General features: G+C 36.9%; 5 protein-coding genes across 6 annotated transcripts; 3 read left to right on the top strand and 2 right to left on the bottom strand.

The window, feature by feature from the left end:
- Positions 1–9482: 9482 nt before the first annotated feature.
- On the bottom strand, positions 9483–58062 carry LOC121870639 (TBC1 domain family member 15-like). Its single transcript, XM_042372501.1, has 14 exons — positions 57974–58062; positions 54229–54315; positions 49503–49614; positions 46746–46822; positions 46316–46440; positions 45765–45991; positions 34673–34771; positions 32989–33140; positions 29979–30177; positions 29555–29772; positions 28376–28563; positions 26842–26968; positions 24966–25130; positions 9483–9775 (listed from the first exon to the last, which is right to left on the bottom strand). The coding sequence occupies exons 1-14, from the start codon at positions 57986–57988 to the stop codon at positions 9539–9541; spliced, it is 2028 nt and encodes a 675-aa protein (XP_042228435.1). The 5' UTR covers positions 57989–58062; the 3' UTR covers positions 9483–9538.
- Positions 58063–58941: 879 nt separating this feature from the next.
- Positions 58942–63506, top strand: LOC121870557. Its single transcript, XM_042372388.1, has 6 exons — positions 58942–59238; positions 59478–59729; positions 60653–60781; positions 61973–62092; positions 62496–62693; positions 63218–63506. The coding sequence occupies exons 1-6, from the start codon at positions 59143–59145 to the stop codon at positions 63446–63448; spliced, it is 1026 nt and encodes a 341-aa protein (XP_042228322.1). The 5' UTR covers positions 58942–59142; the 3' UTR covers positions 63449–63506.
- Positions 63507–66348: 2842 nt separating this feature from the next.
- On the top strand, positions 66349–91245 carry LOC121870638 (BTB/POZ domain-containing adapter for CUL3-mediated RhoA degradation protein 2-like). 2 transcript variants are annotated; one of them, XM_042372499.1, is made up of 7 exons: positions 66349–66459; positions 70900–71035; positions 72987–73131; positions 74468–74568; positions 78785–78996; positions 79533–79731; positions 89525–91245. In XM_042372499.1, the coding sequence occupies exons 2-7, from the start codon at positions 71015–71017 to the stop codon at positions 89735–89737; spliced, it is 891 nt and encodes a 296-aa protein (XP_042228433.1). In that variant the 5' UTR covers positions 66349–66459; positions 70900–71014; the 3' UTR covers positions 89738–91245. The 2 variants fall into 2 exon arrangements, with proteins under 2 accessions (XP_042228433.1, XP_042228434.1); XM_042372500.1 differs by lacking the exon at positions 66349–66459 and adding an exon at positions 71939–72046.
- A 1247-nt stretch (positions 91246–92492) lies between these two features.
- On the bottom strand, positions 92493–99954 carry LOC121870636 (pre-mRNA-splicing factor SLU7-like). Its single transcript, XM_042372496.1, has 2 exons — positions 99794–99954; positions 92493–95282 (listed from the first exon to the last, which is right to left on the bottom strand). The coding sequence occupies exon 2, from the start codon at positions 95268–95270 to the stop codon at positions 93528–93530; it is 1743 nt and encodes a 580-aa protein (XP_042228430.1). The 5' UTR covers positions 95271–95282; positions 99794–99954; the 3' UTR covers positions 92493–93527.
- Positions 99955–100176: 222 nt separating this feature from the next.
- Positions 100177–117002, top strand: LOC121870637 (39S ribosomal protein L39, mitochondrial-like). The gene is made up of 9 exons (XM_042372497.1): positions 100177–100368; positions 102792–102986; positions 104411–104526; positions 105716–105839; positions 108382–108443; positions 108606–108765; positions 110969–111141; positions 111613–111660; positions 116805–117002. The coding sequence occupies exons 1-9, from the start codon at positions 100305–100307 to the stop codon at positions 116874–116876; spliced, it is 1014 nt and encodes a 337-aa protein (XP_042228431.1). The 5' UTR covers positions 100177–100304; the 3' UTR covers positions 116877–117002.
- Positions 117003–119198: the final 2196 nt, after the last annotated feature.

The following is a 119198-nucleotide window of genomic DNA, read 5'->3' as shown; positions in this document are numbered from 1 at the left end:
GTTCCGAGGCAGAGGGCAGATTACTGGCCCTCAGGTGAATCACCATTACTAGGTGAATCATCATCACTGTCACTTACAGTTGTCAGGGCTTCCCTGACAAATCCCTCAAAGTCAACTTCACTGTCACTATCACTGGCTTGGGCTGGCTGTGGTGGGTTGCGGGTGAAGAAATCTGTTATGCTTTGCTGACGGCTGGCGTTGATGTTGTCGTGATACACCTTGATGTACGGCTCCATAGCCTGCACCAGCCGGTTATGGAAGACTTCATAGCGGTCATCGTCATTGTCGCGGGAAAGGAAGGACTTCATCTTCTCTGCACACTCCATGGCACCCTTAATATCACTATGACTTAAATTGTGTTCTTCGGAGACTGCCGCACCTTCTTCCTCCTCTTCACTGACGTGTTCTTCTTCCAACATCTCGTCGGCAGTCTTTTCAGGATTTCTGATCACCTCCAGGATGTCGTCGTTGGTGGTCTCGGAGAAGCCTGGAACTGTAACAGTCTGCGCAGCTTCTCTGGCAAGGTCCACTGCTACTGCAACATTCTGAACATCACCAGTCACAGATTGACTCCTCCTCTCACCTGGTATTCCATGCAACACATGTCTCCATGCGTGACGAATTGTAGCAATAGACAGCTGATCCCATGACTCCACCAAGATGTCCACAGCTTTCTTGATGTTAAATACTCTCCAGAATTGTTTGAAGAGTATTTTTTGCTGTTCTAACTGTTGTTCCTCATCTTCGTCGCTCTTGCTATCGGTGGTGGTGTCACTCAGGTCACGCAACTCTTCCCTGGTGTTGGTGTAGTCGTTCAGGAGCTGGAATTTTTTTGTTGAGAATGCAGCTTTCACATTGCAAATCAACTCCTGGTCCATGGGCTGGATTAAAGACGTAGGAAGGAAGACCACTTTTACGTTGGGGTGACGATCTAACAGTAGGGGCGAGTGTCCTGGTGCGTTGTCCAGCAGCAACAAAATATTAAATGGGACATTCTGTTGCTCACAGAATTTCTTTACATCGGGAACAAAACAGTCATCAAACCAGGAGAGGGACAGTGTAGAGAACATCCATGCCTTACGTGCTGTCAGCCAGTGGACATTTAGCTTGGTCATGTCCATGCTCTTGTAGGCGTGCGGCTTGCGGGCTGTGTGGATCACCGATAACTTGAGCTTACAGGTACCGGAGGCATTGGTGGTAAACAGGACGGTGATGCGTTCCTTCTGCATTTTCCGGCCCCGAATCCTGCTGGCATTCTTCACAACGAAGGACTTGGAAGGTAGTTTTTTCCAGAAGAGACCAGATTCGTCCATGTTAAACACCTGGTCGTCACTGTACTGTCCTTCCTCCATAATCTCACGTAAAAACGGAGGAAATTCCCGAGCCGCAGCACGATCAGCACTCGCTTCTTCACCACCAATGTTTATATTGGTGATCTTGTTCCGGATCTTAAACCTCTGTAACCACCCAGAGGAACAGTAAAGCGTTTGGGCTCTGAAGTTCCCATCTTTCGTGCCACTGCCATGTACAGTTCACGTGCGTAGTCCTTCACAGAGCGCGTGTCGACCGCCATGTTCCGTCGCGCCTGACGCACCAAGTACCTCACAAGTAATTTTTCTGTCTTGAGAAGCACCTGGTTGTCAAAATACTTGATCATAGAAGCACCTGTAGACTTTGTGATCTTCATGTGCTCCTTTATCTTGGCTGAATCCTTCTTTATAGTCCGGATCGTAGATTCGTTCACGCCATGCTGGTGCGCCAAATCAACCTGCCTTGTTCCTTTCTCCAACTCTTTGATGATGCTATACTTCACCTCGTAGCTTAAGGAACGTCGTGTCTACTTTGGTTTAGTGCCGCTGGGTCCAGGTAAGGAAAGGTTTTTCTCTGGGGGTGGTGGTCCGGCGGAAGCCATTTTACGGAACAATGGATGCGCGTTTACACGGAGTGGCCTGGAGGGATGAAACTGCCGCGGCTAGGTCAAGCGTCGTCTCTCCTCCCTCCCCCGGGTGGACACGTCATAATACTTTAAGCCAATTACAGCTAGCAGCAGAGGGGGGTAGGGATGCATGGCCAATCACAGGTCTGATACGTCATATGACGTCAGTGATAACGCAACAAAGACACACACTGCGCAACCTTACCGTGCCGCTTGCCCAAGCGGAGGGAGGAGGAGGGAGAGGCAGGCAGGCGGGCGGGTGGGTGGCGCGTGGGGCAAATCTAAAAATAGCGTAGCGCCGGACACTCTCCGCGTAATGGCGTTCACGACCGCGGAATGTGAGCACGTGAGGTTCTGGCAAGGCACCGCGTTAACGGTGAACCGCGGAATGCGGGACCGCGTAATGTGAGGGTTGACTGTGTATATATATATATATATATATATATATATATATATATATATATATATATATATATATATATATATATATATATATATATATACTGACTTGATCTTTCAATAAAATAGATTGCTTTCTATATTATTTTATTTTAGTGCACAAACAATTTCCCAACAGGTTGGGATCCTTGGCTTGGTATCTTCTCTCATCAGTTTTAGTAAGCTTCTGTCAACTCAGAGATTTTAATGTCATTATGGAAGATTCATAAATTTAATGTTAGACAAAGAGGTGCTCACAGAACTACCATGTAAAAAGAAGTTGAAAGAGATTTTCTAACATCAGTTTTATTACAGTAGTACACATATAATCTGAACATATTATAGTGTATCAACAAATAGTCAACCTTTATTTCAATGAATGCAGTAAAACTTATAATTGTAATATATTTACTTTTGAATCAAATTCAAATGGTGATTCACACTTCAGGAGGCTGATCTTTTTGCGTGTTTTCAGTCTAAAGGTGTATAAACTAGAAATACTGAATTGCTGGTGTCGTTTACAGGGTTATATTTTTATATTTAATATTAATGCTTGGCACAAAATAACTTCCCCTTGAGAGGTTGAAGCTACCATCCTGTGCCTCTTAAGATGACAAAGCCATTGTGCAGACCAGTAAAAAAAAAAAAAAATATATATATATATATATATATATATATATATATATATATATATATATATATATATATATATATATATATATATATATATAAAATAGAATACATATACTTTATCGTATTATTCAACCAAGTAAAAGTACTGTAGAAGCAGAAATGATAAGTACAGTATTACACTGTAAAACCCCAAAAAATAATTACAGGTTGACAACCCTTTTTGTTTACAAATCTGTCAATCACTTGCTTGACAATAATTATTTCCAGTTCCGGAATAATCAGAGATACAACTTAAGGCACCCAGAGCTACTAAGACCACCTCCTGTGCGCTCCTCTCAGTCCCAGACCTCCATAAAATATCATGGTGTGAAGGTGTGGAACAACTTAACCCCACCCATCCCAGCAAAGACTGTGCTCCCTTCCTTTAAATCATCTCTTAAAAAATATCTATTGTCTAAGTATTAATATTTCTTGTAATAATTACTATATATACAGTACCTGTTTTTATTGTACCATCAAAACCATTTTATCGGAAATTATCATGTAAATAGATAAGTAATTATCATTGCAATACGTAAATATATTTGCCAACTAGACATAATCCTGTCAGCTCTGTCCTCTTGTTCAACCTTAATACAGTACTGTACAACCCATGTTGTACTGCTTCCCCATTATACTTGTGTTTTTCAATTCCACTGTAATTTATATACTGTATATATTTATAATATAAATAAAAAAATAATAATAAATAAATTAAATAAATATTGAAGTGATAACTGTGGTAACATTAAGAGAAGTTCATATTACCACCATCCTATTGTACTATTCCAGATGATACTAAATGTTGCATAATACTTCCTTGAGATAAATGTATAGTATATATCAGGTGCCTAAAAGAGAGGTCAGGTTCTCAACTGGCTCAGCCATGTTAATATTGTTATTATTATCCACTCTGTATCAGTGTTTTTCTGGCTAAATAAACTGTTTCAATTAAATTAAATTAAATTCACATTCTGTGTACAAACAGGTTTTCATCTATATGTTTTCTATATGGTATGCAATAAAAAAAAGCACTATTACAGTACAGTATAGTATAAATTAAATTGAAATATCACCTTGTATGTTAATGTCGTTGATCAGGGCTACTTTGTAATAGATCCTGAACAATGATATTATATACCTGTATAGGTACTGTATATATGAAAAAATATGTGAATGCCTCTTCCAATATACCCTCACAATCTAGATACTACCGGGTATTTGTCTTTATACAAAGCTGCTACATACTAACTGGTACTCATTCTCATAATATAGTTTCCACATGAGAAATGGGGGAATGATCCTGAAATCCTCTGACCCCAGGGCCCCAATTTGAGTGACAGATTTAATAAAATAATAAAATAACATAGATTATTTTTCACCTTTATCCCAAATTCTATATGAATACCCATTACTGTACTATAGAAGTACCCTAAAAAGTGACATACAGTATCTTAAGATATTGAAACATGTATACAGTACTGTACTCTGATCTACTGTATTGTACTTGTAAGTTTGACATCAGCTACTAGATAATGTCACCAGGATCACCACTTCACTTCCAGCTTACCTCAACACCCTGAAAGGAGGAAGGGCAGATGCAGAATTGCTTGATCCAAATTCATTTATAAAATGGATCTCATGAAATCCCACAACTGTGTACTGTCAATACCTATGACATAGTGGTATGAACCACCCACCCCAAATCATGCATGATGTGTGCAAAAAGACCCAATAGTGCTTTACCAAGCACATCCTGTATAAAAAAGCAGCAAAAGCATATCATTTTAAAGGCAACATTAGACATTTTTCAATGACACGAGTTGATGAATGGTCGTGAGAAAGAGACCTTTGCACACACCTCTCAGTTGTATCTTATTATTTATTTCATCTATATTTATATACTGTATACAGTACAGTAACACATCTCCCCTTAATTCATTGTTTCTTATGGGAAAATTTCTTTCACATATTGCAATCACACACAAAGAAGGGATTTTCAGAAATGGAACACCTACCCGGTATAGTAAATGAGGAATGCTGTACCTGAACCTCCATTTTCTTTTCAGTGGTAAGGCTTCCACCTGCTTCAAACCAATGAGTGGAGTAGAGAATTCCTGATTGATATTCTTTCAGCAAGTTATGCCTTTTGTCAATCATATTCAATATTGAAAAAAAAATACAACAACAGAACTGACATGCACCACCTATCAAGTTCACCTGTAATTAAGTGTATGTGACAAGAATTACTGAATATCATATCATCATAATACTACACACATACATACTAAAACATGTAAGCTTAGTAAAATTTTAAGTTTATAAATAGTTGCTCACTTACTGAATGGGTGAATTTTTAAAGCACACATGCAAGTTTATGACCCCAAGGGAAAACCAGCCTATTGGCAGTAATTGCATTACTTATAGTTCAACATTATGACTACTTATGATATACATATACAGCTGCTCCCCGACTTATGACGGGGTTAGGGACTGACATCCAGGTCGTAAGTCGAATGGTTGTGTTGGAAATGTTTAAATAACACATAGAAAATCTAAATTGGGGGTCTCTTTTTCTTCTCAGCACCACAAAACACTCACTTTTAAGCTTGCCAGCCATTTTAAAGTGAATTACAGATGAAAATTTTGTCTGTGTACTGAATTTGGGACTCAAAAATACGTAATTTGACCAAATTTTGGTACGACTGAAGCAGGTCGTAAGTGCAGGTGGACATAAGTCGAATAGGTCGTAAGTCGGGGAGGATATATATATATATATATATATATATGCAAGTAAATCACTGAAGGTGTGCATGATCTAGGTATATGCTGATAACCACAAGAAAAGAAGAAAACACGAAAGCGCTTGGGAACTTTGTGTATATCTGCACCTTTACACTATTATACAAAACAGTATAACATACCGGACCAAGAATTCTGAACAACACTTATTTACTAGGATGATTCTGTTAATTTCTCTGTATTAACTATACATGTTATACAGAATACATCATACCTGTCTTGGTTACATAATGCATCATACAATCAGAAGTACAGTACCAACCTTACCAAATTAATATGGCCTCAGTCAGTGATCTTTGTGAAGAACGTCAGACCCAGGGGGTGCAGAACTTTTTTTTGCGGACTGTACCTCAGATTTAGAAATGTAAGATATGAGTTTATTTTGCTGCAAATACAAATACAGTACCGATCAAATGCCATCTAACTTTGGCTCACTGACAGACCCTCTGATGGATTCACAAATGCTATTAGCTTTCCAAAGATAATAAAAGTTTGTCAGTGGCAGAGATGATTAAACAAAACTATTCCTTTTTGTGGTCAGCTGGGAACTAAAAAGTTTTCAGTGAGCCAATTTGGATTTGCTCAAATTCATGGAGGGTAGAGCCAGTGTTATGATATGATAGTTGCTGATTAGTTAGACACTGGCTCAAAGCGGACTTCCAACCTTTTCCCCTTCATCCCTAAAATGAATGGAAGGCAACCTCCACCTAAGCTCCCCCTTCTCCTTCAAGGCAGACTGTGCAGTAGTAGGGGGTGGGGAATGAAAGGAGATAAGTTGGATAATGCTGGCAAACCCTAGTGGCCCATCCAAAGGGCTCATGGGTCCCCTAGTAAAGTGCCTCCTATTACAAGAACTGCTTGAGAAAGGGAGTTTTAAGCCCCAAAAGATCAGATTTAAGTGCATGTCAAAAAAATCTTATTTTGACTCGATGGGAACAATGTGCCTCTAAGATCCATCCTGAGGTGGTACATTACCTGGGAAAAGCCACTATGGTAAGAAGTAGATCAGAATTATGTAAAATAGGACCAATTCCAATGGCTACATCCTATTGTTCCCACTCAACAATCTAAGCCTGGAAAGCTGGCTTTCAAATTTCTTGTGAGATACCATTATGTTCAAATACTGCATATAAAGGAGCATATAATAAACTTTAAAACAACATACAGTACTCTATAACTTTCAAATTTAATGACTCCTGGGGCAAAATGCACAAAGTGGACTTCTAACATAGAACTTTCCTGATATTCCACAGCATTTAATTCCCTCTTAGCATACCATAATATCCTCTAATTTGCTTAGGGTCACATTCTGCATCTGGTATACTATACTGTATACTGTGTGACAGATAAGGTGATTTACACACTGGAAAATAAATGGTCACAGTGCCAGGCAGTATTGGTCCCATAATCAACTGACTAACTAATTGGGAACTTTGTTTGTTGAGACACAGTAAACATACTTGCAACAAAATATAAACCTATCTGAGTGTCTAAAATCTGAAGAAAATGGTTGTCCATCAAGTCAGAGTAGGTGCTGAGCAGAGCTATTTTAGGTGCTGATGTAACTAGACCTGAAGTAGTGATCCTAATGATATACCTGTACTATATTGGAGATGATGTAAACACGAGTGTGTCCATGTTTATACCTTCCAGATAAATTCTTCAGCCTTCTCCCTTTTTAGGGTTAAGGATACCTTCATGCTAATAGGTATCCTTAAGGAATATGGATTGATGTTCAATTTGAATCTATTTCTTAAATTCCAATGTTTGGATCCCAATTACACAAGTTGGGGCTCAGTGCTGTAAGGATTCTACCCCTAAATTTGCTGGCCATACAAAAGTGCTCAGTCTCAATGTACCATTTAGTTATAAAATTTAATTTTAGGAATTTCTGCATACCTTGTACAAAACGAAGACAATAATCATTAGCAATGGTGATTAAAATCTCAAAATATATTATAATAAAAATATATATTTCGTTCATTCCCTACTACAATGACTACAATTATACCTGGTTAATATATAAACAAGATTCAGTCCTCCTTTCACACTTATCTTTTATTGGCAATACAATGTATAATATAAAATAAATTTACAATATAATGCAATGGATATACAGTACAGCACTGTACTGTACCTCAACTGTTGTGTATTTTTCTCTGGACATATACAGTACAGTACATGTGTTCTGATACAGGTACACAGTATTATACTATGGGAGTGAACTGGGTACCGGTATAAAACATGTAATATTTGTTTCTCACATCTTTTGTACACTGTACTATATTTACATAAAAAAAAAACACATAGTCTTGTACGTATCCTATTATGTCCTTTATTTATGTGTTGTATGTTATACCGTATATACGTAGTAACTTTATAAGCAGCCTTCAAGCAACCAAGCACAATTGTGGAGCACCGTAACTGGGCAACTTTCTACTGTATTAACAAAACACAAGCCAGCCCTGTTCTTAGTACAGGTACTACTGTAATTTAATCCCATGTTGACCACACTCATCATTAACCATATTGTCATTAACTTCATAAGTTACAGTAATTGTATTCATGAGTAGCAATAAACTGATTTAGCAAACTCTTTCTTTTCAGTCTCATCATTCAATTATCCACATATTTAATACCTAAGGTATGAAACCTGACCTGTCTTAACCCCTTCACTAGGGGGACACCACTTTGATTTTATTTGTCTAGAGCCAGATGACTTTATTCAGCTGAGAGACAACACCATACATAGGATAGCTTTCCTCCATGGAACAGTTAAACCATACCATCTTAACTACAAACCCTCTTTTCTGGCTTTCTATATTTATCTAAAAAAGTTAAAAAATGAATGCAAATAATCATAGATAAAAAAAATAATATTTTTTCCTATCGAAATACATTACAGTAATACTTCATCAATTCACAATTATGAAATCAAATAAATTTTAACTTCAAATGTATGGTTAAATTTCTCATGGCACTCACTATACCTGTCTTGGTAGTTCTTCTCCCAGAAAGAAATCAAATTCATTGCATTGCTTGAAAGATTTTCTTTCTTGTAAAAATATATTGAACAATTAAATGCAACAAAAACATTTAATTCTTTATATTAAATACCTAGTGTAGAGAGTTTGAATTAAAATAAACATTCATTCAGTCATTCAACATACCTAATGATAAACACTATTTTTTCAATCAATGCTTTGAGCTTTTGTCTTATAAAAGAATGTACTATGAACAAGACATTGTAAAGGAGAAGGAGCACTCATATACAGTTAGTTATACAGTACAGTACTCCCTTATACTGTATACAGTACAGTACTTGTTTACAAATATGTACTGTAATCTTATTGAATGACCACCATCATTTATTGGCACGAATGAAATTCTTATCCATCCTCTTAAGTTAATAATATAAAAATTACCATATGATTGCTTTCATATACTATATATATATATATATATATATATATATATATATATATATATATATATATATATATATATATATATATATATATATATATATATATATATATATATATATATATATATATATATATATATATATATATATATATATATATATATATATATATATATATATATATATATATATATATATATATATATATATATATATATATATACTAATTATTCTGTTGCTAGTTACCATGATTGTAGGATATGCTATACAAATTGGTGACTGAGAGCTGTTTCAAAGCACTTTTCCTCATCTTCTTCATGTTGTCTAGCCATAACCTCAGAGGCACCTTCGACCAGGTTATCATCACCACTCAAGTGCCTCACAGCTGATCCAATCATACTACTTACCACTCCGACCAAGCCGACACCGTTAATCACAACAGCTTCTCCATCATCACTGCCATTTGTGCCATTATTTGCTTTGTCATCATTGCCATCATTCTGTAGTCAGGAAAACAACCATTATATTATTGCAGGAACTTAGCAAGCTTAATTATAATCCAATACCTGAACATAGTAAAATATACATGTACAGTGAAAGAATGAAGTACAGTACAGTATCTTCCCGGGGTTTTGACGAATACATCACAGAAAGGTTGGGCCATTCAACATATGCATGTGTGGAGCCCATAAACAGTTTGGGGTCGCCAGTAACACCATCACTGTGTTAAGTAGTCAGGTTTCATTATACTTTGACCAAGTGTGGGAAAATACAGTACAGTACTTCATTCTCTCACTACAGTACAGGGTATACATAAATAATAACCTCACATACTAATTCTGAGAAATCACAAAAGGAGATTCTGTTCCTCACCCAAATCCCATTATTTAATTTACTTCTTTTGATTACACCCTGCACTGTTACCTCTGCCCACCCCCCCCTCCATACCTTGTTGCCCCTGAAATTGTAACCTTTTCTGCACTTCTGAAACTACAGATATTAACTTTTTTAGTCCTATCATCCTATGGACATATAATAACTTGTACAATTGGGATCAGAATCCTGTGGATGTATGAGATAGGTCTGGATTTTTTTGCACACCATTTCAGATCTCCCAGAGTGGCCATTAGATATATAATGATGCCTTATGTCACCAGCAGTTATAATTTGCCCTCAGAAATTTCACAGAGGTTCAATTACCCTACAAACACCATGGTGGACGGACAATTGAGGTGTGTACTACCAGTGTGAACAAAGTGCCACTATGATCAAATTCGAGATATATTCACAAAAGGTTAGGGAAACCACCCCTGGAAGTGTCAATATCGTTGATTTTGCTCTTAAATAAAACTATCCACGCGTCACTATGTGCTGGACTGGAGGCAGAACACAGAGAGGAAAGTGGCAGAGATCTCTATTTTTTTCTTCCTCTGGCGTTTTGTTCACTCTGGTCGTATGCGTCTTAATTATCAGAATGCACATCTGGCAGCATCTGGTAAATGCAAACTTCAAATATAAATACAGATACATGACATTATGGGAAAAAATAAAAGCAAATTTGATGGAAAGCAGTGATACAGTATAGAGAAATGTGATGATGATGAAGTTAAGCTTGAGTATAATTAAACAACCTCTCAGCTCAGAGATCTTGGGAAGACATAGTGGCCGAATTATTGTACCACTGAGTTAACATAAAGGGATTGCAGCTGCTTATCAAGGCTTTTCTCTTTTTTTATATTAATGAATTTTACAATTTTATTTTATATATTTGTAAGATTAATTGACAGTATTTATCATTTTGATTTTTCAAAATAATTTTAGGTTAGGGGGCAAAAATATATCAAACTAAGGAGTGAAAAGGTTAAAAACAGTGTTCTTTGTAAAACATCAGTGACGTAACCTATCAGTCTGCCCTTAGGTCATACTGTATAATGAAACTGAAAAGGAATTCTTGTTGACTTGCAAATTGGGAGAAAACCTCAAAGCTGCTATTGATAATGATTATCTGAATGGATCTATAGATCCCTAAAGACCTGAAGGTAATCTAACTGGTTAATCCTTCTATTTCCTTGTACAATTTAACAGTTGATAGAAAAACTAAAGATGACAGAACCCAATACAGTATAATGATCTCCTAACTGCCAAATCAGCTAATTGGACATACTACCTGCAACTAAACCATGGACCACTCTCCACCACAAGGTTGGCCTCTTAAAGCGATCCAAAAAGGGGCCAAAGACAGCCTTCTGTAAAATGCACCACAAACACCTGCCTTTAATTCCTACTACCTGTACCTATATACAGATATTCTTCTATTTAAGAACTTTTGATATCTGAAATTTCACATTATCAAAATTGACAAATTTTAGACTTTTTCAAAATACTGTACTGTACCTAAACAACTTTCATGTTCACTAAATCCCCCACAGGTACAAAGTATACAGCCACACTGGATATTATGTAAGGTACACATACTGTACAATAATAATACTGTACAGTAAACCCTCGAAGATCCAGATCAGGGAAATCCGGATTTTGGAAGATCCGGACAAAAAATATAGGGGTTCTGGGCAAAGAAGCCTTATAGAAGCTACCGTAAGAAACATTTCCAAACCAGAGCAAAGAATACTTTAGGCCCGTGGGTGCTGCTTGACCCGTCAGTTGCTTGGACACAAGTGCCCGAGGAGGTGGGAAACATAAACAGAGTTGACAATTGTTGTTTGTGGGAATATTATTTCATTCACTACAATGTTTCTTATTTTGTTATCATAGGTAAATGCATGGTTTATATACTACAGTAATTTGTTTATCACTACATTGGTACTGTATTTTTGGTGTTTCTTATATAATTTACTATTCGTCGGAAAATTCGGACAATCGGCTTTTCCGGACAGGTGGTCCCCCCTTTAGTCCGGAACTTCGAGGGTTCACTGTACCTGTATTGTACAGTATTCCCCTCCAGCACATTTTACTATAAATATTAACATTATTTTGCAAATTACTATTTTCAGTGCGGACTCACCAGATAGTCTTTAATTATTCTAGGAAGTTGCAACCTTGCCTTGCCATCTGTTTCCACTCAGTGGATTGGTAGTAAGAAGGGCATTCAGCCATAAAACTTTGCTCCAATATGCCTGATGGCAACTGAGACACCAGAGCTGTGTTCTTTCCCTGTTACATTTTCTGGGCTGGCATGCTGCATATTTACAGTGGGTGCCAGGAGAGCATTTCACAGGCTGGCTATTCCACTTGACAGTACAGAAGCCCAACTCAGAGAGGTTACTCCGTCATTAAATATTTAATACTGCGGCCAACTAGTTGTGGTGGGACACCCTGAGGCCACTAGGTGTGCCAGTATCTGCATTTGCAATGCTGGGGGATATCATGTTTGGGTTGTTAATAAACTTTATCAATTACAACTAAACAACCAAAGAACTCGTGTAAGCTTGTCATACAAAATCACCCATACAGTGTACAAATGATTGTTGTAGGAAACTGTGTGTGATCAAAGTGAAGAAACCTGACGAGGTTGGGTTCAGAACTGGGAGTCCGAATATTGGTACAATGTGAGGAAGAGAGGATGAAATTGTGGCAACACTGAGCCATGTACATGAAACCAGATGGAAAGGTGGTTTAGCAAGGCTGATCACTGACAAGAATTACAGGTACAAAATCCATTGGAAGGACAATGAATATGGGACAGGTGGTGTAGGGGTCTTGATTTCTGAAATGTGGATGGAGAAAGTACCAAAGGTGAAAAGGATGAATGTGAGAATTAGTGTTCTGAAGTTACAGGTAGGCAAGAATATGATGACTGTTATACCCTACATGTACGGAAGAGAGGAACAAGTTAGTTGATGCATGGTAACAAATCTATCCTCCAAGAATTGCTCAAAAATATTAAAATAAAAGACTGATGCAGAAAACATTGAGCTGGCTGAGAGACCTCTGATCATCAGGCAGCATGACTCAGAACTGAGATGCTTAAACCTAAAGCCTATTACATGGTGCACACAGGGTCACAGGACAATGCAAAATGGCGTAGCAGTAAAGAGACAGAGATGTCAACTTTGACAACTGGGTCTTCCTCATTACCTCATAATTATAGGGACTGCAGTTAAACTGAGAGCCTAACTAGTTTTACTGGAATTCTGTAGTGCAGCCAAGTTGTTTAGATGAATAACTCCTGGAAGCTCTTAGGGTCACCTCTCAAGCTTGATGATGTAGTACTGTACTGTACTGTACTGGTACTTAAATTATCTGATCTACTGTCAGTTATAGACATTTGCTTTTTTAATGTACCAGGAGTAAAGGAACCAGCAGCCAGTAGAAGGAGAGTAGGCACATCCCTAGCAAAGCATTTTCAGAGTATCTGAAGGCCTGAACTTAAATTTTTACTTAGATTTTGCTTCTATTAATTAGGCATATTAGGATTTTCATTGACTCAGACCATAAAACAGGAAAAGGCCAAATACATGGTCAAATTTGCTGTGTTAAGTTCTAATGAGACTTATGAATTAAACTGACTCCAATCATAACAGAGGCCAACAAAATGGTCATATGTAGAGTCCATAGAGCTATTTACAGTACAGCATAACATGTCTTAAATTTGGTCTCGGCAAAATCAGGGCAGGTGGAAAATTGGTTTTAAAAGCAAAATTGCATCAATGATGTGTAATGTCACCACTGTCATTAAATACACTGTGAGCCCCTTAAATAAACTATGGCCACCTCTGTGAGTCCCTACATAACTACAGCATACCTATACTGTATATACTGTATAGCACTGTAGAGTACAGTAATATACAGTACACCTGTACTGTACTGTATGCAGGCAACCCCACATTATGGAAGAGATGTGTTCTTCAAAAAATTTCAATAACTTGAAATTCTGTAACAAGAAACCAATTTTCCCATTACAGTACAGTACCTGTACTTGTATATGATAGGAATTGACTTGCCATGGAAAATTTTTTTGGCCAGACAAAATAAAAAAGTTACAAATGAAATTGACCTTTTTTAACATATTTAATGTAAACTTGAATACTGTACTTAATGATACTATTTGATAATAAAAAAAAAAAATACTGGAATTAAACTCACCAGAAATGCATGGCAGCAAATGCCTTGCTGCAGTTAACTGATTTATGATAAAATTTCATCTACTGTGATGCTCCAAAAGGCCAGGTTATACTCGACCATTACTTCTAAAAATAATGGTTTCCTTCTCAGGACAGTGGAGAGTAGGTAAAAGGTTAAAGGTTACTGTGGGTCCCCTTGTGGTAGCACACTGTCACATAAATCAATGTCTGGGTGGTCTAAAAAAAGCTTTTACAATATACAAACTAAAGAGGTAAGTATACATACATTAATCCTACTGTACTATCAACAAAAATAAAGGAGAAAAATATTAGTGATGGCAGTACAAAGTGGGCTACAAAAATACCTGGGCTACAGGAGTCACACTGCAACCATTAAGGACCTGTTCGCAGTAGGTGGGACAACTGGACAAATGGGATGCCATTCACTTGTGTGATGGAGCTACATTTACTATACAAGGACACAAATTATTGAGTGCATTATCTCCCTAGCTTCAACAAGTGTCTCAGTACACAGAAAACAAGCAAACCACCTGATCCTTTCATAATGAAGTGCTCTTCACACCAAGGTGTAGGAAACTTATTGCTTTTAAAAACATTACTTAATTAAATTTTTATTCAATCCTAAAGTTCCTTTGATAAATATTTACATGCTAGCCAGGTGTCTGACTCATCACATGGTGTGCACATCACTTTTGAATTGCAATATATAGACTCCTACACAAGCAGCATAGATCGACCGAGCAAAAAGGGCAGACAAAGAACTCATTCCCTTTTTATTAGAATACAGGTGTGTACACTTGCAAAGCTATTGTTTCTCTTATTGTGCCATGTAAAGCTGAATATAAACACTGGGTAGTCATATGTGGAGGCAATTAGAATCAATTGTTTTCAGTTTTGAACAATTTGTTGGGCTGAATTTTGGCCCTTGTTCTGTCTAGCATCTACTTTAGATCTTAATCTTGCATCTGATTTTGCTCTCCTTATAAGCTTAAAAAATCTTGGATTAAAAATCTGTTGAATAATGCCTCTTCATGTGAGCGTTCATGCAGTCCAATCTATAGTTTGCCACATCTTTAATTCTTTCAAATTTTCATCTGGTTTGAGTGATTAATGTTCTTACGTACACCAGTGAACATTAGAATTTATTACCAGTTTGACACTCTTTATATACAGGTACTATACTGCACTGTACTAAAAATTCTATTAGCCTCTGAAGTAGCTAATCCATTTACAAAATTTAATATTAACTGCTTTGCGAGTGTAATTTGTTGTTGTCCTAGGAACAGGCCTTAGTTTAACCATTACTCAAAAACTGTACAACATAAAATTACTGTCCAGCTATAACAATACTTGATCAGATGATTCCATTCTTGTGACAAATACTGTAATGCAATTCCTACGATTCATTATGACTATAGAAAGTTTCATTTCCAGTATGACCTCCCTCTAGGTTCTGCTTGATCTCTTAGCTACTTTTAATACTGTTTATCATAAAAATAATGCTTCATAATCACCAAACTTTTTAAGTTTGAGAGAGTGCTGTCTCTACTTCAGTCTTGTCTATTAGATTGTTCCCAGCCTCAGATAGTTAGAGGACTGGTATCTGAACCTGCCTCTTTGCAGCCTGGAGAACCACATGATCATATACACTATTAGCCTTGTCTCTTTACTGGAGACACATAATGTTTGGTATCATTTTTACATAGAAGACACACATGTACAAAATGTACAGAATGACATCTCCTTTGATAAAATAAACTGAATGAAAAGGAGAAAACTAAGAGTTCATCTATTTGATGGATAACACAAGTTGTTTAGTCCATATAATGAACAATTTAGCAAGAGCATTAAGCAGTAACATAGAAGCATAGCAAGAGAGAGAAATTTTTTTACTTCTTAAAGGGAATACTGTAATGATTTAATTTAATGTAACAATTCGACTGATATCAATGGAATGTTAATACGGTATAGAGATAAATGTCGAATGAGAAAATTTAAATGTGCCCATGAGATATGAATTTCTCCATCAGAGAACTAGTTGGAATATAAATGTAACTTTCACACAGAAAATTTAAGCACGATTTAATTGGTGCATTAAATCTCTCTCTCTCTCTACACACACACATGCACACCCATTCCCCAATTATGTAACTTTATATTTTCAGCCTTCCGGCTGCCATGCTCTTTCAATAAACCGTTATTTTATTATTATTATTAGACACGCACATACGCACGCACACAAAATACAGATAAATTAGAGACAAAGAAGAACTTTGCATGACAAACAAAATAAAGAATCTTCAAGGAAATATAGAGTTCATGTTAGCACATTATTTAATGAATTAATTTTCTTATAAAAAGACATAAAACACCATGCAGCATTTATTTCCTTGAAAAATTTATATAGCAATGAGAGGTTGTGTGGTGCAAGAGTAGTGGTCCGACATGAAACAGTGCACTTAGTCAGAAATCTAATCATTATTTTTCCTAGAATATTTTGTGTAACATAGATGGACAAATTATGGTAATTAATTTGAAGTGCTATTACTGTACAGTGGTCCCTCGGTTAACGAACGGTCCAATTAACGAAATTTCGGTTAACGAATTAGCTCCCATAAGGATTTTCAGTTCGATTAACGAACAAAACTTCGATTAATGAAAGCCTTATGAGAAACACGTTTTGTTGTGCGCTTCAGCCGATCGGCTAGTCCGCCAATACAGTAATCGGTTCTATGTTTACATTCGTTTCCAGTGGAGTAAATATCAAGAAGGTTGTGCTCTTTAATATCTGCATTTTTTATATAAAAATTATTAGTCATTCTAAAATTTAGTTAACATATTGATAATATATGCAGTACAGGGAACTAGTTTTTGTGCGCCCATCAGCCGCTTGACTCACCCACCAAAGCTTCTGTTTAACTTTGCTTACAGTGGAGGAAATATCGAGTTTGTTGATCTCCTGAATATTTTTACGTTAAAATTATTGGTCATTCTGAAATTTAGTTAACATATTGATAATATATAGCGCAGTGCAGTATTGGTTTAAATAAAATAATCTTTAATTATAGCTAGTGAACTTAAAATTCTATTGGTGAAATTACTGCATCAACCATGGGTAAGAAAGATGATTCCCTCAGTGTTCCTCTCCAAAAAAGAGAGAGGATTTTCATGTTAGAGAATCTGTCAGTCCAGAGGTTCCTGACATTATGATGGAAGGCGACTCGCCTTCCAAGCATTAAAATGTTTCTCTTCTCCCTTCTCCTCCACCCCCCACTTCTAATTCCCATCATCATCAACCAGCAACATTCTACATACACACCTCAAAGTAAGTGTACTGTACTGCATTTTGTTTATACTTTGTATGTACTTTTATGTGAGTTGGAACCAATTACCCAATATCCCATTGAAATAATACTCGGTTAACTAAATTTTTGGTTAACTAACGACTCTGTGGAACAAACTGTGTTCGTTAACCGAGGGACCACTGTATATCTACCGTATGTATAGAGGGATAAAATAGGTTCTACAAATCATATGAAAAAAACAATATTCATATATTCAAAATATAATTAAAAATCTAATGTATAAATTCATAAATAATAATTAATATCATATTTGTAATCATCTAGGTAAAGCTGTATACTGTACTGTTCATCTTAATAATTGTCCTGTCTACAAAAGAGGACAAATATAAGCAAAGACAAATATAAAACTAATACCTCCGAAGATATACTGTGCAGTATCAATATACATTCCTCAACTTACACTTATATTTCAATCAATTATTTTTTATTACTATTCCTTAACCTGTGACCTTTGGTAATGGAGTCATCAAAAAATTTCTGAGCCTGAGTGAAAACCATTTCCCATAATCTTCCAGTACAGTACTGTACCTATGAAATATGGTCGTCACGAAGTTTACAAAATGTTGATGAAAAAAATTCTCACCTGACAAAAAAATTTCCTATCCAATATAGACACCACAAAATTGCTCATGAGGGTCCTATATATACAGCAGTTGAATAAAAGCTAAAACACTGTACAAATAAATGAATAAATTATTTGCTCTTGCAACATTTCCATTACAATCTTCTAGCTCAGCCTCAACAATTTTATCAGTGCTCTAATTTACATAAATATATTTCAACTACTGTACAGAACTTAATCACATACAGTATCATGCAAATCTAATTGGGTGATAAATAAACACAAATCTACGATACATACCGGTAATATAAATACAAATTGGTGCTTTCGTGCAAGTATTTGTTCAGTGTACTACTCTGCATTTAGCTACGTCAGTGGTAAAAATAGTGACTACAGTATATCAATTCTCAAATACAAGTACTGTAGGTATGTATTTCCCTATTTATACAATTATATCTATACACAATATTTGTGAACTTATATAAGTGATTATGTATCACCTTCTCTCAATATACATACAGTATACAGTTGTATAAAAAGGTATCTAAACATATATACAATTGCATTTCCAAATCCTTGCCTCTCACCCTTGACATAAATTTTAAATGACAACCTAAGTATTAATACAGAACAGTACTGTACACCACCAAATATACTTATAGAATATCAAGATTCAACAGCCAAAATTTACTCACTTCTAAAATATAATTTTGTTAAAAATGCTATATTGTATTCCTGACACATTAGTTAACTTGAGTGCAGCTTAAGGTTCAATGATTCTGAACAGAGACTGAATCTAATAGTGTACTATACTGTACACTTATATTAATTATTAAATGGATGGATGGACGGCTAAATAGGAGGGAAGGAAAGACTCACAGGAATATAGATAAAGGAACTGGTGGGTGATAAAGAACATGGACAGAGTTATGTAAGGTAGTCATCATTATATGAAAGGGATGTAATCTGCAGAAGTATTGCATAATACTAAAAATGTTATTGTATGCTAGTGAAAATTACAGTATTTTCATTCAGACACACATTGTTATAAATGGAAGATGCATTCCTTGGAGCTGATTTTCAGACATCTTACACTACCAAAATAAATATAAAAGACACAAAAACTATAAAAAAATCAATATAGAATATCACTAAATATATAAATGAATACCTCCCATAAATTCATTAAAATAGAACAAACAAACAAATTCAGATTTTGTGGGGGATGAATTTGACTCATTCAAGGTACTGTTCATCTCACACCAGAAACTTTTCATAGGACCCTTCACAGAGTTAGACACTAGTGTAGAACCCAGCTGTACCTCCTCTCTGTGCGAAAAGGGAGGGTTGGACACAGGAGTAGCTTCCATGCTTATCTCCTCTTTAAACTATGCACAACCAAGATCACTGATTGACTGACAGAGGACACTCTCAGATGCCTGTGTTTGCACCTCAGCATCTTCCAATGGAGAAAAAATAATCACAACTTCTGGGATTATATTTGTACGTATATGATAACAAAGCACAAGATCAATTTTACCAGACCTACAACAGAAGTCACTTGATACGAAGGACAGGTCCCCCTAACTTGACACGTTAGGATGGAAAACGAATGGTATTTGTATAGGATTTTACGTGTGCCTTTTCCTCAATCTGTGGGGTGCACTTGCCTCCTGTTTTAAGGGTTACTGGTTTGATTATGGGGCACTCCCAGTCCACTTTACAACAGAGTGGTTGTGAAGGGTCTCCACCCCCCATTGTGATATCCCTCCTGTACCAATCACTGAGGGAACAGTAATTCTCACCATAAACACTTTAGACAATCTATACAAAATCCCTCTAATGCCAACTTTCCATGATCCTTTATGAGCATTTCTCCAGTGTTATATTAAATCATAATATGGAATGTGTTATGGATGGCACGATTAAAGTTACAGGAATACATAAAGAACAACAATACTGTACTGTGCTTAATATTTTCCATCTGCCCCTGACTGTTAACCACTGTCAGGTATGGGAGGTAGACTTAGTCCAATCAGTGCTGCAGCATTTTCTATCAACTGGTAAGCCTGTGACTTTAAGATTATCTTACAGTAATATCCCCTTTCCCCATCCTGTCACAGTTTACGCACTTCACAGTGAGGCCAGAAAACAAAAATCTATGTCATAGAAGGTAATAACTGAGAGCAGTGATCATGGTAAATTCTTTGATTACATTTGTGTTCTTGTTTCCCTGATTGTACAGTATTTAGATTGATTTCCATCAATTTAGAAGAAAAAAAAATCAAGTCAAATCCTTACACTATCTTGGGTCAGAAATCATTCACTTGTTACCACAGAAAGGTTTAAAGTCTAATGTGATTTTTATCAATATTCATAGACTTGCTTATAGAGTACATAAATCTTGTATCACAACCCTGATTAAAAAATGGATTATAAACACTATAACTCTTCTCAAATCGTATCACCACTGAGCCCTAAACTTATCATTTACAAATATGTACAATACATTCTTCATAAAACTTATCATCATGACTTGAACAAAGAACTTTTAACAAACTCTTTAAACTTCAATGCAGATAAAGGCATACCCTTATAGCTCCACAATCAGGAGTAATTTGTGATTAATGCCAAAAGCAATTCACTTTACAATGATGAATGAGTTAAACATGGGGTTTATATTGTTATATTCACCGAGTTACTTCAATAATGTTATGTATTCTAAAGGCAATAACTCAATTATTTTTCCAACAATCACTGTACTGGATACAAAAAAAGAGATCTTTTTACTTTTTTCTCTAACATCATATACAGGTACAGTTAACATGTGCCAGGGGTAGAATATTTCGAGCAGTTGCTGAATGAAACATGAGAGGAATGAAACTACATACTGTATCCTGTTTGGGACATAGTGTAATGAAAAGCATTTAAGTGAAAGAGGATAAAATAAAGGTAAAGAAAAAGTGAGACAAGCTTAAGAAATGGAAAGGCACCAGGAATACTGTACATGAAATCACTATGGAAGTGATCAGGGAAAAAGATGGAAATTTTTCAAATAGAAAATTGTGTAAAGTTATGCTGGACAATGGGAATAGTACCAAATGAATGGCAGAAGAGCATGTATAGTTCCTCTTTACAAAGGGGAGTGAGAAGGATGAATGAAAAAATATAGGGAAATACAATAAGTGTGTTAAATAAACCAGAAGAATTATAAAGTAGCAATAATTTTGAAATGTAGTACTATGCAGTAATTGCATTTTGTCACACAATGAAGGAATTACCCTGAACTCCCTTTTTATGAATGAATGAGCACTGAGAAACTCTGTATATTCATTAAATCTAGATATCATAACCCCAGGCCCAAGGACTCTTAACTTCTGACTGGGACCTAAAAACTGAGTAAATAGGATAATCAGATAATCCTTCACCTTCATATCAATGTTGAAAAGGATATTCACTTAGTGAAGGCGTGAGATTTTTGCTATGGGCATAAAATAAGAGATTTCAATTCTTTCTTTCACTGACATCAATTACGAAGCTCTCAAACCTGATCAACCACACCACAACCAATTCACCTCACCATCCAAAAGGGAGAAGGGAGGGATAATAAGTTGTTCTGTCCTGACCTGCTTATACAATGGGATCAAGGATTTCAGGATCAATCCTTCTTTTATGACCTATGACAAGATCTGGTTAGTGTGGTAACCAAATCCAGCAAGAAAAATGAGAATCCAGTGACTGACACAAGTTTTATGCTTGAATGCATTAATGGAAAGAAATGAAGGATTAAACTTTGAACTCCCCTGAAACAAAGAACCAACATCTGCCCTAAAAGGTAATTAGATATGTCTTTGTTGAAAAACAACTCAGAGTTAACCTGAACTTTCCTGCTGACATGTCTACCCTAAAGTCTCACGTCCCTTTAGTGCAACTACTGTACGTAAAAGAAGGTACTGTATGTTACAACCCCACATTATAACCACAGCCGCTTCAGGAACTAACATCATCGTTCTTCACCCATTAATAAGCTAAAATATTCTTAAAACATCCGTAAACACAATTGAAAGGACTGATAAATGGGATACCTGTACCAGATCTCATTTTCTTCCTCTGACCAAGATATGAAATCAGAAGTCGAATGAGATTTGAACTGAGGTGAACCAGACAAGTAAAACAAACTCTACTGAGACAGAAAAGTCACAAAATGGTAACTTTTGTGAACTGTCTCAGCTTCAAAACCACAAGAAGCAAATAGGAAAGAGGAAGGAAGAGAAATACCTGATATCTGATATACCTGATGGGGAATTCCAAAGAGAAATTCAAATGTCTGTTTATGGGTTTGCAATAGTGTATACTGTACAAAGATAAAGTTAATAATGAATATGAACTAAATGGGAGATGAAAAAAGCACAGAAGGGTGACATGTAATAAATGTTAGTTTAAATGAAAACAGAATGGAGAAAGCGAAGATTTTTAAATCTCTAGTTGATGGATGATGGCAAATGATGGAAAAATCTGAGTATGCTCCTGGTTCTGGCCACCCTGCAATGCAGCAAGACAGCTTGCAAGAGTATAAAACAATAGAAAATATATCAGGTATCAATTTACAGAAAAAAGTTAAAAGTTTGTTATCTACCTATCAGTCACACTAATGACTCTTTACAAATGAGAGACTGAACCTCAAGTCTATTTGCTAACCCAGCCAGGATTATGCCATCATGTATACTGTATTCAGCAAATCTATGGGGACCGTCAACTCAAGTTGCATGACCCAAAATCCTATGATTGAGGAAAAAAACCCTAAAAAGGGTACAATTGGTCTGAGAGTTACTTCCACAAGGAATAGGTTGAGTCTGTAGCAAAAGTATAAGTACTTGAGCCTATTTTGTTTGGGCTTGGTCAAAAACAACAAAGCAGGATCATGACTTCATTCCAACTACCTAAGCCAGCTATAACAGGAAAACATGAGAAATTAAATAGCTCCAAGTGTTCAAGCAGCACACAGCACTGCATCCCACACAGCCACACTGATCATGTCAGTAGTACATTCTATAGAGGTTAATAAAGGATGTAGACTACACCCAACCCCTTTTATTTTTAATAAATCTACGGAATATACCTTTCATGAAAGTAAAAAAGGGACATGTAATATACCTGAGGAACAATGCCAAGTTGTGATATCTTAAAAGTCTTAATGGAAACTTTACCCTTGCAGCCTACACCTAAGAATCATGTAGAAAAGTAATGATTGTCAAAGAAGGTGATCCAAAGCCCTGATGTTTTGTGAATAACCTTCACAAGGCAAACTGAATGATGTGATAAGAGATAAGTTTCTTGGCCTAAGACCAGGTGTTTATATTTTTTTAAATTCAAAGTTGGTCAGTTTTCAGATTCCATAGACTGGGCCCCCTATGTTCTATTAACAAACACAAGGAGACACAAAATAACCTTTACAAGGTTATATCATACAAACCCTGAAATTGGGATACCCTGTGACTCCCCTCCCTGACATTCTAAACAAGTGAGCCTGAATCCACAATCTGAACTCCACTCATTTCCTTTCGGAAGCCCAAGCCAGATATCCCTATTCTGGATACAACTATTTATCAACAGGTAGAGCTACTCAATGTGAGTAAAGGCACATTGCTTAGTTATGAAGACCCATACATCAACACCCTAGCTAACCCCAAAACTTGGTCATAACAAGTGTAAACACACTTGCAGTATGAATCACAATTTTCCACAATACCTATTACTGAGTCTTAGAACTGTGTGACTGATAATCAAAGATGATAAAAGTGCAATATGCAATTATGGGATAACATTTAGCTTCCACTATGAGTAATGAGTTGGAATATTGAAGCTGTGGTGGTTGACCCACTTCTGTTGTTTTGTAGCCAACCAAAAACAAAGTAGGACCGAGAAACATACTATAACTGTTTACGGGATGGCATAGACCTTTAACCTTCTCCCCCTATGAGGAATTGTCAAACCAAGTGTTTCCTTTTGGAGAAGCTGGGATGATTGGAAGGTTCACCCTATATTTAAAGCTATCAGGTTTTTTTTATCTTTAATAGCAAGTTTCAGGTTCTGGAACCTGACACCTCATAGTTTGAAATGATTTGCCCAACACTGATACTTGGTTAGAAAATAACTTACATAACCCAATTACTAAAAAAAAAAAATAATGAGTGGAAAGTAAGAGGTGAGGTATCATTATTAAGTCACTGTTTCAGTGTAATGTTTATCTAAGTTGTATTCTTCATTCTTTGATAATTAGTTTCTTTACTATCAATATTTATTTATCACAGGCAGTTGCAACAACACTCCCCAGACTAAATATACTTTGTAAGGATATTTTCAATGGACATAGTTAACCTTCCTGATTCAAAACTTTTAATTGTCTTTTATATCATGTTTGGGAACAGGATATATATTATCCAAAGCATCATCTAGTCAATTAGTAAAAGTTTCCTTGCACATTTTTTTTCTCTTAACTAACAACTCAAGATATAGCCACATCTGAGCATATACAAATTAAAAAATACTGTACTGAACATGACTTGTGACATACCACACATCTTATGAAACATTCTTGAGCAATTAAGTACTAGATGATAGGGTGAAGGATATACTGTAGGGTATAATGTGATCACTTCACCTTACGAGTTTTTGGGTGAGAAGTCGAGGGCTCCTGAACAGGAAGGCCTAAAACCGTCCGCACACTATCGGGCACATTAGGTGATGATGCAATCTGGAGATATATTGCCTCTGCTTTTTTCAAGGTAGCATCCAAGTCAATGCGTAATGATATATCATTGATATGCTGAAAAAAAAAAGAAGTTATTCAATCTTTTAAAATTAACAAATACTGAATATATGTATACATACACACACACACACACAAACACAAACACACACACACCCGACCATCGTTTTATGTGTACTTGCTCTATGCGAATTCAAAATTATGCGAGGACCCTACTTCTATCTACATTTCACTTAATGTGAAACATATTTGCTATTATGCATTATTTGCAAGATATGGAAAGGGGAAAACTGGGGATGAGGTGGACTGTGAGATGGCATGTTGCCATTTTTCTAATGTTATAGTTTTATACAGCGGTCCCTCGGTTAACGAACGCCTCGGTTAATGAAATTTTGGTTAACGAATTACCTTCCATAAGAATATTCAATTCGGTTAATGAAAAAATTTCGGTTAACGAATTCCTTACGAATTCCTCTCAGCATGTTTTCGCTTGCTCACCAGCTGGAATATTAGTCCGCCAATACAGTAATCGGTTCTAGGGCTTAAATTCATTCCCATTTGAGTAAATATCAAGAAGGTTGTACTATTCAACAATTTTCCAAGTTTTATATTAAAATTTTTAGTCATTTTAACAATTATTTAACATAATTGAAGTACAGGAAAAGAGTTTTTAGTGCGCCAAACTGCCACTCAACTCACCAAACAGGCGTCAGTTTGTATCTCTGGTCAGTAGAGGTAACATCTTGCTTGAGACTCTCTTGAACATAAACTAATTTTACGTTTTTACAATTATTGATCATTCTGAAATTTATTTTACCTATTGACAATATATAATGCAGTGCAGTGTTGATTTAAAGAAAATAATCTTGAATTACACCTACCGGTAGTGAACTTAAAATTTTATGGGTGAAATGACGGCAAGAAGCATGGGGTGATTTCTCTTCCACCCCCACTTCCTTCTCTTCTCCCTTCTCCTCCCCCACTTCTAATTCCCATCATCATCATCATCAACCAGACGCCTTCTACATACACACCTCAAAGTAAGTGTACCTTATTGCATTTATTTTTACTTTGTATGTAATTTTCGGTGAGCTGGAACCAATTACCCAAAATCCCATTGAAACAATAGTTTCGGTTAACGAAATTTTCAGTTAACGAACGACCTTCTGGAACGAATTGTGTTCGTTAACAGAGGGACCACGGTAATATACTATTTTCTTTACTTCTAAGACACATGAGAGTATTGTATTGATTTTTCCACAACTTTCATAACAATACTCCACTGTTTTACTGTGTCTTTGTTATGAAAAGATGCCAGAAATTGTTGTGGAACACATCCCTATTTTCAAAGGACTGCAATCCCCCAAAAAAAAAACACATGCACACAAAAAATAAATATATATTCCTCTACGACTTAATATTCTCTCACTTCAATATTAATTATATCATATCAAAACACTTTCTAACAAACAATAACTCACTCTCAGTAGTTGACCAGATTAAGTAAGTGATAGAGAAATAGAACTTTGGGAGGTTGAGACTCCTAGATGCCTGTATCAGCACCACAGCATCTTATAGTTCCAAAGAAAATATGATATTTTTTGTAACTTCAAGGTTTTCTTCTGAAAATTAATACACTACAATGAATTAAAAAAATTGGGGTCTTCAAAAATCCTTAAATTGAGTGTCTGCAAATTGGGGTCTATCTAAGCATAACTATCAGATTAAAACACTAATAAATGAATATACAGTATACAAAAATACAAACTTTTAAGATTTCAGTGAATCCAAATTTGTTCTCCATGATTGTGTTTTTCTCTGTGTCAAGAAGAGCGACAGCCACCAGAAGATGAAAGTTTGGGCACGGATGACTAGTCCACAACACCTCCCATAGCCTGGTTAAAGAGGATCAGTATTAAAATTATTAAATCTAATTCTAGATATCAAATATGATTTGTAGAAAATTGCATGTGTTGACCATGACTGCATCTTTAAATAGACAATGAGAAAATTAGGGGTTGAAGAGTGTCTTGCTTGAGTGGTTATGAGGTGAAAGGTGAGGTTCATGAAGGGTGTTCTGAGCCCCCTTCAAGTTATCGTGGTGTTATAGGCACTATTGTAAAATTTTAGGACTGATTCTCCTTGGGAGTTTTTGTATGACTATGACTTAGTGTAAACAGCAGACAGTATTGAAGAGGTAGCAAAGAAACTAAGAAACGGAAAGAGAGAATAGAGTCACGGGGTATAAAAGTGAATATGGCAAAGACCTGTGGTGGAAAGTGGAAAATAACCATGTGCTGTTTGTAAGAATGGTTTTGGCAGTAATTCAATAATGTACACTGAGTGTGGAAGGTGGGTTCACAAGGTGTGCAGTGGCATAAATGGCAGACTGTAAGATGCTTCCAACTTTAAGTGTGATGGAAAAGCTTAACATTGGGGCATATCTTTGTATTTTGTTGATGATTTCTGCCACTTGGGTAACTTGATCAGTGATAGAAGTAGTGTTGAAGCTAGCTCAGTTGCAAGAGATGGATGTGGCTGAAAGAAACTTAGGAAGCTGCTGCCTTTATTGACAACCTTTTCTTGCTGTACTGTTGTGTGGTAGCTAAATATGGGCAGTGAATGAGAATGACATACTCAGGCTTGTTTGAGTTAAAGTGATATTGGTGAGATGGATGTATAATGTAATACTGAGATATAAGAAACCCTGTTCAGAACTAAGAGGGAGTATTGGAGAAATTTTGTGAAGTAGACTGAGATGGTTCTCACATGTGGAGAGAACAGAGGAGACCAACTGGGTCAAGAGATGCATACATTTGAATGTGGAAAAGAGGAGAGCTAGGGGTAGGCCAACAATAATATGGGAAAAGGTTGTGATAAATGAACTTTTAGATAAAAACTTAATAAAACAGGCTGCAAGAGATGTGCAGTTTAGAAAGTTGCCATCAGGTAATCATAGCCAAGCCATGCAACAGTGATGATGATGTGTGACTATGGAGAGGAGACACCAACTATTCTGTCCAGCTGCTAAACAATTAATGACTTGGTGAAAACATTAGGGGCATCAGGGAATCATTAATGCACCACCACTTATTCAGGTGTCACAGTTTGTGATGGGAATAAACTTTAAACATATATTTACCTTATAACTGAACAAAACAGCATGAAAGAAAATTCAAAACTAGCCAGAAGATAAACACTAAGGCACATGATGGTCATGTAAAAAGTGAATGCCTGGATCATCTGTAAGAGAAATAGGTAATAGAGTATTTGTTAAATACAATATAAAACTGAAAGCTCACCTTAATGTATTTGTATAATTAAGCTCCCTCTTAAAACGGACAAGAAGCCAACGGAAACAGAAATAGAAGTTGGCAGAGTCTCGCACTTCCAGATAAGACATGAGTTCTGGGTCAACCAAATGTACAATCTGGTGCACATCCTTTAGTTGTTGTTTCATTCCATACTGATCTATGTCAAAATTCCTGTACTGGTGATTAAAAAAAATAATTAGCATAAAACATTACTGCCATCAACTGAATTTTTTCATAGTACAGTGCTGTAGCTTCACTGTTGATGGTGTCTTCACATTCCTGTTCTGATGATGACATTTGGAAAAAGGAATTGGACTGTATTCAGAACTTTGCAGAGAATAAAATATTGTCATGGAGTCACCTGAAATATTTTATACATAAGGGACATTTTTTTACAGTATACTGACTGTACAATTTATAAGTGATTGATAGATAATCTGCTGAACTAGAGCAATATTGTTTTACACATAAGTTATACCAAACTGCGAAAGATTTATAGACAATTTAAGAACATTTTGATCTTACTCAGTATTAAAAAAAATTAAAACAAGCTTTAATGTGAAAATTAATACTGTACATTTAATTTAAATCAACGCAAGGACATTTATAAGAACGAGATAAAAAATTATTATTTAATTTCAACAAATATACCCAGGATTGTACACTTCAAATAAGGTGTAATACGACAATTTAATACACTCAGCAAAGTATTCTTATTATTTTCTTAAAATTTAAATTATAAATTTATTAATATTAAAAAAATAAAAATGTGAATGGAATTGAATTTAAGATGGGGAATTGTAGTCACATAATTCACAAGTGAAATGTCCAAAAACTGTGGCAAGTGGCTATGCATGGCTCCATGCAGCCTGCGATAATTTGAGTAAGGGTATCTGATCATGACATAAAATATGTGCCTTATTTAGTTTGCTGCAAATATTCATGACCATGACATAGTGGGGGTTTATAGTACATTGGTTACTGATATAGCTCCCTCACTTCATCAAAAGACCTTAAATATCAGTATTGAAATTGCTGTGTACATGAAAAAATCCAGATAAATGATTTAAGGTCTATGGCACTTTTAGAACAAACTACGTAAACACGGCTGCTCAGCACCAGGGGTCTACCATACATTCATACATTCATCTGTATCAAAATGCTTACCACAATATCCATGTATCCCACGAAGCACCAAAATGCTGTTGCTTCATTTTGTGTGACATAGAGGATGGGGGCAAGAAGGTCACTCATACCCTGTACATAGCCCAAGTCAAAGTTGTACATCACATATGTCATAAGAACATCATGAAGTAGAGTGACATTGGGGTTATGCTCGCCTTCAAAGAAAGGATGATTTCGATCTGTGCGATTCACATCTTTCTCTGAGGAATGAATTTTACATACAGTATACAACATTGTAAACAGAGCTGAGCAACATTTGACTTTCAAGTTTTAAAGTAGTATTTCAGTATTTTTACTTTATCACCAACAAAGTTTAAAAGTGACTTGTGATAAAAGACTCAAATCACAGATCACAAAGGTATCTACATATCTACTGTACTTCTTAAGTTGTTTATCAATCACTAACCTATGAGACTTCGGCGTTCTTTAAAGCCACTGAAACGACTTTCTTGGTCCTCTGTGATGGTCTTCCACTGCTGCTTCATGGTAAAGTAAAGGTTCTCTCTCTCTCTACGCTTCTCTTCCCGCTGGATGTATGTGGCATTCCAGGAGTAATGGCCCAATAAAAAACACCACAGTTCACGACGAAGGTTTGGATGGATGCCCTACAAATTTACAAACTATAAGTTTATCTATTTACAAAACAATACCTCCATTTTTAAGTAATTTTCAGGGCTCAACTTAAATACACATAAATTCACTAAATGCAGATTACTTTCAAGCTACAGTACTTTTGATGAATACATATTGAAATTTCAAGCACTCAAACAGAATGAGAGCAGGAAAAGAACACCAACTTAATTTCTTTGAAAAGATATGAATACTGTATGTGAATAAATGCACAGATATTAACTTCTGAAGGAAAATTTCATCTATATGCAAATTTACTGAGCAGCAAATAATTCCAGGTGAAAATATGTATGTTTACATCTTTCCTCTTACATTCCAGTCTTCTATCCACCAAAGATAGTCTAAAAAATCTTTGCCTTGTCTTGTCATTTTTTTTGTTTCAATAAAAAATTCTCTATCAATATTTTCTGAAGAAACATATCTATTAGTCTCTCCACATATCCATTCATTCCTAATATCATATTCATTTTTCACCCAAATTTCCATACACTTCTTTGTCACTCCATCTTGCTTTCCAGTCTCACATCACTATCATTCTAGCTCTTTTTACTGAAGCTTTCTATGCTGTGGGCAATGGAGTCTCTACATCTTAGCATCTGTTAGCATGCAAAAATCTGCTTTTGTGAATTATAAAAATATGAACAGTAAACACAAAAAAGCTAAATTCTGCCCTGCTCAGTTACTTAATATATTTACACCATATCACTGAATAGTAAACTAAAAATGTCATACAGTATATTAAAGGGCACATTGTTTTATACCTGTATATACATATCATTATTCAGACAGTAACAGCTTTTCATAAATAATAAAAATACACTTACTCTCCCCTGTGTGTGCTTGCATACGGGTATGTCTCATTCTTTATGGCATGACAGGATGTTATGTCCTATTCAGATTTTTTCAATTTTCCTCCATTTCCATAGAAGACATCTATATATCAGTTATGAGTTGTACATAAATATAATAATCAAAAGTTTGGCAAGGAGAATGAATACTGTGGACATTGATTTTCTAAGAGCTGGATTGCTCTGGAATGAGGATGGTGGATAGATTGAGGAAGTGAAGAAAGAAGCAGTGAGAGGAGTACAGTCAGCATCAACTTAATGTACAGTCAGGGTCAAAAGTCATGTACATTTAGCAATATCTGGCATCTACTTCTGAGTTATATATACAGCATATGATTGGGATATACTAATAACACTACTTATGCTTGAATCACAAAATGGGATAAAACTCTCCTTAATACCTAAGATCTTTGGGTACTTACATGCCAAATACTGTCAAGTTTTCAAGACTTTTAACCCCTACTGTACATCAGCAGATATGTGTATTTCATAAATGTACTACTGTACATGTCCGATCTGACGTAGGTACGTCCACAGATATAGATACTAGTCGACCCTCGTTAATTCGGACTAATAGGGGGGAAGGGTGTCTGTTTTAGCCGATTGTCCAAATTAACCGATTTAGGGGTTAATATTGCATAATATTTCAAAGAAAATGCAGTGAGTTTGTCCTTAGCCATGCATATGTCCGAAACTGTTTGCTTTTTAACACCATACTGGTCACAAACTCTAGCCACCGAAGCACCAGCCTCTAACTTCCTTATAAGGTCCAGTTTCTGGTTCACAGAAATGGTCACATACTTCCTCTTCAGCGTATTACTCCCTCTTGAAGACATGATGTAAAATACAAGGCTGAAAGATGCCTAATCACTGAAATATCAACGAAAATTGCAGGGTAACACAACACTGATACTCGAATATGGCGCTAAGTCAACAATGACTGGCGGTCTGGCGCACCATCTATCGGACAATCCCAGAACCAGAAATTTGATACAGACAGTCCCTCGCTTAGTTCAGATTTTGTCCGAATTATCCGAAATCCGGATTAAAGGGGTCCGAATTAACGAGGGTCGACTGTATTGTACCTGTGCTGAATCTGACCACTGTCACAGACTTGCTGATAATCATTGCTTGCTGCATGTAATTTGTTTAAATAGTATCGCTTGGGATGTGTTTACAGTGCATTTTGTACTGCAACCACAGCTGGTGGTATTAACCTTGATTGGCAGCAAAGGATTCCCCACCCCCCAACATGCACAAAACAGAATGCACAGAACATCAAACCCCCACAGATGATGGCCACCATCCCTATAGCTAACTTTCACCAATGATGGCTGCCATTTAAGGGTTAAGGATTTCGTTAATCAAAGTTTTGTTTGTTAACCGAATTGAAGATGCTTATGGGAGGTAATTCGTTATCCGAAATTTTGTTAATCGAATCGTTCGTTAACCAAGGGACCACTGTATAACACGGGAAATGCCAAGATATATAAATTATCTGGGAAAATCTCAGCATATCTGGCCACCTGCATCACCTACCATGCCTCTGTCACTGACCATGCCTCTGTGTCGCCTACTACGATGCTTCATTCTTCACTTGCAGTGCTGGTAAGTGTTACACATATATGGGTCGATAATTTTTTATTGTTCTATTTTTGTAGGAATTTGGAATAACTCGGCAAGGCCAGAGCCCCATATGTGCCGAGTTATCAAGGGTTTACTGTATACATTTTGTTATGGTGTAAGTGGTGACAGACAGATTTTGTAATTGACTAAGAGATAGATACATACAGAGATAGAGAGAAAATATGATTCACTTCATCTTAATGGATACTAAACACCAGGAAACAGTGACTTATAGATAGTACTGTAAATATAGAAAGGCCTCATAGAAATTTTGAATCAATTTTGAAAATAAGCAATACAAATATAATTTACCCCTTTAAAAATCCGCTGCTTAAGTGGTTCAACATCTAAAACACGACCATCATCATCTACAAACTGCTGGAAGTCATCATGTGTAAGGGGGGCTAGTCTGTCAACATCTGGCCGCTCAGCGAGTGTCCCCTTCTTGGTTAACAACTCAAATCCTGCAGAAGATATTATGATAATGAAAAAGAAAGAGCATATATTTATAATAATTTCAATGATGAGATATGCTACAGGTATCAACCAAAAAAAAGTTGAATTCATTTTTATAAAAGGTTTAAAATGCACTAATACAATACAGACACACAAAAAAATGCCATATACAGTCTGCGCGGAATATTAAATCGCGATAGGGCCGACGAACTAAGTTCTCCCAAAAATAAGATCATATGTTGTGAAGGCTGTCCTGGGATGCGAGATGTCAAAATGCTTGGTTTGCTGGCAAGTGGTGACATTTGGCAACTGAGAACACGTCACGGCTTGTAGTCAGTGCGCCTCTGGCAACTGTGAGGGGAAGATTTATTGTGCGGGTTCCCGCGCCATGTGGCCATGTTTTGTCTGGTTTAAGGTGCATTAACCCGACATAGAGATGTCCAGGAGGGTTACTACAAGAGACGATATTGCAGCAGTGATTGCATTGTACAAAGCGAACCATGTACTGAGAGAAATTTCGGCTCAGACTGGTGTGGCATTACGAGTTGCTCAAAATCTTGTCAAACGTTTCCGTGACCTTGGAGAGGACGAGTTGCCAGCTCCATTACCTAAGTCTGGTAGGCCTAAATTATTGTCACCACGGACACTTAAGGTTATTTCTCGACAAGTTCGGTCCAATCCCTCATTCAAAGCACGTGAAGTGAAAGAGAGAAACCCCCGTCTTTTGAGTCACGTCTCGTTACGTTGTGTTCAACAAGCCCTGCACGATGACCTGGGATTTAAGAGCTTTCGTGCCTGCCGTAAACCTCTGTTGACAAAGAGACAAGGAAAATAGAGTGAAATTTTGCAAGAAATATGAAGTGTGGGATTTAGAGTCATGGAAAAGTGTATTGTGGTCCGACGAGGTAACGTTTTCTGTGACTGGGAGTAGTGGAGGGAGGGTGTACCTCCCACAGTACACTGTAAAGACTGTTAAGCACCCTGCCTCGCTTATGGTTTGGGCTTCCTCTACGTATTATGGTGTTGGTGAACTAGTAATCCTCCCTAAGAACCAGATGATGAATCAGTACAACGATCTTGAACTGCTCAGTGATTTCTTACCTGAATCATTTAATAAAGCCATTTCTGCAGGACGGTGCCCCATGCCACACTGCTAAAAGTGTCAAACAGTGGCTCAAAGACTGTGAGGTACCTTTCTTTAATGACTGGCCTGGCAGTAGCCCAGAACCTTAACCCAACAGAAAATTTGTGGTCCATCGTTAAGCGTCGTCTGCGCAACGCTGACACATCATCAATCCCGAAGCTAGAGGCAGCCATCAAGGATACCTGGGCTAACTTGCCACCTGACCTCTTGCAAAACCTTGCTGACAGTGTTCCTCGAAGGCTAAAAGACTGTCTGAAGTGCAGAGGAAACACTACAAAGTATTAATTGAAGTGGTAAGTGTTACTTGACTTTATTTATATAACAATCGTAAATATCAATATTTTTTCAGCACACGATCTCACATTCCGCGCAGACTGTAGAAAGTACTGTATATACCTGGTTCAAGATCTTCCATATTCTTAAGACTATGGAAGAGTTCAGCAACATCCTCCTCACCATCAATCTCACGGACGTACCCTTCTTCACCACTGTACACTAGCATCAGATATGGAATTTGTGATTACAATCATATGAGGTATTTCCTTGCAATTTTACTCTTTGTAGATATCAAATTTTCTTAAAAGTGAACCAGGGTTTCTAAATTAATAAACATGCACAGCTATCATACTATTTAAGTGATTTCTGAACATTTCTATTAATTTAAAATCTGATATCATGACCAAATCCTTGGGAATAATGATGCATGTGCAACTCACTTATTTATTGTTCAAATTATGCAATTAATTTGCTGAAAAAAACCCAGTCTCAACAAAATCTTCAAATTTGTTGACCAATTTGGAAACTTTGAATACTGTAATGTACTGTAATTCAACAGAAGACTAGCCCAGAAGTTGTCAAATTCAAGGAGTTCAAATTACATAAAACTTAGCAGTGTCAGGATTGTCACATTTTTTTTCTGAATTACAGTACAAAATGGGTCACTACCGGTAAATATGGTAGAGAAAGTATGCAGTGGCTGAATGCATACCTTAACTTAAGGTACAGTACAGTGTATATCAAAAACATAAACTCAAAATAGGAATATGGAGAGAGAGGAAATTATATGAAGGTGGGAAGTATGCAAATATTTGTGAGGATATAAAAGGTGACGATGGGTCAATTTGGACTTAAAAGAATGCAAGATGGACAAATTCAAATAGAATTAGTGGAGAAGAATCACTAAATATATTCATGTGGTGAAAAGAATGAAAAAGGTATGCATTTTCTCATAAATCAGATTTCATGTTGTACAGGAATATTGGGAATAAGACACACGTTTGTTTATCATGTTTAATGTTAAAACCATGGTCTTCATATTAATTTACAGTATACTGTAGTCTGGGTTTACACGGATATTTTATACGCGTTTGGTCATTTACGCGGCACCTGTTCAGACGCACCAATTATTAGTTACGCGGTACATTCCTTAATTTACGCAGCAAGCGGCGGGCAACCTGCTGGTCGCTGACGTCACCGCTGACGTCAGACTCGTGCCGATGACGCCTCGGACTATGATTGGGCCACGTATCCTTACCGCCCACGCACCCCCTCGGCCGCAAGCTGTGATTGGTCTATTTAACTTTGCTTGCCCTGCCACCAGGGGGGATGAGTCGATGACCTTGACTGCGTCAGTCCCACTGTTCCAATCTCCGCGTATATAGTAATCCCTCATGCCCAGGAACCTGTTTTGTTTTTTGTGTATATCTACACAATGGCTTCTGCTGGACCCCCACCACCCCCGAGAAACCTTGAACTACCTGGCCCAAGCCGCCCCAAGCCCAAGAAGGTGAGACGCGCCTTAAGCTATGAGATTAAGTACAAGATTGTTCAGGAGTTAGAAAAAGGCACGAGGCAGGTGGATCTGGCCAGACAATATGGAGTGAATGAATCGACGATCCGCACAGTCAAGAAGGATGCCGGCAAGATCAAAGAACACATGAGCATTACAAAGTCTGTAGGTGCCTCGATAGTGAAATATTGCCACAATAAGGTGCTGCTGAAAACTGAGGGTTTATTAGTCAGCTACATGATTCGTCAGTCAAGAAGGAACATGGCGGTCGACACTCGGGCATTGCAGGACTACGCAAGAGAACTCTACCAATCAGTGGCAAGAAAAATGGGAGTTGCAGAGTCCAAGCCCTTCACTGCTTCCGCTGGGTGACTGCAAGGTTTCAAACGACATAACAAGATCACAAATATTGAGATAGTCGGTGAAAGAGCAAGTGCCGACCGGGCTGCCGCCATGAATTTTCCCCAATTTTTACGGAAAATTATGGAGGAAAGACAGTACACTGACGACCAAGTGTTCAATATGGATGAATCAGGGTTGTTCTGGAAAAATTGCCATCCAAAGCCTTTGTAGTCAAGTCTGCGAGCAAGTGTCGGAGCCGAAAAATGCAGAAGGAGCGCATCACCGTACTGTTCACCACCAATGCCTTCGGCACTTGTAAGCTGAAGTTGTCGGTGATCCACAAAGCCTGCAAGCCGCATGCATACAAGAATATGGACACGAGCAAGTTAAATGTCCACTGGCTAACCTTAGGGAAGGCGTGGATGTTCACTGGTCTGTCCCTCTCCTGGTTTGACAACTGTTTCGTTCCTGATGTGAAGAAATTCTGCGAGCAAAATGATGTCCCATTCAACATTTTGTTGCTCCTTGATAACGCACCAGGACACTCGCCCCTATTGCTGGATCGTCACCCTAACGTAAAAGTAGTCTTCCTTCCCCCTAACACCACATCGTTAATCCAGCCCATGGATCAGGAGTTGAATTGCAACGTGAAGGCTGCTTTCTCCGCAAAGAAGTTTCGGCCCCTTAACGAATTCACCAACACCAAGGATGAATTGCATAACTTAGAGAGTGGCAGCGAGAGCGAGGACGAGGATCACGAACAAGATTTGGCGGATCATAAAGTGCGAGTCAAGCAGTTCTGGAAACTGTTCAACGTGAAGAAAGCTGTTTATTTCTTGGTGGAGGCATGGGGGCATCTATCTGTGGCAACGATTCGTCACGCGTGGCGTCATGTGTTGGAGGGTATCCCAGGTGGGAGGCAGAGGCAAGCAGTGGCTGGAGAGGCTCAGTCTGTTGCTGTGGCATTGGAGAATGCAAGAGAGGCTGCACAAAGTGTTAGAGCTGCAGGCTTCTCCGAGACCACCAACGAGGACATCCTGGAGGTAATCAGGCAACCTGAGGTGACTGCAGACGAGATGTTGGAAGATGATGACATCAGTGAGCAGCCAGGTATTACAGAACAAGTGCAGAAACTAACACATGCTGATGTGAAGGAGGTCATTGAGTTTGCTGAGAAAATGAAGCTCATCCTTGCCAAAGACCCAGTCAATCATCGCTATGAAGTGTCTAATAACCATCTGTTGAAATGCCTGGAGCCCTATGTTCAGATGTATCATGACCACATCAATGCTAGCCGCCAACAAAACATTACCGAGTTCTTCACCCGCCACCCACCACAGCCAGCCCAAGTCAGTGATAGTGAGGATATGGACTTTGAGGGGGTTTGACAAGGAGGCCCCGCTAGCCTCTGTGGTGGATAGTGATACAGGTGAGGGCCAATAATCTGACCTCTACTTCAGAACCAACCCCCCATCCCTGTGTGCCCAGCCATCTCTTCTACTAACGTAAGTGTTAAAAAAAACCCTAATATTATTGATATTTCTCTTAAATATTAATTGTGTTTGCATACCATCATAAAATTAAGATGTTATTTTTACTACACCGTACGTATTGTGTCAGAAAAAGGGTAGTCTGGCGGTCGGCCCAGTCTCTATTTCAATTAATCCCATATGTTCTGTTATTTTATTTACACGTAAAAACAGTCGGTATTTTCAACAATGTTTTTACGTGCCTTGAGAATTTGCAGTCCGGAATTCATTGATGAGGAATACAAATATATATATAATATTGGCTCAAACCTTAAATACCCTAGATCTTTCATAGACAAATGCCTAAACATTACTAAGAAAACTTTTTATAGAACTGATCCCAAGCCCACCCATGACCATAAGAATATCTTAATATTACCATTTCACAAAAATTTCTCACACATTCCTTCACAACTAAAAACCTGGAACGTCAATGTGGCATTTAAAAACTCATGCACTGTTAAACAAATGTTAATCAAGAACTCCCCCAACAACACAATTGGTTGCATTTATAAAGTTCCTTGCAAGGAATGTAATATGTTTTACTTAGGCCAGACAGGTAAAGATCTTGCAACTAGAATTAAACAACACAAATACAGTGTTAGGACAGGCCAGGAATCCAATGCTCTGTTTGTTCATTTGAGGGATAACAAGCATTGCATTGACTGGGATAATGCCTCCTCAATATTACCATGTAATTCAATTGATAGTAGGAACATCATAGAATCTAGTCTCATTAAACATACCGAAGCATTCAACATGAATTTGAGTAACGGCATGTACAAGCTGGACAATTTTGTAATTAAGATGATTTGTAACCAGGTGAGAAGGTCAGGTCACCTGACCATCTGACCTGACCACCAACCGTTGTGTGCCATTTAAAGATTAGTAGGGTCATTACCTAATACCTGACCATTGTGGACCTGGTCTCACCCTCCTCTGTATATATACACCTTGGTTTGTATTTCTCTTTAGTCTGTACTCACCCCTGAAGATGTGAATTACACGAAAGCGCTTGGGAACTTCGTGTTTTCTTCTTTTCTTGTGGTTATCAGCATATATATATATATATATATATATATATATATATATATATATATATATATATATATATATATATATATATATATATATATATATATATATATATATATATATATATATATATATATATATATATATATATATATATATATATATATATACAGTAGCAACGGTATATACCAGTAACTAGTGGTAAATGGAGTGTTCTGGAGCTCAAGTATGGGAAACACGTTAATGTTCCCTCCAGCACGTTTTATAAAAAAATATTTTAATATATTTCATAAATAATTATTTCCAGTACAAACCCATCAGATAATAAGATATATAAATATAAATCTATACACTAACAGTAATTGGAGCGATCGCTTTGTCTTGAGACACGTATAGCTACGCCCGAGCTTTTGTAAATTAAACATACATATTCCCTCCAGCAGATTTTATATAAAATATACAGTACAAGGTATAGTATATCAGATTTTAATGGAAACCCAAGAAATATTAGTTTTATAAGAACACTGTATATGGAAAATTTGACGAGTTAATTGTTCCATGCATTGGAGTAAGGGGTTTTGATTATACAGTACAGTACAGTACTACAGTATAATTCTGATATACGACCTACTGTAGTTCAGCAGAGGCACTGCACAGCTGACATGCATCTCAGTGATTGGTGCCCAACTTGCCTTTATTACTCTACTTTGTGTGTTTATGTAAGGTAATTTTTGTTAGCTTCAAGGGAAAACTACATTTTTCCACACTAAAGTTACATGGGAACGCAAAAATTAGTGGTACAGGTATTACTGTGTGTAAATCCTCAAAATGTAAATAAGAGACTTTACCTAACTCACTACTGTAGTACAGTACAGTCGGCCCTTAACATATGCGGGTTTAGCATACACGGATTTGCAAATACGCGGATTGCCCCGCCGGAGGAATATTCTGTACATTGAAGTAATTGAAGTACATTCAAATCGCGCGCGGCACCGAACATGGGACACCGCCCGCTCCCGCAACCTCACACACGCATAGCTCTCCCTCACTCAGTCAGTCTAGCTGTAACCTCGCTTGTGTTGACATCAGCATTGTAGTTGCAAAAATATTACATTTCCGTGAATGTATTATATCAAGCACAAAATGAATAGAATATCACTAATATAAGAGTATTTTAACCGAAAACTACTAAAAAAACGAGTAACATATCTTGAACATCGGAAGGTTAGGTAAAGTCTTTTGTTTTCATGTAGTTTATCCTAATTTACATTGAAATGCATTACGTTTCAGCAAAACTACTATTTATTTCTGAGAATATGGAAATGTAATATTTTGCTGAAGTGACGTTCGTATTACAGTGGAAAGTGACGAAAGCAATGACTCGCTTTCTTTCGTTCAAAAGATGTTACCGTAATCGCTTTTCGAATGGTTTTCAGTTAAAAACTGTTGTATAACAATATTCTAGCCTAATTCACTTGTGATGCAACAGTTTTTTTAACTGAAAACCATTCGAAAAGCAATTACGGTAACATCTTTTGAACGAAAGAAAGCGAAAGTCATTATTTTCGTTACGATTTTATCCCACTTTCCACTGTAATACGTACGTCATTTCAGCAAAAATATTACATTTCCGTGAATGTAGTATATCAAGCACAGTATGAATAGAATATCATTGTAATATAACAGTATTTTAACCGAAAACTATTAAAAAAACGAGTAACATCTCTTGAACATTGGAAGGTTAGGCAAAGTCTTTTGTTTTCGTCATGTATTTTATCCTATTTTACATTGAAATACATCACGTTTCAGCAAAACTACTATTTATTTCTGAGAATATATTCATTCAGGCACATGTGCTGTAACATTGTTTTTAATTGAAAACGATTCGAAAAACACGCACCCTCTAGCCCTGTTCAAGGAGAAGACTGGGAGGAGCTGTTTGGTGCTTAAGACGATGACAAGGAAAATGATTTTGATGGATTTTAATGATAATATTCAGAAAGACGCTGGCACTGTCAAGGAAAGTGGCTGCTGAAGGCTTCCAGGACATGGCAGAGGACGAGATTAGGGAGCTAACTGAAGAGCACGACACTGAGCTGACCGAGGAGGATCTACAGGAGTTAGTAGACTAGGGCAAGGAAGAGGAAGAGGAAGCGAAAGGGAAAGAGGATGAGGAAGAGCACCAAGAAATAACGTTGGAGAAGTTGGGGGAGATGACCAGGAATATTGAGGCACTGAAAAACCTGGCCTATAGTATGGACCCCTCCATGGTGCGTGCCCTGAAATTCATGCGAGGGATGGATGACATTTTTGCTCCATACAAAAACATCATGGAAGAAATGAAAGAAAGAGACGACAACTCCCCATCACCATGTTCTTTGATCACCGAAGGAGAGATTTAACACCATCAATCACTGGCGGCAGTGAGGAAGCAGCTGAATCCACCGTCGCCCCCACTTCACCACCCGTTATGGAATTGAGTGACGATGAGCCCGATGACCCCCGTCCTGTCGCCGAGGATAGGTACTGTACAGTAAAGTGAAATTGTTATCTCTTTTTTTTTAATAGCTTTTCTTGCCATGTTTATTGTTTGTAAAAATGCACAGCACAGTACAGTTCAGTACTGTACATAGTAAGTGGAGGTGCAGTTATTCACAAAACATTTGTGTTTGTTGTCGGCAGTAGTGACAGTGAGGAGGGAGCGAGTTGGGAGGAGTGGTGACCTTGGACGCGGGAGCAGGGATGAGTGGAGATGCCAGCCAGTACATTACGGGTGTACAGTATTAATTGTTTTTATAGCTATTTTTGCATTTTAATATTAAATACTGTACATTACGTTTCAACAAAACTACCATTTATTTCTGAGAACATGGAAATGTACTATTTTTGCTGAAATGATGTACGTATTACAGTGGAAAGTGGGATAAAATTGTGACGAAAGCAATAACTTCCTCTTTCTTTCGTTTAAAAGATGTTACCGTAATCGCTTTTCGAATGGTTTTCAGTTGTGGGATTATAAGGCTAATGATAGAATAGAATATTATTGTAATACAGTACGAGCACAACAGTTTTTTAACTGAAAACCATTTGAAAAGCGATTACGGTAAAATCTTTTGAATAACGAAAGAAAGCGAAAGTCATTGTTTTCGTCATGATTTTATCCCACTTTCCACTGTAATATGTACGTCATTCCAGCAAAAATATTATATTTCCATACTTATTTCTGAGAATAAGTATATTCATTCAGTCACAGTTAAGGTAAAATATACTTGTGATGTAATATTTTAATGAAAAACCGATATCGTAGTTTTCTTTTGTTTCAAATTTAATTAACAAAGATTGATGTTTCAAATGTAATGAACAAAAATTTATGTCCAGTATCCATAAATAAACTTTAATAAATGAATACTTTATGTTTTACATCGTCCTGTGCTACCATACTATGGATTTGGCTACTTTGGGCTTGCTATGATGACGCAAGAGATCTGCCCTGGCAACTGTACCGACACTCACAGCTGGTGGTGCGTTGGTGCATCGTTTCCATTGTTAACTGGTAGTTACTGGTAAATATTTTTCAACCTAACGAAACTATTACCCGTTAAGAGGTCGACCCCCTTTTTTTTGCCAAATAATTTGGTCTTAAAAACTTGAACTACACACAGGTATATACAGTAAATAAGGACATGGGGGGGGAGGGGGAGGGGCAGCACATATACGCGGATTTTTAACATCCACGGGTATCTCTGTTACGTAACCCCCGCGTATGTTAAGGGCCGACTGTATATTCATGATGCCATGTACAGTAGTAAACTGTGATCATTACAACATTTTCTTGTACAATGTAGTTAGAATAATTACACCAAATAGAAAATGTTACTTCTCCAATGACAAACCACACAAAATAATCCACCATATTCAAAGGGTCAATGTTCAAGTTTTTTTTATGACTGTACAGTAAGATATTGTATTTCACGAGTAATATAGACTGGAAAAATTGCATCAAATTCAAATTTGCCAAATGCAAATACATAAACTAATGGGAAAAATAAAATTATAGACTGGCAAATCTACATCAACCTCTGATTTTCCCATTTATAACCTCCAAATGATACAAATTCTTCCTTTATTGACCTGATTGCACTTTCCGGAAACTAGTTTTTAGGCCTTCCTCAATTTACTTAATCACAAGCTAATTATCCTGCATCGAGTACTTGGCAAACTTAACTCCCTTATGATAGTCCTGCTTCTCCTTTTCCTTATTTGGCCGCTTAGGTGGGTCTGTCCCACCTCCACCAGCACCAGTAGGACCCCCAGTAGAGGTAGAGACCATTATCTTGACTTGACAGGTGGTAGCTCCACCCAAAAAAGCACACAATAGCAGCCCGGGCGGTCACTAGTGATGGCGCGGGCTACAACGCGATAATTACGTTCTTGTAAACCTCTTTCACGTTCACCACTGGCAATTCGATCACCAGAACGCTTCTTGGAAACATTCTTCTTACCTTATCTTTCCATATTCATTGCTAACACAACAAAATTGGAGAAAACAGCGAAAATCACGGAGCAATCGACAAAAAATGCGCGATTCAATTGATCACATGATGTAAACAGAGAGCGCTGGTGCAAACTGTTATTAGTCCTCACTGCGAAACATTCTTTTTACTTATTCTTTTCCTACAGTATTTATGGGTAACAGCTAAACTTGCCCCCCCCCCACCAAAAAAACGAAATTTACAGAGTACCTCTCAAAAAACACTTCACAAACAAAAGACATGAATCAATTGAACATGTGATGTCGAACGTGAACTGTAAACATTGCATAACCCAGCGCCTCACTTAAAACGTTGAGGATGGAATCGTGTTATAGCCAACATTTGTATGCAAAAGTTAGCATTGTACAGTGTTCCCCTATTCATCAATCACGTTACAACCAATTCGCATTGACAAAACACTCGTTGTAACAGAAATGACGGTAACTGGTATGAGGGCTGTGGCGTCTTTCAAGACAGTGACCAGCATTCAGCTTGCTGGATCCCGCGAAGCTCACGATATTTTACGCCAAATTTAAGACTTGGTTACATTAGATAGTGCTCGCGAAATTCAAAAATGCGAAATATGAGATTTTACTGTACTCAACACCAGTATCAACAAACGTCATCAAGGTACTAATGTTTACTACTGTATAATTTAAAGACAACTGCCTGAAAAAAAAAATTCTCAATATCGACCAATTATACTTCAATAGAGTATACAGTAACAGTATTATACTATACAGTAGTAGTATGATCTAAAAACATTATTTTGTGTTTTACTGTGTATAATTGACACAATGTGTGTGTGTGTGTGTGTGTCCTATCACCTCAAAAATTTTCTCAGGAACAAAATACCCCCCTTCAATTTCATGGTGATGGACCTGGTAATGATTCAAAGAAATAATATACAAGAGTATGCAAAAACTTTAGAGGATAACAATAGAAAACATAGATCACAAATTAAATTTTAAAGAAAATGGATTAGAGATAAAAGCTGGTACAAGGAAATAAGGTCCAGTACATCGAACTTCAAAAAGATATTAGAGCAATTAAAAAAGATTATAAAAATGCTAGAAAAACATTTCTACAAAAAAAAATATAAGGGGATGGAAGATGATGACTAAGAGATATAGCTGCAGGAAAATATAACTTAGAGATGTGGAAATAAATGTGATGTACTATGAAAAATAAAGATCAAGCTACAGTACCAATATTTTAAACAACAGTTTAAGCAACTGTGGGAAAAAAATAAAAAATTGCGGGGATGATCTGTTTTCAGTGAAAAATAATTTTTACTTACAGCTAACTATATAATGTGTCATATGATATAAAGTTGTAAATGAAATATTTCAATGAATTGTTTTTACTTTCAAACCAAACAAATGTAATGAACAATAATATTTAACAATACTGTACACTTGAACATCTGGGGGAGGTAGAGGGCAGAGGTCAACTCAGTAAGGAGCAATGAATAAAAAAGTTTAAGAGTCCCTGGGTTCAGGCAATGAGTTATAGAATAAGAGAGACAGAGGTACTTTAGACATACAAACTGGGATAAGAGTACAGTATAGTGGTGAATATATTACATTAACTGAAAATAGAAGTGTCAGGGAATGCAAAAAGATTAGTGAAATTAAACACTGGCTCCCACTAGTGATACAAAATCTGGGAGGATTGATAAAGACAGACCAAAACGTTTGAGAGGGAAGGCCACGGTCGCTAACCTTTAGACATCGGGATGGAAGCTTGAGTGACTGATTTCTACCATGTTTGGTGATGCTAGGAACACTAAATGGATGTTTCCCAAACACAAGAATTACCCATTAAGGTTTATGATGAGCACCTGGTGTCATTATGGGTATCAATTAATCATGGGGCAACACTTAAAGCAATTTTGAGTCACTTGGCATTATCAGCTGCTGAATTTTGCCATACAGTATTTCTCAATCACACGAAATGGGCCATAACTCTAGCACAAATGGTTGACATAAAACTATATGACCACATGCACACTTCCACTTGCCTCTGATCATGCATACCAAGGTTAGTAGTTTATAGCAAGTTGAAGAAAACAAAAAGGGCTTATGGATAAACAAATAGAGGGGATAAAAAAGAAATGCCATTATATAATATGTCCCATTGGAGACAGCTGTATAAAAAGTGCTGGAACACAACAAAGTAATAAGATTCACTAATGGTGTCAACACAACACTTTTATCAAAATTATTTTCTGGGAGATACTAAAAGGTCACCAAACTTACAAACTGTATCATAAACTTTGGAGAAAGCACTGATGGTGGTTGTGTATGGATCTCGCTTTAAGTTGTTGAAGAAGCCCCATACCCTCTGTTGTGTGTTGTTCCACTGCCCAGGACCTGGTCCTCCTACACCACGACGATGAGGTACTAAATTCATGGATGCTAGCTCATCATCTATGGCTGCCTGTCGCTTATCACTCACCAAATAGAGATTGCTATCCTTTTCTGACCTGCCAAAAAATATCAGTGTCAAAATCAATATAAATTAATCATCCAATATCATTATTGTGGTCAAGTTTGTACTTTCCATATTCAGTAATTCCTTTTAAAATGTACAGTGAAAAGCTTTAGTATGCTATACACTATTGTGCATACATTACTGCTTTTTCACAAAACTGCAGCACCATTACTATTATAAACTGCTGCATTACAAAAATAGTAGTATACTGTACAGTACACTGAATACAGTACTAATTTTCAAAGGAATTCAATAATGAACAATGTTAAGATTATTAAACTCATATAACCACAATTACTAAACACTGAATACAAACTTTTTTACAGCAACATATCTATGAAGGACGTCAACAAAACAATAGACTGATCCTGTATGGAATGCCAAAGCTGGGTGAGTGGTGCCATCTCTCTGGATCAACACAAGAGATTTATCATCTCCAATCTGGAAGGAATCTTTTGTAAAATATTTATTCAATTTAAAAAATATATATAAAATAACAAAATAAATAAACAACATTTCAAATGGAAAATTTAACGTACAAAGAACATATAAACAAATACCAACTTTGAAAGACACACATAATACAAGTCCTTATGAATTTAATATCTATGACCTCCAATAAAGTCGGCTTTTGTTACACCAAAGTACCCTTTCCCAAGCCTACATGAATACTAAATTTCTCTCAAGTTCAATTCTCTTTAATTAACTCTTCCACTGATTTGCAACACACAAGGAAAGTCTCATACCCTATAGCTGCGAAGGTCAATTAGTTCTATGGATACTGGGCGGACATTACGTCGTGGTGTACTAATCTCCACCGAATCTGCAAAGTAAAAGACACTCAATGTTATACAGCATATACTTACTTACCGGTAACCATGTAATCATTTCTTACAATACAATCAACATCCAAGTAGGTGATAAATACTGTACTGCCATTCTCTGTTGTGAGTAATTTTCCAAACACATAACAGGCAGATGGACATAAAGAATAACTTTACAAATCTGAATTTCATGTACAGTACTGCACATACATTACTGTACGTATTGTAAAATATAGTACAGTAATGGCTGACCAGGAAGTTCAACCACTTCATTTCTAAAAATACTTGATCACTCCAAGGCCACTCAATCAGGTGTGCTATCAGCCATTTCAATATACATATAAACAGTAATCACAAAATTTCAAGATGTTCTTATGCACTTTATTCTGCACTATTTTATACTTAAACAATAACCAAGATTTTCAGTACAATTCTAGTTGCCCAGCCAGGAGTGCAGAGAACATTTATATGTACATTATTCATTTTTATCACATGCTTTGAGAGGTGACTGTGTAAGGTATGGAGTGAAAAAAGCCACATTATTTATATTGACCATGAATGACATACAGCATTTGTCAATGGTAAAGTCAGAAAGTGTAAAAGAATTGTGTACAGTACTTTTAATGGGAGAATTAAAGTACCTGTACTGTAAAATGTAACATTTCTTAATGTAAAGAAAATAAATCAATCACAATAAAGCCTGAATAAAGTACAGTAAAACCTCATTTGCACAATTCACATCAACACAACAATCTAATACTGGACTTAGGTTTTTGCACGGGTCTCTCCACATCAATGTGGTTTCCACAACAAACACTCATGTGGTGGTCTCATGGTGTGGGGTGTAAACATCTCCCATCTTTATTGACCACCTAATCCAGAAGAATTATTTTTTTTTAATTACACTGTACTGTATTAATGAGTACACCCTGTACATGATAGCCAACTATTTTGTCCTTTCCATACATTAATTTTAATACTTATTACAGTACTTCAGTATTGATCTTGTTATCAGTTAACTGAGGGTCTTAACAGCTATTTTTTAATGTACCTTCTTACCTTTGGGATTCCAGTACGAAGGTAAAGGATAATCTAATAATCAAACATACATTAGTATTTAGTTTTCAGATTCCAGTCACAAGTTTGAGTATTAGGGCCTAGGGTCAACTTCTAAAATTGTTGGCTAGACAGAGTTGCTCAATCCTGAATTTGGTTATAAAATAGCAGTGAACACTTCTATTAATTTTGTATATTAAATAACTACAACAAAATCGATACGGTGAATATCCTCTATCCTATACAGTATATACTTCCTAATTTCCCACAGCCAAATTATCAGATGATTAATCTTGTGGTTTATTCCATAAATATACACCTTAGATATTAAAAATAAAACTTTTAATATTACAAAGATTATTTGTGACTTTTTAAGTTTTAATACATAATATACAGTAAACTATCTGCAGTCCGGACTAATTGGGGGTAAGTCTAACAAGTTTGGCCGAAATTCCGGGCTGGGCGGGAGTCTGTACAGTACAGGTACGTATATCTATATTGAAAGGTAGAAAATTCAAGAGGGTGGAGACTTCCGACTCAAGCTACCTAAGAACACTAAACCTATTATAACTTTTAGCCTAGACTTCACACACTTGGGGTTTTAACATCTGTGGAAAAAAGTTAATTTTTCCTCGGTCTCTCATACACTCTCAGCAGCTTGGTGCTGGCTCTTAGTACAGCTTTACAGAGTGAGTCACCGAGCAGCTGGTGTTTCCGGGAGCTCTTATACCATAAGTCTTGCAGCAGTATGTGCTGTCTCGGCAACATTCAAGCCTCATGTCCCAAAAATACTGTACCCGTATTTAATGGTGCATATCCTATAGATTTTTGGTTTTAAATATATTTATTCAGATAAACTATTCAGGATTATTTTAGTACTATATAAACATGGTGTTTCTAACTTATTTAGAACTGATTTTATAGACTCCGGTATAAACATTTCTTAAAGAGAATTTAATAAGGATCATTATGGTACCAAATAATTAGAACAGATGCTGTGGATAAAAGTTAAACACTTTTTTGCTAGCTGTGAATATTTTCACTCTTGGATGCGGTCTAATATAATGGGAGTGGTAAGAGAATCATACAAAGCAAAAGAGTGTTTCATATGGTATACATTATTACTGCATTATAATATGCCTGTTTATAAAAAATAGAAGAACATAGTACTGTACATGATAATAATAAAGTACTGTACTGTACTTATTACAGCAATTATTAACCTATCATGAGGCAGGAGGTGATTGTATGTCACTCACAATGTACAGAATACTCCACCGAAGGTGGAGAGGAGGTTATGTTTTCACTGCTAATTTCATAACTAAATGTACAACAGGTACAGTATTTATATTTCTTTGACACTTCACTTTAGTGTTCCTCAGTAACCACCTCCAACAGAGTGGCAGCCCCCGGTTACAACAACTTTCCACCGTACTAACCAGATTTTGGCTGTGTTCTTCCGAGTTGAGGATACATGTGTCCGGTGCTGGACCCCAGTCCAGTTTGCAAGGGGATCCGGATTAAATGAGTCCAGGTGAGAGAGAGTTTACAGTATTCTCTTCATCCCAAATTGATTCTAGCACCAAAGATCAGTCATATGTTGATACAGTATAATGAACAAACCTGAAACATTGTGATGTGTGAATGTGACAGCAGCTGAGTTGATGACCGCCCATTCGCTGTCTGTTGAGGTTTCATCATCGGAACACCGCCACTCCACAACTACTCCGTGTCGCTGGTTTGAAGGGCATTGAGAAAAATCTTATAATGAATACAAAAATAATAGATCATATATCACTAAATGGGTGAGATAAAAGGTGGATTGACCCACAAATTCCATTTATAACTGAAATTGTATTGAGAGGCCCTTATTAATGAAAATAAAGGTTACAGACTAATTTTGGAGATTACAGTATTTATGTCAACTTTCTTTAAATAGATCCTAAAAAAATAATTCTTAGATACATACAGGCAAAAGGCTGTCAAGTCATTTACACATCAACGGAGAGCATCACCTCGTTCATTTCTTTGGTCAAAACATGAGACTTCCAGGGGAAAAAAACACAACCTTCGGTGCTGACAAGTATGCAACACACCCACATCAAGAGGCAGGGCAAGTGGAGCCTCCAGTCCAGTCTCAGTTATAAAATGCAATATTGTACAGTATCAGGAACAATCAACCATTTACAATCTTACAACTATCCAGGATGACATTATTAGGAGAAAATAAAAGTAATTGCAACTATGCACACATCCTTCTCAGGAAGATTAATGGATAGACTAACCTTTCAAACCTACCACAGCAACAGAGTAATGTTGCCTGAACCTCATTGGGGTACCATCATATAAATGGCCTCAGTAAAGACCAAGCCCCTCTCTGTAGTAGTGATTGTTCAGGCATGCCACACATAAAGGCCACCAAAGATTCAATATTTCTAATGTCATATCCCTCAACTGTAGAAGCTAGTTGTGTCAACTTCATAACATTAACAATCATTTCTAAGCTATAAACCTGAGATGGTCCAGCTTTGGAATATGATTCAGAATTAATGCTTCCTGACTTTAATGATGTTGACTTAAATGATGTAATCTTAAGTGTTTCTACAAAGACAGTTATATCCTTGATGCAGACCACAGCTCCCATTTGTGAAACATTGTGAGAACAGATGAGGTAAACAGGGTTTGCACTTCTCAGGGTTTCTGGCGACTAAAATGAATTCAAATGTAACTCTACTTCCCCCTTCCATCAAATCAGTTCCTACGGAGGTCACACATGTATTCAAGCACTGCTGGATCAACATAATCAACCCCCACCCTCCACACATAGCTGCTTTAGATAATATCTACACTGTTGACTCCCAGTGCGAACTACACCATGCACAATAACTCCCAACCTATCAACGTGACAGCATTTCATCCAATAACTAATGTCTCCCATCACTGTAGGTGAGGAGCATACCCCCAAAAGACCCCAGGTGCTTCAAGAATAGGCCATCACCTCACCCATCAGCTTCCTGGCTTTCTCATTTCCACTACAATGCCTCTATTGCCACTTGCTATTTCTCCATTTTTTTTAAATACCACTACCAATTTTAATAGACAAAAAGAGACCACACTTACCCAAAACACTTCAGACCCTAACTCATGAAACACTTTGTTAAACTTTTATATACATTATCAACACCATACTTAAACACCAACTTGAAAACAACAACCACATTGTTCCACATAAATCAGCTCTTGCCAAAAAACAAAAAACATACTGTATTAGGAAAATAGGTACTATATATGACAATGTTAGGCATGTAAACCTAACATAAAAAAGCTGCACTAAACTCAAGTCTCACTCCCCTCACACAACAACTACTGTACTAAGGAACTTCTCTACAAATAGGAAAAATGCAGATACAATTTTAAATACTCCTGTACTCATACCCCAACCTCAGTGCAAAACCTCACCAATATTAGCAATAGGTGTACCCAGCACCTCTCTTAGCTATGAACAGGGTTTCCTATCCTTCATTGTGACATTACACATCCATCTCACCATTCTCATTTCAACTCATGAAGGCTTCCTTATGTCATCCACTTAAATTGACCACGTTTCGCTGCCATACAACATCAAATTTCACACACTGAGTGTATACATCTGTCCTTTCAAGTGACAAGAAGGCCCTCTCCCCATCAACAAAGGCAACAGCTTAAAATTTCTTTAAACCATATCTGACTCTTGCAACCGAACTAGGTTCAGCACCACCTTCAGTATTCATCATGTTACCCAGGTAGCAAAATTCATCAATTTTATGAAAAGATATACAGACAGTCACTAATTAACCTAATTAACGAACTTAATGTGTTCCTGAAAATGTGTTTGTAAACCAGATCAGTAAATCCCATTGGAGAAATTATATAACTCCAGTAATTAATTGGTCTTCAGCACAATTGAAAACCACTTGTCTTTAATTAAAAACATCAATAACTACTGTACTGTACACATTTATCAAAACATCAATAAGTAAATTAATAGATAATAATACAGTACTGCAATAAAGTACAGTACCGATAAATAATTATAAATTAATTACAGTACTGCACAGTACTTAAATAGAGCACATTTGTTAGGTTCAATATGAATGAAATAGTAGAAATGGTGAAAGAAGAAACAGAGGAGCTGTATTAGTTGGAGGAGGAGAGGGGTGACTTGGAGGGAAACTTTGAGCAAGACTGTGGAGGGGAACTGGCAGAACACACTACCTGTACTGTTGACGTGCTTTCTCACATTCAAATATCCAAATTCCTGCGCTTCACTGATTAGTATTGGATGTTAAAAAAAAATTTACTTGTATGAGTAGAAATAACACTAAAAAAAAACCAACATGGTCAATAAGTATGAACAGATGTTTGTAATCCAAGAATCAACAGGTCCTTCACCCCTACCACTAATCCACTAATCATTGCTGGTATACCTAGCAGGTAGTAGGCAGCTACCAAACAGGGAGGTACTACCGCCTGGTAAGATATTGAAAGCATAATGTATTGTCTAATGGTAGACCCTGCTGCCATATGGCATCACAAAAATTGTGACCAAGTCCCAGGTTGCTGATATGACTTTCTGCCTCATTTACACACAATGGCAGGGTCTCAATTGTTTCTCTTAATTTGACAACACAACACACATACAGTATATTGTTCCTTACTACAGTATTGATCTTTTTTTTATTTTAGTATTTATTTATGGTCCTTTATTATTATTATTATTATTATTATTATTATTATTATTATATTTTCGCCCCCAGGCCCTGATGTGGGTCATTGACCTGTGCCCTGATGGGCTAATCCCATAAAAAAAAAATTATACATTGTTTTGTACATACTGTAGTGTACACTGTTACTACAAGATATTCTTACAAAATACTTTTTTTACAACAAACGCAACAAACTTAGAATACCAAACAACCACCTAATCCCTCTACTATAACAGGCTTACATAAGCTAAACATACTAAAATCTCCTCAAAGCATGTTTTAGTCTTTAAAATATTTAAAAATCTTATTATATTTTCATTAAAAGCTCAATAGTTATTAAGATATCTAAATATAAATCTATACACTACTGTACATCTTGGTAACTGTATTTTTTTTTATTAATTTTAGAGATAACATACAGCTGCACCAAGCTTACATTAGGTAACACACATACAGTATTCATACCAAAGGACTGAAACAAGTCACAAACAGCAACAAGGATCTGTACAAACAGAAAAGGAAGAAAGTTATCTAGTGGTCTTTGGACTAATTTTTTTAAGGTCTAACATTTCACCTACAATAAAGGCGGTTGGATTGGTCTGTTATTGAGGTCTTATGCTGCAACTGAATACTGTACTGTACATGACTGAGGAGATATCCAGTGTTGATGTGGCAATCAATGGTCACCTTGTGTTTTCCATGGCATAAATTATTTCTTTAAGTATTTTTAGGTATCTGGTTAAAACTGAGAGCCTCAATCAGGGGTTCATAGGGGCTCTCATTCCTTAATCTAAGGTGGCTGAATACTGTTGGTAACCTAAGTTAATTGTAAGGTTATAAATTAGTGCAACTAATATCTATCCAGTGGTATATTTGAGGCTGAAACAGAATGGTTGAAGAGAGAATATGGAATTTGGTTTCCAGATAATATTTTACAATATTTTTTAATACAGTCTAGTCTGGATTTACGCGGTTTTTGTTTACACATTTGGTCATTTACACCGCACCTTGCCAGAATGAAAAGTTTTAATTACGCGGTAAATTTCATCATTTACGTGGGAAGCGGCGCGGGCAGGGTGCGCACAAGGTCGCCCAGTCGTCAAAACGTTACCGAGTTCTTCACCCACCACAGCCGGCCCAAGTCAGTGATAGTAAGGATATGGACTTTGAGGGGTTTGACAAAGAGGCCCTGCAAGCCTATGTGGTGGATAGTGATACAATTGATACAAGTAATACAGGTGAGGGCCAATAATCTGCCCTCTGCCTCGGAACCAACCCCCCATCCCCGTGTGTCCAGCCATCTTTTCTACTAATGTAAGTGTTAAAAAACCTAATATTATTGATATTTCTCTTAAATATTAATTGTGTGTGCATACCATCATAAAATTAAGATGTTATTTTTACTACAACGTACGTATTGTGTCGGAAAAAGTGGAGTTTGGGGGTCGGCCCAGTCTCTATTTCAATTAGTCACATATGTTGTTATTTCGTTTACGCATTTCTCGTTTTACGCTGACCTCCACGGGTTCAATGGACCGCGTAAATGCAGACTATACTGTACTGTATAAAAAGAGGACAACAAAAATACAGCAAATAAAACTTACCCGCTCTATCATCCGTAACTTTCCACTGACTGACAATTCATCTTGTGATGTGGGAAGAGTGTAGACCTCATCCTGCTCATATACAAGCTGTGCAAGAAATTTTTTTATCAGCTCTTATAAAAATTAAAAATTGTAATGAAGACAAAGTATATATAAATATAAACACGAGCAAAATGAAAATTTGGGGAAGCTGTCCCAGTACAGTACTGGATTGGGGTACAGGGTGTGCTGAAAAAGAGTTTTGCCATCATGACTTTTCTTAAAAGAGATTGATTAAAAGTTATACCTGTACTGAATGTCCTTTATAAACACATGGACGATAAGATAAAAAAAAAAGGAGAAGCAATCTTAAAATCCACCAACCTCAATAAACATATTAAAGAAATGGCTTCTCTACGAGATGCCACCTTAATAATTGGTTTAGAACTTTAATTTTCTTCACAAAAAGAGTCTTTTATCTAGTTTACAAAATCTTGACCTCCAAAAGTATATGAAGGACTTTTTCCCCATTACCACAACCTTTGAGGCCACAATCTATGTGCGTTTTGCACTTCGGTGTACTGTATTAACAAAATCTGAAACAGAACCAAGACCAATTCACTCTGACTATGAACATGATACAGTAATGTTTTATCAATTTATTGAAGTGTAGTGACAACACAGACAGGGGTATAGAAGTCATTTACTCAACAAGTGGCTGCACATTTGTAAACTACAGTACAGATAAAATTACACTAACAAGGATAGATTCATTAAAAAGTGGAGTCCAAAAAAAGTTCTCCTATGAAGTATTGACACAAGATGACAGTGCTTATATGCTTCCAGGAACACCACCAATAACCACTCATGGTCATCACTCGATTGGATAAGGTAGATTGTCAGTGTTTTTACAGGATTATACTGAGCCCCTCCAAAGGCTTCAAATCTTCACCATGGTGGTACTGTACCGGTATTCATACTGGTAGCATTGATACCTTCTGTCGGTGACATATTCCAAAAGTTCACCATCCTCTGTCTAGGGAAATACAGTACACCCATATAGTAAATACATTTGTTCAGTCAACTACTGTCTATGAAGATTTCCAAGTTGTGAATTCTTAAGCTGACATTAATATTTTGCTTGAAAATTTTCATTAACATCATGTCCTCAAAACCCATGAAAACCTTGAATGTTTCTAACAGATCTTATCTCAAATGGCAACTTTCAAGTGTTGTCACACTAATTCTCTCAAATCTTTTCTCTTACAATAATTGCTTTTATTCATTGATCATCTAATGTCACATCACATCACATCTTTGTACACCTTCCATCAAATTAATGTCTTTCTGTGAATGAAACAAACTGACAGAGTTCCAATGCATTCCATTTGATCAAACAAAACGTCCTGTAAGTAAACACTGGAATTATGGTGTCATTGCTCCTGGCCGTGCATTATGTTTGACGGAAAAAATATTAAAAATAATTTTACAAAAATATGTTTCCTCTTAAACTTTTTGGGCTATTAATGAGGTAAGAAAGCAATTATCTTCCATAAAAAAATTCTTGAAGATGCTCATTAATATACACTACGTTTTCCAATAGGTATTACCAAATTTTTGAATACAGTAATAGTAGAGGAAACGGTTATCACCAGAAGTAGTTAATAGGTTTGGTTCTTTTTTTTCCCAGAGATGTTTGGATAATAGTAGGTCGTACAAATTATGACTTTTTCCTTTAATCTAAGTATTTTTTATTTTTTCTTCACCCTTTCATTTTAAATCATCTGTAGTAGGCAGGGCATGAAAGAAGAAGGTAATTACGGAGTAAAAAGACGGCGAAAACTGATCATATGGCAGTAGTAAAACGTCTCTATGTGTTTTGTTGGCGAAGAAATAAATTACTTACCATAAATATGTCAGAGTCAATTCTCCTGTGGCGACCATGGTGCTGGTCCGCTGTTAAGATATAAAGGAGTGAGTCCGGTCTTAAGGTTCTGAAACCTCTTCTACGTTTACAGGGTCAGCAGCATATGGTTAAGACTGAATTGCATAAAGGGGTTTAGATAACTTATGTTTTAATTTGGAGTTGCATTGGATTCGAAGTCAACTGTATGATAGTACAGTATTATTAATGTTCTTCCACAAGGAGATGCACTGGCTCATGTATGCAATTATGGCAACATCTACCGGAAAATCCTTAAGTTATTGCATGCCATCTGTGCTTCTTGAGGAATAAAACCGTGTTAAAGACTTAATATAATATGTGATCATGGACTTCTTGGAAGGATGTGCAAAGGTCCGAAATGCGGCAGGGAATCGACAGTCAATCTGCATTATTTGTTTCAGGATGACACACAACCTCACTAATTTATTAAAGTACTGTATGTAAGTTCCTTCTGCTGTTAGCAACTTAATATGGCGAAACAATTTTATATGACAGGAAGTCCATGGTTAGGTAGGTTAGGTCAGATTTTGTTTACCTCTGTGCATTATCGTATCAATTTTCTTATTAAATTCTAAACAAATAACATCTCTACAATTTTTTTTTTGCAATTCTGTAAGTTCCTTCAGGTGAGAACCGTTTTCCAAAGTGGGCAGGGCTTTAAAGAATAGGGAAAATGAGGAGTGAAAAAAAAAACTTTGAAAATGCCACCTAACTTTCCTAACCTATAATAACAGCCAATGTACAGAAATCCGACAGTAATTCAGTGATAGATGCGTACAAAATTAATTGTAAAACCTGGTTTCATACACAACAAAATATGTACAGTATGTACGTCTGGTGAAGATAACATCAACAGGACAATAGAGATTGATTTAAAGTTCACAAAGCACATTTTTGGGATTTTTATATAGATTTTTTTTTATTTTGGACTTCATAAGATCAATTTTGACCAATCACAAGACAGCTGAAATATCTTGTGAAATTTATGCATGAGCAAATCTTTCTTCGAGAAGTATAATTATAATCAGTGTAATTATGGCATGCCTATACAATGGATGTTTTGCATTGAACGACTGTGGAACGACATAATTCTGTATCATTTCCTATTAAAAGTCACCTCATAATCTTCCTCAATACCCCTAGATTGGGTATGTTAGGTCAGGTTTTATTAGGTTCTGTGCACTGTCGTTTCCATGTTTGTGTTTAATTTCATGATATTAGTGTGCAGAAAAATTTTTAACCAATTCTTTCTGGTGGTCACCCTCTTCTATGCCTTTACCAAATAAAAGTCTTATTCGTTTATAACAGGAAAAAGAAAAAAACTTTAATCATTAATTTCGCATTGTGGCATAAAATACATGTGTACAGTGTAAGTATACAAACAATAACATCAACCAAATAAGTAAAACCGTAAAATAACTCCAGCTTGTACAGTAATTGAATCTGTGACCTTCAGTAACTAACGAATAAAATTTGTTGACTTCTATTGAAAAAAAAAGAGAAGCCAAATACTAAAGAAGCTCCCAACCATAAGAAATGATTATCATGACCATACTACGACTGATACCATTCAAAGAAAGAATAACTTAGAATTTGCCATGAAAGTAAAACCCCTCGAGAAATTACGTCGCAAGGCCAGAGGTAGTAGATATAGGCAGACAGGCAGCACAGTTAACCTCTCTAACAACTATCAAATAACAACTATAAAAGAAGAGCCAATCCACCATTTAGAAATAACACCCTTTAGTTGAATTACAGTGTGTTTTATTTAACAATTTTCCCCTCAAAGTCCCTAAAACAAAGAGGATAAACACAACTCACAAGTTCTTCGTCCATCTTTGTTTACGTCCTACAGGTGATGACTAAACGTTGGTGTGACTTGAAGAACAGTAACCAATCACAAACGAGTACGTCTTATTCTATGTTATGATTGGTTGAACTGATAACATTTTCCTACATTCACGCCCCAAGCTTCACATTTTCTCCGTAATGTGGGTGGTGTAATTCACATTTTTCATATATTACATAGATTTAGACTTACAGTTACATATATATTAAGAAAACAATGAATTAAAAAGGTTTTCCATACGACTGTGGGCATCATTTCTCTTCTAACATTTCATACGAATGTCATATAAACTGTTAAACTAGTGATTCACTATTTATCATTATAAAAATTACAATGATAAAAATCCTTATTTGTTTGTCACTTACCGTCTGTAGGTGCCTAATGTAAAAAAGAATTAGTCATATATTATCAGAATCTATTATAACGACACTTAAAATATATTTAAATGTTTTTTAATTAAAAAATCAGTCAATATACAGTACACAGTAATACAAGGATATTGTATTTATGAATTTTAATAAAATAAACATTAAATATTACAAAGGATACTTCAACATACAAGATTGATAGAAAACTCAAGGCCAACCAATCTAACATCGATAGCCACTTGGGCTGTCGGTCGGTCACACTTCTGTTACGCACTGCTGGCAAGTACTGGGCATGCACATGGTACATATGTTACGCCCCGTTTGTGAAATTACCCAGTTTATTAAATGGGCTCCCAAACTAACCTAAACCAACTCAACCTAACCTAACCAAACCTTACGTAACTTAACTGTACACATACATGCCAGAGCAATGTTTTCATTGTGCCCAGCTGACTACTACACGTCATCAGGAAGAAATGGCGTAGCGATGTCAAGTTTTATAGAAGGAAAACTCATAAGGAAATGCGGCTGTAAACTATACGGGCTGGTGAGCTGGCTCGCAGTCTACCAAGGCGACTAAACCAAAAGAGCCGCCACGCGATAATACCTTCAAAACTTCCCCATCCCGTTCGCTTTGGTGGAAGTCTTTACCACTGAGATACATAATTCTCCTCTGTACCTGATACAACGACTCCTCGAATCTGTCGGTTATTTTGACACTGGGCGAGTATGTCCAGACAGTGCTGTATTCCTACCGCGGTGTAAACGTAATTATGTTCACGCACCGCCAACTGAGTTGGATTCGGGTAAACAGAAAAAAGAGAACACTCCTTAAAAATTTGACCATGTTCACTGTATTTTTTCTAATAGTAAGTAGTAACTAGTGTTAATAAACTCGTTTTTTCTTAGTGTTGTCGATGAGCATGTTTTTAAGACAGTTAATTCCTATATGCAAATTGAGTCCACTAACTGCTCAAGCAGAACGTACAAATGTGTGATTTTGTTGCTGTATGTTTTGAGCGCACGTGTATGTGTGAAGAAAGATGCAGCCATAGTGCTAAAAAAAACTAAATTATTTAAATAAGTTATATTGTTCAATTTTTTTCAGTTGATGGTGTATAGCGGCAAGGGTGTACACGTAGAGAGGAATGGTAGCCACGTGCACGTGGGTGTAGGCACCGTACATACTGATGGAAGAGAAGTACACTTCAGTACCTCAGAAGGGTGGACAGAGCGCCTCCGAGGACCTCTAGAGGCTGAGGATCCTCGTGTGGTGAGCGCTCTCCGTGACCACCACCTCCAACTTCCCAGCAACAACCCCTACACCCTCGATACTTACACCAACAGACTGAACTACAAGGTAAAGAACTACTGTAGACATACTGATTCTACAACTACAGTAATGTGGCGGACAGTATTGGTGCTACAACGAATGTAGGCGACAGTACTGGTGCTATAGCAAACGCCATTTTTTTTACCTGCCGTACTCAACAGTAATTATTAGTTTCTCGGCAGCCTAAGTTATCTCAAGAATGGCAAAGGAATAAATTAATTCGCTTAATCATTCATCCATATAATTTGTGGGAGCATTTGAAACCCTGACGTCAAATCATATTGCTGGTAGGTAACACACTGAGAAGGAGCTTTGATAATCTCGAGAAGTGACATTTGCCATGTATCTTAGAAGGTGTTTCTTTGCGCCATTTGCCTCTGTCTACCCAGCAGTAATTGGGAACTTGGATGTTAATCGATCTGCGGATCGTGTTTCGGGGCAATGGTTAGCCAGTGCAGTTATCGAGTTGTCTGGACTTCTCGAACTATTCCTTTACACTGGGTCATGCAACTCGTTAACTTGGGGTGTGGTTATTGTGTTGGAGACAACTTATACACCTTAACAAATTCACGCCAAGGTGGCCCGATGGCCGGCCATCCTCGTTCCACGAGGGGCAACCATTATTATGTGTGCATTTAATGTGAGTATGTGTGTGGGTGAGAAGGCGGGTGGTTTGGATGTTTTTGCGTTTCTTTGAGATATAGTAAAAAAATTGCGTACTCTCCTTTGATACTTCGCTATAATGTTACGAAATGTTGATATCTCAGATGAACATAAGAGATAAGCAATTGCACAACACACATATGAATATGAATGCAGCTTCAATAGATCGTATATATATATATATATATATATATATATATATATATATATATATATATATATATATATATATATATATATATATATTTCAAATGGCACTTGAGATACAAAGTGTGGCTGTCCCGCAGGACATGGACTCGTGGAAATTTCTGCACGAACGGCTGGTGAGGCTGATGGCCCATCGCCCGCCAGGTTTCTTCATCGAAGCCGGAGCTCTCGATGGCCAGTACCTCTCAAACACCTTACACCTGGAGAAGGTCAGTGACGTACCCTTTCTCACTACTGTCGGGTTTCACAGTAATGTTTTTCTACCAAATATCTTCTTATAATCACCGGCTGCTCTGTTGTTGTGCCACCATTCCCATGATATAGGCGGTGTTGCTGTAATGAAATCTATCTCAACGAAAACTCCGTTAAGAGTAAGATTTTCCATATTAACTTTACTTTAAGTCTACTCACATACTACTTCATTAATTACATACTTAACTTCTTCGCCAGTGAGCGGTCTCTTGGCCGTTTGGGCGGTCGGTCATTACACTTACAAGGGGGGGATCCTGGGGGTCCAGACCCCCTTTTCACCAGAAAATTCCAATACTATTTTAATGTAGTAATGTACTCAGGCATTTTTGTAAAGTAAAAAGTATTTACTATTGACTTCAAAATATCTGCTAATATCAATTGCCCATGGCTTCAAAATGGCCTCAAAATGCTGGGTGGCTTTGCTGCACTCGCCATGTTCCCTCACCCACAACTTCTTGGACCCCCTTTGATATTCCTGGATCTGCCCCCGTGTTACTGTGTTACACACTGTTAGCAAATACTGAGCATGCATGGGCTCTAGAACGTGGCTCACCTGAACATGCATCAGTGTTGGTCAAGTCTGGTCTTATATGAACTCAAACTCTTCCGTCACAATACTCTCTGGCAGGTCATTCCAGGATATCACAACTCTTAGTTACTCCAAAGAAGTTAACCCTCAAAAATTCTGTACGTGTGGTTTCTTTAACATGTTGGAGTAGGAAATTGTCTCTTAGAGTTTCTACAAAAGAGTTGCAGACTTGCAGGGTGAATATAAAGTAAGTCATTCGGTGTACTTTCATTGCTCGAGTCAATGTCGCCGTAATTGAAATCCCTTGTATTTATCTGGTGATGTTCCTTTGTGTATGTAAGTCCTTGATGTTTTGTGTTTACCTCCTGGTGCCCCTTGGTATATCATATCCTTATATTTACATCGTAATATCCCTTAGTGTATAAATATCCTAGTGTTTCTTTGGTGGTATCAATTGCTTTATTCATGACAGTATTCACTTAGAGATGCCAGTTGATGTAAGTTATCTATGTTTAATGCCTTCTAGCAGGCGTACCAAGATATGTGTAATTCTTAATATATAACAACTAAAAGTCCATAGCTGCATTCATATTCTAATATTTACCTGTTGGCATCCCAGGTGTACGGGTGGCGAGGGCTACTGGTGGAGGCAAATCCAAGTGCTTATAAACAATTGTTAAAGAAGAACCGACGGGCCTGGTCCTCTAACACCTGCCTCGCCATAACGCCCTACCCCAAGGTAAACCTCCAAATGAAACGAAGTCGCGTACCTGTCGAGATAATTTTTAGAGTTTCCATTATCCTCGCCACCTTGAGGCCTCCAGATTTACCTAGATTTTCTTTCAATGTCACAAGAATTATCTCTATAGCGTCAAACAACAGGTTTCGACCTTTATTGTCCATTGCAAGGGTATTTCCTAACTTTCTTCTTATTGCATTTCAGATAAACTATGATTGACTTAAGGAGCCAGCAAGTTGCTCGTGTCATTATAATCTAACAGCGTAATAAAACTTATACCTGGGGATGGTTTATGTTAGGACGAGTCCTCACCAGAACATAGGAACTAGTCTCCTTCCATAACTTTCAATTACTATGTCAAACGCAAACTGATAATCTTATTGAATTATTTCACACTGCTCAGGAAATGGTATTGGAGATGCTGGACACTCATGAGGAAACAGAAACCTCTCAGGCACTCTGGGTAATCAGGGGCAGTTCCTTCTTAACAGAGGCTGGAGGGGCGGATCAACAATACCAGGCAAATCGCTATGAGACTACATTCGCTGTGGTGCAGTGCTTTCCTCTCATCACCTACCTCAGGGCACTTAATGTCACCAAGGTCAGCATTTATTTTCATATTTTTCATATGGATAGTGTTTTAATTTAAATGCTTTATTATATCACCAGATCTAATACAGACATGACTTAAGCAGTTAAGGTACTGACGGCATCAGTTTACCTTGACTGCCATTGATAACATTGTGCCAGTGCGTCAGTCAGAAGCACTGGCAAAATTATATTATCAATACTATGATCCAAAATCTTTTGAGCGACCCTCTTGCTTCATCACGTAACCTTACATTCCATTACGAAGCAGCAAAGTAAACCCTACTTACTTTCATTCACCATAACATTCATCAGTCTTTCCCTGTCATCTAAATACAATACAACCACGATTAGTATACCCGTCTTATCCGTATACTCTACTTTCTTCTTTGCGATTAAAAAAGTAAAATGTTTGACTCAAATATTATAACAGCATCATCTGCATACAGTATATCTGGACAAACTTCATTTTATGACACAAGAAATTAGTGTTACCCCCACAAGACTGATAAATAAACATTTTACTCTTGTTCACAGGTTGATCTCCTCTCACTTGATGTCGAGGGAGCAGAGAGGATGATCCTGGACACCGTACCCTGGGACTCTCTTGATATCTCGGTACTCTTGGTAGAGCACCACGGGGATGTGAAAGGAAAAGACTTAAAATTTATTAAAAGTATTGAGGATAGAGGATATGAGTTATTTGACTATCAGATTGATAAAGATAATATTGGAGACTATATATTTGTTAAGAGGGGTTTTGTATAATGTGATCTGCTTAGAAATACACTAAAGGGAGTTTTCCACTCCCATGGTTGAATTAAAACAATTGTTTTACTGTTATTTAGTATGTCTGTTTATATCTTACGTGTACTTATGAATATATGTATTTCAGCATAGACCTCCCATATATTCGATGCTCACACTTTCTGCATCTTAAACAATCTGACAGAATGTTGTGACGGTACCGAGTGTGAGCTCATCCAAGGTTGATTTGACCAACACTGGAACAGGCTCCGATACATTCATGAGCCAGTTCATGCCCAGTACTCGTTAACAGTGCCTAACAGAGACGTGACCGATCGCCCAAGCAACTAACGAGCCATATATATATATATATATATATATATATATATATATATATATATATATATATATATATATATATATATATATATATATATATATATATATATATATATATATATATATATATATATATATTTTACATGTTTTTGTTTTTTTATTATTCAAGTTTTAAAAAATTTAATAGAACTAAATGAGTCATTCTAAGAATGCTACGGAGTCCATAGGGTCCGTGGCACCGAAGCTTAATCAGGCACTGGCCTTAGAAGATAATAATTTTATGTAATGTTAAACAACGAAAAACAAAAATCCTACAAAGTGCTGAACCTTCAAAACCTTGGCATGGATAATATTGTGGCAACACAGACCCAGACAAAAAACTCATATAAAACTTAAATAACGTTACAAAAACGTCACAGTAATTATTATAAACCGTTAATATCAAGCACTCGATCAGATGGCCGTATACATCCATCCATACATACAGTACATACGTTATACATTCACAAAAAACACGAGCGACTTAAAAAATCTTCACTAAAACGAGGATTATTTTCATAATATAAAATAAGTAAAAAGTTACTGTGTATGTTTTATCTATATTTATCCTTGTGTGGACCACTGGCACATGGGCCATGGACACTACCACTCCTACGAACATTATCACAATACTATTACTAACACTGCCACACCACTACTACTAATACTATCACACCATTACTACTAATATAGCCACATCACTACTAACACTGCCACACCACCACTAGTAACACTGCCACACCACAACTACTAACACTGCCACACCACCACTATTAACACTGCCACACCACCACTACTAACACTACCACACCACTATTACTAATTATCCTTCAGAATTAATTGCTAACTTATTCAATTCAATTTAATTTGAATTTCAATTGTTTATTCCTTGATAGAGGAAGTGGGATCCTAGTGCTGTCACTAGGTACCCCTGTACAATGACACCAGAAGCATCTGGCAAGTGTGACAAGTATATACAGTATAAATATTATAAAGGGACTTACTAAAGCCTAAGGAAGGAAGGATATTCCTTTAACACATAATCAATGTTATTTACAAAATATCTGGCCAGTATGGGGAAGATCATCATGTCTCCGTCAGGGGGTCGTGGAGTGGTGGTCCAGCAGGCTTCACGGAAGCGTTGTGTGTGGGGACATCTTAGGTGGTAGTGGATAAGGGTGCTGCTGTCGGGTCTTCTGCATAGTGAACAAGAGCGTTGCTCAGGGGATGCGGGGATACCAATCTCCCAAGCAAAGTCATACCCAATGATGATACGGGCAGCAATCACGTCCCCTTTCCGCGACCCTTTCCCATAGACGTACGAGAGGTATACTTATTCAATTACTTTTACTTTTATCCTCTTCACCACTGATCGGCTTGTTAGCCGTTTGGGCGATTGGTCACATCTCTGTTACTTTTCTTTTTCTTTTCCTCTTCACCACTGATCGGCTTGTTAGCCGATAAGAGCAGACCATGGTTCAAAAGTTACAATGTTGATTATACTAGGATTCAGAAGGAAACATTAATGTTTAAAAACAAGGGTAAGGTTAAATATTTCATAGAAAAATATATACCCAAGATCAAGACCGTTAGTTCAAGAACCAGAAAACCCTTACATATAAAGCAAGTTGCCCTTGACTACTAACAACACTACCAACGCACAGTCTACACTACTACGTACTGGACTGCATACAGTAAGGACTATAAACAGTATTTTCGGTTGAAATAGCTGAAAGACGAAGTGGCCAGTATTCTCAAAACAAACCAAGCTTTACTGGACAGTACATCATATTGTACGGTACAGGTACTGCAGTTCGCAACTTCGCAGCTCTGACAACGCAATATTTATTTCTCTCACGCCAATATTCTGGAAATCCCTTAAGAGCACAACTGACGTTAACGTTAAAATGTCATATAATGCACTTCAACAGCAAATGTCTTTAAGCGCGCAACGTTAGTAATTACGCTAGTTTATCAACAATAAAAATTATAAAATGAAAACCATCCATTATAAGAGCCCAGTGCATAGGATTAGTTATCTACTAATTGATAATAAGTTATCAGCCATTCCACCAATCACCAAATATTTTTACGGAAAATATTTCCTTCCCCCAAATTTAGAGAGATATTATCGATCCCCTTGTCATTTACTGATTTCCAGAATATGCACACAGTACGGTAATTGCTTTCCTGTTAACGGTCAGATGAAATCGACCTGTTGCATTCTAATTGTTGCCAGACTAAAAGTTTCAACAATTTTATCTGCAGCACTAAAATTCTTCAACAAAGAGAACTGAAGAGATGCCTGTACATGAATAGTTGATATGTCTAATATTAGGGGAGTGTCATCATTCAGGGAGGAAGCATGCAGGTTCTCTAAATCCAGATTGTGATGTTTGTAACAACAGTCTCATTATTTACTATTCATTCGTAAACTGAGATTATAATGATAGAAATTTAAACTGTGGTACAAATTATTATATAATAGTTATGATAGAGTGTTTATAAATGAGATACCGAGAGATATATGAATATTTTTGAAATATTATAGATAATAGTGAGCTAGAGAGGGTAACAGCAAGATGGTCGCTGGGCAGTAAAGGTGTCTGCTATCTGTCACACCGTTCCTGCGCAATTGCTGCAAATATTTTCGGGCAAGTTTCACTGTAGATTTCAATGTAAAGTTCTATTAGAAAGAAGAGAGCAGCGCCCACAATAAGGTTGTGTTAGTGAGTCGATTGAAGTGATGTTATCTAAGAGTAAGTGTTAAGATGGCAGCTCACTTCTGGCGCTGTCTTGGCGGTATGTTGCTTGTTGAATTACATGGTTATATTGTTCGTGGCTCTAGACGTATATGGGAAGTGAATATGCACCAAACGTTGTCAACTGGTTAGGTTTGGAGCTGATAAACATTAACTAGGATAATTTTGATGAATGAAAGAAATAATTGACTCGAAGCTGGCCGTGGCTGATGCAGTATTGTTATTGGATTGGAAATGCTGCAAGGTTTAGTTGTTAATTTTCATTACTGATTTATTTTTTTATTTATACGATGGTGACTGTAATAGCAAATGATTTTTGGTTATACTAAAGCTTGGGTTTGCAGGTTAATGCATTTTTTTAAGGAAATTGTATTTAAGGAAAAATATTTCATTGCTTAAGGGAAAAGCTGAACGGTAAGCTTTGGGATTCGTACAGAAAAGATGTGTGAGTACAATCCTCAAATTTAAATTTTGTTGACCTTTATGCTACACACTTATTAATTTCTTAAGTACAACTTAGCCTCTTTGTGTGTTCATTGTTGTTGCTAGTGGCAATGGGTCATATCTCCATAAATATTCATTTGCACCAAAAATAAATTCTCACATTCTTTTCACAGTGGATATTTTGCCTTGACCGGCTAAGTTCCTACTAATGCTATTTTAACACCCCGGCTAGGAAGTTAGGTAGGTTTCTTTGGTAGGTTAGGTCACGTTCTATTAGGTTCTAGTAAATGTCGCCTCTTTTTATATTGATAGAACATCTGTGGAAAAAATTAACAAATCGAACAACCCCTTCTAGTGGTTGTGGTGTTCTCAGACATTACCGCATTCGTAACCTTATTCCAAGTTAGGTAAGGTTTTCAAAGGCTTGTTTGGTGTTCTTTTTAGTATTTTACCCCACATTTTCCCTCTACTGCCCACTTTGAACAACCAATTGCTTCCGTACTTTACGAAAAAGGAAAAAGTAACATCACCTGAACCTCAGCCATCGACATCTATCCTGAAAACTCCCACTTCTCCCCCCATCAACTACTCTGTCATCTGATTCAGATGACTCCCTTCTCCGGTAACCCCCACCTCTCCTCCACCACCACCACCTGCTCCCGCACGCCATCCCAACCATCATTCATTGTAAATGTTGGCACAAATTTTATATTATTGTATTATTATTATTATTATTTTTATATTATTGTAAATAAAACATATTGAAGTTACAGTTTTTAGGGAGCATTTCCAATATTTATTATGGGATAATCAAGTTTGATTTACACGTTTTCGATTTACACGGCCATTCGCAAGAACGTAACTATCGTGTAAATTGAGAGATGTCTATACTGTACAAAGGCTTTTTTTGACATGTTTTTATATGAAACCCTATCCAAACCAGACCTAACCAAATTAAGCCTAACCTAATCTTTGATATGAGCATGCACAAGGGAGATGTATCTGGAAACTGAAAAGGAATACAGGAGATTAAATAACCAGGTCAGATGGGAAACTAGAATCATCTTGGAACGCAAAGAACACCAGATTGCGAAAAATGTTAAGGCAAATCCAAAAGTGTTCTGGAAGTATGTACAGACAAAAACAAGAACAAAAGCTAGAATTGCAGATCTTTACAAGGATGAGGAAAAAGTACAGAAGACTGTGAATGATCAAGAAAAGGCAGATGTACTCTCAGAGCAATTCTCACGAGTTCTTATCAAGGAACCAGATAGGGGGATACCAACAGCCAACAAGAAAGACGTGCCAGCTCTTGAACACCTGGAGATAACCGAGGGCAAAATAAGAAAGGTGATTCAAAAATTGAAAAGACATAAGTCTCCCGGTCCAGATGGGTTACATCCAAGAGTCATTAAGGCGATGATGGAGGAACTACTTCAGCCTCTGAGGATCTTGTTTGAAAGCACTTTTCAAGAAGGAAATATACCCGAGGACTGGCGTATTGCATATATCACAGCTATCTATAAGAAGGGAAGTAAAAATGAACCAGGAAACTACAGGCCAGTCAGTCTAACTAGTGTAATCTGCAAATTAATGGAGTCAATATTTCGGGAAGAGATGATATCCCATATGAAAAAATATGGATTGCTTAGTAATAAACAGTTTGGCTTCATTTCCGGCAGGTCAACAGTCCTACAGTTGATTAGGGTACTAGACAGGTGGACGGAAATTATCGATGACAGTCAGGCTGTGGACATAGTGTATTGTGACTTCATGAAGGCTTTTGATAGAGTACCCCACAAAAGACTATTGGAAAAAGTATCTAGTTATCGCAGTGATGGAAAATATCTTGATTGGGTAAGGAATTTTTTAACTAAGAGAAAACAGAGGGTTGTGGTAAATGGAGAAGTATCTGACTGGAGAGAGGTCACTAGTGGGGTCCCTCAGGGTTCTGTCCTCGGCCCCCTGCTGTTTGTCTTTTTTATCAATGACCTGCCTGAGGCAATTAAACACGACAGTGAGGTATATGTATATGCGGATGACACAAAGATTTTTAGGAAAATGAACAAGATGAGGATTGTGACATGCTGCAGGAGGACCTGGATGGGATCAGGGGTTGGACTGAGAGGTGGATGCTGAACTTTCACCCAGAAAAAAGTAAATACATGAGGATAGGAAGAACAAAAGTTGCTGACCATGGATATCATATGTACACCACGATCAAGAAGACCACTGTAGAGAAGGATATAGGGGTAGTCATCGATGATAAGCTGACGTTTTCTGACCATCTAGCTGAGAAAATCAACAGGGCTAATAAAATAGTGGGCATTATTAGAAGAACTTTTGTTCATATGGATGCACCTATATTCAAGGCTCTGTACACTGCTCTGGTTAGGCCACACCTTGAGTATGCTAATCAAATTTGGTGCCCATATCTCATTAAGGATATTGAAGCAGTAGAGAATGTACAGAGGAGGGCTACCAAATTAGTACCACAGATCAAGGATTCATCTTATGAGGAAAGACTAAGGAAATTACAGTTACCGACACTGGCGTACAGAAGATCTCGTGGGGACCAAGTGGAAACGTACAAGATAGTGTGTGTCATATATGACCAGGCATGTACAGCAGGAATGTTCCAGATGAGGGAGGCTGACACTACCCTGGGGAACTCAAAGAAGATCTACAAAACAAGAGCGAGGCTAAATCTCAGAAGACACTCGTTCACGAGTAGGGTTGTCAACAACTGGATTGGGTTACCTGAGTGGGTAGTGAATGTGGAGACGGTGGAAAAGTTTGAAGCAAAATTAGATAAATACTGGAAAAATCAACAACAAGTATATAATTATAGGGCACAAATATCCGCCACACACAGCCACCGTCTGAGTAGAGAAGAGGCTATTAAGCTGGAGTCACAGGCGTGAGCCTCTTCCAGAAGATCATCTGTGAGTATCTTATTTTCAATTGAAATAATACTGTACTGTAGTTCATAAATGCTGATTTTGCTAATGCCATGATACTTAGGAATGCATGTGTCGGCATTTGTGAAACATGACTATTGAATCACTGGTCTTCAAACTAATCATTGGATTAAAGCTAAGGTTCCGTCTCACTAACCCGACTTTGATATGATGGGTAGCTGTTTGAACTTTAGTTACTTATGTATGTTCTGGTTAAAGGTTTCAGGCAGAAGTCTAAATATTTATTCATTTGTGTGATGATAATTGTCACCGATTTGGTGTGACATTATCACTTATACTAAGGGGTCCACAAGCATTCTCAGGCTGAGGGTGCGTTCACACCAAGTCCGGAACCAGACATATTCTGACGCAAAATGTACAGAGACATTATATGTAGTGCCTCGGTGGGTATTATGATATTTTCAGCATAGCTAATAACTGTTACTTCACTTGTTGTTTTTCTAGGGAGAGGGAAACTGTCTTCCCTTTAGGATGAAGTTTGAAAGGTGAATTAGTTGTGATTTGAATATAGTGTGAGATACAATATATGTTATTAACTCGACTTACTCGTTTGGACAATTTGTGTCAGATTATGTCCGTTTCGGCCTTGGAGTGAATGCACCCAAATGCTTGTTTTGTATCAATTTACACTGATCAAACAGAAGTATCCTTTCCTTTAAACACAGTACCTGTACAGGTAACTCCTTGAATTAGAGTTTTTGTATGAGAGTAAATGCATTTTTTTTTAACTATCCATCAAATTTATAAATGTTTCCTTATTTAGGGGGAACTATTTTTAACTAAACTTAAGTAACTACAGGATTAATCAATAATGTATTGATACTTTTGCATGAAACTCAGTACTTTACAGTACATTGAAAAAAGTTGTGAAAAATAATAAATTGCTAAGTTATAAAAACTATTCTAGGTGTGTAAGTAACAGCTGTGGTGTTGTGGTGGCGGGGGTGCAGGACGTGACACGGGACGTGACCCTGGAGTCGACACGGACGGTGGTGGTGGCGCCACCCTCACCCACCTCAGACATGTCAGGAGATCATAAAAAGGTAAAGAAACATTGTTCATTATTTGTGCGTATATGCAAGCATGTTTTTATAATTTTTATTACCTTGTGAAGTGAGGGACTGTATGACATGGAATTGATTTCATTATGATTATTTTTTATTGCTATTTATTGCCTCTTACTGCAATGTTGCTGCATACTGTAGTTGAACAGTGCTGCACCCCTGATGCTCTGTATTCAGCATCTAGCAAGTTCCACGGTCAGTATGCTTGTCCTCTGAAGGGTTGTTCCATTATTGACAATCACATCTAATAGTGTACACACTACAAGTTTACTAAAAGGGCAATCAGTCCTTAACTTGGGTGGAAATTGTACCCTTGATCATTTGCTCTTAATGACAGAGCTGTACCATCTGAGTTAACAATACAGTGAAACCTCCATATAACGGACTTCTCCCTCCATATAATTCTTGAGTTGGGGGTTTCACGTCTAACGGACCCTCGATATACAATATAGTTCGTTAGATGGAGGTTTCACATCTAACAGACCCTCGACATAACACTTTCCTCTCCATATACTGTAATCCATTAAATAGAGGTTTCACTGTAATAATAATATTTATTCAGTAAAGTTGCCATAACGGTTTAAATGAGGATGTTTATAAACTATGCATTTATATAGTTTAACATAAATATAGACAATGTGGGTATGTGGTGCACATAGGCCATTGGAGTACAGTTTCCTGTGTGTTGAGACAGTGCGAGTAAACAACAATGGTAAATAGTATGGCAATTTGACCAAGGATAGCCAACAAAGCTGTCTGGTGCTTATTTCCAGGAGGGTCCTTTACTTAGGTTTACACTACTGCATTCTGTGGTTTAATAATATAGAAGCTCACTCTCTTCTCTTGCTATAGCTTCTTCTATTATATATTTATTTGTTTTAGCTTTGAATTGCTTAATGCCATAACTGGTTTTGATGTGGTCTGGTAACTTGTTCCAGTCGGTTATAGCAGTAAAGAAGAAAGTGTTTTTCACCTGACTGCAGACACCAGGTACCATAAAATTATGTTCATTCCCTCTAGTGCATATCCATAATCCTTACAAACTAAGTTGTCACATACTCTGGGCACAGTCTATTGAAAATCCTGTAAACATGATTCAGCCTCAGTTGCTTCACTCTATGCACCACACTTAACAGAGCCTCAACAGATAAGTGTACTGTGTATACAGTATATACACTCTCTTAACCCTCTCAGCCTCGGAGCCTGAGACACATACGTGCATGAAAACTTACGCTCAGCCTCGGAGGTTGTTGCCGAAGAATTGTTGAAAAAAATTTAGGGCTCATTTCACTACCATGGAATTTTCATTAATTGTAATGGGGTCTCTTCTAGCATAAAATTGTGTGAAAATTTGTATGAAGCCATAAAAAAAAATTTTAATTTTTAAATTTAAGCCACTTTTTAGTAGTGTAAGTTGAAAAGGTAGGAAAATGCTTAGTAACATCTCGATTTCCATTCACATTTTCCTTGTACTGTATTATGGTGTTCATTGATATGTACTACTGTATATACCAAAATAAAGAACAAAGCATGTAGAATATCGTGGTAGAATGAAAAATAATATAACACAAAAACTCGTGGAATAATTAAAGGACCGAGCGGTACACCCTCCTCTCGCTCTAATGGCCAGAGCGACACTGGCTTCATGCTGCGCTGCCATGCACACGATGACCATCTCGGGTAAGGTAATAAGGCCCACACAAAGAAAACGACATCTGTCAAATGGCGTCCAAAGTTCAGTCGGTTTCACTGAATATTTTTTGAGTTATTTGAAAATACAGTATAGCCCAACGTGGTGTCGCGAGGCTGAGTGTAAGGTTTTTCGCCTTTTATGTTCGATGCCACAATGGCGTTGTGCAAGGCTGAGAGGGTTAATATTTTTAAACTTAAAAAAAATTTTGTTACATAATTATATTGTAACCATTTACAGGTTATTAAAGGAAGTCCATCGCAGTATGTGAAGTTAAATGTTGGTGGTTCTCTGCATTACACAACAATTGGCACACTCACCAAACATGACAACATGTTAAGAGCAATGTTTTCTGGGCGGATGGAAGTGCTCACAGACTCAGAAGGTAAGGATTTCCATATACTGTACTGTACAGTATATATAGTACAAGGGGTCTCCGGGTTACAAATGAGTTCCATTCATGAGGACCTTAAGTTGGAACGCATACCCTATGTGCACTATATCATTGCCTAAGTCCTTTTATACATCTCGAATCACTTAAAGAGAAAAGAATAAATTGAATGATAAAATACAAGGGAAAGTAAAAATTAAAGTTTAACACTTACCCTGTACATTGAATCCTTGGGGCTGGCTGATCTTCAACCAAAACATTAACAATTTTTCCATTTCAATTAACAATCCACTTCTTTGTTTTGTTATCACAGTTGAGTGCATTGGTGTAGATTCTTTTACATGTTTAAGAATTGTTCTCATCGTTGACTGAATGGAGCCCAACATTTTACCGATCGCTCAGGGTGTTTTGCCTTTTTCAGATTGTTTAATTTCATCAACTTTCACTTCCATTGTAATTGTTTTCCTTTTCTTGGATGCACTACTATCACATGCATCAGGCTTGCATTTGGGAGCCATGATGAGGGCATAAAAATAGTTAATAAGCCAAAAACAACAGTTTGCACTTGATCACACGCGTGTCGGCGGGTGTTTGTTCGTAACTCGGGGACCCCCTGTTCTGTTTTCTGGTTTTAATTATGACCTATTAGCCACAAGTAACATTACATTTCATAATAATGATTTTAAATGTACTGGGGTATTGAATGTAAAATAAGCAGGGAATGTGTGAATATACAGTACAGTATAAGGATTATGTTGTGTAATGTTGTCTTGAGGTTCTAGTCAGGCAAACTATTTTATGATTCAACCCAGAGTACCTATTGACTTGCTGGCTCATTAAAGAATCACCAGAAAGCTTGAAGCTTGCTTATGGAACCTAATTCATTTGGGCAAGTAGGTTTTCATGTAGCCTTTGTACTAAATCAAATGGGCAGTGTCCCTGCCTGAGAATGCATGTAGTTTGAAATTCTAAACAAGGCAGACTGCCAGGTGTCTTTTGGCTTGTGATTTTGTATGTCGTGTCTCTTTTTTCTAAAGCCGTAAAATGGTGCAGTTCAGTATTACATACATCAGTCCTTTTTGTTTTAACCATGTATCATATTGCAATTTTGTAATGCAATTGTGGTCTTTCATAGGGCTTAACCACTTGTCTATGGGGTCCACATTGCGGAATAAAATCTGGTCGTTAGCCAAATACCGTAACATTAAAAGTAGCATTCCCACAGTGAAGAGGTTAGGAGAATAATTAAATATTATTTCTTAAGTAAGTTGTACACATACTGTAACATGTGTGACCCTTTCTTGAATTATTATTTGAATATTTTTCCCAGGTTGGATATTAATTGACCGATGTGGGAAACACTTTGGCACGATCCTCAATTATCTTCGTGATGAATGGATCCCAATACCAGAAAACCAGAGAGAGTTACAGGTGTGTATCATTTGTTTTATGGCATATTATTTTTACATTAAAATATCTTGTTGTTTTAAGGGCTCTTTGTGATATATTGCACCATGGCTAGAACTATCATCAAACATATTCTCATTTTATAAACTTGTCCATTTACTCATACTGCTATATCATATCCAAATGCCACATGACACCTTCAACCTTTCAAGTATACTCTGCTGCCTCCTGGTTTTCCCTCGGTCTTGTATCCAGTGTGTCCTTCACTATTTCCTTTCACCAACAATAGTCACTATCACCACTCACACTAACATTCTCCCCACTCATCACCACCAAAACATCACCCAGCCAACACCACTAACATTCTTCTAAACCACGAGAACCAGCTCCTTAACGACCATCAATACTCTCCAACCAACAACACACCTTCACCAACAGTACTTGCACACACCAACAATCTTGCTTATCACCAGTAAAATGCCAGTAATACTCCCACACCACTGGCTGGTTCACCATCATAGCACAGCTGCATGAACCAAATTGTTCTTGATGATTACCTCAGACCAACACTCGGGCTACCTCCAGTCTCCTTAGAGCACATCTGCACACCTCATTTATAGTGGCCTAACAATCCCTCAGGGCAATGTTACTTGACTCCACACCTCTAGACAATTTGACCACTACACATTCTTCACCATGGGATTATCAACAAATAAACTGCCTTTGCATCTCCTTATCTTGTCGTTGTTTGCAATCCATCTGTGCATTCATACTCATGCACTACCACTGATTGTCTTGGATGCCATGCCACATGAATTACTCATTTCTAAGATGTAAGTACAGTATATGTAAATTCGGTTTTTCATGCTAGATGCGAATGTTTAGCTGCCTTGAAAAACATTTTGGGGGATATTTGTAGATTTTTTGAGTTACAAAACTTAATCTTTAAAAACTTAACATTAATAATTTTAGTAGCTGGTCTTGTTTCACAAAAGCATCAATTCAAAAGAATTCACAAGCGCTCAAAACACTACAAAATCAAAGAGTTGAAAATAAAAAGAAATACTATACTACAATAAAAGATCACAAAAGTGACAGTTTGGCTTCTATCATTCATATACTCATATGTTTTAATACTTCCTAATCCCTGTAATTCTCCTTCACCTTAACCTGTGAAGGATCATAGGCTTAAAATTTTTTTTCTTTAAGTTGTTTCTTAAAGACCTCCACAGAAGTCAGTTGCTTCATGATGCAGGCAACCGATTGTACAATCTGGGTGCTGTGTAAGAAAAGGATCGGGCAGCAAAAGAACATTTCCGTACTGCTCTAGGCTCCTCAATGTGTGAAGGATTATCAATACTACGTAAAGTAATTTCAGAATGTGTAGTCAGTTGAATTAGTAAGTTGGCCAAATACTTAGGCTCACCAAACATTAGTGTCTTAAAAGTTGTTAGACAGAGATGGAACTCTCTCCTAGCTTTAATTGGAAGCCAATGTAATTCAATCAAAAATAGGTTACTGGGAGTCCTCAGTGGGAGAGCAAAAAATAAGTCTGGCAATCCCGTTCAGCACTGAACTTTCTTCAGTAGATAATTAGGTAGGCAGACTCATAAAGAGTTACAATAGTCAACCCAATGCCAAATGACTGGCTGGCTTGGGTGGTACTGCTAGAGCGGAACAATTTGCACGTTAGGGTGAGGTCTTATTTGAGCAAGTCCTAGAGACCTAGACTCATGACTGCCTGCACAGAAGGCACAAACTGGAGAACCAGGTTTCCTGAGACAACTTGAAGCAAGGTGTCCAAATTTTTCGCAGTGGTAACATGGAGTGTCCCAAAACGTGTCTTAAGTTTTGCATCCGTTCAGTCCAACATAAACATATCCTTGATATTTTTCTGTGGAATGGACGAGTTGGCAGTCGGAATTTTTTTGTAAGATGGCATGTCAATGGGTAAAGAAAACACTTATATTCACTATGTTAATGATATTTTTATATAAATTTGGGCAGAAAGTGTCAAAAATAAGGGTTAAAGTTGCTAAAAGGTCACCTGACTGCGAAAAGCTCTGTGATTGGTTGTGACGTCACTGGTTGGGGTGAGCTTCCCAGCAGGAGGCTGCCAGATGTAGTTGTCCAACCTTCACAGCTGATTGGCTCTGTAAATAAATATCATTAGATAGTTAATTGTGCTTTACTGTGCAACACAGTAATACTATTTTGAATATTTAAATATTACTAAGCACATAAACTAATTTTACCCATTAATGAATGTAAATGATGATATATCCCAGTGGTTCATTAGTGAATCATCAAAACAATAACAGCACTATGTTGTTGTGTTACCTAGCACCAGGCATTATCAAAACAAAGTCCAGACAATGTCATTACTTCTAAATTTACTCATGTCTCCATCTAGTACTGATATACTCTGTATATGCACTGAAAAAAAAAGTCTACCAGGTAAGAGTACATGACAGCTGAGCTGGTGTGAACATGGGAGTTTTTTATTTCCAAAAGAACATACGAATTAAGGAAACTGCAGTAGGCCTATTGGCCCATACTGGGCATTTCCATTTACACCCAACCCTATTGCTCATATATCCATCCAACCTATGTTTGAAGCTGCTCTTCACTGCACATTTCTTCACTAATGAAATGTCCATGACTTAGACCATAAAAAAAAACCTTAAAACTTACCTGAATGTGACATTTGGGGTCTGAAGAGGCCATTCTTTCTACTACCTCCGACTGCAGCGATGAGTTTGAAACTAGTGATGTCATTGCAAATGGTGGCCCTGTTTCTAGAGAACTAAACTTATCACTACTATTATAGCAAGACTTTAAACTTTTAGTACAAATTATATACTGTACGTATACCGTATCACTCTACGAACGTGACAGAGTGTATTACTTGTGGTTACCCAGAACCGTTAACTTGTTCATTTCATACTTCAGGTGACATCTTCATGACTGCCAATTTACTTCCTCCTTTTATATTTGCAAAAATAAGAGATAACTTGGAACTTTTATTAACAGTTCTTGATTTTCATTATTCTCAGCAATGCCTGAAACCATTTTGTCATCAGAAAATATAATAGGAATACCTCCAATTGTCATTTTTGGCATGATCTTTCTAGATGCGGACTCCATGAAGTCTGAGTGTGTACCAAAGTAGGAACTCATTGCCCCACTAGCCTCCTTCTTTTGCCTTCTCAGTAGGAAGTCTAATAACAAGGGGGCCAGTTCTTGTCTTCCTGCAACTTTCAACAGGAATAGACCTTAGTGCTCTCTCAACACTTCCAGCAGCCACACTACCCTCCTTTGGTTTTAGTATGAGTACCTGCTGGGTGTGAACTGTCCTATCCCTGCCCATATAGTTGATCTTCACACTCATTCCTTTTGTACCACCTGATCTTTTATAAATTCCTTCAGTTCCTCTTCAATGATATTCGCAAATGATTGAGGAGACTCGTGAGAGGCCACTCCAAAGAATCAATCCTGTTCTCCAGTGCTTTCAACCTCCCAGTCACACCCTGCTCAAAATTTTCCAGAACACCTGTCATACTATCTCTTTAGCTATTTTAGCTTTCAAAATTGATTTGGCTGTGCTCAGGATGTCATTTACTTTGTCTTCACAACCCGCACAGAACCATCTTGGTCATGAAGTTGTAACCTTCCTCATCGAGGTTATCACAAGCAATGTGGTACCAGGCACTGCCATACCAACACTTCAGAGCCTGAGCTGTCTTGGTCATTGTCTTCATGCATCCAGGGCATTTCTTCTTTTTTTTTTGACATTGTGGAAGCACAAAAGAAAACAAGGAGTTGCTAATAAACTGGGAAACCCCAAGCAGCGCTAAAATACAACACCAGTCATAAAAAATAGTTGAAAGTGACAGATCAGAGAAAAAAACTGCTGGATGTTAAGCAGCACCATCCCCGTTGATTCTACTTGAACAGACACAAAGTGTACTAATGGTGCACACCACGAGAAGGTGGGGATGAGCTACCTTACCTCTTAAGAATAAGGGTAGGTCTTCATCAGCAGATAATCAAGCTTTATGCACTAACACACCTCAGATAAACATCACTGGTTACGATGCAACTGAAATTGTGGTAGTGGTTGTAATTCTGCATGTGTATTCAGGCATTCTGTATTTATGAGTATGTAATACAGTATCATTAATATGTTTGCTAAGAAGGTTAGAGAATGTCATTCTTATGTTTTCTAAAATGTCAACAGGAATTACTGGCAGAAGCAAGGTACTACTGTATGAGTGACTTAGTGGAGGTATGTGAAGGGGCAATTAAGCAACGAGAACCAGAGAAAGATCCAGTATGTCGTGTACCTCTTATTACATCACAGAAAGAAGAACAGATGCTAATACAATCTACCAGTAAACCTGTCGTGAAACTTCTTGTTAACCGGCATAACAACAAATATTCATACACAAGGTAAGAATGATGAAGTATCTGTTCTTTGTGCATTCCACTTACCTTCTGCCATTTTAAGTCCCTTGGTCTGCTTTCCTTATTATGAATACTCTATTCTCTTACTGTGTAATTAACCACTTTTTTGCCCCCTTCTTTCCTCTTTGTTGCATAGTCTTAATCCTTTTGCTCTTGATCTTCTTATATTGCAAACAAGTGTTAAATCTCTGACTCTTCTGTAGAGTAAAATCTTTTGACCCTCTACTTCTGGCAAGAAATTGTCCCTCCATTTCTTCTTGACAAACGTTCCTTAAGTCCACAAATTTTACATTATAAGCAGGAATTGTTTACATTGTAACAGACTGTCATCACCCCTTTCTCTACATCCACAGGTCTGTTATATGCAAACCATCATTATGTTTATCATCAGTCATTGATGTTTCATCATGTTCAACAATATAAAAATATTCTGTATCTGAAGAAGAATATTAATAATTCTATGTAAAAAAATACTAATATTTTGTAAGCAATTTTTTTATGCCATGTTTATTTATTTCCAGCACATCTGATGATAACTTGTTGAAGAACATTGAACTTTTTGATCGTCTCTCCCTACGTTTCAGTCGACGAGTATTGTTCATAAAGGATGTAATTGGTTCAAATGAGATCTGCCTTTGGGCCTTTTATGGACACGGGAAAAAGTTAGCTGAAGTTTGTTGTACATCAATTGTGTATGCAACAGATAGAAAACACACAAAGGTAAGAAGACGTCAGAATCAGAATTTTTGTAAAATATATTGTATTATTAATTTGGTTATTATCAGGGCGTTCAGAAGTATGAATTGACTTGTATTTTCTGAAAACCAAAGCTAAAATATTGAAAGGTTGGGTGATTACCTGCACAACATAGAAGATATATTTTGGCACACTGAAACTACTGCAAGAAAAAAATGATCCATTGAAGAAACTCACCATATATTGAGGCTTGGCATCTCCGACGAGTCTTCAGTTGGGTTGTATAACAGTCAACCTACCTGCTGACCCGTGGTGGAAGCCAGGTCAAAAGGTCTACACACACAACTGTTATGGTAAATTTATCTGCTTGATAAGAATACCCTAGTTAGTGCTTAGGATATGGTCCTGAAAATAGAGCGCTATCCAAAACGGCTCTCTACTGGGTCATTGATCTATTGCATATATGGAGATGCATTCCTGATGACGTTATTTTTTACCTCTTGTGATATATACAGTATTGTATGTGAAGGGTACAGGTAAAGTAAACACAGATTATTACAGTAATATATATTTACGAATTAATGAATAACAAATAAACAATAGTTTTTAATGAATGGCTATCATTTGATGAATAGTAGTGAAGTGACGATTGTAGTAGAATGAGTGAGAGAGGCAGCATGTCAGTGAGATGCACTGGGTGGGTGGGAGGGAGGGAGGCAGTGGATATCGTATGCCTCTACTCTGGCTGAAGCTAATTCCTCTCTGCATCACTGAAATTATAATTTAGGTGGTGATATTAGAGGTAGTGGTGATGACGGAGGTGGTGGTGATGCATTTATCTTTTTTCTTTTTTTTTTGTAACCGTGCCTGCAGCACTGCCAGATGCTATTGAACAGCTGATACCTACCTGGAAAATTGAGTAAGTATAAATGAGCAAAGCTGTATCCCTTCAACATTACATTACATAACATTTTAAAATATGGAGTGAGAAAGCAGAAAGGTGGAGATGATTATAGAAGTGGAGTGGTAACATACACCAGGTGTTGCCAAGTGCTCCTCAACTGCTGATCGTCAACCCACCACCACACACAATATTATGTCATACAATAAGTCCTGCACTTAATATAGAATTAAAAAAATAATATATTAATCAACTGTAGTCATGGGTACTTATCAACAAAGCACTAAACTAGTAACACATCACAAGAACAGTGGGCGACAATGTGGGACAGGAGCAGCTACTCCTCGGATGAGGAGCCAGGCTGTGGCTGTTTCTTGAAGAAGGCATCCAGGATTGATTGCCTTTTCTTGAGTTTTTATCACAGAGCAATTCTCTGTAGCAGGAAATCATATCTAGAGTACCTTTCTTTGCCTTGCTGCTGCACTCCCAGTCTGGGTCATTCTCGGCAAACTGGTCCATGATATAATAATAATAATTAATGGTTTATTGAAAAGGTTCTGCAGCCCGAAGGCTGAAAATATACATTGGACATAAATGACTTATTATATACATGGGTGGTTTAACAAAAGTCTTCATTAGAGAAAGGTAAAGGAACATACAGTGAACATAGTACATACAGATTAATGTAGGTGTTGAACAGCAAACACATAGTGTAGTAACTCCCTCCCAGATGGTGTTAGGAGTGACCTCACGTGGTGTAGTAGTTCCCTCACAGATTGTGTTATGAGGGACCTGACGTGGTGTAGTAATTCCCTCACAGATGGTGTTTTGAGGAACCTCACGTGGTGTAGTAATTCCCTCACAGATGGTGTTATGAGGGGCATAACATGGTGTAGTAATTCCCTAACAGATGGTGTTATGAGGGGCCTGATGTGGTGTAGTTATGCCTTCACAGATGGTGTTATGAGGGGCCTCACGTGGTGTAGTAATTCCCTCACAGATGGTGTTATGAGGGGCCTGATGTGGTGTAGTAATGCCTTCACAGATGGTGTTATGAGGGGCCTCACGTGGTGTAGTAATTCCCTCAAAGATGGTGTTATGAGGGGCCTCACGTGGTGTAATAACTCCCTCACAGATGGTGTTATGAGGGGCCTCACATGGTGTAGCAATTCCCTCAAAGATGGTGTTATGAGGGACCTCACGTGGTGTAGTAATTCCCTCACAGATGGTGTTATATGACTGAGGTGTGGTCCCAGGCCTTCCTATCGTAGACGGATTAACACATTGCTGGGTCTCGCGGGCAGTTATCACTGGGTACTTGGGACCTCACTGTGTGAAGTTTAACTTGGGTACAACTCGGCTGTTACTGTTGAGTTGTTCTCACTGACTTAAGCACTGTTCACCTCTGTTCAACACTGGTTCCATTCCTCTCCTAAATGAAATTGTAACTTCTGGCGAGAACGTGTTGATATTCCGGTGGGGAAGAGGGGTTCAGGGGAGGGAGTTGGTATGGGCCAACTGAGGAATGGTGTGGTGAAGTTTCTCTCTGGTTCTTCTGTATCATAGTTGTCCCCCACTCTAGATATGTTGCTGTGTTAATTGCTGCAGCTCATCATTGGTAAGACTTTCATCACTAGATTGCAGTAGATTCATCCACATTGACATTGCCCATTTTTAACCCATAGAATGGTCAATTAATTTAACCTGTGTATATATAAACTGAAACTTTGTAAATCGTGGAATACCTGTTCAGTATTTTAATTTTTGTGTCATTTACATTATATCTTTTTATCTTTATTTTTACTGCATTTCTTTAAAATAGAATACAGTACGTATACATAATATTAGGTTGCGAAGAGTGTTGAGAAGACTGCCCTGAATGTATCGCTAATTTTCCCTTTAAATCATTGGGGAAAGCCTTCCCAATTTATGAAATTTGGGTACTGTATTGGGTATCTGAAAGGTTACTTGGGAATACAGTAAATACCTTTCGTAGACAGGAATAATTGGTACAGAGCAGTTCCAGGATTGAGAAATTCATATATCCCCGGAATTTTTACAAGTACAGTACAGCACTATACTAGGGAAAGCTTTCCGAGAGTCTAAACTACGCATCTCTCACAGACAGATTCAGGGCTGTATTTATTTATGCAAACACCACTACATGTGAAATGTATTGTAAATACTGTAAACAAAATATCCTACTCTATACACTATACCTTGTACTGTACTCACCAGCAAATGCTGTCGTCTTGAGCAGGTGTTGCTGTCACTCTCCTCTCTCTCCATGAAGCAGGGATTGTACATCCACTGGATAGAGTACAGTACTCTACATGCACCCTCTACACACTAGCAATGCTGCATACACTGTCCTCTGCTATATACAGTACTTTACATGTGGTGATTTCACACGAACTACAAACTTAGGTCTGCATTGTTTTGTCTTGGGAACGAGATCATCAACAAAGCCAACAACAGTCGCATATATTGACTTTGAGGTAACAGTTACTGAAAGCCGCATACATCTGCGGCTTCACTAGCTCGGCTAGGATAGCTCCTTTTGTATTAGGGTATTTAATATTAATGTAATGAAATGGTAGCGAAGGTGTGGCTGTAAGGGGAAGGTGGAGGCTACTTTAGAAAAAAAATGTACAGTTGAATATACATAACTGTAATCTCTTTGCATCTTAATACTGTGTTAATGGTATTTTTGGGTGATTTTATATGCTGGTATGGTACTGGACAACACAACACAGAACGTATGCAAAAAAAACTAGCCGTGAGTGAGCAAACAAGCTTGTACAATGGCAGTAGACAATGAGCTAAGAGTCATAATGCAAGAGTTTAAGGAGATAGGCTGCAAGATACATCAGCTCAATCATAGGCATCCCATGCAGTCAGATGACATAAATGACCAATTGTAGCTCATGAGCACTCTAAGCCTACCCATCCATGTGTCCCTGCATCGAAAACATGATGCGATCTCTCGGAAAATCGTTCCCATGCCAGGAAGAGAGATTTTGTGGAAATGCACATAATGCAATTCTCGCAAATTCATTTGAAAACCCAAAATGGAGAAATTTTCCAGGAATTTCTCAATGCTCAAAAAAACAACAAAAAAATTGGCTTTTGGAGATTTCTAGGATTGAAGATTCTGGGTAATGAAGAGATTACTATATACTGTACTACTATCATACCTCTTTTAATGGAGCCTCAGCCAACAGAATTTTGTTTAATGGATAGGACAAAAACATTAATTTAATAAATACTGTGTACTGTACAGTATTCTTTTAAATCTCGCTGGAGTTAGGCAAAATGGACCCGTGAGAAAGCAAAGTCTGCAATTTTTCGTGTCGCTCCCAGGAGTGTGCAAAATACATATATAAATAGCTCTATGCACATGTATAACAACATTATGTATGCATAAGACAATATAATAAATATGAAATAACATAAATAACTAAACATAAACATGAAATAACACTGTATGGATGTTAGGTCCACACAGTGATAGTTAGTTGTGGTAGTGACAATGCAAAGACAATACCTCTGAAATGTCAGCTGATGTGGTGCACAGAATGTAAACAATCTCTGTACTGGACAGTTCTTAGTGAACATGTCCGGTACCAATAAGTATTTGTAATATGTATACCTTAGGTACCTATACGAATAATTATATCTTTTTGTATTAAATTAGGTAAATTTTATAAATAATAATAACAAATGTTTGATAATACTGTAGGTCCATAAAGTGTAGTAAGCTGTGGTGGTGAGAAACATGATAGCATATAGCCAGTACAGTAGGTTATTAAATCTGCAAAAGTTCTTTTTCCAAAATATACCTTGCTAATTATAGGGTGCATCTTATGACCTGGGAAATGTGGTACTCTGTACTGTCCTGTAGTGTTGACTCATCTTGATCTTTGGCACACAGCCTCAGATTTATTATATTTTTTTTCCATGGCAATCCGTGAGTTTCCAAGGGACGCAAGCTTTAAAACCGCGAGCTTTAAGGGAATACTGTCCTGTAATAGTAATTGTATAGTTTCATTCAAGAAAAAATCAATTAAGCCTTAGTTAAAAAGAATCAATGATGTAGTTTAGTGCCATTTTTTTTTTTTTTTTTTTTTTAACATCCTCTAAGCCAATCTGCTAATGTCTCAAAATATAAACAGTAGCTCCTCAAGATTCGTGTTCATTGCATCACGATAGATCTCTTCATATGTTCACAATCTACATGTGTTTGGTGAACATGAGGCGCTCGGCATTACAAGGGGGTAAAGCGCCACCATGGGCAAAATTGCGTTTTTTGGTGGATATCACTATTTTCACCCTTCATCTACATGTTGGCATTGGATGTAACCCCCTAGGTGGACTAGAAATATGGTTGAAAGTCCTTAAAAAATAAGGTGTCATTTCGCCTCAGGCCGGGAGCTACGTATCTGGCTGTGCGCTCAGTAAGTAAAGGTGGTCACATCCAGTTCAGAGTGAGAGGGCAGAGAAAGATTTTAAACAGTTTGTGATTGATTATGACGAGGCCATTAAAGTTATACGCACTCTTCAGGATTTACGAAACTTCAACTTACTACGATCATCAGGGATAATAAAACGAAGGAACTAAACAAAGTAAAATTGTTGTACTATTATTGCACACTATTATTCTTAACAATATTATAAATCTATGGCTAATAATAGGGACGGAAAGATAAATACTGACAGGCAAATGAGTTTATTATTATTATTTTATTTTGGGGTGGTTTATGAGGGGGGGTGTAAGACGAGTGTTGTTTTTGGTGATCATTAACTTGTTTTACAGTATTAGCCCACAATAATAAGAAAATTTTGCAGAAAAATGCAATTATTGTTGGTTTCAGGATCAATCAACCATACATCATGGGTAGTTAATCTCATTTAACTCGCGAAAAAAATAACTATTCACAGTACTAACATCCAGTTTTCACTGTGCTAGGAGAGGGATTGAGCTACACAATAAAAAAAATAACCATCTAGCTTAAATATGGCGCTTCACCCCATTGTAATGCGGAGCGCCTCACTTTTTATGCTCATTATGTCCGGGAAATGGCCTGCAAGTGCGTGTGTTGGTAAACTAGCCAAGGTGCCCAGAAAAGTCATTACAGTGGTCCCTCGGTTAACGAACGCCTCGGTTAACGAAATTTCGGTTAACGAACTGCCTCCCATAAGATTCTTAAATTCGGTTAACGAATTTCTTACGAGCCGACCTCAACATGTTTTCGCTTGCACTGGCCGGTCAACCAGCTGTAGTATTAGTCCGCCAATACATAAATCGGCTCTAGGGCTTAAATTCCTTACTATTTTAGTATATATCAAGAAGTTTATACTATTCAATAATTTTAAAAGTTTAATATTCAATTTTTTAGTCATTTTAACAATTATTGAACATAATTGAAGGTAAAGTGAATAGTTTAATGCGCAGCATCCAGCCTCTTAACACAGCAAACAGGCGTTAGTCTCTCTCTGTTTTCACTGGAGGTAACATCTTGCTTGAGACTCTCTTCAACTAAACGCGTTTTTCTGTGTTCCAAGCAAATTATTGGTCATTTTGAAATATATTTTACATACTGACAATATATAATGCAGTGCAGTGTTGATTTAAAGAAAATAATCTTGAAATACACCAAGAGAACTGAAATTTTATGGGTGAAATGGTGCCATGGGGTGACTTCTCTTCCACCCCCATTCTAATTCCCATCATCATCATCATCATCATCATCCAGGAGCCTTCTACATACACACCTCAAAGTAAGTGAACTTTTCTACCATTATTGTTGAATTTAGGCAATTTTCGGTGAGCTGGAACCAATTACCCAAAAACCCATTGAAACAATGGTTTCGGTTAACGAACAACCTGCTGGAACGAATTGTGTTCGTTAACCGAGGGACCACTGTACAGTACTATGGAAGTGAAAATGAAAGTGATACGAAGGACGGAGGAGTAGGAGCAAGGCAGCAGTGGTAAACCACACATCAAGTTCTGAAAAAATTAACTGGTGAGTGTTATTTAATTTAGTTTCATTTATTATTGATGCTAACAAAGTCTTCAATGAAATGTAAAAGTCACCTATCGACAGCTATTTTTGTTGTGTTATTGCACTGAAGTGGTTTGCTTACCACTTAATGTTTACTTTTCGTACGGCGAAGGCGGTTTGGAATCACTTGGATTTCTAAGTAACCAACTTTTTTCTAATGTTTATGGCCTGTTTTGTAACATTTAAGCATTATTAAGTCATTCTCTAAGAACACATCTCCATAAGCACCATGTTATATTGACCTCTTTTACAGATATTTCACTTAGTGGACCAGCCTCGAGAACGAATCTCGTTCGTTATAAGAGATATAATAGTACAGAAAACCCTCAACATTCGTGGGGGGTTAGGTTCCTCAAAAACACCGTGATTGTTAAACTTAAGACCTTATGGGAAAAATGGGCTTATGGGAACCACACCCCCAAAGAGGCACCCTTTATGAGTAGTACATGTTAAATACTGTACAGTAAATAAAATATACTGGACCTTGTGTTACGGATTGCGTGTGTTCTTGAAAAAGTGGCCGTATCGCAAACTTCTGTAAAGCTAATCATTTTTCCCCATATACTGTACTGCCTTGTTAATGAAGAAGCGTTCATGCTGAAATTTTTTTGGTCAACACAAGTAATAAAAGCTCATTTATAAATGAAAATATGCATTTCTTAACACTGATGTTGACACTTATAGGATGGAGTTGGGGACTTTGAAAAGCCATCATAAAGTGATTTATCATATATTAATATTACAGTAGAACGTAACACTCGAGATACGCTCCAAACGCTCCAAGGGAGGTCGCTTTAAACCGAATTCTCACTAAATTGAAGTGTTAGTTTCAATGGAATAATTTAGTTTGGTACTTGAGAGAAACACAAAATACTAAAAAGACTGACAGTCTACCCAGATGCACCTCAGCCCATCTAGAATAAACAAAACATTGTTTTTTGTAGTATTATGTTAAAAGAAACACTCATAAATCAACACAGCTAAAATTAAGAGATGTGAAATGGTCTGTTTACTTGCTGGGAAGATGGGGGGGTGATATGATATGTTTGACAGTTGATGTCTAGGTCTAGTGCTTATTTATTTATCTGTCCTTAAGAGTAGCTTTAAATTTTTCTCTCATAAAATGTCACTAAATTGACCCTGGAGAATATAATTAACATTGCTGGAATTCTTATAAGATAGTGTTTAGTTTGAATATAAACATGCTATAGTTTGCATTAGACCTACAAATTTTGTTTCTAAATTTTTTTATTAAAGGGCTAAAAATTTTATCACGTGCAAAATATATGACTTTTATTTTCAAATTATTTGCTGTCTTGCAAGGATTCTAGCAATGCAAATTATATTCTCCTAACTTTAGTCTGTGATATTATTGGAGATAACACTTAAAGCCTACTGTATAACCACCAAACCCTGGCTGGGAGGGAGGAAGGAAGGGGAGGTGAGGTGACTGACATGTTTGACAGTTGGGGCCGATGGTCTAGTGAAGTATTTATTTGTTTATGTCCTTTAGATTGATTTTTTTTTTTTTTATAAAATGTCACAAAAGTGACCTGGGAGAATATAATTTATACTGCTGGAATTCTTATAAGATAGTGATTAATTTGAATACTGTAAAATCCTGCTATAGTTGCACTAGACAAAACATTTAATAATCATTTAGTACATTATTTTGAGTACATGTACAGTACAGCTTTGCCCTAAGGACAGTGTGGCGTGCCCAGAGAAACATTAGGCACGAATTTTAAAATATGATACGCCAGATTGACTCGCGCAAAATAGGAAAGATTCGCTTTAAATTAAAACATTGTCCTTAATTGTAGGTGTCGCTTTAAATCAATAATCTTAAATTTAATTCCTTTAAATCGATGTTCTAGTGTAATAACTTATGGGAAAAATTTGATCTGTTCCTGAGACCCTAAAAAGCCAGTTAGCACTCACAGCAGGTAGACATGCATTTTTTTTTTTCAAGAATGTACAAAACATAAATTATAGGGTTAAAATCTGAAGGGAATAAACATTTTGTATGTGAAAGTTTTTGGACATCACTTTTTCATTAGCAGTGACAATGCAGGAAAAGCATTCGGGTTGCGACTGTCGTAAAACTGATCACAGCTATCGCATCGCGTTAAAATTTTAACATTGTAAAACTGATTGATCGTATATACCGGTAGATCCATCATATAACAGTCGACACCTGTTTATAGGAATACAGTATTTGATAATTTTAATAGGAGCTGTCTTATTATAGTATTGAATGTACAGTACAGTATTTATTTACAGTATGTGGAATGATATTATATACCCATGAAAGTAAATGTCATTGGCATCCAGGAGCCTGCCAAAGATTTGTCTGTAATCTTATTCTAGCCCTGTTTTGACCTGCATTTTCACAAGTTCTAATGTTGCAATTATTAAATAAACATTCATTAGTTTGACTTAAGTATGCATATAGAGTAAACAAAACAAAAAAATCTTATAAATTTGATAGCTGCTCTTTATGCTCTTGCAGCTTCACTTGTCATGTTCTTATTTCCAAGATAATTTTTACAACCTGTCCCCATGTCATTCCTGGCCTACTCCTAGCTCTGTTCTCCTTCCTTCCACATTCAAACCCATGTATCTCTTGATCTGGTTAGTCTCCTCCATTCCCTGCACATGTGCAAACCACCTCAGCCTACCTCTCTGCAAAACCTTACCAAAACTCTCAATACCCTGCTACCCTCTTAACTCTGAACATTTAGCATAGTTGTCATCATCGTTACCTGCTAAAGGGTTGAAGTAAATTTGGAGTGTGACCTGGATCGGTTGCTTCTTGACAAGGATAAAAAATTTTTTTTTTCTTCAGGTTGAGTTCCCAGAAGCAAGAATCTATGAAGAAACCTTAAATGTTTTGTTGTATGAGAATCGTACAGGACCAGATGCTGAATTGATGCAAGCTACATCCACTCGAGGAGCTGTTGCACCTGTTGTATGCACATCTGATGATGAAGAAGAGAGGAGAGGTGGTGTTTGTTCCCAGTCTGGTTTGGGGAGGCTACGTTCTAATAAAAATAATTAGTTGATTATATAAAGAGATTTAGTGAGGCAAAGTTAGAACTCTGTTTATATCCAGCAACTAACCACAAAAGTATCATTCAAAAATAAAATTTAGGCTAGTAAGTTCATTCTAGCCCATTGAGGCTTTGCTCAAACAACCACCTTTATGATGCTGCCAATGATAGTGGAAAATTTTTTATAAAGTTTTTGTATTTGGCTGTGGAGGCTCTGACAATAAATGCCATAAACTCCTGTGTACAAGTTCATCTAGTTATTTACTGATAAGGGCTCTACCGAGTTATCTTGGTAAAGAGAATCCTAATATAGTGTATAAGATCCCAACTACCGGTAAGCAGATTATGAAAGAATATACAATATGCAGTATAAAATTTGAACACCATGTCACTTTGTTTCAGATTTGTAGTTAAGGTTGACTGGTGTCTCCTGTGATTCCTTGATAAATGCATCGTAAAATATTCTGTAGCATTTTGTTACTTTATGAAAAATGGTAGGCTATGGAAACGATATCTTTTCAGATTTTATGTTTAGTTAAAAATCTTTATATTATTATTATTATTACCATTATTCTCCAAATCTTATTAGATGCCTTTTAATTTTTTTGTTTTCAATATTAAAGGAAATATTTTCTCTTGTTTAAGAATGGGTTGATAAACCAAGCATAGCACCTATCTCAGTACAGTATACTGAATTTTAACTTGTGCTGTATATGCACTAATCTGAATCTCAGTGAATTTGTTTCATTCTTCATTTAAAATCACCTCGGCATTGTAGTGGTTAGCGTGTTGTTGTGCTGCACTACTTGCCAATGTTCAATCCCAGGGCATACCAAGTGGGTTTCCACTACAGTTCTGGTCAAACAATAGGGTAAAAATACTCAACCCATGTGACCCTACAAGTTCACTTTATAAGTCATGTCACCACTTTGCTGTGTCTTGGTTTGGAATTTAACCCAACTGTTTTCCAAGAAGCGCTTCTGTGATGAATGTAGTATAGATTGCAATCAGGGAAACCGGTACATAGCCGGAAGTGTTCTTGTGTGACACCCATGGGTTATTATGGATTATTATAAAGGTAATATTTTCATGTGACTTATCAATATAATGTGTCCATATAATGCAATTGTTGTTTCTAGACTTGACAGTTTGATGTAAATAGGCAAATAAAGATACAGTATTTAGGAGTCCACAGTTACTTCCAGATTTGCTCACTTACAGATTTTAATTCTATTCTAGTAAAACAAAATGTTCTTTCATTAATGAGTAAATCACATGTACTTGAAGATTTTTTTGTGTGATCGGTATAAAATTTATTAAAATACTTAATTTGTGAGAAAAATGCCAGTTTTTATCTTTCATCTAAATTATTATTATTCCACCTTCATAAGTCTTACAACATTGCAGTGGTAGCTGTACACGAGCTGAAACTCGTATCCATGTGGTGTAGTTGGTATGTAAGGGCTAGTCTTCAAATGTCTTTTTTATATGACACATGAATAAAAGATTTATGTAATTAATTTTTTTCTATCCTTTCAAATTTACAATTACTTAACAGATACCTGTGAAAATATAATATACTGTACACCTCAATCTTCATACCAGTTATGATAAAGTTTTTTGTTTGTTTTACCTGCTATGGTTAAGATAATAAAAGTGCTGCACAGTCAATAGTGAACATTTATTTTACCCTAGACTTCATAGAGAGACAAATTTGAGGGCAAACAACTCTGTAATAGTGAAAAACAACATGCTATGATCGATACAGTCAACCCTCACTTTACGCGGTCCCACATTCCGCGTTTCCATGTTTACGCGGTGCCCTGCCGGAACCCAGGATGCTTACATTCCGCGGTGCGTGTACCCTTTTACGCGGAGAGCGGCTGGCGAGCCGCGCCATTTTTGGATCTAAACCTCCCGCCATCCACCATGTTGTGTAAGCGGCGCGAGCATGGTGCTCACAAGGTCGCCCAGTCATCAAAACATTACCAGTTCTTCACCCACCACAGCCGGCCCAAGTGATAATTATAGTGAGGATACCTATGGACTTTGAGGGGTTTGACAAAGAAGCCCTGCAAGCCTCTGTGGTGGATAGCGATACGATTGATACAGGTGAGGGCCAATAATCTGCCTCGGAACCAACCGCCCATCCCTGTGTGCCCAGCCATCTTTTCTACTAATGTAAGTGTTAAAAAACCTAATATTATTGATATTTCTCTTAATTATTAATTGTGTGTGCATACCATCATAAAGTTAAGATAATATTTTTACTACAACATAGTTGTGTCGTCAAAAAGTGGAGTTTGGGGGTCGGCCCGGTCTCTATTTCAATTAATCCCATATGTTATGTTGTTCACTTTACGCGTTTCTCACTTTCCGCGGTACCCTGTGGGTTATATTAACCGCGTAAAGTGAGACCCAACTGTATGTAATTTTCTCATTTAATTGTAAAATTGATCACAGGGTATATCATGGTAAATGCAGAAAATTTATATTCGAGATTTTAAATTCAAATTGTACAAGGAGAACATCATTCCTACCCTCCTCCTCCTCATTTTATGACCATTTTCCATGCTTGAGTGTGTTAGCTTTCTTTGCTTGGTGGCATGATGTCCCAGTTACCACAAATAATCATTACAGCTCTTTCTATAGCTAATTTACTTTTACTTTAAGGTATCTTGTTATTTATGTAGGACTACCAAGTGCCCACTCAGCTGGCAAGGCAAAATTGCTATTCACTGAGGTAATTAAGGATTACCTGTAAAGATTTAACCAACTTTATTTGCAAATACTGTACAGTAGTTACATTGTTATAATTGTAAGCAATGCTTTTAAATGAAATGGTAAAAATTTGCCCGACAGGCAGTTTTCATTACACAAAAGGGAGGCATTCCACTTTAGTTGTCACCTCACAGAGGGAATGACACTGGAGTTGAAGGGAGTCAAACTTCCTCTCTGAGAGGAGGGAGGTTTGGACAAGAGTGTAGCTTCCATGTGTACCTCTTCTCTAAACTACAGTACACACAACCTTGACCTCTGATTAGGAGACAGGATATCCCAAGTATCATCTAATTTAAAAACAAAATTATTTCAGAACCTTGTACTGTACAGTTCTTTATTTTATTGTGGGTTATTTGGATTAGTGATACTGTGCCGTGTTTGGATATGATAATTTGTGTCATGTCCAAGGTGAATTGCACGTACAGTATTTATATGCCCCTTTTTTTTCTTTTTTTTTTTTTACTTAAATTGAGCCAAGTAATATAATCCCACTTAAGAAATGTTCAAATTTATTTAAATTTCACATCAACTATAGTAAGTTGAATGCAAAAAAAAAAAAAAAAGATAGATAGGGAAACTTCCAAGATTTTTAAGTAAAATTATGGTATATATTTTTTAAACTGGCAAGCCTTTTCTTGCTATGATGTAGGGTGTCAGGATAGATGCTGAACCCTTGTTCTGATTATTCATATTCACCAACTGGTGGGTTACTTGTTCCCCTTGATTGCTTGTCTATCAGCAAGTTCATTTAATAGTGAATCCATTCACTTTTGAACATGTATTATTGGCTTGCATCACCTTGTCAAATGCAGTAACCCATGATGTTTCAGAGGAATCTGTTGAAATTTTTCTAACATATCTATTAATGCAAACATAAATGTGAAATGTGACTAAAGTACAGGTATATTATTAAGAGAACCCTTTTAAGATCGATGCATTTTAAATAGGTATGAAACAAGTCAGTGTCTATATGCAAACCAGAATACTGTCCCAGGCATATCTATTTAAACCTTAACCTCATTTACTAAGAAATGCAGCCATGGGGTCATCTTCTCTCTGTCTTCTCATCTGATATGCTTCAATCTCCTCCTCTGTGGGTTTCTTGGCTTTATACATTGAGTTATAACTTCGCTCACGTTCATTCAACATCATCATTTCTTGAGCTGCTTCTTCTTCCATCTTGGCACGAATCAGTGCTTCACGCAACTTCTGTTTACGTTTTTCTTCCTTTTTCTCCTCATTTTCTGATTCACTGCTAGATTCACTACTACTACTGCTACTATCCTTCTTTTTCTTCATCTTCTTATTCTTCTTCCTTTTCTTTTTCTTTTTCTTCTCCCTGTGTAGTTCAAGCAGGGTTTTTGTGTTCTCTTCATCAGAACTATCTCTGTGAGGTGTGTCAGGAACAGCTGAAGTTGATGTACCAACTAATGGTACCTCTGATTTTGTTACTTTTCCAGCTTCACCTGTGCAATATGAATTCTTTACAAAAGAGTGGCAGCAACTATATCCCCACACACCATCTCTCCAGTAACTTCCCCAGACACTCATGTGATTTCCTGGATAAATATCTTCTTCGTATTTTGATAGTACAGTCTGCTTCTCAGCGCCTTTGATGATTTTGCCATGTCGGGAGTACTCAACATAATTTTCTGTTTGAGAGAGCAAAAGTTCTGTTGGCAGAGAATCTAAATGTTCTTTTCCACCATATTTTTCTAAAAGATCATCTGATACCTTTTTCTTGAATTCGTCCTTCTTGTTAACAAATTGCTTTTTTAACAGTTCAAGTTTTGTAGGTTCAGCTTGAAGACTGACATCTACACCTTTCTCATAAGCATCCCATGCAAACAGCTGAGCCTTAGCCTGGGCAACAGTATCTCCAGAAAACCTCACAAAATTTTCTCCAGCAAAGTCAACCTCATCATCTTTTCTTCCGGTACCTTTGTAAGGGTTGTCCCTCATGGAACGTGTTTTTGGATCATAGTAAGCTGAACTGGGGTCCAGATTTCTCAAGTACTTGGCAGTATCTTCACGTATACGCAGGTTACGCACTGTAATTCTTTGTTTGCTATCTACTTTGGTACCTGGCATATCAACACTTTCAGCATATTTGTCCTCATCTTCATCATCATCATCTGGTTCACCATCACTCATCTCTTCCCCTTCCTTTAATTTCTTAGCCTTAATCTGTCTTTTGTAGTCTTCTACTTTTTTATGTTCTTCAACAACAGCTGCATATTCAGATGGATCAAACCCATTCCACCTATCCCTCTTTCCATCGAAGTCAAGGTTAAGATCGGGTAGCATAATATCATCTGGTGCAATATTATGAGCATCATATTTGGCACTAACTTTGCGGGGCCTCTCTACACAGTCCTTCTTCTTGTGCCCTAAGGCTCCACAATTTTCACACGCACCTTTTCGGTAACGTGTGGCTGTACTTCCTTTATGTCCCCTAACATAATGCTCATTGAGATGATTAAATGAGTCTTGTTTTTCTGGTTGTGGACGCTGATGTTTAAGTGTTGGACCAAGTGAACCAAAATACCACGGTGCTGTTGCTATATATTGAGGAATATGGGGATTTATGTCTTTACCTTCTTCATCAACAGCAGCTGGAACAGTACCAGCTTTCCGGGCTTCTTCAAGTTCTTTTGCCTTCTTCCATTCTTCTCGTGTTTTTTTCTTTGGTTCATCGCCCTCTGCTTCTTCATGTCTGGTCCGTAGTACTGAGGAGAGCGGTAAACTTGGTATGCTCATTTTTTAGGAATCCTGAGAATAGAATAATACATACAGTGTTAACTTAATATCAGAAAAAGTATTTGTGCTAAAAATCAGAGTAAATAAACCTAATACAGTATTTTCAAAGAATTTGATACAGATTCTTCATTCCTTCTTAGGTAGACAGAACAGGGGATTGGTAGGGCTGAGGTAAAGGAGTACAGGGGGTTGATAGGGCTAAGACAAGTAGTACAGGGGGTGGGTAGGGCTGAAGTACGCAGTTCTGAGGTGTTGATATAATGCATTACATTACTGCACTTCGACAGCTAAGAGATGATGCAGGTAAACAGATCACTGATCAGGAAGAAAAATACTTGGAAATAGAAATATACAAACAAAAACTGCAATTCATCACCCTATTTCCAATTTCTCGAGGAAAGGAATAAGCTGTCTTCAACAAACTGTATTGTACAGTACTATTTGTTGAGAGCAGGTGGTTTAGGTGTGTAAACATCTTAAAGTACTGTATTACCCCCAGAAAACTGTCAATACAAAACTAGTCAAAAACAGGTAGTTTAGGTGCACAAGAAAGGTCGTTAATACTGGATGAGAGTATTGTACTGCACATAAACCAGGAACTTGGGAAACTATACTGTATTTACTATCTCTTCCATCCTGAACATGGTGCTGCTATCTTCCTTACACATGAGCAACCAACATCTTTAGAATATTTTTGTAATAAGGATGATATTAGATTTTTCATAACTATCTTACTATATCTAGTAAAATTCATTTTGGCAATTTCAAGAAATGAAGAGGATTTGAAAATTTCCTTATATTAATGTGGTGATTTTCTCCTGAACAGCATTTCATACAAACCTACACTTGAACAGAGTAACTTTCTGAGACATCAACTACCTAACTTAACAGAAAATACTATCCTGGTAGTTATCTTCTATTTTATACAGGATGATAAGATAAATCTTGTGCTGTTGGCAGAATGCTTTGGTTGGATCAATGAAGAATAGCTATTACATGTGATCTTCAAATGCTGGGGAGAAATATTACGTATGTTAAAATCATATACAGTACAGTAATAATGTTACGGTGAAGCTCAAGTTTATGCTCTATCTCCCTGTATAAAAAAATCAATTTAGAGTTCTGTAGATTTACACTGCCAAACCATAACTGCCAGTTCAATTTATGGACAATGAACTGGTAATAGTGGAAGAGACGGTTAACACCAGAAGGAAATTTGGAATTGGACCCAAATTTCCAGAGCTGTTATTTGGATGGTACTAAATCAATATGACAAAGCAAGTAACCTGCCATAACCAATTTAACCTAACCAAACCCACATAACCGAACTTCCTAACCAGGGGGCGGTCCACTCGTCATATAAAGTTGTTAAGACTAACAGCAGAAGGAAATTACCTTAATATTGAGTTCATGTATTACGCTTAAACAAATAATTTTTTTTAAATGTCACTTCCCTGCTGCAATTTTGGACATTTGCACATCTTTTCAACAAGTCCATGTTCACAGATCAAGTCTTGATCCTCCATAAGCACAGACAGCTTGTGAAAACTTAAAGAACACGGCGCCATAATTCCGTAGTTGAAAGAAAAGAGGGCTAACGTCACCTTGAGGAACAACAATAAAAATAGGAATATACAGTTGACGTAGAATCCAATGATACTCCAAGTAAAATCGTAAGGTATCCAAACCTTTATTATGGATTTCAATCCCAACTACTGTAAATGATTTTCATCCTGTATACTGTACATAAAAGAGGTTTCCAAACTTATTGTGCAGTAAGAACAAAATATACTGTACAGGGTTTGCACAGACATAGACTTTAAAAACAGTAAACTGAAGGCTATAAAATAGAAAATAAAAGATAACTAGGCCTTTATTATGGTATTACAAACTCCCAATGTGCTCCTCCATCGCTTTTTTTTTTCTTTTTTAAAATACCAGATTCACTTCCTTATAGTTTAAGAGCAAACCAGCACCATGGTCACCACTTGAGAATTGACAGTGCCATTTTTACGGGAAAATTTTTTATTTCTTTGGATACAAAGCACTTATAGACATTGAATCACTGGCATATGATCAGTGTTTTGCTGTTTCCCCTCATAATTCCCCTCTTCTTTCATGCCCTGTCCACTATACGTGATTTATGATCGAAAGATGAAGGACAAATTTTTTAATTAATGGAAAAGTTGTACCTTTTTTATTAGGCACAGGATATGGGTACGGCTGCCGTATGCAAAAAGTCGATGTCTATTCGTACTGCAGCTTAATGCGCACGCGTGGTGAGTAGACTAGAGCTACCGGTACACTGATAGCTACTAAGATGGCCTTCTTCCTGAATAACCTACCCTAACCATTAACATCACAGTTTTTCAATATGGCTGCCATACCTATTTCCAGTGCGATTTTTGGAGTACGGCTGCTGTACCTGTATCCACTACAATATTGACGACTGACCCGCCGACGAGTTATTTGTTTTGGTGTTTCTTTTCTTTTAATACATTCATCAGTGAGTACTGATATGATAATAATTTCTTGTGCAAATGCTTCGTTTGGTAGACATTTAGGTGCCTAGGGTGCACACTACTTTGTCTCCTCGGTGGTAATGCAGCGGTGACGTTTCATCCCTATATGTAAACAGCCAATCATATTGATGTACAGTATTTCAAAACACGCCGCAGCACTCCTTGGCACACTTGCTGCACTCTCCCTTACCAGCTTCATTTTCACCATGGCATGTGAAGAGTGTCGCTGGTCTTATATGGACTTAATTTGCAAATTCAGGGGAAAGATGATCTCACCCTCCAGTTTTTCAAAGACTGCAGCATCCTTCCTTCTAAAAGAGACTGTCCAAATTGAGGGAATCCCTGTTTTACGACCAGAGAGAAATTTGTTCCAGTGTAACATTAACGCTACCTGTTCTACCACATTCACTGAGACCACGACACAATCCTTCACCACTTCCTCAACGCCGTGACTCGCTGTTTCCCCCGTCTCAGTAAGTTTGCATAAGGCATGTGTTAAGTTGGAAACACCCCATTTCGTCACCAACCCGGTTCATCACCCCCAAAAATATTTTGTCACCAATATCAAATCTGTTCCGTCACCACTAACAGACCATGAGTCGCTGGTATTAGATTGACAAATTGTAAGTTATTATTTTACACGAATAGAAATTACACATGTATACAGATGACTCGACAATTATTGTGTTATAATTATACATGAATATTAATTGTTTAATAAAGAAAATGATTAAAACATTGGTAAATAAACAAATTACAGAACAAATGAAGGTGATTTGGCACCAACGCATAAACCACCGAGCAGCAAAGAACAATCTCGCTCTATACCTCCTTGTCCTTCTGCTTCACAGAGAAGCCTCAATGGTTGATTTGCAATTACAACTAGTTGCTGGGCACAAGCTAAAATCTATGCACAAGAAAAGCAAATCATGACAAACAAGTCCGTCCCTGGAAGCTGTGTGATGAATATGAAAAAAAGAAAAATATCACCACTTCTAATATTCTAAAAAATTGTCAGTGTCTTCTTCCAAGCTTGCATGAGTAATAACAATGTTTTATTTTTCATTTTATTTTAGTCTTTCACATATTGTTTAAGTGAGATGATTGCAGGAGAATGAACAATGTTTTTGTTTTGTTTTAGCTTTTAATAAATTGTTTAGTTGAGATGCTTGCATGAGTAATAACATTTATATTTTTTATTTTCGTCTTTAATAAATTGTCTTAGTGAGATGCTTGCATGATCCAATGTATTATTATGATGAGGCATAATTTCGTAATACAATTGTGTAAACTAGGTGTTTTGATGATTTTGTATCCCAAGCAACAGTTATTTTGGCAAACTTGGTGAAATTTTCGTGTACATATTGATGTACTAATTATGTAAGGATTTTCTGGTAATGTATTGCCCTTGATATAGTGATGGGAATGAATGCGACGACGAAACGGGTAAAAAATGTGGTGACAAAATGGGCACATCCCGTTAAGTTTTGCTAGGTTTTATGTTTAGGTTAGGTTTTATAAAAAAAACATTTGCACAAACTACGACACTGTCCTCTTTAAAACACAATGAAATTACGGCATTAAATAATTGTTTACTACGCAAAAGTGCCGGTGGGTCAGTCGTCAATATTGAGTGCCCTTCATTACATTCAGCAAGTCTTGGAACTTCCCAAAATATTAGGTACTGCTATATTATGTAGTTTGTTAGTAATAGTGGAGGAGACGGTTAACACCAAGTTTATAGAATTGGTTACATTTTTCCGGAGATGTTGTTTAGATAATACAAAAATAATAAGATAATTAGTCGTGAATATTGTAGCTTTATGTCTAAATATGGTAAATTAATATAATATGGAAGATATATTGAATGTTTTCCCTCAAGTATAAACTTTACCCAATGCACCCCGACTATTGACCAAGAAATAACCACAATAGTATATACCTTAACCTATTCACAAGAGATATGAGGGACTCACTACTACACACTGAAACTCAACTTACTTGTTATACTGTATATATTAGATTCACTTTCCTAAAACGTAGTCATTCTCTCCTGCCCATGTTTGTTTGGGTCTCACTATTGTGTTAAGTCAGATACTTCACTTGTGTTATATGTAATGGACAAAACCTAACATAGAGACTCTCACCGCCATCTAGTAAAGAAAAAATAGGGTTATAAAGTAATAATCTGGGTAACTATTTTAAATTATATTCACCCGATAGCGATTATTTCTTCGTTTAATTTATTTAATACATACAATATTGATATCTAGACCTACTGAAGTTAAGTTATTTAGGAATTAAGAGTCATATAATTGTAAAGTTGTAATAAGTATTGGGTTGTGAATATTCGTTTTCTATAGTGAGGAAGTGTGATTTACCCAGCTGTGTCTCATCTGTGTTCACTGTTCATCTGTGTTGTGTCTCATCTGTGTTCACTGTTCATTGTAAACATACATAACTAACTCGGAATAAAATACTGTACACCAAGAAGTCATATATAGTACACAAAATGCAAACAACTCATCGGCAGCTGCTCTTGGCTACACCACTCCGGCTTTGCTGTTTAAGACAAAGTAAAGTTTGAAACTGCTGAATTTTGTTATAAAAATGACGGATCATTTATAAGGAAGGTGTGTGTGGCCCTCTATGACCGATAGAGTGGTCTGGGAGTTCTTCCAGGCTCAACTCTATCCTTGTTAATATGTGTGAGTGATATCTCAGACTGTTGTACTGTATATGTGGTCTGAGAGCTCCCCCATTTAGGTTAAGTTGGGGGTAATGCAGTGAAAAAGATAGTGGGTTCCATGAGAATGAATGAGTGCGGATACAACACACTGTATATTAGGCCTTCAGTATACAAGGAGGCAACATGGTATCACTTGTTAACTAGGAACTTCAAGAAATTTTTTGGTGAATTTTCCATCTTTCACCGGTATTTCTTGATCTGTATTAATATGTTTCATGTAATGTTTAGACAATTCTAAACCCTTTTTTCTGTGATATTCCCGCCGGAAATTAAGGATAACCGAGATAATAATTTTTAAATATTATTAGATATGGTCAGTCACAAGTGTCGCCATTTGTTGTTTGCGTCTCGCAGAGAAATTCTGACCGCCCATCATGCAGTGCTCCGTATCTCCGTGTTGGCTTCTTAAGTGGTTACAGCGCATGTGCAGGGGTGGTGGTGTGGGAGTTTCTTATTGGCTATAGCGATAGGAGACTTATAATTGGGTAAGAGTTTTTTGTCTTAGCCAATGAACAATGCGTGGGTGCGTCAGGAGCGGAGATTTGATTTTTTCAATACCAAAATAACAGATAAGGCTGAACAGGTAGAAAGAGCTGTGCCGACATTGTGATAGAGATTATTTTAAGTCAATTGTAGAGTTTCATCAGAAAAATAGTGTTAGGTTAGGTTAGGTTTGGTTTTGTGGGTTAGTTGGTTTTTTATTTATGTGATTTACTCGAAAAAATGCGTTTTCGTTAAGATTGATGGGTATGGTGGGGGGGCGGGGGGATCTAAAAAAACTATTGATTTCCTGCTGAAAGGAATATCAAATTCGTTCGAAACTCATCAAATAAAACATCGGAAAAACATATTTTTAATATCCAAACAGTTTTATATGTAGAACCAGTCAGTCACTGGTTTTGTAATCAACGAAAACAATGCTGTGTCATTTCCTCGTGTGTTTTAATATTCTACGTATTATTAATGAATTGTATTGCTCATTTTGCACACATAACATTAATTCAATAAAAAAGACATTCAGTAATAAACAATAATGAATCTTTTGTACATAAAAGAAATGACGCTGTTTACACGATTATGCACGTCATCTGCATTTTGGCGGGCTGTTCAAACCCGTCGAAATTCAAGTTTCCGCCGTCAAAATTTTTATTTTATTTTATTTTTTGTGTTCCAATAAAATACGTTGAATTAAAAATCGCGAAATTTGAGACGCTACTATACGACATTTAACCCTTCAATATGTCTTCAAAGAGACCATGATGCAGAGAAAGTGGTGCTAGTGCTTCCAAGCATAAGCACAAGTCACTATCTATCCAGGAAAAGGGTGAATTTCCATGGTCCAGCACCGGTCAGGTCCCGAGGTTGCCGGACTAGAGAGGTACAACCTGTATAACCAAGTCATTTCTTTTATAAGCATATAGACCTACTGTACAGTATACAGTATTCCTATCAGAACTCTCCTTTTTATCAGTTTAGTGGCAAAATCCAAATTCAAGAGCTTTCAATGTAATTACGGTATTATAATATCAGTCAGGTTTGAAGTACAGTGCTGTACTCTCTATAATTATTTGGATCTTGACTGTTGCTAGTTTGGCGGACAATTTTGGTCTTATGCTCAATATTTGATGCTTACTGCAATGGAGAATTTTTTTTTTTTACGTTACTATGACCAATTTCCATTGAAAAGCAACAAATCATAGCATTACCAATCATAATCTAACCTAACTGTAGTCACTTGTTGTCACGAAGTGAAGTCACAGAGTGACTGGTGGGGAGAATAATCGGGATTTCAGAGGGGCTGGGACAATACCATCTTCAGCCGATAACTTTCTCTCCTGACAAAAATTCTCAACTTGGAAGTTGATTTTTTTTTTTTGCATTTCTACAAAAAAAGAGACTATCTGCATTCCATTAAGCATCACATATTGACAAAAATAAGACCCAAATTGTCTGTTTAGCTAGCAATAGTCAAGATCCAAATATTAGCTGTACTGTTCAGTACAGTACTGTATTAGTATTACCGTATAGACAAAATGGAGAGTAACAGTTCAGTACAGTACAGTACAGTAGAGTACAGTACTGGGTATCACCATCCTAGTTATATGGAAGCAAATTAGTCTGGATGTCTTTCAGTATGAATAACCACCTTGATGATGTGTTTAAAATGTAATGTAATATGTTATACAGTATAGGTGTTGGTAAAAAATATACGGGGGGGTAATTGCAATTTTCCTTCTCTGCTCATTTCAGGATTTTATCACAAACAAACCCTCACCAATGCTGTGGTTCAGAAGAAACGGACAGAACTCTTCTCTAAGGAGGCAAAACGACAAGCTGCTCTCATTACTGACATTGAGAAAATTGAAGTAAAATATTATGGACATCCAGAAGACTGCACCCTTATTATGAACAAAAATATGTCTACTCCTTTCAACTGTGCTCAACGTAAGAAAAGATACTGTACAGTATATGGCTTACTGTACTGTACATAGGAGTGATGTACCAGTACTGTAGTACAGTACATTGTTTAGAGACAGTGCAGTATGATGTTTTAGCACTGTAGTACTGTAAAGTTAGTGCAGTAAAACCTAATTAAATTATGAAGTTATTTATACAGTAGTAACTCCTTGTGATAATACAGTACCAAATTTCAAAAAATAAATTTACTAATGTGGTAAATGAAGTTGAATTACAACCCACCCAAAGTTCACACACAGGTCACCCTTGCTTATCCTGACCTCACAAGAACCAGATTCACACTTTATGGTTTACTTTCTACTACCCATATGTCACTTTCCTGTCATCTCTAAATAGGTAAAACACTTAAAGAATCCAGGGAATTGCCAGAGAGTCCATTAAATTGTAAATTATTTTATTACCTATAGGCAGTCAAACTGTGTGGAACTTATGTGATGTTAATTTTCTTTAAACATACAATAATAGGTAATTACTGCACTGGACATGTTTTCCACCCCAAAAAAAGTTTTTAGAAAACATAAATACTGTACTGTATTAAATACAGTATCAGAAATAAAAAAATGGTAAGTTATATACAGTATACTAGTGTAAAACTGTAAATAGTGTAGAGTTATTGAGGGTGGACAGCAGCCTGGAAAATCTGGAAATTGCTTGGAATTTGTTTGTATACCTGGAAAAAGTTCATTCTGAAGATGATTGTTAAGGAGTGCATAGGAAAATTATCTACGTACTGATAAACCTTTCAAAATTAGGCTATAGAATATAGATATACAGTATACGCATGGTTTCACTGCTGTTTTCATTAATGAATATCACTTCACTCTTTGTTTTCTGTGTTATATTTCCTGCACAGTATTGGAATATTATTCATTTCTGGAGAAAACCCCCTATGGGGTACTCAGATGGAATCTTTATTCATCAGATACTGTATACAGTATTATTTTTGTAATTTGTACCATAATAATGCCCAAACGACTTAATTTGTCATGAAAATGGCCTGAAAAATCTGGGAAATGTCTGGAATTTGATTCCGGACGGGTATCTGCTATCCACCCTGTTATCATAAATCAAGATACAGTACAGTACTGTATCGGTTTACGGTACCTGTACTTTAATATGTTACAGTATTTTTAAATAATCTATATTTTATTAATGCAGTAAAGTATGTGTACAGTAATGAATTAATATTGAAGAACAATTTCAAAAGAGTTTTTAGCATAAACAGGATTTCAGTCAACTGTTCATAATTTTTCAGATAGTTGTATGTCATAATACTGTAATATGGTAATTCCTTATTTACTCTTTGGTAAATACAGTATGTAATAGGAATATAACCTTTATGTATTCTGTACTGTACGACTGAATAATGATGTATTTTTTTATATTATCAGACATAAACCAAATGATCTTAGAAAGATCTGTGGTCGCTGAAGTGGATGGTCAGGTGTGGGATATGCATAGACCCCTGGAAGACAACTGTGGGCTTCGTTTCTTGCACTTTAGACAGGTGAGGGTTTTATGTTACATTTTTTCCAAAGTTACATTGATTAGGATGAGCTGAATTATTTTCCTGGTTTTTACCTCTTAGTCATAGGGCTGATTGGGCACTTTAATCCCATATGTTATAGTGTCATGGTAGGTAAGCAGGAGAAATTTTTCCAGATATTGTAGTTTTTCCAAAACTGTTCACAGTGAGTTAATGCAAATGAATAAGCATACCCAGCATAAGGGATAGGAGTATTACTTGGCTTGTAGTGTATTGGACTGTTTGTATTTTCTTCAAAACTTTTGCACATCTATATAAAGTACCTTATGAGACATGTTGTAGAGTCCCCACAAAAGTATCATTAACCCAGGGATTGATTTAGTTCATGGTTTTATGAGCAGTGTTAGTCCACTAGTTTCAGAACAGTTGATACAATCTACCACAGGATGAGTACTCCAGTATAAACTTTTATCTACTACAATATGTGGATCAAATTATTTGGTAAAACTTTCTTGAAGAGAACTGCCAGAATTTCAAAATAACCCATAATTTAAGTTTTATTCCTGCAGATACTTTATAAGTGTATATATTGTGTATACTGTATTTCAATACCAATACACGTCAATGCACTGGAAAATATATCAAAATTACAATCTGAATGATGAAATGTAAGAAAATTTATAATAACTGTAGTTACATCAGACCTTTTACTGGATTACTGGATAATATCCAGTAAATGCATATCCAGTGGATATGCATTTGATTATAATTATGGGTATAATTTACCATTGGTTCCCATTCGTTCCCACTGGTTGTTTTGACTTTGCATATCACCACCTGTCTCCAGGTGCTGAGTGAAGCACACGCCTTGAGGATATGAGTTCTGTAAAGGGGGTACTCAGGGGTTGCTCTGTTTATTTGAACTAGAAGACTGAGATTTGGGAAAAATTGAACAAGTTTTCTATCTCTGTTTTTCTTCTCACATTGTACATTGGCACCTTCCTCCCTCATTCTGTCTCCAGACATGGCACAAAGTGTGGGATGGTATACATTAAGGATACTAATTGTTCTGCCATTTTAGAGCTGTCTGGAGGAGATACTAAATTTACTACCTTTTACAAATATTTTACAATATTAAGAAATCAGTATATTTTCCCTGCTGTTCTTTTTTGTATGTTTTTCATAATCATATTTTCTTATTTCTCCACAGAATGATCCATATTATGCCAATAAAGCATTTTGGCGATCGGCATCACTAATGCTTGGGGCAGTGTTGGAATCAGTATTCAAAGACAATATATATGTTGAACTTTGCTCCTTTCCCTCTCCCAATGGTATGTAGAGTGAAGTTGATGATTTGCTTAAATTATTCATAGAATAAAGTTAATTTTGACTGAAATCCTTTTTTTCTGCAGAGGCCATAATCAGGCAGTAAGTATCAAGTTGTAATTAGCTATTTATTGACTTAGGTCCTTACCAGGCAGTTATTGGCTTAATCATTTGCAGCTGGTATCAGAATAGAGGACTTGCCTGTAAAAAAAGATGATAGAGTCTTTGCTCTAGTATAAAAATGTGCTGATTGTTTAACCACAACTTAAATAGACCCCTTGTTTATGCAGAGCAACTTTTAAACCTGATATCCACTATTTAGGACTGATAGGTGTAATGGGGAATGAAAGTGTACTGTAATTGATTTCCCAAAAAGGGATTAATTGACCTCTTCTGTTACCTTCCCTTTTTTCCGTGCATCCAAAGTCCATATATCATACCTTTATAATAAAATCAGTTGAATGACTACTGATTTTCTAGTATCCTCATCTTTGCCTCCTTTGATACACTTCTTGTCTTCATACACATCTCAATGATCCTATTACTTTCTTTCTTTCCACTTCTCTGTGGTTTAGTTCATCACTCAGTGTTCCACTTGCTGTCACATTTACTTCCAGTTATAAGAAACACTTTGCTTCCTGCATTTTATCGCCATTGAAGCTAATATTAATGTTTCCCTGTCTTTTCTTTTTACTGTACTGTACTTATTTTCATATTTTAATAGGCACATAAATTATTTAGGGATCCCATTACTAAAGCCAAAGATCAGGAGTCATTTGATTTGGTGTTCAGTGCATATATTCTATCAGTTCAAAAATGCAGTAGAAGTATTGCAGTAACCCATCGTCATTCATGTTTGTACTGTCTAGGCTTACAAGTACTCTACTTACTGTACAGTGAAATCTCGATAATTCGCGGGTTAGGTACTAGAAGACATCGTGAATTATCAAATTGTGAATTACGTATAGTTTCATTGATTTAAATTGAAGTCATTAAATTGGTTCCAGAGGCCAAGAAATACCCATAAATTTCCAAAACTGCCAGTGTGTATTTACATAAGAAACCATAAAAGTTGTGGAAATATAATTTCAATGCTTTAATATGACTTAGAAATTAAAAACAATTTAATATAAATATCACTTCAATGCTCTTATGTGACATAGAAATAAAGAAAATACTGTATAATACAGGGCAAACTTCAATGGTCCAGCATGAATTTTTTTCATGTCATTTTTTGTGCTTCCAATACCTTAAAATTATGTAACAACACTAAACATATTCATGCAGTACAGTATTGTTTGATGGCTTATTTACCATACAGTTTACTGTACATAAGTATACTAGTTAGAATTTTTATGTTAAAATTTTAATGCAAAAAGTATGGGATTGAATGACTGTATGTACTGTTCTGTATGCATAGTATTAGTTTTGGTACGGTAATATATTGACCACCCTTGGTTCGGAAAATTCTATCGTCCAGCTCTGGTCAGGTCCTGAGGGTACCAGATTGGAGATGTTCAACCTGTATAAATATCATTTCATTGCTCGAATCTGACCTAGAGATAAAGAAAATATAAGACTACAAAATAAGAAAAATAAAGAATGAGAAGTGTCTGGCTGGCAGGTGGCTGGAACGGAATATTCGTCTCCATTTCTCTCTGCTGTTGACGCCGGGTTAATGAAACATTATCGTAAAATAGTTTATAAATTTTCCCGAAGAAAAAAAATTCCACAATCAACCCCAGGTGAGTTAATGAGTTGTATTAAATTCCTGGTGCTTTGTTTATATAGATGAACATCTGACCAACCAGCCAACCCCAGTGCCTGGCTGTCTCCATACTGGTGTCACCCAGATGATGTTTATGAGAAGGGCAGGAGCTGTTTATGTAAATACAGAACTAGTTTTTGTACAATAATATATAGTATATGTGTTACTGTCTTTTTTTTATGTATTATGTCTGTAAGCTACAAATAGAAAAGTTCAAAGATTATCCAAAACTTCAAGAGAAAAAGAAAAAAAAAATGATATTTTGGTCATATAATTAGGGATGAGGGATAATAACAGAAATGTTAATGGGCAAAGTTGAGGGTAGGAGGGCTGGAGGAAGGCAGAGACTGGGATGGATGGATGAATGAAATTAAAAACTGGGTCCCAGAGAGATACATAAACTTAAAGGATTGGTCAAAAACAGCCCGAGAACGTTTAGAACGGAGGACTGTGGTCACCAACCCTCAGATATGAGGACGGAACTCTAGTTGATTGAGTGAAAGCAGTTTTTGAACAGTTTGTGTGTGTTTTTTGGTCTCTGGAACCTAATTAATTATTTCACTTTAAATCAATTGATCTCTTATGCGTGATTTGATAATTCAACATGTCTTCTGTTACCTAACCCACAAATTATTGTGACTCCACTACGTATACAGGTATATTTTTTATTTATTTTTTACTTTCATAACCATTTAATAATCTGATGCAAAGAATTAAAAAAAACTTTACTGTATACATTATCATGAAGTGTGATAGTTTATTTAAATTTTTCCCACCAGTACGAAGTGGAAGTTTTGTATATGACGTCGACCTAAAGATAACCAAATGGGAACCTACCAAGGTGAGATTTGGCATGAAGTTTTTGTAGATTTGTTTACTTTATTTCATATACTGTAGGTCATATAATGACAATTTATTAACATAAAAGGACAACATAAGATTATTCATATTTTTGGTTTACTTAACATTGTGTGTTTTACATTGCATTTGTTTCATATTATAGGAAGAATTGCGTATTTTATCGGGAGAAATGGTGAAACTAGCCATGGCCAGCCATCGTTTTGAGAGATTAGAAGTAGATGCCAATTTGGCTCTAAAGATTTTCTCTGACAACCATTTCAAAAGGAATCAGATTCCCCACATTGCTGCACAGAGTTCTTCAGGTAATGTTGTACAATAGCATATAGAAGATTGTGAATTATATTACATTTACACTAGGGATGCACCAGAACCATATACTAACAGTATCAAGTTTTGGCCAGAACTGGAACTTATGGTGTTATAGCAATAAGGTTAACCTTCTGCTTCTGCAGTATTTTATTGAAGATAATATATATCACATTCTCAGGTTTAGTGTGTTCTCTCCTTTTTCACAGTGGACATCAGAAATTCATCATCATTATGCAGTATATAATGTTGCATATTTTTATTTTCTATTTATTAAATACATCAGGTGTCATGTACAGTACAATAAATAGGGTTTAAGATATACAGGATATACAGTGGTCCCTCGGTTTACGAACGCCTCGGTTAACGAAATTTCGGTTAACGAATTACCTTCCATAAGAATCTTCACTTCGGTTAACGAAAAAATTTTGGTTAACGAATTCCTTACGAATTTTTCCCAACATGTTTTCGCCTGCTTTCGGCTGCTCACCAGCTGTAGTATTAGTCCGCCAATACAGTAATCGGTTCTAGGGATTAAATTCGATACCATTTGAGTAAATATCAAGGTTGTACTATTCAATACTTTTCCAAGTCTTATATTAAAATTTGTAGTCATTTTAACTATTATTTAACATAATTGAAGTACAGGGAACTAGTTTTTAGCGTGCCAAACACCTACTTGACACACCCAAAATGGCTTCAGTGTGTGTCCCTGCTCAGTGGAGGAAGCATCTTGCTTGAGACTCTCTTGAACATAAACTATTTTTACGTTTTTACAGTACAATTTTTGGTCATTCTGAAGTTTATTTTACATACTGACAATATGTAATGCAGTGCAGTGTTGATTTGAAGAAAATAATCTTGAATTACACCAAGTGAACTAAAATTTTATGGGTGAAATGGCGACTTGAAGCATGGGGAGATTTCTCTTCTACCCCAATGCCTTATCTTCTCCCTTCTCCTCCACCCCCACTTCTAATTCCCATCATCATCATCAACCAGGAGCCTTCTACATGCACACCTCAAAGTAAGTGTACTTTACTGCATTTATTTTTAGTTTGTATGTAATTTTTGGTGAGCTGGAACCAATTACCCAAAATCCCATTGAAACAATGGTTTCGGTTAACGAACGACCTTCTGGAACGAATTGTGCTCGTTAACCGAGGGACCACTGTACAGTAATAAATTTTTGGCTACTTATACATCAATATTCATTAACCATTCATTACTTTTTTTAAGCTGTATTATCCATTAGAATTCTATTTTAATTTATGAAGCAGTAACCAGTGCCACTATGAAAAGTTCCGGTTCCGGCCTGTTATTTTACCGAAGTTCTGGCCAGATCCAGAACTTCATACAAATTAATGTTCTGGTTGGAATTAAGGAAGTAAGTTCCAGTGCATCCCTAATTTACACACCAATAATGAATATGGAATTATTATAATAATAATCAATTTAAATGGGAAAAAAAGAGACTAATATGAATGTTTCTGTAATTCAGTTTAGTGGAAAATGACGATTAGCTGTAATCTCAATGTGCTAATAGGTTTAGTTTTAATGGGCTCTAAACTTAATGGCATATTAAAATTAGTGCCCTTTGATGGCATATTAAGTTTGGGTGACTCAAACATAAAGGTACATTAAGATTAGGAACTTGGTGGTCTTATTTTATTTTGTGGCCAATTTCCACACTTGTATGTGTTTGCTGTGATTATATGATGGTAACTCCCTATGTTGCACTTTCTCTTGCAGTCACTCTGAGGTTATTTCTCACAACCTGTTCTTGTGTCTTTCTTGGCCTACCCCTAGTTCTACAGTGTTCTCCATGACATTCAAACTCTTACCTCTCTGGACCCAGTTGGTCTCCATTCTCTTCACATGCCCAATTTATCTCAGCTTACCTTTACACAAAAGTTGCCAATTTTTTCACTACCGAGCTGCCCTCTTAACTCTGAGTAGGATTCCTTATCTTTCATTGTCACATTACACATCAGTCTCACTATTCTCATTGCAGATTGCATCATATTTTTGGTAGATAACACAAAAATAAAATGACTAATCAGGGAGACATTAAGTGAGGACTGCTGCTTGTACAGTACTGAAGCTGTTTTTAGTCCATATTTTACAAATTGCCTCTAATGACAAAATAGATAGTTAGGTTAAATGAATGGAATATCTTCTAATCACTTTCTCTTTCAGGTAATACTGTGGTGGTATACAGAATGGGGACTTTTGTGGAAATAAGTTGTGGGCCAATGATTAGCAATACAAGTCATCTTGGCAAAGTTTCAGTGGCATCTGTACATCCCATAGAGACCAATGATGGGCAGCTGTTTCGTGTTCAGGGAGTAGCCCTCCCTAGAGGATTTATGGTAAGTGTTAAAGATATAAGTCTACATATATATTTGTAACATTGGAGCGGATGAAGGGTTTTTAAACTGTGTTGATAGACAGGTGACATGTAAGAAGAGGGAGATTGCTCATTATTTGGCAGAAGCAAAGGGTAAATGAAAGGTTCAAGGTGAAAGATTCAAAGAGGTGAGAACATATTGTTTTAAAAGTTGACAAACTGAAGACTGAAATATTGTAGTAATATGAAAATAGTTTTAGGAAGATTTGAAGAGGTTTGGGCAGTAAAAGAGTCCTGTTGTGGAAAGTGCAGATGAGGTGTAAGGGTATAAGTGAATAGAGTTAAAGGGATTTGGCAAGGTGTTACGTTATTCTTGTTTAGGAATGTCCTTATGTGTATCGACTTGTATGCTTTTAAATTTCACAAATATAAGTACAATACAGTATTAGACGATATGAAGGGATTTAAGTACCTGTGATTATTTACATTTCAGCTGAACCACTTCTCATATGGGCTGTTGGAGAAGAGAGCACAGAGACTGGTGAGTAAACTAATTATGTTAGTCGTATTTATGCATCCATTCATTGAGCAAATTTTGGTGCATGACAAAACATTCATACTCTGCAGTACAGTGTAAAGAGAATAAATTTATTTTTCTTATATGGCTGTGATTCATTACTGTTTTCAAGAGTAATAAATTTTCATGTATTGTACAGTACAAGGTAATCCCTTGCCTACCATTGTTTTTTAATATCTATAATTTATATTTCCTGTACTTTGTACACCATTTTATCAATTACACTATCTAGTTTCAAGTACAGCTCCTCCCCGACTTACGAAGGGGTTAGGGACCCAAATCCAGGTCATAAGTCGAAATGGTTGTAAGTCGAAAATGCTTAAATAATACATAGAAAATCTAAAATGGGTGTCTCTTTTTCTTCTCAGCACCACAAAACTCTCACTTTTAAGCTTGCCAGCCATTTTAAAGTGAATTACAAACGAAAATTTTGTCTGTGTACTAACGTTGGGACTCGAAAATACGTCATTTGACAAAATTTTGGTATGACTGAGGCAGGTCGTAAGTGCGGGTGGTCGTAAGTCGAGTAGGTCGTAAGTCAGGGAAGAACTGTACAGTATTCATGGGAATGCTTGCTGGATCACGTCTATCAAGTGGTTCCTCTTGTTTACTTCACTTTGTATGTTCCTCAAATATCAATTTGTTATCATCAACATTGTCTAGGTCTTCTTCCTTCTTGGCTTTTTAAACCAATTTGCTTATTTTCTCCCATTAAATTAAATGCAATACGGTACAGTTATCACGCCTAATTGGGACCGCACCGAGTGCGTGATAACGAAAAACGCGATAACGAAAGTACAGAACCTATGGGATTTATTCTAATTGGTTCCAGGCACCCAAGATCCAACCCCAATTTTCCCATTTTACAACCATTTAGACCCACTAAAGATATAGATAATGTTATGGGAAGTATCAGAAACACACATACGGTAGGCATGGCTAGGTTTATTACAAATTGATGAAAAGTGTTCGCTCAATAGTCCACAAAACATGTAGCTATGCTTTCTTTATTTGAGTCCCCCGTCTGAAGAGTCTGTTTTCTCATCGCTTCAGGACACCTGAGTCCTCCGTTTTCTCTCAATCTTAGAGTGCACCCGAGACTTCGTTATTCTTTAGTAATGACACAGAATTTGAAATTGCAACTTAGGGTTGCAATTGTTGAGGCAATTTAGATATGTCTGATTACAGTTGGAACATTCAAGATCCATTGTGAGTGATGTTGAAAGTTTCAACTGTCTTTATGGTTGGTAAAACTTGTCAAGTAAGTGAGTGTCAAGTCTGTCAGTATGAGTGGCATGTGTGAGCGCTTGTGTCTCTACAACCGCTTTCAAGTTTTGTTACCTCCATCTATTTTCTTTCAGCAAATGTGTTATTGTCAATTTGTAGGTGAAAGATTTTATCCTCAATAGATGTAGGTGAAGCAAGGGGGTAACAATACACCTGGAGGCAACTGCGTGATAACTAAATTCTCTGCCTGAAATATGCGCTATAACAGCAGATGTGCAGATTTGGATGGAGGCGTGATAACGAAAATTGCGATAACCAAGTGCGCTATAACCAAGGGATGACTGTACTGTATGGCTTTCAATTGACCTGCAATAATCATAACTTAATTTAACACCCTAAGGGTTGGCTGATACATGCAAGCATAAAAATGGCCGTAAAACATTGATGAGGACGAGGATGAGGGTTGTGGGGTCAGGGTAGCAGCCACATCTATTGTGGTCTGTGTGCAGCCACCTTGCTAACTAATTTATGTCACATAATATGAAAACATTTATTATATATTCTACCAAATTGAAGTAAATTTATTTATTTTCAATGTATTATACAGGTATGTACTTATCTTGTAACATGAATGAAATTTAGATTAATGCAGTAATATACAGGTACAATACAGTACTGTATTTTGTTTTGAATTTACTAAATTTCTCAGTGCTATTAAAGATGTTCGTTAAAGTACTGTACAGTTCTGTACTTACTAGTATAAATAGAAATTGAAAATAAATTAGTCTAACTCTAATAGAACCAAATAAATTTGAAAAAAATGGGAGAAATACAGGTAAAATCTCCATATACGAGCTGTCTATTTATGATATTTCGCTTTAACAATGGTGAGTTTTAAGACCACTTCCCAATTTACTATAAAAAATATTCACGTGGAAGATGCCCATCATCCGGCCAAACTCTATGATGCGCGGAATACTGTTTAACAATTGGGATGCGTTCATGAAAATCCCAGAAATATTAATGGGCGAAGTTGAGGGTAGGAGGGCCAAAGGAAGGCAGAGACTGGGATGGATGAATTAAATTAAAAAGTGGATCCCCGAGAGATACAAAACCGTGGAGGATTGGTAAATACAACCTGAGAACATTTAGAGTGGAGGACTGTTGTCGCCAACCCTCAGATATGAGGATGGTACTCTGATTGAATGTGAAATGATCGCTAAATAAGGGATGTGATAAATAATATCCTTAACGAGGAATAACATCTATGGAGATGGTATGTAATTGTGTAGCAGTCTTCAACTTGCTACCCAGCAGCACTCAGAGCAGGTGAGGCTGAGCTGTGAGTGAAGTTATTGTTCAACACATAATTTCAGGTAGATACAACTACAGTATATGTAATTTCTTCTTTTTTTATTACTCTTATACATGCACATACAATCGTTCATACAGTATACTAAAAAATAATATTAAAAAATAATTATCATAAGGTCAGAAACATAAAGGGAATCAACTTTTCTTTGTGCCAGCTGTGAACTATGTTATGGTTATTTTTCATCACATAATTTGAGCTAAATATACATTATTTATTTATTTTTTATACTCTGTCACATGCACACATAATCATTCATACAGAATGTGCAGAAAAAATAAAAGATGATTATCATTAGGTCAAAAAAATACCATAAAATAAACATTTCTTACATCCATGGGAGTTCGCATTAAAAATGTTGAGTCTACCCTCAAGTCTACCCCGTTCTTTATTAATAACAAAGCATGGAGTAGACCGAGGGTAGACTCAACATTTTGAATACAGTACTACATTTGTTTTTGATTATTTGCGAGAGGATTTTCCCATTATAGGCATCACCCGCGTTACGGAAGGGTTCCGTTCCCGGAAAATTTACCGTATCGCGAAATTCCGAAACGCGAAACCTATTTTCCCATTGACTTCCATTATAAAACTGGAGATGCGTTCCTAAGGAATTTTTTCGGCCCCCAAAAAGTAATTCAAGCACTTTTATTAATGAAAATAAACATTTATAAACACATACAATACAGTACTCTGTACATTAAATAATTTATGATATACCTTTTTAAAACACCAATTTAGGGGTTAATATTGCATTATACAGCTATGTGTATGTTTATTTGAGTGCCCCGTCACAGGAGTCCGTTTTCTCTCACTTCAGGACTCCTGAGTCATCCATTTTCTCTTAATCATAGAGTGCACCAGAGACTGTTATTTCTTAGTAGTGACACAGAATTTGATATTGCAACTGGGGCTGCAATTGTTGAGGCAACTTACCAGGTAGGTATGTCTGATTACAGTTGGAATATTCAAGATCCATTGTGAGTGATGTTTAAAGCTTTAACTGTCTTTATAGTTGGTAAAACTTGTCAAGTCTGTCAGTCTGAATGGCATGTGTGAGGCCTTGTGTTTGTTGAAATTTACCCCAGTTTCCGTAAGGGCGGATTTACGCACCATAACGCGAAATTATTGGTCATAATTTACAAATTCCGTAAGAGCGAAATTCCGTAACGCGGGGGATGCCTGTATTATATATTTGTACTGTATGTGTTTTGTGTGTGTGTATCTACACACACACACACACACGCACACACTTACATAAAATACAGGTAAAGGAAATTACTGCCTATAGAATGAATGGCTCCCTGTCCCGGCGGTGAAAATGCCGGCAACTTTAAAACTACCCACAGACATTCTTGGGTACATCCAGGGTGTCATCCGCGAATAATAGAGGACTGCGAAATAAAAATCCGTGAATTATTCGGGCGTACTGTACATTATTTTTTTTTATACTGTTACATGCTCACACAATTGTTCATAGAGAACGTGTAAAATTAAATAAAAAATAATTATTGTAAGATCAAAAACATAAAGGGAATACACATTTCATTCATGCACTTGAATTAGCCCTCAGAGGGGAGGAGGAGAGGCGTGGGGGATCTCTCAGCTGTTCTCTGTCTTGTGTCCCCTGAAATGATTGCTTAATAGTAATGCAGTATTGTATTTGTTTTTGTTGTTTTTATTTATTTTTCTCATTTACTGTGTTTGTGAAGTGTTTCAATCTGTTTTGTGACTGAAGTGAGCAGTGCAACTTTGAAAATGTCTAGCTAGCTGTTGCTGAAGGCTTGACATTGTGAAACAGCCAGGCTTGATGTGATCAGTGATGTTTAATTGTTTTATATTTATTTTATTAGTGTGGGAATATTTTTTTGGTGATATATGTTTGTGTGTTGGACTGGTTGTTTACGTATCCTATTGAATCCCATGTTATAATGAACTCAATTTACGATATTTCAATTTGCAGTGGGGTTTTCAGGAATGTTACCCCATCAAATCGAGCTTTACTTGTGCAGTAAACACAAAGACACATGCTTCATACATGAGTGTGCATGCTCTGAGTAACAAAGAAGTGCAAGCAGCTGCCAGATGTATGAAGCAAGCAGAACCGAATCTACTCTGATAGACCTTGCTCTTACTTGTATGTTCTCTACACAGAAGTAGACTTTCCTATGATTCTTGATGAGACTGAAGCAGCCAGTCAACCATCAGAGGCAGATTGAGGCAGCCAGCCAACCACCAGAGACAGACTGAGGCAGCCAACCACCAGAGGCAGACTGAGGCAGCCAGCCACCAGAGGCAGTGGTTGGCTGGTTGTTGAGCTTCCTTTTAATTGGTCTGCTGATCCTTCTGTTTTTGATGTTTTTCCTCGTGGAAAAAACATCTATTGTTTGTTGATCTCTCTTATTTTCTTCTTTTAATACATATCCTTGTAGCACCTCAGGATATCCTCTCTTACCTTAGTCACTCTATGTAGATAGAAAAAGATAACACTGCTCTTTGTATTTTACAGAACTCTGGGCGTATTCCAGTCATCCCCACTGTAGAGAGTCTGCCACCACAACAAGAGTTATCAGCAGCCTAGTTTTGACATCAATTATTTTATTATTTACACCTCTTCATCAGTAGAATCTGTTTTTATTTCATCATAAAAATTTTTTTTATTTGTATATAAAACGATAAAGTCTATAAATACAGTACAGTACTGGTAGTGGATTTCTTTTTATCCTTTACCCTTAAGCTTAGGGTCACGACATCAAAGGTCTTTTGATCTTTCACGGACTTATTTGAATTAAAAGGATGGGCCTGGCCAGATTATATTGCCAAGTCGGTATTTATCTTTCACACACACACACATAAAAGCCTCCCAGTCTCTTCTCAGCTTTTGTGATGTAGGAATCACACTCTTGGAGTCGACTTACTCCACCATGTGTTTCTACCCACCAACCCTCAAACACAAATTTAGTATCGTGATCAATTACTGGACTAGTAATACAGTACAGTAATGATTTTGAATTGTGTAAATAGTAGTAACATAGTAAAACAAGTGTCCTGTACCTCATACTGCCTATAAATTAGTGTTTACCTGTTACAAAAGTACTACTCTGTCACATACACACACACACGCCATTTCATGAGCATTCTCTTTCTCTTCGTAACCCCTGTGTTGCCAACCTGTAGTAAGGACATGTATTTATTTCCTGTTTATATCATGCATGGCCAGTTTGTAAGACTAGAATTGCTTCTTTTTTCTTTTCTTTTCCCAAATATACCCAGGTGGGGTATATTTAGGTGTACTGGTCTAGTGCATCGTTCCATGGTTATCATATCTGTCTTTGATCTTGTAGCTCTACAATTATTGGTTAGTATCAGTGTTGCTACTTAAAATATTATTTTTTTTTTTTACCTTACATTGAGAAGATATCATTAATGCTGACATTATACTCTATTTTGGTGACTGAAGTAATTTACGCTACTTTTATGACTGTCAAGTGCTTTGCCCTTGTTATTGTGAACATCATGTGAGTAGTGTCTGCCACTATCATTGTTTTTGCTTTATCATTGGTTTCTTTTTTCTCCTTACAGTTACAAGAGATCACTAACGATCAAATTGTACTCACTTTTTGTAAGAAGTGTTTTGGCTCTGTTCATGTGACTGAAATGCTTTCACTCTGTTTTTGTGACTGAAGTACTTTTGCTTTGTTTTTGTGGCTGAGAAGTGAGCAGTGTAATTTTGAAAATGTTTAGCAAGCGCATTGCTGAAGATCCTGCTTGCATCTGGGAAGGCCAAAGCACCCAGGAAAACACTCTCTGGAGGTGAAGCTTGACATTATGAAACAGCATGAGAGAGGTGAAGGAACGTACTACAGTATATTGCCTGCGCTCTTGGCCTGGTTCAGTCAATGGTGTCTACCGTCATTAAAAAGGCACCAGAAGTGAAGGATGCAGCACAGAACATGAGCCCAGTCTCCATTTCTAGGTCATAAAAGAAGTGTGAGCCTATCATGGAGAGGATGGAGAAGCTACTCCAAGACTGGATTCAGGACCAGATTCGATGCCACTTGCTTCTCTCCACAGCTATCATTATGGCAAAGGCGTGCAACATCTAGACAACGCTAAAGACAGAGAGCGGTGAGAGCAGTGGTACTGAGGTCTCATTCAAGGCAAGTCCTGGGTGGTTCAACTGTCTCAAGAAGCGTGCCAATTTCCACAACCTTCGTTTAACTGGTGAAGCAGCCAGTGCTGACGTCGTGAGTGCCAATGCCTTCCCAACACTCCTGAAGGCTAAGATGGTGAAAGGAGGATACAACATCGAGCAGGTCCTAAACTTCAATGAGACGGGACTTCAAGGACTTTTCTGGCCAATGAGGAGAAGACTGCGCCAGACTACAAGGTTGCAAAGGACTGCCTTACATACTGCTTGGAGACAATGGTGAGGGGGACCTTAAGTTGACTGATGCTGGTGTACCATTTGGAAACCCCTTGAGCTCTTAAAGGGTTTATTAAGGAGCACCTCCTATTCATCTGGCATTCCAACAAGAAGGCATAGGTCACAATTTGTTGTGCCAGAGGTATGTGACTGGCTACCTCTCCAAGCACCTGAAGGAGTATGTTGTCGAATAGAACATCGCCAACATGTTTACCCTTATCCTTGACAATGCGCCTTCACACCCACCTCTGATTGGTGAGTGGACTGACGTCACTGCTGTTCCCGCCCCCCCAACACCACCTCATTCATCTAGTTAATGGATCAGGACATCATCACAACCTTCAAATCCTACTACTTGAAGTGGTTGATGACGTAGCTGTTTGAGGCGACAGATGGAGAGGGAAAGCCAACCATCAAAGAATTCTGGCACAGCTACACCATCAAGCATGCTATACAGAATATCAAGAAGTCATGGAA

The sequence above is a fragment of the Homarus americanus genome, unplaced genomic scaffold (assembly GCF_018991925.1).
Source record: "Homarus americanus isolate GMGI-L3 unplaced genomic scaffold, GMGI_Hamer_2.0 scaffold56333, whole genome shotgun sequence".
NCBI classification, from domain to species: domain Eukaryota; kingdom Metazoa; phylum Arthropoda; class Malacostraca; order Decapoda; family Nephropidae; genus Homarus; species Homarus americanus.
The sequence above is the reverse complement of the archived record's forward strand: the minus strand, read 5'-3'. Positions and strand labels throughout refer to the sequence as shown.

Excerpts from the sequence above, each read along its gene's own strand:
- LOC121870639 (XM_042372501.1), bottom strand. Across the intron at positions 49,615-54,228 it reads AGTTACGGATGATAGAGCGG|CGACACGGAGTAGTTGTGGA; the intron begins GTAAGTTTTATT and ends CCTTCAAACCAG. Across the intron at positions 29,773-29,978 it reads AGAACGCCGAAGTCTCATAG|AGAAAGATGTGAATCGCACA; the intron begins GTTAGTGATTGA and ends TTCATTCCTCAG.
- LOC121870557 (XM_042372388.1), top strand. The coding sequence starts at position 59,143 with ATGTTCACGCACCGCCAACTGAGTTGGATTCGGGTAAACAGAAAAAAG. Across the intron at positions 60,782-61,972 it reads ACACCTTACACCTGGAGAAG|GTGTACGGGTGGCGAGGGCT; the intron begins GTCAGTGACGTA and ends TTGGCATCCCAG. Across the intron at positions 62,694-63,217 it reads GGGCACTTAATGTCACCAAG|GTTGATCTCCTCTCACTTGA; the intron begins GTCAGCATTTAT and ends TCTTGTTCACAG.
- LOC121870638 (XM_042372499.1), top strand. The coding sequence starts at position 71,015 with ATGTCAGGAGATCATAAAAAG. Across the intron at positions 71,036-72,986 it reads TGTCAGGAGATCATAAAAAG|GTTATTAAAGGAAGTCCATC; the intron begins GTAAAGAAACAT and ends AACCATTTACAG. Across the intron at positions 78,997-79,532 it reads AACAAATATTCATACACAAG|CACATCTGATGATAACTTGT; the intron begins GTAAGAATGATG and ends ATTTATTTCCAG.
- LOC121870636 (XM_042372496.1), bottom strand. The coding sequence starts at position 95,270 with ATGAGCATACCAAGTTTACCGCTCTCCTCAGTACTACGGACCAGACAT.
- LOC121870637 (XM_042372497.1), top strand. The coding sequence starts at position 100,305 with ATGCAAACAACTCATCGGCAGCTGCTCTTGGCTACACCACTCCGGCTT. Across the intron at positions 108,766-110,968 it reads TGCTGCACAGAGTTCTTCAG|GTAATACTGTGGTGGTATAC; the intron begins GTAATGTTGTAC and ends TTTCTCTTTCAG. Across the intron at positions 111,661-116,804 it reads AGAAGAGAGCACAGAGACTG|AACTCTGGGCGTATTCCAGT; the intron begins GTGAGTAAACTA and ends TGTATTTTACAG.